Genomic DNA, 133,672 nt, shown 5'->3' with positions numbered 1-133,672 from the left:
CAGTTCAGATCAGACTTGAGAATGAGCTTATTCTGAACAAACATCTCAGACTTTCTGAGCTTCAGCACCTCTAGCAAGATATTTTAACAACAAGCAACTCAAGAGATCCAGAAGTTGGAGAGAGTTAGCTTTAGCTGAGCCAAAGAACATGTGGGATGCTAACCTAGCAAACATTTCAGACTTTTCTCTGTGAATTCTGAGAAATAATTTCCTATTTAATGACAGAGCTACACATCTTAACTCAGTCTCATTAAAACAGACTCTAATTCAGTGTCATCCATCCACATTAAAGTGCACTTACCCAAAATGTTTGTTGCATGAGCTCCAACAAAACCTGTCCAGGTAGAAGGCCACTTTGACAAACAGGAAGTGGAAGATTCCAAGCAGATTTATAGAAGGGGGAACCGGACTGTACTAAGTGTGGTCCAGTATAGAGGGGTGTTTTGTGGGTTTTTAAGGCTGATAATGATTATTCGCCAGAAATTTGGAGTAGATATTCATTTGCAGTAAATGAAAGTATTTAAAATCTTGGAGTTAAACTTACAAGAACACAAATTCTAACAGAAAACTTTGTTGATACGTTTTTGTTTTGTTTACAGATGTTAAGTTAACCCTTTAAAATCCTCACCAAGAAAAAGGCAATGAAAAAATTATTTCTTTATATTTCTTATCTCTTTGGGGCACTAATAACAACAATCAATGTTTTTTTTATGAAGAGACCCAGCGATTTTTTAAATATTGACCTCTACCAACATTTAAATGGCACATTTGTGTTCAGCAACTCCTTAGGCACCATAATATGTCAAAAGTATTACTTTGCCTTTGAAAATCACAGCAAACAGAGGCCTCATGTGAGGAGTGATTTTGCTCGTGTTAACTTCCTGTGAGCAGACTAACTTGCTCTGCATGCTATTTCAAAACACAGTGACATCTACTGGACTTTTTGTTGTATAATGTACCTTAGAGTGGTAGCTAATGAGGGGTAGAGATGGTTGAAACAGGTGGACTTAAGTAAAACCTATTTTTTCAATAAGTTTTAGTGTTGAAAAATGACATTTTTCGACATAGTATACTATGGCCTTTTTTTTGCACCAAAATTCATGATGATTTTTTTTTTTCAAAGAAAACCTTTCTGGAGTGTTTTTCACAACCTACTTTACATTCTTTCATCATATGGCACGTTTTTACAACATGTTGAAAAAGGACGTTTTTTTTCGACATAGTATACGATGACGTTTTTTTTGTGCCAAACTTCATGATTTTTTTTCAAAGAAAACCTTACCATTGTGTTTTTCATGGCCTCCTTTACATTATTTCATCATATAGCAAGTTTTTACATGTTGAAAAATACCATTTTTTTTCGGCATAGCATACTATGGCGTTTTTTTGCGCCAAAATTCATGATGATTTTTTTTTCAAAGAAAACCTTTCTGGAGTGTTTTTCACGGCCTCCTTTACATTATTTCATCATATGGCACGTTTTCACACCATGTTGAAAAATGACATTTTTCGACACACTATGGAGTTTTTTTGTGCCAAAATTCATGATTTTTTTTTTCAAAGAAAACCTTACCATAGTGTTTTTTACGGCCTCCTTTACATTATTTCATCATATGGCACGTTTTTACAACATGTTGGAAAAATGGCATTTTTTTCGACATAGTATAGTAAGGCGTTTTTTTGCGCCAAAATTCATGATGATTTTTTTTTCCAAAGAAAACCTTTCGGGAGTGTTTTTCACAGCCGGCTTTACATCATTTTATCATATTGCATGTTTTCACAACATGTTGAAAAATGACTTTTTTTTTCGACATAGTATACTATGGCGTTTTTTTTGCGCCAAAATTCATAATGATTTTTTTTTTCAAAGAAAACCTTTCTGGAGTGTTTTTCACGGCCTCCTTTACATTATTTCATCATGTGGCACGTTTTTACAACATGTTGAAAAATATCATTTTTTTTTGACATAGTATACTATGGCATTTTTTTGCGCCAAAATTCATGATTTTTTTTTTCAAAGAAAACCTTTCTGGAGTGTTTTTCACGCCCTCCTTTACATTATTTCATCATATGGCACATTTTTACAACATGTTGAAAAATCACATTTTTTTTCCGACTCAGCGGCATGCCTTCGTCCACCCGGCCTCCGTTGACTCGTCCCGCCTGCCGTCTCTGGAGCTGAAGCTGGATTGGAACAGACCACAGTACAGTCCAATCACGATGCCAGCTGCCTCTCAAAAGGCTCCTTCATCTGGCAGGTGGCGGCACTTCTTCTGAGGGGAAGCTGAGCTGGCAGCAGAACTTTGGAGATGTGTTCCAGTGGTTGGTGGATGTATGGGGAGATAGAGAGGGACCTTTGAATTGTTCACAAAGGAAAACAGGGAACTCATTGGTAGTTTTAGTTTAGGTGCTACTGCGGTGTGTTTTTGGGTTTTAAGAGGTGAACAGGAAGAGTGTTTTTTCCTATTGATTATCTTTTACTTTGTTCCTGATTGGAATGCCCATCAATGTCAACGTGAAGTTCACTTTTAGTTCTGTTTATTTATTTTTATTTTACGAACACCCATTTGTTTTTAACCCCCTCACATGTGTTGTTGTAAACTTACTCTTTCAAATAAATACTCGTCTAACCCTCTGGAAACCAGCATTTGGACATTTTTTGTGTTGCTCCTCACCTACTGACAGCTGTGGACTAAAGGCTATACTATGACGTTTTTAGAGCGACATGCTAAACTATGACGTTTTTAGAGCGACATGCTATACTATAGGCTTTTTTAATTTACATATTACTATGACATTTTTATTTTAGTTTTTTGTTTTAGTTTTTTTTTAGCAACATATAAGAATTTGAACAGTTTTAAAAATTACTATACTTTTACTTGTGCAATGAAATATTCTATGGCATTTTTTAGACAACATATTATACTCTGATGTTTTCTTGAATAACATTTTTTGAACCACACATCATACATGACAATTTTAGGCAACATCCTATCATTTTGCGCTTTTTGAACCACATAATAATCTATGTTTTTTTATTTTGCTGACATGCTATACTATGAACTACAGGCCATATTATGTTATTCTTGAAAAGTATACTATACTTTGACATTTTCTGAACTACATCCTATACTATGGCGTTATACACAGATTGCTTTGGTTACATGTTGATTTATAATCTAGATTATTTTCTGTTTTGTTTTTTGACAGGATTACCACAGACCTGACCGTGAACACCGTTGACACCCACCTGAGGGAGACGCTGCCTAAGATCTCAAGGCTGCTTGGTCGTGGTCTTTCTGGTCCTGCTCCAGAAAGCCTTCATCAACTACGTCTTCTTTTGAAGAGGCCCTCGGATGCTGCAATCTCTGACCTTCAGGAGGAACTGCTACTTTCACTCTGTAACGAGAAGGCAGTTATTTTAAAGACTCAGCTCCTGGTGGCTTTGAGTGAAAGTTTAACATCCATCAAAACAGAACTACAGACAGTTAAATCTGAGCGGTCGGTCAGTATTTCAAACATCAAGTCCGACCCTAAAGCACGCTGTGGGTGAAACGGAAACTTCACTCTCCACATCACCGACGACATCGTCACACTCCAAAGCAGAGCACCTGTCTGCTGAACTTTTAAAAGTGGACAATAAATGTGAAGAATGTGAGCAGCAGCAGCCTGTGAGCAGCGGAATAGATGTGATCAGAAAGAAGTCATTTTCTTTTTCCTTTTCTTTCTGGTTGACTTGATGCTGTCAGATGCAGATGTTGGAGCTGATTCTGATTTTTCAGGATAAAAAGCTGCTTTTCCTTCACAGACTTTTCAGGAAATTATTCTCTCAGGTTTTCTCTGCTATTTATATTTTTATTATCTGTGATTGTTTCATTATTTCATGATTGTAAAATAAAGTTTGAGGCATAAAGACTCATTTAGTTATTTGATTCCTGAAATCTTTGACGTAGCAGAACTAAACTTCCATTTTCTTTCTTGTACTTCTGATACTAGAACTAAACGTATCTTCAACACGGATCATCTGGTTTTAATGAATCAGCAGCAACATCATAACAACAAATGAGACAATTTTCCACAAATTCATGAAACATGTCATTTAAAACTATCAGAGTCTGTTTTAGTGTCAAATTAAAGCTGATTACTGACAACTAGAACATTAATGTTATTGTTTTAATCACATTTAAGTTTCCTGAACATTACATTAATGTCAACCAGCCACAGTTTTATGAACTTAATGAACAACATTACAGGAACACAACACACTTCAGCTGCTGACAGAAAACAACACAAATATCATTAGCTTGATGCTACATTTAGCTGCTAACCAGGACTGGTCAGTTAGCTCGGTTAGCATTGCTAATTCACATTAAAGCTAATATTCACTGGATGCTAACTCTCTTCTCTGGTCAACACACAAATAAACTCCACCAACTCCTGGGGTTCACTGCTCACATTATATCTGACTCTGAAGTTGAACATAAAGTTCATTAAAACCGGCACCGATCAGTAAATTATCATTTATTACCGACCAGCTGTCGGAGTCCTTCAGTGTCTGTTGGTCCAGTCAGCAGAAGGACTGAATTACTGAACTGAAAACTGATTAAAACAAGACGACAGTAAAACTGTCAGTGGAAAATGTGCAGCTGCTCCACCGATAAATACCAACAAACTTAAACAAACTTGGTGGAAGTGTTGCTTTTAGTGATTTTTTAATAAATAGCAAATATGAGGCTTTAATTTTTCTGGAAGTAAAAGGAAACGTTGTGAATCCGTAGTTTAACTAACTAACTAACCCCACGTGCCCCCCGGAAGATCCGCCACTGCTTAAAATAGACTCGTCCTACACATTCTGTTGCCCGCCGGCGTCTCCGCATCTTCCTGTCTCTGCCAGCTCTTCTGCTGCTGCCAGACACACACACACTGTTACTCATTCACATTCACAGCTAGTCGCGTATCTGCTGCGATGAAACGTTTCAGTCACATCGTCGGGATGCAGTCATGTGATCATCAGATGGCACAAAGAGCAGAACTTCTTCCTCCTCCTTTCAGAGAAGCCACTCAGCAGCCAGATTTCAACAGAGCTTCCCTTCCTGTTCACACAGAATAAGCTGCTTGAGTTTGATACGTTTGTTGGAGGAAAATGAAATGAGAAAATGCTGTCTCAGATATCTGAATGAAGCCATTTTAAAGCCAGCTAGTTTGCAAAGCTTCAAATATTTGTTGTTTCTCTGAGAATTTAGTTAATGTAAGCATTAATTTGAGGAACGTTACAGCAGTCCACTAACAGATCTGCTGTTTATCAGCAAACTAATTCAAGTCTCATGTCCCCAAAATATGTTTTTTTCTTCTGAGTTCAAAATACTGCAAAGATGGTTCATTTCACCCTGACTGTGTTACCCCTGGTTTTAATTCTATTCCAAGTGGATTGTTTTAGTGTCAGCAGCTTTAAATACAGCCGGGCTACTGCTTCAGGAAGAAGACTCTCTCTGCATCTGTGATTGTTGGTGTTCAGCATAACAGCTGACCACATGGCAGGCGTGAATGGCTGTGTGAGACCAGAGTGTCCTATTACTTCTAACTTTCTCTCTGACTAATCATTTTACTCGGAAATATTACCGAATCCACAGCCCATGGGTGTTTTATTAACTCCTGTTCATGGTGAGTTTGTCAGAAATGCTGCCATTATAAAATCAGTGGCTCGGTAACACAGCTCTTAAGAAACTTGTAGAATTACTGAACTGTGTTTCAGTCGCTCTTTTATACTTGCTTCATTGTCTAGCATCAGAAACAGAATGCTATGTAAATGAAAACAGCTTCATTGGGAATTCAGATAAACTAAAATGCTGCATATATGAGCTCAGAGGGCAGGAGAAAACAACAGATGTAAACATCTACTGAGTTTAGTCGCACTCAAGTGCAACAGAAGACGTTAAACATCGGCAACCACCCAGTCCTTGTTTACTGATCTCAAACCAGCCTTACAGTTTCTGCAAAGCAGCAGTCTCTTCAGGTCCTCAAATGCTGGGAGTGCATGAGGACTCCTGTGTTCCGTCTTACAGCAGAACAACAGAACAGCTGGTGCTCTTTGCTCATGGCTGAGACATTTCAGAGTTAGCAGAAGCAGCTCGAGTAACTCAATAAACCTGCCGTACTGAGAAGCAGCTGCTCGTTTAGAAGGCTTCAGTGGGCAGCGAGGGGGTTGGATTATTCAAAGTTTCATCTGGACGACTGCTGGCTCCTCAGTTTCCCACAGCTTTTATTTCACATCACCGAGACAAACACATTAAATTTTCACCAAATGGGTCCTTTAACCCTCCTGTTGTCCTCATTTACAGGCACCAAAAAATATAGTTTCCTTGTCTGAAAAAAATTCAGCAAAAAAATTCCCCAAATTTCGGAAAATTTGCAAAACCTTCTGGAAAAAAAATCCAATAATTCCTTAAAAAATTCCCCTAAAAGTTTTATTTTTAAAAAATCTCCCAAATTTGGCAAGAAAATTCTTGTAAATATTTTCAAAAAATTAGTAAAAATCTTCCCAAAAAAAATCCTAAAAATATCTAAAGTGATTCCATATATATCAGTAAAACTTCTAATATTTTCTTTAAGAACATTCACATAAAAATCACCAAAATCCATTGTTCTTAAGAAACATTTTTAACATTTTTTTCCACCAAAAAATGTTTAAAGATTTCACAAAAATGTTGAAAATGTGGACATCAGAAGTTTCACTGTGAATATGTATTTTTTCCCCACATTTTCAAACTTTAAAACAGATCAATTTGACCCACAGGACGACACGAGGGTTGATATCACCTGTTTCCTGTATGTTCTGATATATTCACTGAGGCTGTTTCCATTGCTGCTTGTCGCTTTGTTCTCTTGTGATATACAGATTTGGTTTGTTTTATTTTTGTTTTTATGTTCAACATTTCAGATGTTAATGCTTAAACTGCAATGAAGCACAAATACACATGGATCTATGTTGATATTCATGATTAAATATCACCTCTACCAGCGGATATTTCCTGTTTCACTGTACTTTGGATTTTAAGTTAAAGAGAATAAAAGATTACAGTAATATTCATAATATTATGTTTGTCATAGCTCAGTGAAGCTGACCCCCCACCCACATAAAAAAATCCAAGTAAACAGGCTAGTGGTTAGCGCATCGTTTGTGCTGATTTGTGCCGTTAAAAATTTCGTTTGTGCTGCTACAGTTTTTGAGATATTAAAGATTATTTTTTAGGTCATTCAGAGGTTATCATCCCCCCAGCTTGCTCCAAAATGAACCAGACTGGTCTACTTTTTTAGTGCTTCGTTTGTGCTGATTTGTGCTGTTAAAATTTTCGTTTGTGCTGCGATACTTTCTGAGATATCACAAGTTTGATTTTTGCGCGATGATGTCCTCACTCCCCCCCAAAATTAACTACACTGTTTTTTTGTTTTTTTACTTTATTTGTCCCCAAGGAGCAATCTACTTTTATAGCGCTTTGTTTGTGCTGATTTGTGCCGCTAAAATATTTGTTTGTACTGCTACGGTTTCTGAGACATTATGGGTTTTATTTACAGACGATCACATGACCCGAATTGATGACGTCTGTGGTCTGCGCCATAGACATCAACACCACCGGCTTTCACCAGCTGCCGCCTGCAATACCGTGACCCGAATTGATGACGTCTGTGGTCTGCGACGTTTATAACGTGTTGATGTATATAATGTGTATAATAACTAATGTAATAACATCTGAGGATGTTCAACCTGTGTTATTGATGGAAAATGTCTTTTTGAAATGACTTTGTGCCTTTGTGTGTACATTTGTTCAATAAAATTTGGTTAAAAAAACGTAAAATGTATTTTTGTTAAATAATTTACATTTTTAATGAACTGTGCTTTATATTTACTTTGCCAATCACATTTCTGTCATAAGATAATAAATGAAATTGCTTCAAGGTTTATTTAGGAGCATGGAGCATTTAAAAAAAAAAACATTCAGCACTCCTCATTAAGAACTACACAAAATAGCAGTCTTTCACAGCCAATCAACAAGACACACACATTCAATGACCTTTACACAATTTTACCATTTCAGTGGTATTTTTACAACCTTCAGATAAATCTGATTTCTAGACATGGTAAGTGCACTTGTAAAATACCGAGGTTTTAGTTAAAATACTAAGTTAACACATGGCATAGCTAACATGGCATAGCTAACATGGTATAGCTAACATGGTATCGCTAACATTTTCAAAATTAAACAGGTAATACTTCATTTGCAAATGCACAAAAGACCCAAGTAAGCATGTGTAGATTGCTGGAGACTGATATGCTTTGTGTCTCCAGGCAGATTATATAGGCCAGAATTAATGTTTTGATCAGTGCTAATCATAGTTGGTGTTTTTTTTTTTTTTTTAACTAGATGCCCCGAAAGCCATCAGTAGACAGGGATTCTATTTTTGCTGTTCTCTGCACTTCAAAAGAGGCCATAGTCGAGAATGGCAAAATAGCCACTCCAGCTGCCCCTGTCTGGACAGAGCTGAGTCAGCAGTTAGAAGGCAAGATGTCTGCAAAGGCCCTGTACACCTTTGTGAAGCTGAACAGACATAACATCTGGTCAGTGTTGCAATTCAGTGACCAGGAAAGTGATCCTGAAAGTACTGTTGACACGAAGTCAGACTCAGGTTGCATTTCTCCTGGACAAAAAGATTGTCAGGCTTTTCAGCTTGAAGTATCTTTTGAGGAATGGGTTAAATTTATTCCAGAAAAATTGCAATACAAAGACAAGTTTTCTCCATCTCAGAAAAGGGAATACACAGTTTTGAAGCCTGGCACTTGGATTCATGTCATAAATGATCTGTTGTGGAAGAATATAAAAAACTCCTGCACATTTGTGTTCCAAAGAGCCAAGGTTTATCCAACTGTCACCAATGATTACATACAGATTAGAGGCTACTGTAAGGAGTGCAATGGCCATTTTGAAATGAAATGTGACAGAGAGCCAGCAATTAATAGTCCAATGATGCTCCAATGTTACATAAAAAATACAGACATCTCCCTGCACACTGGCTGTTCCAAGCGGTTCATGTCTGGAAACCTGCGTGAACAGACTGCGAAAGAGCTGTGAGAGGGCAGGATGGAACCAACTGTATGGAGGTCAGCAAAGGCAGCAGATCTAATAGATGTTGTACTTGTACTTTGTCATGGCAAAAATAACCCCAATAGAGTTTATGTTTCTATATTTACAAAAAGTAAATGTCCACAATCATAACTATGACTGGATATATGAAACCAATTTATTTACCATCTGGAGTTCACCAATATCAAAAAAGAGCAATGTCTTCCCGACAGTCCACGCCACAATACACCCCCCTTATGCACCACACCTGTGTCAGTTAGTGTGGCCTTCAAATAAACAGGTATCTAGTTCACAGCACCACTCATTGGTTGCTGATTAAAATGGCTCCAACAGAATATATATATAATTTAATAAAACTCCATATAGAAAAACCCGGCTCCCTAAAAAACAATATAGGTATACATAAATCACTTAACCGGTAATGTCACAGTTTTTATGCAGAAAAAATTTGAGATTTACCTTTCGTTCCTTCCTGTATTGGTAACATCCTACAACTTCACTTTGCCGCTGACTGAATAACAGTTAATTATTACAACGTTCTGTAAAAAGCGCAGAACGCTGCAGCTGGTGAAAGCCATAGAAAGCCATTGCCACAGACGGTGGTGTTGATGTCTATATGGCGCAGACCACAGACGTCATCAATTCGGGTCATGTGATCGTCTGTAAATAAAACCCATAATGTCTCAGAAACCGTAGCAGTACAAACGAATATTTTAGCGGCACAAATCAGCACAAACAAAGCGCTATAAAAGTAGATTGCTCCTTGGCGACAAATAAAGTAAAAAAAACAGTGTAGTTAATTTTGGGGGGGAGTGAGGACATCATCACGCAAAAATCAAACTTGTAACATCTCAGAAATTATAGCAGCACAAACGAAAATTTTAACAGCACAAATCAGCACAAACGAAGCACTAACCACTAGCCTGTTTGCTAGGATTTTTTATGTGGGTGGGGGGTCAGCTTCACTGAGCTGTCTGTCATACAGTTGCAAAAAAACTAATTTGTGAATGAGTGGCTATGTAAAATTATACTTACAGTCAATATACATATTAATGGGATGTAATTTGACTGCTGTAATGCACTGATAAAATACGGCATCCAAACACATGCGATTCACTCTGCTTGGTCCCACAGTTTATCTGCCTCCATCACAGGCAGGACAGCGCCGGTCGATACATGCATGCATGCATCCTGTGACATTTCCTGCGCTGTTCTTTTTTTAGCTCCGAGCTGTTAGAGCGCTACGTCACTGCGACTGTCTGGCCTCTGCACTCTGCATCTTAATCAGGCTGCCTCTTATATGGCGTTCACAGCGCAGGATTGGTCCACGAAATCCATCACCGAAAGCATCTCTGCAATTTGCTTTGCTGCTGTAGTAACAGCAGGTTCTGAATGGCTTGTATTTGAGCAGCAGAGAGAATCAGAGCTAAGATTTACCCCGTTCATTTCATGAGATATGGCTGATATTTGCTAAGACCAGACCTACAGCGAAGTGATCCTACTAACAAGTACTGTGTGCGCCGCCAATGTTGATGAATCTGCAGCTGAAAATAGAAAATAGTGGTTGGTGGTTGATGGATTTGAGTTTTATTATTATTATTTTAACATAATTCAGTAGGAACCAATGGTCCGAGAAGTGAGGAAGCATTGGGAGACGGACAAACGCATTGTTGGGTTTGGAATGATCGCAGCAGCTTTGTAGTTTAGCTACTTAACAGCAAATCCTAAGTGAAAATTATAATTTCCCAGAACCCAAACAGCCCAGAATATGAGCACAGACAAGCAGGAAATCCTCCTACTGAGATGTGAAGAGAAGAGACGGTGTCTACGTAGCTCCATTCTTACCTGAATGAAATCTGCATCTCTGAGAAACTTTACATCTGGCTTCCGCTCTCACCACAGCACAGAATCAGCCCGACTAAAAATAGTAAAAGATCGTGGAATGAATCCGGACAAAGGAAAGATATCAGTTACTGTGCTTCTAGACTGAAGGGCTTCTCTAACTCAGTTTCAGAACCATATTTACATTTTAGGCAAAGTTCTAAGCAGCTTTAAGTCTTTTCTAAGGGGAATAGATTCTGTGGTGTCTCTGGGTTCCTGTGATCTCCCTCAGGGCTCTGTTCTGGAGCCAACATTTTTTAATTTACACATTCTGCCCACAATGTTGAATTTCAACCCTACGCTGATGATACACACTTCTACATTTTTACTCACCTGATGACATTAAAGCCTGTTTTATGCTTTCCGCGTCCGCGAGGTCCGTGCGGCTCCCTGCCGAAAAATTGCGTCATTTTAGCAGCCACGCCCCCTCGAGCGGCCGTTCTCACGCGGAAAATTTCCGCGCTGTGCACCTCCACATTTTTCTAACGGAGCCGCGCAGAAAAACATGGCAGAGGACCTACTCGTAGCTGAAGTCTAGAAATACGTGCACTTACACGTGGTGTAAACAATGGCAGACTTCTTCTACTCTAGCTAAGTACCAGAGTAGACCAGGTAGACGTGTGTTTGCGATACACTGCCCCCTGCAGTTTGGGAGCAGATGCCGCACAGAGTATAAGTGCACACACGTTCTCTAGCGCGGATTTCCGTGCGGCTCATTTCCGCGCAGCTCGTTCATGTGGAAAGTATATAGGCTGGAATATACTTTCCGCACGAACGAGCGGAAATCAGCCGCACGGAAATCCGTGCGAGAGAACGTGTGTGCATTTATACTCCGTGCGCGTCTGCTTCCAAACTGCAGGGGGCAGTGTAGCTCAAACACACGTCTACCTGGTCTACTCTGGTACTAAACTAGAGAAGAAGAAGTTTGCCATGGTTTACACCACTTACAACACGGCATTTTACCGAATAAAAGCATTTCAGCAGTTAGTTTTATTTCACACCATGAATAGTTCATAACCCGGTTACCACGGTGATCTCTGTGTGATGAATCGTATAAGTTCACGTATTTCTAGACTTCAGCTACGAGTAGGTCCTGGCCCTCCGCCATGTTCTTCCGTTCGGCTCCGTCCGCGTTGGTTAGAAAAACGTGGAGGTGCGCGGAGCGGAAGAAAGGCTCATTTACAAAAGCTGGCTGAGAGCACAAAACATGAAGCAGAGGACCTTGGTGTCGTCTTTGTTTGCGATGCACCCTTTGAATCCCAGGTGGGAAACATCACTTGAAATGCTTTCCTGTCTGAAGAAGACGCTGAAAGACGCATTCATGCTTTTATTTTTCGCAGACCTGCTGTCACAGCTCCCAAAGAATTGTTTGAGATTTATATGATCTAACTCTATTTCTCTAGTATTAAACCAAAATATTTCATTAACTACTGGATACATTACCATATAACTTTGTTCAGATATTAGTAAACAGCCTCACAGAGATGCTAACATCACTGCAGACTAGAGAAATGTATTAACCCTCCTGTTGTCTTCATTTACAAGCAAAAAATATTGTTTCCTTGTCTGAAAAAAATCCAAAAATTCTGCAAAAAAATTCTGAAAATTTGCAAAACCTTCAGGAAGAAAATTCCTTTAAAAGTTTACCTTAAAAGTTTCATTTTTACAAAATCTCCCAAATTTGGCAAGAAAATTCTTGTAAATATTTTCAAAAAGTGAACAAATATCTTCCCAAAAAATCCTAAAAATATCTAAAGTGATTCCATATATATCAGTAAAACTTCTAATATTTTCATTAAGAACATTCATTAAAAAAATCAACCAAAATCCAGCGAAACTTTTTTTGTGAAGCAACATTTTTAACATTTCTTTTCCACCAAAAAATGTTCAAAGATTTGCCAAAAATGTTGAAAATGTGGACATCAGAGGTTTCACTGTCAAAATATTTTTTTTTCTCCACATTTTCAAGCTTTAAAATGGGTAAATTTTGACCTGCAGGACGACACGAGGGTTAATTAATCACTTCAAAACTGCGGAGCAGTCGTTGCACTATTACCTCAAACTGCTTCTTCTTTATTTATTGAGTGTGTATATACTTATATATATTCTATATGAATGCACTATCTGTAATATTTACTGGTGATTTTTATGTAGTGTATATGAAAAAAAATTTAAGGATTTCATTAGAGTAGTTTTTCTTGCTGAAGCAGTAAACCACTCTGAAATATAAGGAACAAAAAAAAAATCACACCTTCAGCTTCCCTGAAATAAAGAATTTCACCTCTGGCTCCATTAAAGGGCCTTGCAGCCCATCAGGAAGAGCACACGAGTCTGATGAGACCAAACAACAGCATGTGTGTGTGAGCTGAAAACTCAGTTTGAGCAGGTATGTGTGCAACACTGTCTGATCGGAGCACGTGTAGCATCCGAGGACATGCTGTATTCTTATTTAAGTGGCCGTGTGGAGGAACATTATGTACCTGACTGTGTATCGCTCAGAGCGCTCAGGCAAGCAGCTGCCGAATCACAGCTCTGAATCTCCTCTGAGTCGGTGAAGTCATAAATGTCATCAATCCAAGTCTTGTGAAGCAGTGTTAACGTGAGGCCCACAGGAGTCCCTAAAAATGGAGTTTAACTCTCCTGTTGTCCTCATTTACAGGCACCAAAAAATATTGTTTCATTGTCTGAAAAAAATTTAAAATTCTGCAAAAAAATTCTCCAAAGTACCCCCCCCAAATTTGTCAAGAAAATTCTAGTAAATATTTTCAAAAAATGAGTAAAAATCTTTTAAAAAAAATCCTAAAAATATCTAAAGTGATTCCATATATCAGTAAAACTTGTAATATTTTCTTTAAGAACATTCACATAAAAATCAACCAAAATCCAGTGAATTTCACTGGATTTTGGTTGTTTTTTATGTGAATGTTCTTAAACATTTTTAACATTTCTTTTTTCCCACCAAAAAAATGTTCAAAGATTTCCCAAAAATGTTGAAAACGTGAACATCAGAAGTTTCACTGTGAAAATATTTTTTTTTTCCACATTTTTAAACTTTAAACTGGATCAATTTGACCCGCAGGACGACACAGGAGTTAAACAGGACAGGATTATTTTTACTGATTCACACCACGGACTAAATATGAGAAAGATCAGTGACTTTACATTGACTCAAAGTCGTTTCAAAAGTCATTTTCACACCGCCACCTAAACTGCCAGTTAGTCAGCAATGAGGAATGTGACTCATGGGTTTGACATATAAAACATTTTATGAGCAATTATGTTAAAGAGCTGCATTCTTGTGTAATTTCACTCACTTAATTTCCATACATGATTAGCATTGTTTTAGTCCACGAACCAATTAAAGCGTCTTTTAAATGGCTTAAGTCCCTGTTTTACACAATAACACACTGAAAAACACCACTACATCCTGAAATCCTCTCTAGTTCAGTAATTATTGCTGTTTAAAGAAGGATTTATAGATGATTTGATCAAAATTAAAGCATAAACACCTCCCATACGGTTTGACCCAGATCTGAAAGTTGTTTTCTATGTTAAGCCAGAGATCTTGTTGGCAGATCAGGGTCACTGATAAAACTCTGATCTGGGGGTTTACGTGACCATTCATAAGCTGTGTGGATATTTGGCAGCATTAACGCTCACAGTGTGATAATGCATCTGCTGAACCTGGAGATATAAAAACAACGTGAGAGAATGTGAAGTCAGAAGGTAAATGTGCATCATTTTATATCGGTCTGAATTCTACCACAGACAAAATAAAGAAGAGAGGATGGAAAAATTTTGTTATTGTAATATTTGTTCATTTGAAAGGACTTTTATTTTGTGGTGATTTTACATTTTTTTGCCCTGACTTTGTGCCTTTTATGCTTCTTTTGGGACATTTTTGAATCTTTCTATGTTCATTTTGAGTTAATTCTGTATATCTTTACAGTGATTTTGCTTTTTTTCGTGATTTCGTGCCATTTTGTGATGATTTTGCGTTTTTGTTGTTATTGTACATCTTTTTGTAGAAAGTTTTGAGTCTTTCTGTGCTGATTTCACATATTTTGTGGTTATTTTGAGTCTTTTTGTGTTGGTTTCACATGTTTTTGTAACAATTTCACACATATTTGTGGTGATTTTGTGCCTTCTATGCATTTTTGAGTCTTCCTGTCTTGATTTTTTCTTACGAAGTGCTTCATTTCACATCTGAAATCACTACCACTCTTCAGTCTGTCACTTTTGGGATGAACTTCTCAAATCTCTTGTCAAGAGAACTCACAAGAAGCAATAATAATAATAACTACTTATATAGAGCCTTTCTGAAACCAAGTGTCAGGGTGCTCCACAATAAAGTAAAAAATTAACAGAAGGCCTTATGATAAAAGGAAGTTTTCAGTATTTTTAGATGATTGATGAATAATGATTAGAAAAAGAATCACCCAGAAATTTCTAGGGGTTTAGAGCATAAAGAAAAGCGTACTGATGATTGGACAAAACCATCTAACTCGAGAACCTCCTACGATCTGGAGTCTTAAACATATGGATGAACCCATACTGAGCATTTATGTGCACAGATCTCCATGGCAACTGAGCAAACGCTGCCTGCTGATACGCTTGTGTTGTAGTTGATAGTTGATGCCGGTGGATAGAGGCGGGTAAGTGGACCTTGGAACTACTGTTTACAGGATGAAGTGCTACGATGAAAATGATAAAATAACTGAAAAGGGAAGCAGATTGTCTTCACCTTGTTTTTCTTCTCATCATGATTTGATGCGTTAAATGTTCATATTTATGGAACAGTCATGTGAAAGTTGTGTATTGTTCTTGCTGTGATTTGACGGTCACTGGAACTTCCAGAATTGTTTTTTCTTTGTCTTCTGTGGTGACTTCATGCTGAACTATGAGTTGGTGAAAGTTCAGCTAATGAAGTCATCACTGTTTGTTTTTGACAGTCCTGCTTGTCTTTCCTTATTTGCCACATCTGATGTTCCATTAAAGGACCTGCTCAGCTTTTAGCAACGTGTAAACAAAGAAGTGCTTTGTTTACAGCTTCGTCTAACGCTGACTATCTCTGTTTGCCGTAGGGACGCTGTCATAATCCAGTTAGGGGAGTTCAAACAGCGTTACCATTAGTGACAGAAATGATGGTCAGAGTAACAAAACAAAGTCCAAACTGTTGTAAAATGATCCTATAAGGAAACTAAAGAAAATGTCCTCATCACTTCTCCACTCTTCCTGCCAGTACCATGAAGTTTTTCTTCTTTATTTTCTTCCTCTTCTTGATTCAGGTGTGGCTTTAATGTGTGGAAAGGTGATATTTACAGTGACGGGAATCTTACATGAACACAAGAATGATGACAACCTGAGCAACCAGAACGACCTGATCACCGCTGCGGCTGTGTTTCCGGCTGTAGTTGGACTCCAGGCAGCTGGCAGGAGGCCGATGACGAAGAGGCCCTCTGGCTGTAAACACTACCTGCTGCTCTCTGCATTATTCAACAGAGCGTTTGGCCCCAGCTGCTGCTGTGACGTTGTGTAACTCTTTTAATATCCCCTCTCTGAATCGGTGTCGGGTCTTGTTGGGAAGGAAGGATGTGATTCAGAATTCTGTCATAATCCACAAGAACTGGTACGACCAGGGAGGCTGTTGGTGTGTGTTTTGTTTGCTCCAGTGTATGTGTCTCACTGTAAGCATGAGATTAGCGGCAGCAAGCCAGACTGGTGCTACCAACCTCCTCCCTCTTCTAAAGGATTGACCCTGTGAACTGCGGTCTACTGTGGACTAACAACCCTTTAATTTAGAAATAAGCTGTGAGTGTGGAGGCAACAATAAAGAAGAAGAGTTCAGGACAACCGAGTAACCTTTCAACATGTTTATTACAAATACGTACGACAATAATTCAATCACACAAACAAGAAAGCAGCTTGGAATGTGAGGTAATGTCAGTATTTCACAGGTCAGGCACAAACAAGATGACTTCAGTGAAATTAAAACAGAGAAAGGTTAGAAATGGGGGTCCGACCCCATGTGGACAGTATGTAGGACAGTCCCCAAGCAGTAGTATCGATTTATCAAAGTCCACAGCAGCAGTAGAGTGTGTGTGTGTGTGCCTGTCTGTCCTTCCTCTTTCAGTGTCTGAGGCTGACATCATGGTGTAAGAGCAGGAACTTCCCTCAAGTCCTGGTTGTGTAAGAGTGTGTGTGCTGCTCTGTGGTCAACCATTTACCACTTCACTTGTTCTGTGACTGACTCACATCACTCTCTGCTGATTCACGCATACACACACTTTTAGTCAGCAGCAGTCACTTGTTTGGACTCATTTAACTGAAGGTGAATCACCAGGAAACAAAAAGCAACTCAACCAGTCCCCCTTCAGTTTCTTCCTCAAACTTTCCAGCCCGTGGCTCCCTTCGGCCTGCTTCTTCTCCTTCTCTGCTTGTTGTTCTCTGGGCTGCTTTACCAGCCCGGCAGGCGCACTGAGATTGCCCGGAGAGCTCCCACGGTGGCCCCGGTAATCCCTCTGTCCCGGGACAGCTGATGTAGGTCAGCTCCTTGGTGCGTAAAGGGATCAAACCGCCCTTATAGGTTAACGAGGAGTTGAGAATTACTCCGTTCCAAAGTCTCATTGGAGGCTATTTTCTCCCTCCATCTGTTCAGAAGGCAGGTATAACCCGATTTAGAGACAAAGTGGTCAGGGACTCCCCGGCCCCGGCGCGACAGCTGCCAAGCGGGGCTGCATACCTCTCCTCTCCGGGCTCCAGCCTCGCCCTCTTGCTGGGAAGGAAGTCAGGCGCCGCCGATGCTTTGCCCCGGCGTTTCCTGGACTGCTTCACCGGGCTCAAGTTCTCTTTGTCCTCTGTGGTGTCGCGGTCACAGCAGTCATCAGCGTTATCCGGCTCCTCTGGGGCCAACTCGGCTGAGTTCAATGCTGGCTGTGGCTCATGCTGAGCCTCTGACAGCCGGGTTTGTTCCCCCGGGCTGGAGCTGGTGTCCATCGGCTCCTCTGGCGCTGAGTGCGCGCCGGTCGACTCTTCGCTCTCCCGGGAGGAGTGGTAGATGTCCCGTGCGGACCTCATGACCAGAGAGAGCAGGAGGCTCCGGTGGAGTCTCAGCCCTCCTCTCTGGGTCCGGGAGGCGTACAGCTTGCTTATCGACACGGCCAGGATCCGCCTGGCTTCGACGTTCACCTCCATTGCTGTTGTGGCACTCATTGTTTTTATGCGTAATTACGCACGGTTGTTTTTGGCACTTTCAGCGAAGCTTTTTCTGTCCTGACTGTAACTTTAGTTAGTGATCTAGCTCAGCTCTGACTTCCGCTGATCATCACTTGTTCTCGGAGAAATGAGAGTGTGTGAGTAGCAGGGTGGCGTTTTATTTCCTCTCTGACGTCATGTGGACTTCATTCCTCAGTAAGTGACAAACAGGCGCCGCCCACACCTGCTAGAGCTGCAGCAAACACACGCACGCACACCATCTGTTCCGTCTACCGCTTATTTCTCACCCTTAATCTCTTTTATTATTCAAAATCATGCTTCTGCTGCAAGTCACTTTCCGCTACTGAAGCCAAAGAGTCTCATTTAGCAGATTGTTTTTGCTCATTTTCAGCCGCTTTTCGATATTTTTCATTAAACATGCAAGAAAGCAAGATTGTTTTGCCTTTTTATGGGTTCATTATTCTTTATAAGCAATTTAATTGCTTACTCACTTATTACGTGAGTGTAATCGTCAATGAAGCAAGCAGGCAAACATTATTCGGAACCCATATTGTTCCAGGAGAGACACAAAGACAAAATTCAGGCTTCTACATTTCTAGCTGTGAACCAAATGTCTGATAGAAATGATCTGCTGCCAGGTGTAAAAACAACACAGCAGCTTCACGGCAGGTTGGAGGAAGTGTTTGATGGAAGGTTTTTGAAAAGATCTAAAAAAAAAAGAAAGAAAGAAACCAGTTCAGCAAGCAGAGATAAAGTCGGTGCTGTCGGTCAGTGTTTACATTCTGGTAAAAAGCAGCTGCCAGTTCGAAGAAATTACGTGGAAGAAGGAAACGTGTCTCCAGTTTCTCGGGGAGTTTCTGCCTCTCTCTCTCTGTCACACACACACACACACACACACACACACACACACACACACACACACACACACACACACACACACACACACACACACACACACGTCACTCGCTCGCTCAGCCTCCATATATGGCTCATCCGGTAGTAAAGCCCCGTGGGGACGCGCACATCGTGGAAAAGCCATGACGTGAACGCGCAACCACAGCCCCTCCTCCTCCTCCGCGCTAAGCTCGGGCACGGCGGCGGTGACGTCATCTGGCCTCCATATATGGAGTTGTCACCGGTGCAGATGGAGGTTACTAAGCAGCGGCACGACTGAGGTCAAAAGGCGCCGCGGTGCTGCCTTCAGGTCCCGTGGGAAATATATTATTTTACGCAAACCGCCCAGTGAAGGCTCACATTCTGCAGCGATGCAAAGCTTTGTGTCAGTCTTTTCAGGAAGTGAATTAATGTGCACAAACTTTAATTTTTGTAACGTGTTGTGGGAAAGCTTGAGTTAGTTTTTTATTAGCTATTTATTGAAAATGTGTTATTATTTGACTGGGACGGTGGTCATTGATGAACAGAAAAGAAATGCATTTCATCTACAATCTGCCCGTGTGTCTAGTGGTGTAGAAATGCTAAGTTATGGGGATCAGGAAAAGCAAATTTTACTCTTTTAAAAATAAGATAAAAGGTGAATATAAGCAACGCTCTCTTCAGCATGAAGACTGACGTAGACATAACTATCATAATCTGGCTTGTGGACTTAAAACAACACACGTGGATATCCACATCAGAGGCAGAAGAGGGAACTTTATTCTTAGGAGCTTCAGTAAAAATCAACTGGACTTCTCTTGTAGGTTGCTGAAGACGTTTCATAGGAGAGACTAAACCGCAGCTTCACCAGGAGAGCAGCTCCTCAGAACCAGACTCAGCAGTTCACCTGCATCTGAAGGACAAAGGACGTTCCTCTGAGGACAGAGTGTTTACCTTTTGGACAGATGGTCTGAGAGAGAGGAGTGTCATATCAAACTGTGTGAAACACCAAACTCACAGCAGACCTTAAGTCAAGCAATGGCCATAAATTAGAGCAGCTAAAATTATGCTGTGCTGATGATGTAAGTTCTTTTTTTCTACACCCACATGACTAAATCTGCCTGTCAAACAGCTGTAGCTCGGTGCTATAGAACCATTCATTCAGTTTGCCAGCTACACTTGCTATCAGTAACGCTAAACTGTTGATTCTATAAAACGTGTGAGCTGTAAGCATAGAAACCTTTCCCATCACTACTTTTCCCTGCCATATGATAGGAACGTGGCACAGAAACACAAACAGTACGATGAAGATCAAAGTCTTCTGAGCTTGTTGGCAGCTAAACAATTCATTGGACATAATATTGTCCTGCAGCTGGTTTGGAATGAAATACTTTACTGCCTGTTCCTGCTCCCAGGGAGGGGATTTTACTCTTTACCTCACATGTAACTTCCATGAATGACATCAGTTGTAGTCCTGCAAAAACATGCTATATCAAATGTAATGATATTGAAGGTAAATAAAAAGATCAAAACTCTCAAAAGTAAATTAAGAAAAAGGTTTTATCTGAAAGTACACACTGCTTGAAAGAGTAGCATAGAAAGTTTGTGTACAGCGTCCACATCGATCGTCTGCACTCTGTAATTTTTTATGAAGGATAAATTGTGAAGTATGAACTGCAGCGTGTTTAAATCAGTCACAGTTCACTCTCAACTTCTCAGCATGCACGTTTAATGAACAGCTCTATAAGTTGAGTGGTTCTTAAGCAAAGAAAACTACTAAACATGACTTCAGGTCTGTACCCGGCTGGTCGCTATGGTGACAGTGTTATGTGTGATTATACTTACGCTGCCTCTGCCTGAGGCCAAATGGGTGGCAGAGTGTGTGTGTGTGTGTGTGTGTGTGTGTGTGTGTGTGTGTGTGTGTGTGTGTGTGTGTGTGTGTGTGTGTGTGTGTGTGTGTGTGTGTGTGTGGTGTGTGTGTGTGTGTGTGTGTGTGTGTGTGTGTGTGCAGACCAAAGGGTGGGGCCTGTGCAGTATTTCTCTCTATAGTATAAACAGAGGTTGGTCGGGCTTGGAGATGACCTAGTTGCCAAAATACAAAAAGTACACTGGAAACTGTTGCCACAATTCACATTTATGTAAGAGTAAAGATAATCAATTTTCTTCCCTAATAGTTTTTAAGGAACCACAACAGCTGGCTGCGAGGATGTCTTTTTGTCCAGCGAAGACAAAAATTAATCTCTACTATTAATTGACGACAATTTTAAAAACCACAGAAAGATGTTAGACGACTTTTAAGCAAAAGCTGCAAACATTTCCGGTTTAAGTTCTTTGAACATTTTTACATTTTTATGTGATTTGTTGAGCTATCGTTCGGACAAAAACAAGTCATTTGAAGGTGTACCCTTCGACCATGAGAAATGACGAATGTACTTAACAGCAGCAGCAAGTTGTAGCCTCTAAAGATAAAATAGGTCAACCTTACAAGGAGCATGTGAAGGCACCATGAGGGACTGGGTCAGTGTGTATTTTTAGATTAATCACCTCTGACTGTTTTTTCTTGCTTACTGTTTACTCTGGGCCCATTTTTTTGTTAAGTTGCAGGGCATATGTTTCATTCCAGGAAAAAGATTTTCCCGCTGCATCACGATGTTTTAAGATGACTCAAAGTTTCCACGGAGGCAGAGCTGAGTTTCAGCTGAGTTTGACAGTACACGAGCAGCAGCGACAGATCAGGTGACACAGCAAGTGGGGAAAAAAAGTGAAAGCGTGGGTTTTCAAAAGTCAGAAATTTTTTCTTCTTGAATGGACATCTTACACAAATGTGATGTGGAAACGTGAAGCCTGAATATATGAGAATCTTCCATCCTTCTTACAGGGAAGAAAAACCATATTAGACTTTACCTGGAAGTTTTATCAAATCTAAGTGTTGCTCCAGATACCAGTATTTTATGCTGGGATGCTGTCTGACCCCCAGTTTGCCCTGCGTCAATTCAGTCTGTGGTCATTTGGTAAAAAACAGATCTAAAATTATCATTTAAGTAGCAACTAAAATACAAAGGTGTGAAAACTACATTATTAAGTAAAGCCTTTCTATGACCCTTGATTTACTCTTCTTCCCATTGCAACAAACCAACTGTCCAGGCTCAAAGTCAAAATGAAACCTCTGACCAAGGAACAAGAAAAAAATTAGTCGCAAGGATGACCAAGTTTATGATAAATGCATCACATTGAGAGAAATGTGTGATGAAAAATACCAATGTCATGAAACAGGCAACACAACCATTTCAGTCACATGGAGTATTTTTGACTGTGTCTAGGAATTGCAGTAATTTTGCTAATAAAGCAGGCAGCATTTTAACAGATATTACTGAAAAAAGACTCTTGCAGGATGTGTGCCTGTCAAGGGTGACATTTATAACTAAAGCTGTGAGTTTTCACGGGGCAGGATGAGAGGAATTGGAGTTTAGGAGGAGTAGAGGGGAGGAAACAGGACGAAGACAGGAAGGAAGGAAGGAGCTGGGCAGGACAGGGTGGGACTGAAAGAAAAGCCCACAGGAATAGAGACAGATGGGTGGAACAGGACGGAGGGATGTACAGAGAGATAGAGAGACAAGATGCAAGCAGCACTATGGAGGATTGGCTGAGCAGGAAGATTTCCCCCAGCAACACCTTACATGGATCCACTCTGTAGGTTCATTTAGATCAGGGTGTCAAATTCATTTTAGTTCAGGTTCCACATTCAGCCCAGTTTGATCTCCAGTGGGCTAGACCAGTAAAATCACAGCATAATTACCGATAAATAACAACAATTCCACATTTTTCCTTTATTTTAGTGCAAAAATGTTTTTATTTATATATATATATATATATATATATATATATATATATATATATATATATATATATATATATATATATATATATGTATATATATATATATATATATATATATATATGGAAAGGAGCAAAAATAAATATATAAATCAAAGTGAAATAGCGCAAATAAAATCCCTTTCTCTATCTCTCTTCTTTACCTCACCTGAACAGTCGAATCAGACGTCCACCCTCCCTCAGCATGGTTCTGCAGGTTTGTTCAGTTTAAAAGGGAGGTTTCCCTTCCTGTTCTCACCTAAGAGTTGCTCAGAGGGATCATTTGTTGGGTTTCTTCAGGATTTAATCAGTTTTGTGTTCATTTCTTTTTGTTGTGCTCATGACAGAATCACATCAAAGCAAACACTGCAGTCTACTGCAAGCTCAGACAATGGGACACGTTACTATGGCAACTAATATAATACACATACTGTATGTCTGTAACTTCTCTACGTGCACTACGATGTGCACAGGAACGTCTCACGACAAGAGCGCATGCGTCGTGTGTGAAGCGGAAGCAGGCTTCAGGCATCATGTCGATAGAGGACCCGTTTTTCGTTGTAAAGGGGTAAGTAATGACCGAATTCAGACCAGAAAGCTCGCGTTACCTCAAGTTAAATACAAACAGTTACATGTCCAGCGCTTAGTGACGCCGTAAATTGTTGTTTACCTCTAAGAAAAAGTTGTGTAGGAGCAGTTAGCCCTGCGGCTAGCCGTAGCTAACTAGCATCAGTGCTACAGCAGCAGCTGCGTAGAGGCAAGGGATGTTTAGGAACAGAACACAGCTCTAAACAGACCAAAACAGAGTCAGTCTGGATGTTTAGGAACAGAACACAGCTCTAAACAGACCAAAACAGAGTAAGTCTAGATGTTTAGGAACAGAACACAGCTCTAAACAGACCAAAACAGAGTCAGTCTGGATGTTTAGGAACAGAACACAGACCAAAACAGAGTAAGTCTGGATGTTTAGGAACAGAACACAGCTCTAAACAGACCAAAACAGAGTCAGTCTGGATGTTTAGGAACAGAACACAGACCAAAACAGAGCCAGTCTGGATGTTTAGGAACAGAACACAGCTCTAAACACACACCCAGATTCACTGCAAACACCTGGACAGCTCACACACTCTGCTGGCACACGGGTTTCAAGCTGCTGCCACCTCAGAGGTGTTCAAGGTGGTGTTTGTTTGGTTAAAGCTGCAGAGCTCAGTTCAAGTACGGCCCGCTGTCCGAAGGGTGAAGTCTAGGAGCTATCAGTGTGTGTGCTCATAACGACTCCTGTGTGTGTGTGTGTGTGTGTGTGTGTGTGTGTGTGTGTGTGTGTGTGTGTGTGTGTGTGTGTGCGTGCGTGCGTGCGTGCGTGCGTGCGCAGGGAGGTGCAGAAGGCCCTCTCTCGTGCGCGTGGCCTGTTCGACAGGTGGGAGGAACTGTTGCAGGATGGGACACAGGTGAGCCTCTGAGGGTCAAATGTACCATAAAGAACAACAAGCACACTGTCCTGACTGTCTGTATTCACTAACACACCCCAAACCTGAGGGTGGAGACCAAGAAGCTCTACACATATTACAGCAAAACGAGAAAGTGTGGAAACACTCCACCAGTTTGACAACAAACAACAACAACAACAAACAAACATTGCTGCAAGAATGGAAGCGTTGACAATTGCACACAACTTATGAAGTCATGAACACAAGTCCAACGAGTCATCAGACATTCACTGTATTTTAGAAAAGTCTAAATGCACCATTCCTTTATTATGGGAGATATTGATATATATGCATTCAATTTACCAGAGACTAATCATCAGTGTTCATCGGTTTTTAGTTGGGTTTAACAATATGTAAATAATGACAGCAATGAGTTACTACTTTAGATTACGAATAATAAAGTTAGCATTTCTTTTCCACTTAAAAAATAAATACAAAAATGATAGCAACTGTAAATCTAGATGCACAAAATTGCCCAAAAAAAGCACATTATTTATTGAGATAATGATGCTCAAGCGGCACTCAGAGGTGATCAGGGATTAGGGTTGCCACTAACGACAGACTTCCGCGCTGTATGCATATATTATATATGCATATATAGTATATGCACATATTATATATGCACGATACAGCGCGGATGTCCGTCCGTGTTCCGTGCTCGGCTCGGACGGTGATTTCTGTTGCATTGCGCGCTCACTTCCGCTTTTGATGACGTATCGTGCTCAGACAATTCGTCGTTAGTGGCAGCCCTATCAGGGATACACGTCTTTATGCATGAATATCTATGGATGAAGTAAAGGGCTTTCACATCAGTTTACAGCCTTTTGAAGTCCATATGAGAAGCATTATATCAACCACTTGCTGCAATGGCTAAATAGTGTTAATGTCTTTGTTGAAGACTAAAAATATTAGAAATCTAAGAATAGATTTATTTTATTTAATTGTTTATTTAATAGGGACAATGCAATTAACATAGCTTCAATACAGTTCATGAATCCGATGTGTTGCATGTAGAGTTTTAGCTACAGCTAATTCTCAACTCCTGTCCCTAGTTGGGCTTTAAAAATAAGATCATTTTATAAATTTAATCTTTGTCCACATATTTTATCTGCTTAAACTGTCTTCTTTTATACTCAAATACACATTGAGACATGCGACCCGTGGGCCAAAGCGGTCCTCCAGAGGGTCCAATCCGGCCCTCAAAGTGTAAAAATTCTAGAGAAGACATTAACTGCAGATTGTAAATTAGTAAAACTCTAAATTTAAAATCATTTCTAACCCATGACAATTTGTTTTGATGTTAAAGTAAAATACTAGATTGTTCATTGTCCTTTTGTCATTTTTTTGTCTCATTTTTGTAATATTTTGTCTTGTTTTTTTTGTCTGACTTTTGTTGTTTCTCATGTTTTTTTCGTTTTGTGTTTCCTTGCTGTGTTGCTTGTGTTTTTTAGTCTTATTTTTGTCATTTTGTGTTTTGCTTTATTCGATGTTTTGTATCGTTTTTGTCGTTTTGTGGGGTTTTTTGCCTCGCTTGTGTTGTTACTATACTTTTTGTTTTGTTTCTTGCTTTTGTCATTTTTGGTCTTGTTTGTGTCATTTGTGCAATTTTTTTGTCTTGTTTTTGTCGTTGGTCCATTTTTTTGTTGCTTTGTAACTTTTTTATCTCATTTTCGTCATTTTGTGTCTCATCTTTGTAATATTTTGTCTTGTTTTTTTTGTTTTTTTGTCTGAATTTTGTCATTTTTATCATAAAGTAAAATACTGATCATTTCGTTTCAGATACGTGATACTAAATGTTGTGTTCCTTTGTAGACACTCTGTGATCTGGAAGTTGTAATGTGGAAATGATAAACTGTAGCTGAATGTTGTTGAAACTGAACTTATTTTTCTTCAGAAATGTCAGTTTGTTCATGATGTTTTGTAAAAAGATAATTCCTTATATGTTTGCATTTTCAGAATGGACTTTTTTGCTCTAAAACAAAGGAAAGTTATGGTTTTTATCGGTTATTGTGCTGTTATTTTACTGGTCTGGTACACTTGAGATACAATTGGACTGAATGTGGAACCTGAACTAAAATTTTCCTTTGTTTTAGTGCAAAAATGTTCACAAGCCGACAAAAAAACGGACAAACGACCAAAAACGAGACAAAAAATTACCCAAATAACTCAAACGAGACCAAAAATGACAAAAGCGAGAAAAAAAACGACAAGAAAGTAGAGTAACAACACAAGCGAGATAAAAAAACACACAACAACAAAAATGATACAAAACATTGAATAAAGCAAACACAAAATGACAAAAATAAGACAAAAAAACACAAGCAAGACAGAAATGAAACACAAAACAACAAAAATGAGAAACAAAACGACAAAAACATGAGACAAACAACAAAAGTCAGAAAAAAAAGACAAATAACAAAAACAGATCAGATCACAGTGTCTACAAAGGAACAAAACATTTAGTCACAGCTATCTGGAACTGAATGATATAGTATTTTATTTTATGATCAAAATGACAAAAATCAGAAAAAAAAGACAAAAAGCAAGACAAAACATTACAGAAATGAGACACAAAATGACAAAAGCGAGACACAAATTGACAAAAGCGAGAAACAAAATGACAAAAAACATGGACAAACGATGCAACGTGAGACAGAAAGGAAACACAAAACAGCAAATCACTGTAGACAAGCAACAGATGTCTGAAAAAAACAACAGTAAAAGACAAGAAAACAACAAAAACAAGACACAAAACAACAATAGTACAATAAGCTAATATTTTACTTGATCAAAACAACTTGTCATGGCCTAGAAATTATTTTAAATTTATAGTTTTACTAATTTACAATCTGCAGTTAATGTCTTCTCTGGAAATTTTACACTTTACAAAGTCCTCGGTGTGTTTGCCATCCTTGATGTAGAGTGTTTATACTGTGTGCATCTGTGAGGTTGGTGAGCGTCTGCTGGTTTTTGTGGTCTCAGGTGAGTCGTGATGAGCTGGACTGGAGCGCCAATGAGCTGAGGAATTGTCTGAGGGCCATAGACTGGGACTTGGAGGACCTCAGTGAAACCATCAGTATCCTTTAAAATGTGAACTCTTCCCTTCATCCCCACAGGCTTCACATTCACATGACTGCCAGTAGTTTTTGAAACAAACAGAGGCTTTCTCCGACTTTTATCTTCCCACTAGTTCCGGGGGTTGAATCACCTGAATAGAGGCCAGAACCATTTTCAACTTACATAATTATGAACCAAACATCATTAAAAGACCTTTTCAGCAGGAAGGAAAATGCCAGATCATATCTTTGCTAAAGCAGAACGTGTGTCTGGAGGAGAGAACACAAGTTTTCATTTAATGGTGGAACTTCTCAGTGAGTTCTGGATCATGTCTGCGGTTGTGGTTCACAGGATGCCAGATGGGGAGCCAGTAATAAATGCAATGGGTTTTAACGTTAATAATACCAGAGGATTGGCAAAATTATAAGTGGGCAATGTTTGAACTTTTTCAAGACTAGAGTAGAAACAACACCTGAGTTCAAAGCAATGTGTTTTTTTCATTTCTTTCGTTGATAAATAAAACATGTTTACTATCAAAACCCAGTTTCATCAAGCTGTTCAGTTGTTGATGTATAGTTGCATTGCTGGTCAAGAGAAAACATGCAGCACAGTTTTACCACTTTCTGTATCTGAAAGGTCCTTGACTGGTTCAGGCATTGTGGAGTCAAACCCAGGGAAGTTCAGGTTGGGGGACAATGAGCTTCAGGAGAGGAGAGACTTTGTGGAAAGAACCAGGAAATCTGTTCAGGTAACTTCACTAGCACTTTTTTTTTACTACTTCCCTGTCATGTATTGAATGCAAAATCATGTGATTTTAAACTTGTTTTTATGTGTGTTTGTATGTATTGTACTTTAGTGAACATTTTTGAGTGACATAAATATAATTGAATTAACACTTCTATGAAAATTTTAACTAAAGCTGACCTTTATAAACTTCATAAAGAAAGTAAAAAGAAAAATCTCAACTCAACTGTATATCATATGTCCATGAGAGGCCACAGCTTCATAATTATGAGTCTGATGGGTGTGACAGAGACCAGGAAGGCTTAGAAGAAATATCAGTCGTCGGTGAGAACCAGTGGAAACCAGGAGAGGTGTTCTGATGAGGGGCTGAGCGACTATTGTGTAACATCTCAGTACCTTAAGGCGCTTTTCCACCAGCACCTACTCCACTCGACTCCACTCGGTTTAGGTGATTTTCCATTCCAGTTGAGCACCACCTCATCGTGGGTGGAGTCACAAAACACTCTCCATCCTCTAACTTGGTCTGGAATAATCCAGCGGTGGAGTCGAGGCCACTCTCCCTCCCATCGCTGGTCGGTGCCCATAAAAGGTGTCCATTTGGCTAAACCACTTCCAACACCTCCAGTTTGACCCACTCCAGCTGTTGTGGTCCCTGATGGACTGATAGGCACTTTGGAGCTTTTTCAGCTTCTCCTGACACTGCTTCATTATCCTGCTTTATCCAGTGTTTCCTCTACATTCGTTTAGGAGTGGTGGGCTGACATTCCTAAATCCCAGCCGCCGCTCCTTCAATTTTCTTTCTTTTTTTTTTTTTTTTTTTAATCGTTGCAAATACTCCACCGCTGCATGTCTCCACCTTCACAGCAGTCTTGCACTGTGTCGGGTTCTTGTGAATACTAAGGTAAACTACAGATAACTATCTTGCTCTCTACTCTTTGATATGTCGGGTTAATACCACGTTAATTACTCGCGAGAGCGCAGCCTTGAAAGTGACATCACGTCACGCAGCCAGTTCAGAGAGTCAGAGGAGTGACGTCTTGGAAAATAGGACAGCGACTTACCAGAGAAAAGTTATTAGCTTAAGCTAACTCATAATATATTCTACAAGTTAAATAGAAATTCTCTAAATATTGATGTCCAGCTAATGCTACGTAGCATATCGGTAGCTTCAGTTCATTGGGCCTGGTGCCAACTCAGTGTCACTAACGTGAGTAAACTATTGATAGCATGAAGCTAATATCTACACTCATGTATGAATAACTGCTGAGTGCATTTTCAGATGAGCTTATTCAAATCTTTTTTAAATTTTAACATTCATCCTTTAGAAAGCCGTTTTCAACTGGCCATTCAATGAATAGGTTGTACAAGGAAAATTTGCAGTAAAGTGTCATTTGTTTATGTTGCCATGGCTCCCAGGGAGCCTGTCGCCGCTGCTGAAAAAAATCCTAGAGGAAACACTGAGTATCCGTGGGCAACCATCCGCTCAGAGTCCTCCTGATAAACTTTCTGGTTGCGAGTCGCACCCTCCAGCTCCCTCTGTATTCTTTGGTCCGCCACCAAAGACAAAAGTCTCGATCTCTCCATTCGCCCACGGTACAGGTCTGGTGTGTCATCACTCCCTGTCCAATCAGAGGCCTGCACTCTGTAGACGTCACATTGTCGGCTCCACTCAGCTCGCTGGGAACCCCGGCCCAGTAGGAACTAAAGTAGTAGCCGGTATCAGGTACTACGTGCTGATGGAAAACCTCACAAACAGAGTCGAGCTGAGTAGGTGCTGGTGGAAAAGCACTATTATTGTTTGCTATCACGTCAGAATGTAACACAGCTAGTATTAGCTGTTTAGTGCTAGCACTGTAATAGACACTGATGTATAAAGGATCACCTGTTACCCGTCATATCCAGCTTGTATAACATAAATGGACATGAGTTGGAGGCCACAGGAGAAACTGTGATTGGGAATCTCTAGTCTTGTTGATGAGGCCACCTGCTGTTCGTTACAGTTGCAGTAGAAAAGTCACTTCACCTACACAGAATGCACGAAGGCTAGCTCCACGGTTAGGAAAAATGTGGACTTGAAATGTAAAGTACGTAGCAAAAACAGCCAACTTTGTAAATCCTACCTGCTACAGCACAGTTCTGAGGCAGACTCCCTCCACATGTGGCATTGTGAGAAAAAAACACCTATTCTTAGGAGCACTGCTCAAAAATGCTGACTGTTTAAATTGCTTTTCTGCCTTTATGTCACATAAAACATAAATAATTGTTTATTAAGTTTTTCAAATAATCATTTCCAAGGAATATGAACTACTATTTTGTGAAAAATGTAACCTGCACGGAGCTCTTGAATGCTTCCTCTAGAGCTGACTGCTGAGTCTATGAGTTAGCAGTATTTATGAAGTGTTTCCATTACACTGAACTTGTTCCTTTTTGTGTTTTTTTTTTTTGCATTAAAAATTGGTTTCCAGCAGCTACAGGTAGCCACGTTGGAATACAGACAGTTGCACAAATGTGTGGAAGGCCACTGTTGTGTGTTTTAGCAACTGCAGTGTTTCCCATAAAGTACACAGGCAAAGTCAAACATGAGTCATAGCAGCAGCAGTAATTTATGTTTGAGTGTCTGAGTTTTTTGGAAGCGTACAGAAAACGGATCCTTGACTGTATCTATTAATAGCTAGTTTGTTTATTTACCTGAACTGCAGCTGTTAAGCTCCAGGCTTTGATTGAATTGAGTCCATATCCATGCCGTGGGCTCAGCAGAACATGTGAGTCAGTTTCTAACACGACTTGCAGGCGAAGGTACCATTCTTAAAATAGTCCCTGACAGAAATGAGTCATCCACGCCAAACAAAAGAGCTCTGCTGAGAAGGAACAAAAGACTTTCTGACATTTTGATTTGCCGACTGGTGATCCTGGCACAGCTGCATGAAATCTCATTAATGAAGCCGTCTGCTCTGAGCCGGGCTTTTAAGGTGAATTCTGCTACTATTGTGACAAATTGTGAAATGAGACGTGCAAATTGTTTGTGTGTGTGTAGGAGATGAAGGATCAGTTGTCCAGCCCCTCTGCTGTGGCTCAGGCAGAGAAGAAGAACAGACAGGTTGGTGAAAGCTTCACACAAGCAGACAGACACACTTTACTGGCTGAATGTCGTAGCTGAAGTTCTCACACTTCAACGTTTAACCCTCTGAACTACAAAACCTGCTTAAAAGGCACGTTGTCTTTAAACCATCACCAAATTTACACCAATTATCAGATCCAACAAACTGGAAAAACTGGAAGAATTGTAAGATTTTCGTCTTGGAACGGTTCCTGACACCTATGATATGCTTGTCTGTTGGGGAAATAAAGCAAATCTATGCATAAAGTCGTGATAATTCATTAATATCCTTTATTCTGCATGTCTCATTTACAAAAAAAAAAAAACTATCTAGTAATTTTAGTTGTGTGAGAAACTAAAAATTCTGCCACGAGTGACTTGGCGTTGACCAGTAGTTGCATGACTAAAACTCTAGACTTTTTGACTCAACTGCAGACTGTTTTTTACACAGAGCAGATAGGAGATACATAAAAATATTTAAAATGTAAGTAGTAAAATGTTTTAGCATGTAGAAGCACCATTTCTTTTTAAAACATAAATATTCCAAGAAATTTCTAATTTAAGTCTTTCTGTTTTTAATGATTTGTGCCATTCCAAAGACGTTTCTGAGAATAAGTAATATAATAAATGTGACAGGAGCAAAAACTAAATCCAGTAACTGCTCGATGTTCCGACAGTGCCTGTATTAAACTAAAAGCTTCACAATATTTCAAGTCTGTTTTTTTCCTCTTGTTAATAGTCGACACTGAAGGAGAGAATTTTGTACAAAAACAACAAAATTCAACAGAAGGATTAACTTAGACTGCTGAAGCTTCATAATAGCTTTGGATAAAGCTGCACAGAGTGATTATTCAAAAAGCATCCAGTAGTAATCGTGTTAACAGCTTTAATGATTACAGCAAGAAAAATCTATTCCAGTCTTCATTTGGACAGCTTGAAGACAAACTTTAAAAACTTGTTATTTATCAGATGGTGATTTCCAGTCCCTCTTATGTAAAAAGCATGTTTAAAACCGTGGCCTCTTAACCAAAGTGCTTTTCAGTATAAGATTGCTGTTGTGAATTTACCTAAGAAGTTTAAATATAAGACCCTACAGTACTGTTTATGAGGCAAATTTAAATTTAGTAATTAAAATGATGTGGTTAAAACCCTAAAATATTATATAATCAGTCAAATATTGAGCCTAAAACCCAACGATGTTGTAAACTCTGTGTTGAATTTAAAAATTCTAATGAAGACCCTACAAATGTACACATGGAGAAAAGCTTTCCTGATGGTCTAGTACCACAGCTCACAAACAACATTTAGCTTCTTTCCTGAGCGCTACCAGGAGCACAACTAGTGGGGCAAATTCTAGATTTTGTAATGCCAAAGAAAAAACTATCATTCAATGTCTTCTCCATTTTAGTGCATCTCTGGATCATGTGATCGATTCTGCTGTAATCAGACAACTTGAACTAAACTCGTTATACCCTGATAAAATGTTGGCATGTTATTAAGCATGTTTATGAGTTATTACAACGAATAGACATTAAGCAGCCAGAATTATGTTATGTGTCTTCTGTCACCAGTGTTTTCAGTGATGTTTGTTGACAGAATGCTCTGATATGTTTCCATCTGACACCAACCCAGCATTTATGGTTTTAGTCCATGGGCCAGACCAGATATTGGAACCATCGTAGGTGACCAAACCTAAGTGGTAGTAAAATGTACACTGGGTTTTTATAAGTACATCAGGATGTGAGAGCCTTTCCACACTGGCAGCTTTATGACTTATTAGTGAAACGGTAACATTCACCATAACCACTGTATGGCTCAATTCATTTAAATCTTGCAGTGTGCAAAGATCACATCTAATATAAATCAATAATCAAATAAAACTGTTTGAGAAAGGGTTATATATTATAATAATTAAACATCAGACCCAAATGAATGCATCTTTTCGTCCTTATTTGATATTAATTGTGCATTCACTTGTTTTTTCCTATAGAAAGTTATTGGTGGGTAGGTGTACATTTGTTTTCAGGTCCTTTAAAGAAACTGCTGAGATGTCTAGTGTTGTCTTTTACAGTTCTAATTAAGGTTAATTAAGCTCAGTTGGTTCAGATCAGTTAACTATGATAATATCCTTTCCTTTTCTAGGATTAACTTTGAATGAACTTGAATGACTGACTTTATTTTGTATGATACTGGTACATGCAGAAATGACTCCTTCCTGTATTTTATGTTTTTGTCTCATTGTGACCTTGCACCGTTCTCAGAAAATTACCTTTGACTTTGGAAAAAGCTCCCATACAGTGCAACGGGACAGAATTGATTAAAAATGTCATTAGAATTAAAACTGCAAAATCATTTGAAAATTCAGCTTTGTGATGGAAATAGTCTTTGTAATAGTGTTTTTGGCATATGATCAATTCTGGTAACAATCTGGTAAATTTTGAACTTTTTTTTTCAAAATCAAAATTTTGGCTTTTTTAATGTTTCTGGATATCATAGTCTGCTGTATCACACTGACCAAAAACCACAACATATAGTTAGTCCTGTTTTTTAATTTCAATAGAATCTAACTTTGAATCTTTCACTATTCTATTGTTCCGTCCTGTTTACAGAAAATCTTGTCACCAGATCAACTAAATCTTTCTCAGTCTCAAGTTTGTTATAGTATTGTTCTGTGCTGTAAAGTTATTATACTTTTTCCTGTTAAAAGGGTGTTTTCCTGCCACTGTCTCCTTAGGGCTGCTCTGGGGGTTCAGGCATATGGGTTCTGTAAAGCGTCTTGAGACAGTTTGACTGTAATTGGTGCTATATAAATAAAATTGAATTGAATTATACAGATGATGATGTGTAGCATGTGGCGCTTCTTATTTTTTCATAATGAGGAAAAATCCTTTCGAATTCCATCCTGTTACGTTGTTAGGACTTTTGGCTCAGACCCCTCGCCTTTCATTGTGGGGCATCTCCTTTAAACCAGTGACAACATATATTAAGCTGTGAGTCTGCAACGGCTATCATATCAAAATGCAAACTCGAGACATATAGCTAGTTAAAAATACCAAAAAGAATTGGTCACCTTGAGTGGTACCGATACTGGAGATTTTGGGTCCTGGCCCAAGGACTATTTGGAAACTGTCAAATTCACATTGTTCCAACAAACAATCTCACACGCACACATGTTTTTTCCTGTTGAGGCCATATCTTGTGTGTGTTTGTGTGTTTGCTCAGGCTCTGCTGGCTTCAACGGGCCAGGACAGGTCAACAGGACTGGAGGCTCATCTGGTGTCAGCAAACTCCAGATACATCCAGGAGCAGCAGGAACAACAGCAGGTAGAGACAGACGGAAAAAAGAAAAGAAAAGGACAAGTTGTTACACAAATGGTGTGGTATAGGGGAACAAAAAGATGTAGAGATGATAAAGGAAGGAACAAAGAATAGAAACAAACTATGGCTGGAGCTGAAGAACAACAATAATGTCTGTATTGAAACATTTGAATGAGTGTTGTGTGACTTTCTGGTATGATTTAATTTAAAATGAGGAATCACAAGCCTCCTGTCAGAGTGAAGTGTCAGAATCTTGTAATGTGTTTTCATGTTAACAGATGACGATGATTTAATCAAAGGGTCACATGGAAAGAATAGAAAATGAGCACAGAGTGTAGGATTCCTGCTGCAGGCTAAAGATGAGATCTGTTTTACAAAGTGCCACGCTTTGAATGAAGCCGAAGAGGATTAAATACAGGTGTCAAGTTGTTTTTTTTTTCACAGTTCGAGGGTACGAGCTGCTAGTTTCTATTTCCTGTGGTGTGGGTTGACAGTGGTGTTGAATGATGAAAGCATGTCATCACGCATCCTGTGTCAGCCTGTGGTTTTAGTAGGAAATGAGTTAAAAAAAATACTGCCTGTTCATGCCTTTTGATTTAATGAAAGAAAAGATGATTTATTTTCTGACCTTGGAGCGTTTCATCAGCTCACTGTAGATGCTGTCTACAGGCTCTGTGTGGTTTGATTTAAACACTTATGATTATGTAAGGTATGATTCCTGAAAGACCTCCACTCAAATACAACCGTGTTAGCAGAGGAAAAACATTTAGTCCATGAGAAACACAGCTTTAAGGGCAGATCTGTGTGTGTGTGTGCTTGTGTTACTCATGATGTAGGGATGTAAATCTGAGTAAAGAGTCATGTTGTGGCAACTTGTTGCCCTTTTTTGACACTAAAAGCATATGGGAACCAAATGCAAATTATTAAATTTTAGGGAGAAGTCTTGGTTTAAACCAGGGGAGTCAAACTCAGGGCTGCACAGTGGCGTAGTGGTTAGCACTTTCGCCTTGCAGCAAGAAGGTCCCTGGTTCACGTCCCGGCTTTCCCGGGATCTTTCTGCATGGAGTTTGCATGTTCTCCCTGTGCATGCATGGGTTTTCTCCGGGTACTCCGGCTTCCTCCCACAGTCCAAAAATATGCTGAGGTTAATTGATCATTCTAAATTGCCCGTAGGTGTGAATGTGAGAGTGATTGTTTGTCTCTGTATGTAGCCCTGCGACAGACTGGTGTCCTGTCTAGGGTGTCCCCTGCCTTCACCTGAGTCAGCTGGGATAGACTCCAGCCCCCCCATGACCCTAGTGAGGATTAAGCGGTGTATAGATAATGGATGGATGGATGGAGTCAAACTCATCTTAGTTCAGGTTCTACGTTCAGCCCAATTTGGTCTCCAGAGACCAGTAAAATCACAGCATAGTAAAGGATTAAATAACCACAACTCCAAATTTTTCCTTTGTTTTAATGCACAAAAAGTAAATTGAAGGAGTTATCTTTTTACAAAAAAATATGAACAAACTGAAATGTGTTTAGAAAAACATTCTGCTTTGGTTTATCATTTCCACATTACAACTTCCAGATCAGAGTGTCTACAAAGGAACACAACATTTAGTTATCTGGAACTGAACCATAGAGGATTTACTTTATGATGAAAATGATGAAAGTCAGACAAAAAAGACAAAAAAAACAACAAAAACAAGACAAAATATTCCAAAAATGAGGCACAAAACGACAAAAGCAAGAAACAAAATGATAAAAAAATTAGACAAGCAACACAAAAAAGAGACTAAAAATTAGACATAAAAGTTAGAATAGGATAACGTTATTTTTTATACTGACAAATCAAAAATAAGATGGTTTTACCGTAGCTGACATGTTTCAACTGCAACTGCAGTCTTCTTCAAAGCGTCATCTGGCGTGTGCTGACGTGTCCTTTTTATCATGTGACCAGTCTGACAGATCTGTCAGAATCTGTCAGATAGGCCACGCCCCCCGCCGTCCGGTGGTCTCTGGAGGATGGAGTCCCAGGTATTAGAGGGTGTAGTCCCCCTCGTCCCGGTTCATGGAGCAGCTCGCCTGCTTCCTGATCTCGATGGCCTCCTTGATCCATCGTTTATGTTTGTTGGTCTCTGATGTTAAAATCCTCCCCCTGTCCCAGTCCATGATAAGATTATTTCTTTTGCAGTGATCCCTGATGGCTGATTTTTTTGTTTTCTTGTTCGGCTTTTTCTTTTTGTGTTCTTGTGAGTCGTCCAGTTGTTTCCTTTTCACATTCTGTCTGGTGTTCCCTTCTTCTTGTGTTGAATGTTCTGCCTGTTTCTCTAATGTATATTTTCTCGCAAGATTTGCACGGAATCTCGTATATGATGTTGCATTTCTTGTCCGGTTCTATTTTGTCTTTGGGATGGACTAATAGCTGCCGGAGTTTTGTATGTGGTTTTACTGCTGTATTGATGTTGTGTTTTTTCATTATGCACTGTATGGGTTCTGTTATCCCATGGATATATGGGATGGTGATGATGTCTTAGTTTTTATTGTCCGGTTGTTGTGTGCGTTTTGTTTGTGTTTCCTTTTGTTTCTTTACTTTGTTTTTAGCTTGTTGTTTTCCTTTGTTGATGGCCCATATCGGGTATTGGCAGAGTATGAGTGCGTTCTTGATGTGTTTTTCCTCCTCCTGTCTGTATTTATCATCTGTTATGATGCTGGTCCGTTCATAAAGTGTTCTAACTGCTGATAGTTTGTGAGCTGTGGATGTTCTGATGTCCAGAGGAGGTTCTGGTCTGTGTGTGTAGGTTTCCTGTAAACTGTGATCTTAATGCTGCCGTCTTCTCTGTGGTGTATGTTTCAGTCCAAAAATGAAATGGTCCGGTTTATTTCTTCTTCGTGCGTGAATTGTATATTTCCTGTATCGTCCATGTTATTCATATGATCGGTAAGTTCTTGTGTGTGTCCAGATTGTATTATTTCCAGGATGTTATTAGTTTCTCTTTTTTTTCCTTGTGTGCTCCAGTATTGGTTATGTTGATGGGAAAGGAGTCGGTCCATGGTGGAGTTCTTAACAAGAAGGCACATGACATGTCTTCTTAGCTGAGGAACTCTAGATATTAAGCAACCTCTTCACCCATTCGTCAATTGGACGGTGGGGCGTGTGGCCGGTCTGACAGATTCTGACAGATCTGTCAGACTGGTCACATGACAAAAAGGACACGTCACCACACGTCAGATGACGTTCTGAAGAAGACTGCAGTTGCAGTTGAAACATGTCAGCTAAGGTAAAACCATCTTTACTTTGATTTGTTGGTATAAAAAATAAAGTTATCCTCTGATAATTAATGACAAAATGAACATCATCCAAATATAAAGTTAGAAAGCAACCAAAAAATAGACAAACTACAAAAATAGGACCAAAAAATTACAAAAGCGAGAAACAAAACGACAAAAACATGAGACAAACAACAAAAGTCAGACAAAAAAAACAACAAAAGCAAGAAAAAAATATTACAAAAACAAGACACAAAATGACAAAAGAACAATGAGCAATCTAGTATTTTACTTTCTGATCAAAACAACTTGTCATGGTCTAGAAATGATTCTAAATTTATACTTTTACTAATTTACAATCTGTAGTTAATGTCTTCTCTGGAATTTTTACACTTTGCAAAGTCGTCCTGTGGGCTGCTTTTGGCCGGCGGGCCGCATGTTGGACACCCCTGGTCTACAGTAAAGTTAAGGTTGGCAGAAACGGCAGCGTTCAGACTGTAGGAAGTGATTCTGTCGTCTGAAGTGATGGAAACGTGTTTGTGCAGCTGATCATGCAGGAACAAGACGAGCAGCTGGAGTTGGTGTCAGGCAGCATCAGAGTCCTCAAAGACATGTCTGGACGCATCGGAGACGAACTCGACGAGCAGGCCGTGTGAGTTGACACGCATGTAATTCTACACACACAATTAGAAGTCAGTGTAGAGCATTAATAAACATGTTCTATGTGTGTCACACCACAGAAAACTGCTACTAACCACCCGAGTGTTTAAAATGAGGCTTAAAAAACCTGATAAAATATGCAGAATTCAACTACTAACTAAATTTAACCGAACTAAATGAACCAAACAGGGTAGAAATGACAACATGCACTGCAGATACAGAATATTGTGGTCACTTTGCAACTGTGGACAAACTTCCCTGCAGATGTTGGCAGGATGGAAGGAGAGATGGTCGGTTCGGTGCCGTTTATCAGTCATAGATTATCCACGAATCCCAGCTGTCTCAGGTGAAAGGTGGTACAACTACCTGGTGTGAAATGCTCAGTGCAGAGCTGGCTCACTGTAGCAGTCTACGCAACCAGTCCACCTTTTCTTTACCTCATCATTCCCAGGACACTTTTGATTAGAAGGCAAAGCTCTTTTGCAAAATTTGGCATCCAGAGATTTACAAGATGAAGATGTTGTCGACTAAAAAAATGAACAGATTATTTAAGAAACTCGTTAAAATAATCATTAATAAAAGCCGCAGTCCCTTAACTTCAAAGAAAATTGCATCATTCTACAAATACCATCTTCTATCATTTCAGAGCCACATTTCAACTTCACCTGAAAGCAAGATTCTATCAGACATTTTCAGTGTGAGTTGGTCTAAGAGTTAAAACGTTTAGATTTATTGACCGTGGCAGAATAGTGAAGCCAGCTTCCGCTATTTGTAATTTTATGCCTTTTTGATGAAATGCCGGAGCGGTGGAGGTAGCACTGAGCTCTACATTCACTCTGTGAATGGCAAAGTCCTTTTTAACTAACACTTCAGTAATGTGTGATGTGAAGAACATCCTGGCCTTCAATCAGCACAGCGTTTTTCTACATCATTCAAACACGCGGGCCACTTTTCATTCCACTCCTCATATTGTCCTACAAACGGCCAAGGATCGTACCCACATACTGGCATAAAAAATACAGAAACGGCCGTAAGAAGTTTTCTGTTTAAATAACTGTGTGCTCCTCTTCTTGCTCAGCATGTTGGGGGACTTTGGAGATGAGATGGACCAGACGTCGTCCCGCATGGACTCCGTCCTGAAGAAGCTGGAGAAAGTGTCCCACATGACCAGCAGTAAGTTCACACACACACACACACACCAGCAGCTCAGTTAACACTGCTGATTGTTTTCAGTTTGTATCCCTGTGAAAGTGGCTGGTTGTAACGCAACTATGCAGAAAAAAAACCCTCAGAAAGTGTTTTTGATAATTGTCATTAGTCCCAAAATGACATATTTAGTCCTACAGTTTTTAACTCTCTGCAGATTTAGTTTTAAATCTTTGACAAACAGCTGAGTAAAAGTAATCTCTAAAGTCTGTGCAGTTTTACAAAATCAAACAGCTAAATGTTTCTGCTGTCACTTTGCCTGAAACAGATTTATTTTGTTTGTCTTCACAGATGTAATTATAATATATAGGTAATTACATCAAGTTCCAGTTAAGAGTTTAGGTATTTTCTTTTTTTTTTTTTTTTGTCTGCATTTATTCTCATTGTTTAACTCCACAAAAGGGGTGTCAACATTATATGAGATTGATGCATATTTTAGTCTTGCAGCCAAATATTTTCATATTTAGTGCATGTGTGTGACCATCACCAGCCCTCCCTGAAAGCTAAGCAGATATTCTTTATTAGAATTCCCTATTATGAGCCAGGGAGGGCAGTGCTACACCTCAGTGATGTGCAGGGAAACAAAGACTGGACAGGACGAACAGGACGAACAGAGATAGAAACTAACAGGCGGTGCTATTACAATTAAAGATTGTAAGGTGGTGTATTATTCCCAACTACTAACTGCCCATCAATAAAACAGAAAAAAAAAACAACACAAAAGAAAAAGAGATTCAATAAATAAATAATTAAAAAACGGTACTGAGCACCATAATTGTGGATGTCTTGACATGTCTAGACTCTGGAGAGAGTCTCAGCACATTCTGGTGGGTCCCATCATTCGCTGTCAATGGGGTTCAACAGGAGTTGGTGAGACCTGATCAAACATGCAAGTATGAAGGACCCCGAAGTCCAGAACAGCAATCACGGCAAGGCAGGGCCAAGCCAACAGGGCACCCCTTCCCCCCGGGTGGCCCGGGGCACGAGGACCCACCCGCCACCCAAGCCCCCACCAGAACCCCCAACCCCACCCGCCCACGAGTGCTTTTGAGATAATTTTGATGTCGGTGTTGATTAGTGACAGAGGTCGATAGCCAGAGTGAAGCGTAGGATCTTTGTCTGGTTTCAATAATAATTTAATGGCAGCTGTATTCGTGTGCGAACTGATATAACCATTATTTTTAATCTCTGTCACTGTCCTGAAGAAAAGAGGTGCTAACATTGACCAGAAATGTTTAAGAAATTCAGCAGGGAAACCATCAGGACCAGGTGCCTTGCCTGCTGGCATACTGTCTAATGCACATTGTAATTCTTTCATAGTCAATGGAGCATCTAATATGTCTCTGTAATCTGACGTTAGTTCGGGCATGTTTAGATTGTCGAGAAAATAATGAATATCTTCTATGTTTGGGTTAACTGTTGCTGAGTATAAACTCCCGTAATAATTATAGAAGGTCTGGTTGATTTCCTGAGGTGACTGAGTATATTTTCCTGAGGGATCCTGAATTGCTGTTATGAAGGATTTTTCTTTATTGCGCTGGAGTTGGTTTGCCAGAAATTTTCCTGATTTATTGTTGTGTTCAAAATCATTATATCTTAGTTGTAACAAAAACTCTGTTTTCTTGGATAGGATATTATCGAGGTTTAGTTTTGCATTTTGTAGTTCAGACCATAATTGATCACTTGGATTTATTGCATAATTCTCTGTAAGTTGTTTAATTTTTTTCTTCAATTTCTTTCTCTGTTTGTAGATCTTTCTTTTTCTTGTATGAGGAATACGATATTATTTTACCTCTTATTACGGCCTTTCCAGTTTCCAGATTCATTGTTTTTTAGAAAGTCTGCCCACTCACTCCTTATTACTTGATCAAATTCTGGGTCTTTGAGTAGAGAGATGTTGAGGCACCAAGTCTGAGGAGGTTTAGTGATGGGATCTGTTTGCAGGCTGAGAGATATTGGTGCATAGTCACTGATAATGATTGGGTGGATTTTAGTGCTAACTTTATGTGCGATAGAGTTATTTAAGAGGAAAAAGTCAATTCTTGAAAATGTTTTGTGTACCGGAGAGAAAAACGTATCGTCCCTCTTTGTAGAGTTTTTGAGTCTCCAGACGTCGTCTAGTCCAAAATCTTTCATATAATCATGTATAACTTTAACTGATTGTGATTGTTTTACATGTATTGGACTATTAGATCGATCTACTGAAGGGTTTAAAACTATGTTGAAGTCACCACCGATAATAGTTGTTGAGTTAGCAGATAAGTCTGCTAAGTGAGAGAAAACAGTGTGAAAGAAGGCTGGATCTTCATTATTCAGAGCATAGAGGTTTACAATAGAATATAATTTATTAAAGATTGTTGCCTAGATAATAATATATCTGCCCTCTGAGTCCGTTACTGTACTGTTTAAAGTGAATGGTATTCTCTTATGGACTAGAATGGAGACCCCTCTTTGTCTGCTGTTATAACAAGATGAAAAGATAATACTATAATTCGAGTCTGATAAAGACTTTTCTTCCGATTGTATTAAATGTGTTTCTTGGAGAAGCAAAATATCTGCTTTTAATTTAGAGACATAGTCCATGATTTTAACTCTTTTTGTTTGTGAGCGTATGCCATGAACATTCCAGGCTACGATATTAAACTTGAACATAGAGAGAGAAGATGTTCTGTCACTGAGTATGTAGCAATATAATATAACATCTGTGTGTGTCCTTGTGAGCTGTCTGTTGCTGTCTGTGAGCTGTGAGTGTTGGAGAGAGATGTATACAGCAGGTCAGGATCTATATATACATTATACAATAGCACATCATTGCCTGAAAAACTATCAACAAACACATTATAAAACATACAAGCACAATAAACATGGGGGGTACATAGAGTGTGAGTGAGAGTGTGGGGGGTGAGTGTGTGAGAGGGTGAGAGAGCTAAAGGGAGACATATAGAGAGGGAGAGAGAGAAAAGTAGAAGGAGGAGGGGGTTCTCCAGTGGGGAGTGTAGGTTAGGAGAGTGAGACATTTACACCTGTGAGTTTTTTTTTTTCTTAAATAACATTTTCTAACATAAATGACTAAGTGATATATTAAACGTTTAAGCCAGTTTTTTTTTGTTTTTTTTTTTTAGAAGAGCCAGGGGGTAATGGAGGGTTCCCGAAATAGCTGCCCATCTATGTATAGTTTGTCCACAACCAGTGCAGTCCGTTTACCTTTCTGTCTGTGTTCTTTCATGATGGGATATAATACTTTGCGCCTCTCGATTTCCCTGGGAAACTGGTCGTTCATCCCGAACGACGTGCCTTTCAGCTCCCGTCCTTTGCTTCTTACGAGCACTTTCTGCTGGAAGTGCTCGAACTTTGCAATGATAGGACGGTGTCGGTATTTTCTTTCTTCTTTTTTTTTTTTCCAATTCTCTTTTTCTTGAAAAAAGTTAAATTTTAACAACATCTCAAAAGTTAGACTGATATACACAAACTATATAGAGAGTAGATGTAAAAATCAACATTTACAGCAGTTCATTATTGCCTTGACATACAGGATTTCAAAGTAAAGAATCAATGAATAAATTGATAAAACACAAAAACATTTCCTTGGATTAAATGATTTTAAGTCCATATTCATGCAAGCATCCCACCAAGTCAGGTCTCAAAAGCCCCACATATCTCACCCATCCCTCCCAGTGTTGCACAAAGGAATCCATCTTCAGGTTTAAAGGTTTTTCTTTCCATCCTATAAATGCCCATGGTTATGTCTATCCAGTTATTTGTTGTCGGTTCTTCTTGTGTCAACCATCACTTTGTTATTGCTTTTTTTCCCTGCAGCTAGTAATATCCTGAGTAAATATCTATTTATGTTTTTGACCTCTGGAGAGCTGCATCCCAAATACATGGTTTTAAAATCAAACGGTAAATAAGTATTGAGAATCGTTTCTATGGCTTCATGTACTTCTTTCCAATAACAGTTAGTTTTTGGCCATTCCCAGAATATGTGGAAGTGATGTGTAGTGTGGCAGCCACAATTCCTCCAGCATTGTGGGTTCCCATTTGTATAGTGTGCCTTATGGCTAGGGGTCATAAAAAATCGAGTCACATTTTTCCAGCAGAATTCTTTCCATGAGTGAGATTTTGTACTCTTTCGTTGAAGTTGGCAGATGTTTTGCCACTCTTCATCTGTTATTGTTAGGCCTCCTTCTTTCTCCCATTTATCCTTTATGTATCTTGTTGAGTAGTTGTTAAAATTATGGAGACTTTTGTATAGTTGTGATATGAAGTTTCTTTTTATTTCTTGTATGCTTTTGTAAACAGCTGGATGAAGGGTTTGCTGTCTTCTCTGTTACTCTTCCTTTTGATATTTTGGCTGTGATAGTTCCTTAGTTGAAGATACCTGTAGAAGTCTTCCTTTTCCAAAGAGAACTTTTCTTTTAGTGATTGGAAACTCATAATTTCCTTTTCCTGTATGATGCCACTCAATGATGTTATACCTTTTTCAACTCACAATTTAAATCTGGAATCTAATTTATTTGGTGGGAAGTTGAGAGTCATATGCACACCAACTCAGAATTTTTATATATTTTTCTAATTTATATTCTTTTACTACCCCTTTCCACACCTTCAATACAGATTTTATCCACGGATTTTCTATTTTGTCTATATAGTCCTGCAGGTTTTTATCCGGCAGTAATGCCTGAGTGGGGATGTCAGATAATATTTTACATTCAATGTCTTTCCATTGTGCTTCATAGGATGGATTACACCAACACAATAGTGCTCTAACCTGTGCTGAGATGTAGTAATTTTTTAGGGATGGTAGACCCCAGCCTGCACTTTCCTTTGGTAACTGTAGTGTTTTATATCATATACGAGGTCTTTTTGCCTGCCATATGAACCTTGAGATCATCTTATCCCATTCAGTAAAATGATTTTGGGTGATTGTAACTGGGAAGATTTGAGAGAGATATAAAAATCTCAGTAAGACGTTGATTTTTATTGTTTCTATTCTTGAACTTAAACTTAAATAGGGGATGAGGCTCCATCTCGACAAACCTTCTTTGATTTTGTGGTGTAGAGAGTTATCATTTTTTTCAACCATTTTTGATGAGTCTTTAGCGAGAGTTACACCTAGATATTTAAGGGATGAATATTTATTTATGAATATATGTTTGCTCTGTATGTGGTCACAGAAGGTTGATTGTTGAAACATACCCATGAAAATAGTTGTTAGTCTGATCCTCAGTGTTTTGTGTTTAAGGTCGGAGGCAGTGGTGTGCCATCGGTGTGCTGGTCGCCATCATGATCGTGGTCCTCATCCTTTTCTTTGCACTCTGATGTCAGCGACTTCTGACCTTTTGACTCTGTTCACTGACTCCTCCCTGCCAGGACGGACGGATACAGATGGACCAGAGATGTCTCTCCTCCTCGCTCTTCCATCATTTTCTTTCTTCACATTGAGGAGTAACTGGTGACCCGCAGAGTAAAGTTAGGATGTTCTCCTCCACTCTGCTTTTAATGGTTCTAGTGGGGGAAAAAACCAGCTGGCAGGTGTCAGCGGTGGAGTTTAGCGAGGGGGAAACCCTGCAGGTGTTTCATACTGGTCCAATCTGGCTCTTACTAGAAATAATGGTACTACTGGATGCTGCTGCTGTTGGGTTAAAAACACAAGAAGAACGCTTCACAAATCAACTTGCATTCAAGATATTTTCAAATCAAGAAAATTGAGATTTCCTAAAGTGCTCAATAGCAGTAAAAATGTGTTGATGTTGATGAATGAGTGAACATCTTTAGGTGGAGAGAAACAGACTAAATGTGTCAGAACAGCTGATGTGACATCATTTCAGCAGGGGTGTGAAATCTGCTTCTTGGCAGGTTTACTGAGTGAAAAGTACTGATTTAAGAACTCTTCAATCAATGAAAATGTTTTTTTTGTGTTTTTTTTTTGCCCACAGGAGTTGTGTAGGAGGGAGGAGGTCGGGGTGGGGTTTTTCAGCATTGCCTTAAATATATTTTTATACCATTTTGAAATGTGCAGTATGTTCATGTGCCTACACGTGAGTCGCAGAGGGAAATTAACTCTTAACTAGCAGTTCAGTCAGGAGTTGGGGAAGCTTTGGCGGTTTCTTCTCCAGTCCGACACCACAGCAGCTGATTTCACTGAACATATTTCAGCTGAAGGAGAGCTGTGAGTGGCTGCTGAAGACAGCTGCTGTGGTGATGGATGCTGCTGCTCATCTGCCAGACACTTTGTCAGAAACGTTGGACAGAAATGGTTCATTTCCTGTCCTGATTGTGATCCGTCTCAGCGAGGTGAAGTCAGGTCTGCAGCCGGCCGCCTTCACACTCCTGCAGACGTTAAAGCACACGATTGGCCGAGGCTTTGTTCTTCTGGCTGGGTGATGAGAGACAACCTTGGCTCAGAGCGAATGGGTTTGCCTCTTTTATTGAGAAGCTTCAGCTAATGAGAGGAGGAATAGTTGCTGGGCAGGATGGCTCCACACACAGCCCAGAGTCAGGCCTATAGCTCCCTCTGCTGGAGGCCTGCGGTCATGTTCTCACAGTCCAGTGTTGCTGCGCTGTGTAAATACAAAATAATGCTTTAACTGGATTGTTCTGTGTAGATGGACATTGTTCTTGTGAAAGCTTTATGCAGACTCAATTTTATTTTAACCCAAATATCCTGATTCAAGCTGTCAACTTGTTGGTTAAAGAGAAAATTCCAAACATAGTTATAAGGCTTTTTTTTTTTTTTTTTTTTTTAAACTAAAGGTGTCAGAGGTCAGATACCTTTTGCTCAACGCATTAAGAGTTAGTGATGGAGGCTCCCTTCCTGCCACAGCTTTTTACATTTTACTCCTGTCAGTAGTTAATGTGTGCTTTTAATGTGCTTTTACATATTCAAGCCGTCGCTCCTTAAATGCTTCAGAGGGGAAAATGAACTAAAAACTTAGCAAATGGTTGCATAAATGAAGCACTCATGTGGTTTCCTCTCAGTTATGTGTCACTGTTAGACCTCTATAAGCCTAATGTATATCTATGAAGGTGAAGACATCAGGGAAAGGGTTAGGATTTTTAAAAAAGAAACTGCATTTGCTGTTTCAATTCAACCTGATGAGAGATGTTACATAATATGCAGTAGTATCACATGTGTACTTCGCTGATGAGCCGAGTTTTCTTTTGTTTGTTACCAGATCTGGGATGTAAAAATGCTCGGAGTGTTTTGCAGAATCGATGGTATTCAGGCAGTGAAAATTGTGACAGAACTGAACATTGATTTTGCAGTGTTCTCAACATTAAGGCAGTCATTGTGGAGGTCCTTGCCAACAAATCTGTTCTGAGCAAATTAAAGCAAGACTTTGCAGCTCTTCCAGTTGTGGTGTAACGACTTCAAACGGCAGGTTACCATGCGGTTAGTGAGCTCTGCTACGTCTTGTCAAAACTGATTTCATTGCAGCAAGCATCAGTGTTGAAGTTCTTAACTGGGCTACGCTTTTAAAGCACACATGCTGCTTACTTCCTAACATTTAAATGGCTTCAAGTCTTGTGGGAAAATGATGCAAACATTGTCAAAGGTGGACTCTGGTTAAAAACTGCAAATGAAACTAAATGACTCCTTCAGCAAAAAGTGCCAATAATCAGAATTGTATGTATTCTGCCACAACTAGTAACTTTACCCTTGAAGAGGTGTGTTTTGGGGATCTGAACATGTAAAGTTTCGTACAGTATTAGTCGCTGTTGTGCCGTTAAAGCTAGATAGCATGTGTGTCGTTTATATACTGTATATCCGTGCATTTTTACTGCCTCTAGTAAACAGAAGGGTAACAACAGCAACCACATGTTAGCATTTTTTTCTGCTCTGCCATATACGATTTTTAAAACTGTTGAGCAGGTTCGTTTTTTGAGATAGAAAACAAACTACTTCTCTCCAATTAAGCTGTTTATTTTCTACCATCAGTGTCTCAAAAGAATCTTGATCAAGGACCTTTTTCTGTCTGGAACAGCCTCCCAGAAAATGACAAAGTCTGATATGAACAGAACCTTTTATACTGTATGGTGAAATGTGATTCGTTATAGAACACAAACATATCATTGAAATATTAAACAGTGATTGGCTAAAGGTGGGGATAACCGTGGTGTAGATTTAGCTCTCCATTAGTTGGTGCACAGATACGTTCATATCTCTTGGCACAAGATTCATCCAATCTCCAGGAGCCCCACCCTGTAAGAGGAGCCTTCCTGCAAACTTGTTCCTCCTTTTACCAGTTACTATTATTCCATCGTTAGCTGAGATGTGAAGGAGCCATTAGTGGTATCTCATATCGAGGATTATTATGGTTTCTCCCTCAAACAACCCTGAGATAGCAGTGTCAGTAAAATTAGTTGTTACATTATAAGAAACTAGGAATGTGCTGTGTATCAAGGCCAAAGCTCTATCTTTGTTAGTGTGTGCATGTGCAGAAGAAGAAACATTTTTTTTGTAAGTGGTTGTATATTTCTAGCCTGACCTGTCTGTGTCCATCAGAGCTTGGAGTTAGAGCTTAGCTCCATCTCTTTCCTTTTAAAGGTCAAGCACAACTCATGGATTCATTGCACATTAAATGGTTGTTATCAATATTGTAACACTCACATGTAATATCAATTTTAGTGTTCAGCTAGCAGTATCTTAACAAACAAATCCTAACAAAACCATATATTTTATTCTCATACATGAAGGTTAAGTGTTGTGTGGCAACATCTGCATAAAATGCATCACACATGATTGTTTTGTTACTGGCATCCAGAGATTTCTCAGATTGTTCAGTGTGGTTTCAGTAAACTTGTTAAACATTAAGTGAACAAATGTCGGTGCCAGCGCTTGTTTCAGATGTCTGTACAGAGGTGCAGCTTCCTCGCCGTATGTTTAAGTGAATACAGTATTCTGAGCTCCAGTTCCCTCTGGGGTTTCTTCCTCGGATAAAAGCTTTCACTAATATGTTGAAAAAAAAATGCGATTTTTCAACATGTGAAAACGTGCCATATGATGAAATAATGTAAATGAGGCAGTGAAAAACACTCCAGAAAGGTTTTCTTTGAAAAAAAAATCATCATGAATTTTGGCGCAAAAAAAAACGCCATAGTATACTATGTCAGAAAATGTAATTTTTCAACACTAAATCTTATTGAAAAATATGTTTTACTTATGTCCACCTGTTTCAACCATCTCTACCCCTCATTAGCTACCACTCTAAGGTACATTATACAACAAGAAGTTCAGTAGATGTCACTGTGTTTTGAAATAGCATGCAGAGCAAGTTAGTCTGCTCACAGGAAGTTAACACGAGCAAAATCATTCCTCACATGAGGCCTCTGTTTGCTGTGATTTTCAAAGGTAAAGTAATACTTTTGACATATTATGGTGCCTAAGGAGTTGCTGAACACAAATGTGTCATTTAAATGTTAAAAAAAAAAAAAAAAAAGATTTAAAAGGGTAAAATAATGTTTCTCAACCATTTGGTAGCGGTCAATATTTTAAAAATCACTGGGTCTCTTCATAAAAAAAAAACATTGTTGTTATTAGTGCCACAAAGCGATAAGAAATATAAAGAAATAATTTTTTCATTGCCTTTTTCTTGGTGAGGATGTTAAAGGGTTAACTTAACATCTGTAAACAAAACAAAGACGTATCAACAAAGTTTTCTGTTAGAGTTTGTGTTCTTGTAAGTTTAACTCCAAGATTTTAAATACTTTCATTTACTGCAAATGAATATCTACTCCAAATTTCTGGCTAATAATCATTATCAGCCTTAAAAACCCACAAAACACCCCTCTATACTGGACCACACTTAGTACAGTCCGGTTCCCCCTTCTATAAATCTGCTTGGAATCGTCCACTTCCTGTTTGTCAAAGTGGCCTTCTACCTGGACAGGTTTTGTTGGAGCTCATGCAACAAACATTTTGGGTAAGTGCACTTTAATATGGATGGATGACACTGAATTAGAGTCTGTTTTAATGAGACTGAGTTAAGATGTGTAGCTCTGTCATTAAATAGGAAATTATTTCTCAGAATTCACAGAGGAAAGTCTGAAATGTTTGCTAGGTTAGCATCCCACATGTTCTTTGGCTCAGCTAAAGCTAACTCTCTCCAACTTCTGGATCTCTTGAGTTGCTTGTTGTTAAAATATCTTGCTGGAGGTGCTGAAGCTCAGAAAGTCTGAGATGTTTGTTCAGAATAAGCTCATTCTCAAGTCTGATCTGAACTGTCCTCTTTTGTTTGAACTTTCCCTAAACTTAGGAGTTAATGACAGAGCAGCACATCCAGACTCAGTATCATTTATGTAGAGATTAAACTTCAGTGTCATTCATTGATGTTAAAGTGCAGTTTTTCAAATGTTTGTTGCACATGCTCCCGACCAAACCAGTCCAGGTGGAAGACAATGTGAAGAGAAAGCTCCAGAGGATGAATATCACACATTTACGTTGGAAATAAATTTCCTTTAATTAGACATTGTCATGCAAAAGTTGAATTTCCCTTTAATGATGTTCAAATCTTTGTTGAGTGTTTTGTTGATGTTGGTTTCTACATGTTTTCTGACACCCGGCCCCAAAGATTAAAACCTTCTACGGCTCACAAGCTGCAACAATTCACACATTATCAACTATCTTTCTGACTAAACTAAGATAAAAAGTGAAAAACCGCCTGATTCCTGTATCATGAATGTAAATCTTTATGGTTTTTATGACAGTAAACTGAATATATTTGGGTTTGATATTTTATAAACCAAAAGAAGAAATGAATTAGTGGAGAAAACCATTAACAGATTAATGGACAAAGAAAATGTGTTTTCCAGCATATATGGCTGAATTACTCCAACATTACAAGATACATACAATTTTAATTCTATTTTATTCATATAACACCAATTACAAGTCAAATTGTCTCAAGACGCTTTATTTTTATATTTTTTTGTCATATTTAAAATATGACAAAGTAAGAAATTTAAACCTCTTGACTAATTCAATTTATTATTTGGTTTTTAAGAGACTGACAAAATAACTTCCTCCACTAAAACTAATAAACATGAGGTCAATAGAAGGAAGAGTTTTAAATACTGCAGTCCCACGACGACAAGAATAAAGTTTGTCAACAAAAACTAAATCTGCTGCTGGATTCCATTAAAGTCCTAATAAATGATAATAAAGTGTGATTCTAAAGGTTTGTGGTGCTAAAAATCTCCAAGTAAAGATATCAAGTTGAACATCTGGATGGAGGTTGATAAAAGTTGACCTCCCTTCATTTCTCTGGAGCGACTCCATGGATTTTATGGATGGTGGTTAAAGACCTGCTCTTCTAGTGGTCTTCCTTCTAGTCGCTGTAAAAAGTCAGTCCATCCTGGCCGACTTCAACACCTCTTCATGACAACTTGTTCTGCCTCTGACCTGGTGGAAACTCCAGAAACTGGGGAAAACCTCTCGAGACTCGAAGAACTCGTGGAGACTCAAGAAACTCAGGAAAACCTGTGGAGACTCGAAGAACTCGTCGGGCGGGGGAAGGTGTGGTGGGTGGTGGGGGGAGGCGGGGGAGTAGAGGGGGGAGGCCGCCACCCACCTCCCTGCCTACTCTCCGCCCTGACTCCACCCAGACTCCGCCTTGGCTCCACCCATGTGGTGACTTCAGAAACTACGATGGCAAAGGGACGACGAATTTATTTCTTTTTATCTGATCTGTAGCTCAGTGAGTTAAGGATTTGCCTATGGAGCTGCAGGTCGCTGGTTCAAGACCAGACCCTTCTTAAATTTTTTGAAAATCCTGACAAAGACAAAGAAAGAAAAGTGCCAGTGGCGGGTCTTGAACCTGTGACCTTCGAGTCTGTAGTCATTCTTCTTATCTCCTGAGCTACTCGCTCAGATACTAATTCTTCTTTTTTTTGCATATTTGTCATCTATTTTTTGTCATTTTCGAGTTTTTTTTTTTAACTCGAGTCTCGACTCGACCGTTTTTCTCAGGAGGCTGGACTTCAGCCTTTGTGCTGGAGGGTGGAACCCTCAGTTCCAAGACTTTCCAAGCCTCCACACCTCCCGAGTCTTCAGGACCTGAGCTTTCACACAGTCTGAGGGCTGAAATTTTCTAAGTCCCACAGTAGTTCTCTGTTTGTTTGAACCTTCAGACAGTCTGAGGACTGATATCTTCTAAGGTCCTGAGTAGTTCTCTGTTAGTTTGAACCTTCAGACACTCTGAGAGCTGAAATTTTCTAAGTTCCACAGTAGTTCTCTGTTAGATTTAACTGTCAGACAGTCCAAGGCCTGATATCTTCTAAGTTCCTGAGTAGTTCTCTGTTAGTTTGAACCTTCAGACAGTCTGAGGACTGAAATCTTAAAAGTTTCTCAGTACTTCTCTGTTAGTTTGAACTTTCTGGTTAACAGAAGCCTTAAAACTTGTGACCATGAGTCTTGATTTCACATTTAGATCATCCATCTGAGTTCTTCTCAGACCTTCACCTGTGGGTTTTTGAGAAATCCTCAACAAACTTTGATTCTCTTCACTAAACAGTAAAGTTTGTGGAGATCGGAAGGTAACATTAGTTTGATCGATGCCTTCAACTACTAGTAGACTTTATCTGGAAAGCAGTTTTCTGAAATGAATTCTTAGTAAATCTGTCCACAATCAAACCAAGAACATAGAAAGAGGAAATGTTTGAAGAAACAACTTGATGTTTTCATTTCAGACTAGAAAACACTTTAAGACTTTCATCTGTTTTTGCTGTTTTTCATCGTTTTATTGTCTCTTTTGTTTAATTTGATCTTCTAAAGTCTAACTGGTGTCTTTTCAAATGTTTTGTCTTTAGTTTGATTCTTCTTAAATGTTTAGTTTTGCTCTTTTCTCACCTTTTATTCTTTTCTAATGTTTGATTTGATTTTGAAATGTTTTGTCTTTCGAATGTTTAATTGTTGTTTTTTCAAATGTTTTATCGACTTGTTTGAAAAATGTCCTTTTCTTTCCCAATGTTTAATTTTTCGATTCAATCTTTAAGGTTTTTCTTTTTAAATGTTTTACCACCTTTTAATGTTTAATTTTCTTTTTAAATGCTTCATTGTATGTTCTGTTTAATTCCTATTTAAAGTTTTATTGTCTTTAAGATTTAATTTTCTAATCAAACATTTAATTTTTTAATTAAATGTTTTGTCTTTTTAAAGGTTTAACAATCTAATTAAATGTTTCGTATTTTTTAAATGTTTAATCTTATTCTTGTTTCAAAAGTATTTTTTAAATGTTTAATTATGTAAAATATTTTCTCTGTAATTTATAATAATTTTATTTTAAAAATTTTGTTTAATTTCATACTTACATGTTTTGTATCGTGTTTAATTATCTCATTCAATATTTTGTCGGTTTAATGGCTTTTAATTGTATTTAATATTTAACTTCATGGCTTTTAATTGTATTTAATATTTAACTTCATTAAACCGACAAAATATTGAATGAGATAATTAAACACGATACAAAACGTAAGTATGAAATTAAACAAAATGTTTTAAATAAAATTATTAAAAATTACAGAGAAAATATTTTACATAGTTAAACATTTAAAAAATACTTTTTAAACAAAAACATTTCTTTTAAAGTTTTATTGTATAATTTTTTTCCCTTTGATTTAATTGCTTTTTGTTATGTACTTTATTTCTTTAACCTTCTTTTTCTGTCAAGATTTTAACCCCAACCTTAATAATGAAATAAACCCTTAAATCACAATGAAAATACTTCTGTTGTCACAATCATGAGTTAGTCAATTATTCAGTTTATCAATTCAACTTTATTTGTTTAGCACCTTTCACGCAGATGACAAAACTAAACAAGCAAAGAGAAAAAACTATGCTAAAACTAGGCTTCAAACGCAAAAACATTAAAAAAATAAAAAGATTTAACATGGTAATAAAATCTGTTGTGTCCAGGGGATGGAGGGAGTTTATTGAAGTCTTCCTGGGCTCACATGGGAAATCATTTAAAATATAAACTTGATATTCAGTCTAAGGAAACTGGAAACTGCAGTGACAGAAGAACAAACAATATCTCCTGTTTTCTCCTTTAAGATAAGATAAGATAAGATAAAGTTCTTTATTTCTCCCCACTCCAGGGGAAATTTACATTGTTACAGCAGCTGAGTCGACTCTTCTTGTGCTTTCAGACCAAAGAACTACAGACTCTTCACAACCTGCTCAAACTCTTGGTACAGGACCTCACCACATGGGTCAAGAAGGTTTCCTTCTCATTTCTACTCTGAAGCTCACCTTCTCCTGCTCAAACTGCTGACAAATATTTCTGCTGCTCTAAAGTCTGGTCTCCAGAACTTCCTAAAAACTCTCAAAGTCTCTTCTGCTGCAGGTTGCTTTGTAGAACTGTTCCAGAAAATCTCACTAAACCACATGGAGGGGCCTCAAGATAGTCGTCCAAATGAAATCGTACAAAAACCAAACTAGCACAACCCAAATGCTAAAGTCTCCTGCAGCCTACCAGAGAACCTCTGAGAACAGAGAATCAGGACAGGAACTCTTACCTTCTGGACAACCAATGCTTGTTCTCAAACAAGAATACAGAATGTGTCTGAGCAAAAACCTCTGAAGACTCACTACAGCCAAGATAAAGACACAACTCAGCTGTACCAAATCCACTAATCACTGCACACATTCGCACCATGTGCTAACTGTGGCTAAAGAACCACCTTTACCAAGACAACTATCCAGTACAAAGCCCTAAAACACACCAAGAAACACATTAAAGACGATTTTACTGCTGGAAGCTGCAAGCCAACGCCTAAAGAACAAAGTAAATAACGGAGCCAAACCCGGTTCACTGGTGAACAGAAGCAGAGGAAATGTTTGTCTGCAGCTAAATAAAGCAGGAAGACACTGAGCTGCTCAGGTGTTCCTGATAACACCAAGCAGCCACCTGGACAGCCAATAGGAACACAGCTTACTGGAAGTCCAGAGGGCTGGCTTAGTGAAGGAATTTTTCTTTAAATTTGAAGCAGAAAGTTAACAAAGAAAGTTGAAAACCACCTTCTGATCCCTGAAATCTCTGAGTTTTCACACAAAGAACACCTGAACATGTCAAACTGGTTCCATAGTAGAACCATCATTGTAAAAACATCATAGTATGGTGTGTTGCTGTCTAGGGTCGCCGAGGAGCAACACAAAAACAGGACAAACGCTGGTTTCCAGGGGGTTAGGAGGATATTTATTTGAAAGAGGAAGTTTACAACAACACAACATGTGAGCAGAAAAATCACAAAGTCTGTCTTTAGTTCAGCTGAAAATATTAGTTTTTGTCTTTTTTATTGACCAAACTTTTCAGGAAGTAGATGAAGAAGAATTAAAGCTCTCATGTAGAAGTCCAACTTATTTTGGATCCTTGTGGAGAGTTTAATCTTAAAAGCTGTTGAGTTTTTAGAGTCACATGGATTGTTTTGACATTTAATAACCGAGTCCTGAAATAAAATTACAGTTGTGGATTTCTGTCATTTAGTCTGGACTAAACAAATAACAGCACCATAAATCTCAAATGTCATTATGAGGAGGGTTAAAAAATGTCATAGTATAGCATGTCGCTCAACAATTGTCATAGTTTAGCATGTCGCTCTAAAAACATCATAGAAAAGCCTTTAGTCCACAAAACGTTGTTATGTCCCAGCTGTCTGAAGTAGGTGAGGAGCAACAGAAAAACAGTCCAAACGCTGGTTTCCAGAGGGTTAGACGAGTATTTATTTGAAAGAGTAAGTTTACAACAACACAACATGTGAGGGGGTTAAAAGCAAATGGGTGTTAGTAAAATAAAAATAAATAAACAGAACTAAAAGTGAACTTCATGTTGACATTGATGGGCATTCCAACCAGGAACAAAGTAAAAGATAATCAATAGGAAAAAAAACTCTTCCTGTTCACCTCTTAAAACCCAAAAACACACCGCAGTAGCACCCTAAACTAAAACTACCAATGGGTTCCCTGTTTTCCTTTGTGAACAGTTCAAAGGTCCCTCTCTATCTCCCCACACATCCACCAACCACTGGAACACATCTCCAAAGTTCTGCTGGGCCAGCTCAGCTTCCCCTCAGAAGAAGTGCTGCCACCTGCCAGATGAAGGAGCCTTTTGAGAGGCAGCTGGCATCGTGATTGGACTGTACTTTGGTCTATTCCAATCCAGCTTCAGCTCCAAAACTTGTGTATGCACAGCCGTGTACGAGGCATTGCCGTGCATGCCTGCATAAATGTTCATGTATGGATTATGTCGATACCAATCTACTGTAGTTGTATGGAACGAAGTCCTCTGACCAGACTCCAGGTCAACTGGAAAATAGAATAGTCTAATTTCATCTGCATGCAGTTTAAACACTATTATAGTAGATACAGTCATGGAAAAAATGATTAGATTGTTTTCTTCAATTTCTTGTTCATTTTAATGCCTGGTACTACTACTGGTATACTACCTAATGAATACAATGAACACAACAAAAAATGTAGCTTATTCCATAGTACTTTATGTCCTATTTGACATTCTTCAGCTTCACTGTATTCCAGAGTATATAAGAGGACATTTCATGTCATCAGCAGCACATGTAAAGGTCTAGAGTGGGTTCCTGCTGACATTCAAGCCGTAGCACAACTCAGAAGCTGTCAGCTCTCAGATAAAGCCTAAAACTAAAGAATTATGTGAAGCCACAAAGGCAGCTATCATGAGTGAGCGACAGATAGCCAAAAAACTGAAGATCTCCAAGACAGCCGTTCATTATGCCAAGAAAAACAAGCCCAGCATGGTTCTACCAAACTGCTAGCTGGTCAGGAAACGTCTTTCTACCCACCAGATGACCGTCACTCATCCGTTCCTGTCAGGAATCATCCTCAGACCTCCAGGGACCTTAAACTGAGTGGACGCTGTGGAGAAATGGGACTTGTTGGACAAGGACAGTTGGAAAGTGACTTGTTGAAGCTGGTCTGAAGTCACACAGGACAGGAAGAAGCCCTTCATCAGTGAAAGGCAGAGGAAAGCTGGTTACTCTTTGCTGGGATCACAAGGACTGGACTGTTGATGATTGGGCTAAGGTTCTCTTCAGGGATGGATCCAGTTTTCAGTTGATGTCCATCCAGCCAACTTACTGGTTAGGAGGAAGCCTGGAGAAGCTACAAACCAGACTGTCTGCCCCTACAGTAAAACATGGGGGTGGATCAGTGACCATCTGGGGTAGTTTCAGTCTGGGTGGAACAGGGTGAATGAACCAGGTCATGTCTGGAGCTACTCTGGAAAACAGTCTTCTTCCATCAGCTGGAAAACTCTTTCCTGCCTCCAATGACTGGATTTTCCAACAAGACAAGGTCAGTTAAAGCCTGGATGGAGAACCAGAACATTGGAACCATGCCTTGGTTGCTCAATCACCAGATCTAAATCCAACTGAAAACCTGTGGAAAATCATCAAATGCTAAATGGAGAACCACAAGCCCAAAAACAAAGCAAACTAGTTAGAATTGGTTCAACAAGAATGGGCTGCTGTGATCAGAAGCTGGTGGAGAACATCCAAGACACATGGCTGCAGTCATCAGAAACAATGGTTATGAATCAGCACTAACTCCTGTGTGGATCATGTGACTAAAACAGACAGAAAAGAAAACATGGAATCCTAAAACCTGTTTGTGGCAGAACAATGCCATAGCTACTGATAGAAGAACTGAAGGGATTTTGGTTATTATCAAGAAAACCAAGGAAAATGTCTGATATCAGCTCTGAAATTAAACTCTTATGAGATATTTTTGTTGTTATCATTTTATTTGTCAAAACAAATGGACCTTTAGTGGTACCAGGCATTAAAATGAACAAGAAATTGAAGAAAACAAGAGTGTTCTAAAGATTTTTTCCATGACTGTATATATACAAACAGTGAACTTTCCCCACTGTGGGATCAATAAAGTTTATCCTTATCCTTAAAATGTTGTGCATTCTCAGCAGTAGTGTACATGTACACAATAAGTAGCTATGACCTACTATGCAGAAAAATAATATGTTAGCAAAAACTACGTGTCTGCAATGGAGTATAATCGAGGCTTAAAATCGCAATCTGTTACCACAGTGATCACCGTTGCGGAAAACTCTAAAGCCGCGATTCCACAAGCATCTACTCGGCAAGGTACGGCTCGCCACTATTGTATTTGACTCGGCTCGTCTCGGTTTAGTTGTTTTTCCATATAGCCTCATCGTGGGTGGAGTCGTCATAGCGCAGCGAGCCGAAAGTCCCTAAACGTCATTTGCGTGCGACACAAACGCAACATAACGGAGACGATGGTTCACCTGCTGCTCGGTCTGTGGCTTTCTGTCAGATTCAAAGTAATAGAAGAGTCGGAGAAAACTGAGAGCAGCGAGTCGGAACACTCAGGAGACACACAGGAGAGTTTGGGAGGCGATGCAGCAGCATCAAGCCGAAGACGAGGATATGAACGAGACGACATATGAGGGTAAGCTAATGCTAGTTCGCTAGCTATCGTGTATCAGTCCTGTGAACGACCCTGTAATGGCTGCAGTTTGTCTCTATTAGGTATTAAAATATGTATGCTGTGTATGTGTTTCAGATGCTCTCTGATGAGACTTCATGGGATTTACCTGAAGCAGCAGCACATGAGCCTGCAGTGGCACAAGGTGTAGAGGAGGAGGGCAGAGATGTACAGGATGCACTGATGCACTACGTGTCATGCAGAAGTTAAGTTATTCTTCTCGCTATACTTCTGTTTTTCTGTCCCCGGACCGCTATTGTTTTCTTTAATGCAATTCTGACAATAAACTTTTGTACCTTTTGCAGATGTGTCTGTGCTATTGTTTTATTTGTGAAGGTTAGCAAGATTACATGACAAATTAAACACCAAAACATTAAAACAGCTGTTTTAAGAATATTCCAGTTTGATAAATCAGTATTGCTTTGGTGTAATTCAGTCAACGGAATTATGAACCATAAAGGAGTTTGTATTAAAACATGTTAAATCCCATTAAACATAAATGCATTATTAGGGAATACAGAATTGTTTGGTTCAGACTGTTGTATCTTTTCCTACCAGTCTTAACAGACAAAATGAAAAGTTATGATGCAATCACATAAGTCACAAAATAGTTTATTAGTCAGCAGCAAAATCAAAACTATTTACAATGTTCAAAGTACAAACTGTGGTGGGCCTCTCCTACAGTGGAGGGCTAAAAGTAAAACTATATACAACTAAATCTCAAGTCTCTGTGAGGTGGACTCGCTGGCTGCCCACTACCTGCCCCAGCACACCCAGTACTACCTGCCCCAGCTGCCCCAGCACACCCAGTACTACCTGCCCCAGCTGCCCCAGCACACCCAGTACTACCTGCCCCAGCTGCCCCAGCACACCCAGTACTACCTGCCCCAGCTGCTCCAGTACACCCAGGAATGACTGGTTGAAGGCAGCATTCTGGGCCATCTCCTCCACTGCAAGGCCGCTTCATTCTCTCTTGCCTCGCTGAGGAGCAACCAGATGTTCTCATCATGCTGGGTGCCGGTTCCGCTCCTTCTCAGCCTGCATCTCCACAAGGACACTTGGAAGGTCCAATTTTCTGTTGCACCTTTTCCTCTTGCCTAGACCAAAGACAGAAAAGTGATCAGAATCAGCATTAATGGCCAAGTAAGTACACAATATACAAGGAATTTGGTTTCGGCTGTTGGTGTCACACTAGGAATATGGAAGAGAATAATAAAAAATAAACTATAGAAAGAGGAACAGGGAGGAAAAAAAAGTAGCAAAATTAAAAACAATATATACAGAAATTTACAGCTAGACTGGAATAAACACATTAGCAAAACGATAATTGCTATAAACACAGTAGTGCAAAAGCAGAGAATGCTGTTCATGGTGAAAAAAATGCTGTACATGTCCATTTGAATACTGACTATTGTACAGGTGTGTAGGAATGGCTCAGCTGTTTATTACAGTGATGGCAGTGGGGAAGAAACTGTTCTTGTGTCTGGTGATTTCTGTGTACAGGGATCTGTAGCGCCTGCCAGAGGGGAGGGGGGAAACAGTTTATGTCCAGGGTGAGTGGGGTCTCTGATGTTTTCTGCAGTCCATACTATAGGCTGTAGTCTGTTTCTGTCCTGCTGTGTGGCTGATCCAGAGGTGCACATGACAGGTTGGATGACTGCAGTGTAGAACTGGATCAACAGCTCCTGCAGCAGGCCATGTCTCCTCAGCTGTCGTAGGAAATACGTCCTCTGCTGAGCCTTTTTCAGGATGGAGTGGATGTTCGTCTCCCACTGCAGGTCCTGAGAGATTGTAGTCCCCAGGAGCTTGAAGGACTCCACAGCTATGATGTGATGTGTTTAGCCACCCGTCCATTGATTTTCAATCATGATCATGTCTTTGATAGTTTTACTTTAATAAATTTTTGGCACTCTTTAACCGATACACAAGCAGTACCTCCTCCACCACAACTAAAAACAACATGGTGTGAGCTTCATTTCATCTTGTGCACATTTTGGAGTTACTAAGAACAGCTGTGTTTTCTTATTTCTATGTATATTTTCATCCAGTTTCACAGCTACCAAGTGACTATAAGAAGAATGGTTGCAATACTACACCGCACCAGAACGTAAATTAATTAGAGTGACTTTCTTGTTAAGTCAATGGAAAAAATAAATGCAGCTGCATGTGTTCTGTTCATGTGTCACTGTAGCTACATGTAGCTTTCATCAGGTGTTCCTGAGCTGCCTGCTGCACAGTTTGCATTTACACCTGTCTGAATTCTTGGTCGTTGGTCTCACTGTTCTGATCATGCTTGCAGGCATTTACACCTGTAGCAATAATAACAATGCGAAAATCAACCATGCTCTCTGTTTAACGTGTCTTACCGGTGATAAGACGTTGTTGTGACGTGCTGGAGGTTGATGTTGACGGGGTCGGTGTCCGAGTTGGTACTGGTGCTGAAGCTGATGCTGGAGAGGAGGCAGGGAGCTGGGGGCTCCATGACGGAGGTGGAGCAGGCTTCGCATGTGGAAAGGGATTCTTGAACAGAAATAAACACTCACCCTAAGTACACGAAAAATACGACATTGTAACTTGTGAAAAACATAAACCTGTACGACCACTAGCTTAGTTCGTCATGCTGACTGAAGTATTAGCTTCTGAGAGCTAAACGTTAGAAACAGCAGCACGAAATACAAGCGGAGCACAGAGTTAGCGCTGATGGCTAACTAGCTAGCGCCGATGGCTAACTAGCTAGCTTATTGTCTGCTACAGGAGACAAGGACGTTACTTTCTAAATATACTTGTTTGCTTAAAGGGAGCTTGCCACCAATGGGATAAATGATGTAAAAGTTTCTTGAAGTCACAAAACACTCACCATTCTTGAACGTCTCCAACATGCAGCAGCTGAGTCTCCCTCCTGTTACTGGCTGGTGTGGTGCCAGTAAATAGCTTCAATTAAACCTCTTCCAACACCTCCTGGTTGACCCACGCCGGCCGCTGTGGTCCTTGGTGGACCAATAGTCATTTTTGAGCTTTTTCAGCTTCTCCCTACACTGCTTCTGTCCTCTTTATATACAGTCTACTGTATATGTGAGCGGCCATCCGCTCAGAGACCTCCTGATAAACTTTCTATGTCCAGCTCCCTCTGTATTCTTTGGTCCACTACCAAAGACAGAAAAGTCTCAACCTCTTCATTCACCCACTGTACAGGTCTGGCTGTCATATTAAAATTATAAAGAACAGAGAGGTCCGTGAAGAGCAATGCACACCGTCGCTGTTTAGTTTTTTTTAAATGCCGGTTTTGTTTTCGTGCTGGAGTCGCTCTCGTGTGTCGTCACTCCCTGTCCAATCAGTGGCCTGCACTATGTAGACGTCACATCTCGGCTCACTTCATCTCACTTGGAACCTCAGCCTAGAAGGTACGGAAAATCGTGCCTGATACCATGCACTAATCCATATGGAAACGCTCGCAAACAAAGACGAGCCGAGCCGCACCGCGCCGAGTAGGTGCTTGTGGAATCGCGGCTTAAGAGCCAAAGTATAACAGCACAACATGTGGGCTAAAACTGCTTTCCATCGTGGAAGGTGTTCTGGATAAAGACGAGGAATTAAAGAGCCAACACAGCTGTAAGGTCAGTCCTGTTTGTTACAAACCTTTTATTAAGATATTCAGATTTTTCCTCATTTTTAATCAGTCTGGTTTCTTTTTCTCTTTACAGTAGTTAATGTGCAATTATCTTTATTACTGGGTCACAGTTAGGAATTCACAAAGTTATTGGCACTTGGAACACATGAGGGAAACACTGGCATGTACACGGGGCGGGGGGGCAGCGGGGTGGGCAATTGGTTGGATGGAGGGGGGCAGGGCTGGGGTAAAGGTCTGTGTGTGTGTGTGTGTGTGTGTGTGTGTGTGTGTGTGTGTGTGTGTAGTGGGATGAGGTTGGGTATTTTCTTTGACATCAGTAGATGCTACTGCATTGTTTTCGTTATTTTTTTTTTGCTTTTTTTTTTTTTTTTACTTCCAAAAGCTGTTATTTCACTTTTTCATTTTTCTGGGCTATGAAGAATAATAAAGAATAATACCTCATGCTGCGAGTGCACATCTAACAATCAAACTTTGATAGTGCTTCTATGTCATAATGTACAGTTTATATATTTATATGTTTATAGTGGGGAAAAAAACGCGAAAAAGAAAGAGTTCTGCAGACTGTTTTACCCAACAACACCAGAGACAAGGAAGAGAAGGAATAAAAAATAGTCATTCACGGTTGCCATTATCATATGTAAGCCCCGCCCCCCCACTCCCGGTTCTGTACTGTGATTCTGAGGTAAGACTGTGTTGACATGGACTCTCGACTTGTGTCCCGTTTCTGTAAAAACCCTGCACTGTACGCATTCAAATGGCCCGGGAGGCTCTGCTGAGGCCCCTGGGTTTGTTCCTGAAAAACAAAAAAGTATGTACCTGCTTTGTAATGGCAGCCACAGCAGTTCCGAAGCTGCTTGCAGCGCTGAGATATCTGTGGGGGTTAAGGTCTGCTATGGCTGAGAGCTTCCGAGGTAAACTGGTTCTTTTTTTAAAAAAAAAAAACTGCATCAGTGACACGAAGACGCGCACACGTGTCCTGCAGCACATTCTGAGAGTCTGCAGGTGTGGCTGCGAGCTTCTGCATCTCAGAGGTTTGCCCGTTTTGTATTCATGTATACATATACAGTATATATATATATATATATATATATATATATATATATATATATATATATAGATATATATAGATATATATAGATGTGTGTGTGTGTGTGTGAGAGTGTGTGTGTTGTCTCTGGTGTGTGGGGATTTGGGAAAGAGCAGAGTAAATGTTTCTGAATAGAAGACTATAGACCAGCAGACAGCAGGAAAAGAGAGTTAGAGGGCAGGAGAGGCCGCGATGAGGAGGAAGAGGTGGAGGAAGAGGTGGAGGAAGAGGTGGAGGAAGGCGGCTGAGCAGAGAGGGAGGGATGGAGAGGTGGAGATAAACCGTGAGGCTTCCCCTTAGGATCATGATCTTGGTTTAAGAATCTTCCGTCCCCTTCCCGCTCTCCTCTGTTCTCAAGTTTAGCCAGTTTTAATACAGAGTAACACAAATGCTGACATTCCTCCAGGTGTTCAGCAGGGTCTCTACACAGGAAAAATCCACCTTCTGCTTCCTAAACTGCTATCGAACATTAAGACTTTTTATTTGTCTCAATTTGGCCACATTCCCATCAGCGTTTAGGTGCAGGAGTTCAAATAAGACAATGTTTCTCAGTTGGATGTGCCACCAGATGTGCTTTCTCAACACTTTCAGGTGATAATATGGCAGGCGTAAACGTGATTTCAACACCTGTGCTGCTTAGTTAATGTTGCTCAGGGAGGATTTTTCCTTTCACATTTTGACTGAATTCAAAAATTTCAGAAATCAGAGCATTTTCCCATCAAACACCATGAGCGCTTTGACAGAAATTGGAGTTGGAAAGACATCAAAGCTCACTTCATTGATTTGAGATGAAAATAATGTGACATTTTGAGGAGAACTTCTGAAAGTTGGGTTTCCAGTTCTACTGAAAGTTTTGGGTTGACTCTGAACAAATGGAGCATCAGATGCTTGCTGGGTTGTCGCACCTTCCTTGGTGTTTTTTCCTGATTCCTCTCCAGGTCTGTGTAGGAACCCTGTTTGAATCAGCACCAGCCTTCACCCTCTACAGGTAACCCTCAGCCAACTGGACCGCCCCCCAATCTCTCCTACTCCCACCCAGTGGAGGCAGGTCGAAGGGTGCACCCCCATCGCTTTACAGTAAACAACAAATGTCATACAGAGAGAAGAGAAACAAACATACAAAATAAAAAAAGGGAATAATAGTACAAAAAGGTAAAAACAACAAAAATAAGGAACTTACCAATATTTTTTTTTTTTAAAGCAAAAACTCACATTACATCTACAGTTCCCACCCCCCACTTCGACACCGACATCCACACCACAGCCAGGAGTGACACAGTGAGTGCGCTCAGGAAGGTGCAGAGGGCTTTGGCTCTCCATGACAGTTGAGCGCTCGCCCAAAGGTGCTTTTTTAAAGACTATTCCACTCTCTGCTCATCACTTTTGTTCCTTTCTGTGGACCAGCAGCCAAGACGGCGACCGGGAGTGAAAAACAGACGGAGCGGCTCCTGGATGGAGGAGTCGAAGCACAAGAACGGCTGCAGTGCTCTTTTCTTTTGGAAGTCACGTCAGCAACTCTCAATCTACTGACAGCTCTATTTGGCATCGCGGCCCACGAGTTGTGGACGTTTTGGTGGATTTTGTGTCGGATTTGAAAACATGAGCAGCAGAAGCCTCCGGCGGCCTGCTGTTAAGGTGCTCAGATGAATACAGTGATCGAGACTCTTTGATTACAATCACAGCTTCTGCAGGATCACTGCTTCGTGGGATCCCGCCACCTGGTGGTGTCAGCAGTTACTGCAGCGGCCGAGCCCCCCCTTCTCTGAGTTGCAGTAGCTGCATTCAACCACCGGGTGGCGTCTAAAGAGGAAAAAAAAACATTCAAGCAGCAGTAGCTTATTCTTTGTGGAAAAGCTGGTCCGAGAACCAGGTCAAGTAAACTTACTTTGGGTCGATTTGTGATGTAAGTTTAGGCAAGCTTGGCAAAGATGTGTTTGAAACGTCGAGTAAGATTTCATCCATTTCATCCACTTTTTACAAAACAGACATTCAGACTTGTAGCCTTAACATGAAGTGAGCCTGGCAGCGTTTTGTTTGCCTCGACTGTCCGTCCGTTTTTCAGTCGGCTCCCGATTCCGTCCCGGCAACAGCTGCAGTACAGTAAAACCCAACAGCATTAAACACGCCTCCACCCTCCCCACCCACAGCACCTCAATCATACAACAATGCAAAAATATGTGGTTCTCTTTCTCTAAACTATTTTACAGCTAACCATGTCTCCGCTTTCTCTTTTTGTAATTTTTTTTAACACAACTTGGCAACTCTACATACAGGTGTTAATGTTGACTTATTAGTAGCATCTCCTTTAAAAGAACTTTCAAGAACTACAGTACGCTAACTTAAATGTAGGAAACATGAACACGATAACAGAAAATTTAACTTTCATCGCTTTGAGAAAAAAACAAACAAAAAAACTTCTGCTCTGGCCCCACTTAACCTTTAGTCAGAAAACTGTGCTCAGTCATAGCTGCCCTACAAAGGGGCAAAAACTGCAACCTGTGATGACTTTTAAAAGGTCACAGGTAAGTTTTATATCTCATAAAAAGATACTGTGTGATATGCAGCCCATAGTCCAAGGCTTACTGTTCTATAATACAGTTTTTTGCTCTTTGTAGGTCAGAGGAGTGTTCAAAACTTCTTTATGAAAATCATTCTCTCCTTTCTTCTCTCAGCAGCGTTCAGCTACTGGCTTGTAACGTTTCCTCAAAATCAGAGAGGAAATAAAACGGACACAGACAGATATTAAAGAAAGTAACGCTTTCGCTGTGCTCGTTGTAAGTACACCAAATCTAGATTAAAAACCCTGGTTCTGAAACCCAGTCCAAAGCCCCGTCCACAGACAGAAAGCTCTCCTCCACCCTCCGATCACGACTCCCACATTCCTGTCATTTACAGATCTCACAGTGACAAAAATTAGTTTTCAAAATTAGAAAATGTTCAACTTCCATGTTGTTTTCCTGCCTCCATTAGACAACACTGTGGTTCCCTGTGACACCAATAGAAAGTCTGGCAAAACTTATCTCTGCTACATGAAATTACACATATTATTGCTTTTTTTTTCTCTTTTCTATCATTTTAACCAGGGTTTCAGCTATTATTTTCCTTGTCGATTACTTTGCCTCTGTTGAGAAATTGTTTTGCGAGTGAAACCACAGGTTCCTGAGCCCTTCAAACTGCTTGTCTCTTCCAACCAACGGTCTAAAACACCCAATGATATTCAATTTAGCATCACAGACAACTGAGAAGACAAGCAAATATTTACATTTGGAATCACAGGAGGAGCAAGAGCCAGCAAATGTAACAGTGTTGATCAGCTTCTTATTTAATTATTGGATCTTCTGCGCTCTAGGTCTAACTCTTTATTAAAATTAGATACAACTTCATATCAAATAAGGCATCATAAGGAAAGGTTGGGAACCACTGTACTGTCAAACTACATGTACATCCATAGCACCTCTGTTCATCAGGGTCCTGTTGAGTCAAAAAGCCACAGTTTTTCCAGATCCCTAATTCTTGACCTGAAGATTAGCCTGGTGTTTAACGTAACACACACTGACAACTGCTGGCAAACCGACAGCCAGCCAGGCCAGATCGCCTCTACAGTTGCAGCAAAAATGTCTTCACATTATCATATTGCAGCGCTTAACAAGACAGCGGGGTGGAAAAAAATCTGCCAAATGTGTTTCTGGACATAAAATATGTTTTTTCTATTCTTCAATATAATTAGTGCAAATTCAACTTTGTGGAATAAAGAATGCAGCTTGTTTCTCTTGTTTTCCAGACTTTTCAAAGCTGCATTCTGTATCTGGATCACCGTCGGCGTCCACTAAGTGGCTGCTTGTCTTGCTGGAGCTGTTTTGAGGGATTTAGACAAATCTACCGTTTATTCATTCAGCCCCTAACCCCACCCTTCTGCAAAATGCCACGCTACATAAACAAACCAGCACCCAGGTATTTATCTAGGCAGCACAGGGCCAGAGAGAGACAATCACCTCCTCCTCCTCCTGTCATTAGTCTCCCCTCTCTCCTCTCACTCTTGTGTCTTTGTCTGGATTGAGGCTTCGCTCATGTGACGGCAGAATGCCGCAATGCCTCGTCTGTCCTGAGAGATTCTTAACAAACATCTCCTCCTCAGGAAGAACAGCACCACCTCCTCCTCCTCTCTCCTCACTGCTCAACTCAGAGATAATTACAATGATATTTTTTAAACCCGTTTGGTCACTTGGTTCAACAGTCTGGTTGGTATTCACCTCATGATTGGCTGCATCTCATGTGGAAATTCTGATTGGTTGACCACGGCAGCCAGGGGAATATAGGGACAGAGAGACCTTCCTCATCAATAGTCTGATTATTAAAGGTGCAGTAAACACAAAAAAATTATCTTACACTGGATCACAGTGTCCCGCAAACACACAAAGCACTGAAGTGTCTGGACATATCTACCAACGCCCATTTATTTTCATATCTGCATTCCACATGTATGCACACACACACACACACACACACACACACACACACACACACACACACACACACACACACACACACGCAGCAACATATTTGGCAGCCCCATCTGTTGTTGTATACGGCAAATGCTCACCCACACATGCACACACTCTCACACATGCACACACTCTCACACATGCACACACTCTCACACATGCACACACTCTCACACATGCACACACTCTCACACATGCACACACTCTCACACATGCACACACTCTCACACATGCACGGGGATCCAGATATACAGGGGAGAGTTTGGCAGGGATTTGCATTCTGTGAAGAAAATGGAGTCGAGACAGAAATGAAGCAGCGGTGGATGGAAAATGATGGTTCACGTAATGAAGCAACAAGGGACCGACACTATTTAGCTCCTTCCTGTGTGTGTGTATGAAGAGAGAGAGAGAGGAAGAGAGACATCAGGGGACAGCCAGGGAGAGAGACAGAGAGAAATGTATACATAAAGAGGAGGCGAGACAGAAAGAGATGTAAACAAAGAAAAGAGAAGACAGAGAAGCGCTCTGAGAGAAGCGAGGACAGAGAGCAAGAGGGAAAAAAATGAAGAGATGGAGGCGGGGGGGGGGGGGGGGGGGGGGGGGGGGTGTCAGAGTCCTGGCTGCAGTTGTGCTGCTGTCCCATGCAGGACTACAGGACGTTTAGCAGGCAGCGACGGGACATTCAGGAAGGGAATGTGGGAGACAAGGAAGTCTAGAAGGAAGGAAGGGCTGATAGAAGTAATCTGCTTTGTCTGGAAGTGACTATACATTTAAATGATTTTTAAAAAAAAGCTCGTCCAGGAAAAGTACAGCTGCAGCTTTGAAACGCAACATGGCCGCAATCCATGTGCAGCTTTGATACGACACGCGTGTGCTGTGGACGCAGATATGTGACTCTGCAGATGTGCACGCATGTATAAGGCAGAGGAAAGAAAGGTATGCCTCTCTGTGAGGCAGACAAAAACAAACAGCCACTCATCTCAACCTCTGTGCACATACCACCCACTCTCACACACACACACACACACACACACACACACACACACACACACACACACACACACACACACACACACACACACACACACACACACACACACACACAGACCTTGCAGAGCTGAGCACCCAAACCACCCACACAGTGACAGACATGCGCAGTCACCGCATGAAGCCAGACACACACGTATGCAGCACATAGATCGAGACGCAGACCCAGCCTGGCATAGGCATGCGCACTACACACACACACACACACACACACACACACACACACACACACACACACACACACACACACACACACACACACACACGAGCACTGTACCACTGTCAAAAGCTCTTTCTAGTGAGGAGGGAGACATTAACATGCCATAAATGGAGATAGAGGGAAGCGAGAGCGGAGGAAAAAAAACTGCATACATACATTAATATGCGCACACACACGCACATTAAAAACACACCCACACATCATTCGCCCACCCACACACACACACACACACACACACACACACACACACACACACACACAAACACGAAGCCTTCACAAACGTCTCCCCAAACCCACCCTACAACAAACCACATGCACAGAAACACACATGTACGTACACACTGGTATGCATGCATGCATTCACACCAACCCATCGAAGCATCCCAGCCACCACCACCTCTCCTCCTCCCCCTCTTCCTTCATCCCTCCCTCCCTCCCTCCCTCCCTCCCTCCTCTCTAGAGAGACTTACACTGTCCTCTTCTTCCCTCTCAATCTATCTCAGATTTTTTCTTGTCCCTCATTTTAATGCAGTGCTTTTTGTTTCACACAAAGCACTGGAGTCAAACCATTTCTAAAATGGAAAACAAAAAATAAATGTGCAAACTGTGTCCCATCACCCCCATGTCCTCCCCTCATCCCCATCACCGTGTCCTTTCCTTCTCTGTGTCTCACACTCGTTCTCACGTCTGTCCTCAGCTACTGAACTCGGTCGGGTCTCTAGAAATCGTACCGGGTGCTCCAGAATAGACGGCGGGGCAAGGCAGGAGTCTGAAAGCAACAACAACACAAACTGCTACCTTGCACCTCCCTATTTCCTCCTCTTGGCCTTCAGGACAAGGGTTCTTTGACTAATAGCCTTTCTTAAAAGTAATAATAAAAAACTTGATGTACATGTATATACATTTAAAAAAAAAAAAAACAAAGTCACGTAAACATCTTTCCTCAAAAGCCAGGTCATAAAAAGCAGACAACTTGTTTCATAACACTGATCAATAAAACTGGTTCAGTTCAAGATGCCTCAAAGGCTGTTTTTTTTTTGGTTCTGTTCTGGGGTGTTCCAATATTTAGATTTTATACAGCGGCGTTTCTGCACTTTGCTTCAGAGACCGTTAAATAGCAAACTCTCCTCCTTGAGTGTGTGTGTGTGGTAGTCTAAACATCATTATGAACCTGTGAGTGTGACATTAAACAGTTCGTGTCCACTCCTGACGCCACACTGGCAGTAAGGTGCTTTAGGTTTCTTTCTGTTGATTAGGAAAAACATAGGCAAGATGTACAGTTAAAGACATTAAAAAATGAATGTTGATTGTGTGAGAAGTCCTTTCTCATTTGGGTTCTAAAGTATGAGTAATTTTTAAGGGTGATAATACTGAGGCATATGTTTTTGATATGCTTTTTTAGAGTGGGAATCATACAGCAACAGGAGTCCAATGTAGTATGTCTGGCTCACCAATCCAAGCAAGGGAATAATATTATTAAGCGTTGTGCTGTTGTGCATGTTAGACACTGATGATTCACGGCTGTCCGTTACATTTAACTTCAAACTAAGCAACATCAGCCGACAGAAACACTCAGAAAGTCCAGGTATCAGAGGTTCTGTCAAATCCACAAAAGCAGACGCAGAATCTTTAAAGAGCGACACCAACTCTAAATTTCTGTCAAGCAACAGGAACCGTAACTGGCTGGTATATCACAAATTTTGAAATTCTTCTTCTTCGCACTTTTAAAAAACACGTTCACAAACTTAGGTGGGAGGTAATAAACCAGCGTTTGTTGCCTCCTTCTTTATCCCCAAGTATAAAAAGGATTTGAAGGTAATTAGTTGGAACCTGACACAAATAAGGAGAAATTCTTCTTTGTTTCATCCTGTTGTCTATTTTTAAAACACAAACTAAAGGGGTCGCACAAAGTTTGAGCATTGATCAAATCTGTTTAACATTTAATAATACCGACTACATGAATTTACAGCCGGCTAACATCTCGTCACCGTTAAAAGGCTGCAGTCCAACTGAAACTAAAACCTGGCAGAAAGAAGACTGTAATATTCATTAGAACCATCACAGTGGTACTGAGGGCCAGAATACCAGTGGCACTAAATCAAAAGCTCACCTAGAACCCCTCAAAGTGAACAAGAGCAGAAAGCCCTATCCAGGGTTTAGATGATGAGCGTATTCAGCTGTATTGTGAATTCTGAAGGTCAGTTTTTCTGTATTCTTGCTCTTTCTTTTTTTCTGAAAGCTATCATTCAGCTGTGCAAGTATCAAAGGCAAATATGACTGGAGTGACTTTCAGGGTTGTTTCTATGCCAACATTTTTCTGTGATTTCCATTATTTAGCAGCTTTCTTTTTGTGATTTTAAATACCTCACATCAAAGCCAGAAACTTTCAAACCAACGCACAGGACTTTGAGCTAGTTAAAGTTTTCTGTCAGATCTACTGCAGCCTCCTTCAGCATGAAATAAATTTCAGCTGAATACTTCCATGTGATGAGGGACAGCCTCTGAGGCATGCTTTCGTGTAATTCCCCTTTAATTCCCACGTTGCTCTGGTGTACTGTAGCTGATGCAGCTGACAGCGCCCAAATGCGTATTAGCGTGTATGTGTGCTCACCACAGTGATGGGTGAATGAATCGACCAAGCGTGTGTGAAAACACGCCGTCTGGCCTCTCTCTCGCTCTCTGCTGCAGCATGCACACATACTGTATGGCCATTCAAACGCACACCTACACACCTACACACACACACACACACACGCAGAGCTGCACTCCTTGCCATGTACCACCGCCTGAATTAGCGCCTTTGTCCATGCCAGGCGAGCACAAACCCAGGCAGCCGAGCCCGAGGAAGCCTGCGCTGTTAACGGCATGGCAATGAGTATTCTCAGGGAAATCAATTTAAACATGAGCTGAAATGAAAAGAACATCACCGCTACATCCTCACACACACACAAACACACACCTTGTTATTAAGCTCACAGGCAGAAACTCGCTTTTAGGCAATTCTTGACTTTCCTTCAGATTTAAAAAAAAAAATTGGCGTTAAGCAGAGATATAAATTTGATTTCAGCTAGTATTTTTTTCTCCTTTTTCGCATTTTTTTAAAATAACACCACCCCTCTTCTCTTTCTGATACGTACAAAAACTTAGTTCGATTGTACTCATACCGCAGGAAATAACACAGTGCATTTATCACGCGCAAACTCTTTGACAATCATCGGTAACAAGTTTCCTCTCCCTCAGGAGCCTTGGCAAAAAAAAATCACATACAAAGGAAAAAAAAATAACAGAAAAAGTAAACAAACTGATTTTTTAAAGGTCAAAAGTGGGGGAGGTTCGGGGGAAAAAGGTATTAGTCAAGCAAATTTTCTCATCTGCCACTAAACTGGCAAACAAACCTGAACACTCACCAGTTGATCAAAATGCTGCTTTCCACGTCTGAAATGAGCAGCATTCCTCTACAGACTGGTGGTCAGGGCTTCCAGAGCAGGGTTGGTGAGCTCAGGCTGAGGTCAAGATCATAAACCATGCCAATATACATATTAATATTCCTTTTCAACTCCTGACCTCATCAACGCCACACTCTCAGAGACGCTTTCATCTGTCCGTCCAGATGAAATAGAGCAAAACAAAACACAGAAAAAAGGCTAACAACGCTGCACTCCGAATGCTTTGCCACACATACATTCAATATCAAAACAACAGTGTTACCGGAGTTTGGGGAAAGAAATATCACTTCCTCCAAACAGGGTTACCCCCCCCCCCTCCCCAGGGAATGTCTGTGATTGATTATGGTAAGAAAAGGGCCGTAGTGACAGTACACACTTTAAAAAACATAGAGGCTGAAACAATCAGGTCTTTAAAGGTTGCAGAGGAGTGAAGAGGTGGGGGGGACTAACCTCTTCACTCTGCTACGTATTTCTTCCTCTCTCTCTCCACCAGAAGAAGAGCAACAAGGAACAACCCGAAATGGTTCATTTTGCTGCAGAGCGAGACAGGAAGGGACACAAACAAAAGAAGGAAAGCCGAACAAACTGACCAACAGAGGTGTAAGAGAACAAACAGATTCCCAAATGTGTGGCAGCTACTGTCATCAAGACCACAGCGGCCATCGTTGTCTACTCATCACCCCGGAGAAATCCATCCTCCTTCCATCAATCTGTCCGTTCACTCACTCAAAACAAAGTGCTGCCATCTCCTCCTGCCCCCTGGAGGGCTTCCGCTGCCGTCGCTCCGCTTCCTGCCTCATTATTGTTGGCGGCCGCTGCTGCCGCAGCTTCCAACGAGGCAGGGTCAAAACCTGGCTCCGCCCCCAGCGCGTCTGCCTCCATCTTCACGCTGTCAGCCAGGAAGGCGGAGTAGGCATCGCTGTCGGCCATCAGCAGTTTAAGCTTGGGGATCCAGCTCTTGCGGACGACGCGGCGGGCGTTGGTGCACATGTCAGCTGCGATGGCGTTCATCTCGCTCTCTTTGAAACTCGGCGCAAAGTTCTGGCAGTAGACTGGACAAAGGGAAGATAAACAAAAAGGGGAAATAAGAAGAAGAAGATGAAGAAAAACTGGAAAAGCTCAGAGCAGCTCCAAGGTCTTTTTCAGTGTTTTTTTTACTGTGTTTCTGCAAATACAAAAATGAATGAACCGATTTCATTACGCGAAACTTTAACAAGGAAAAGCAACAGAAAACTCCAGCCAAGTCACGAGTATTCTACTCACAATCAACTTTTATTTCCCGTCTTACAAGTGTTCGACGTGGCCACCACCTGCAGCAAAGGCAGCATCAATGGATAAGGGACTTCCTCCCAGACGTGTAGCAGCATATCACCATCCACTGAGCTGATCGCTGGTGTTATTCCATGTTTAAGGTCATCAAGGTTAGTGGCACTGTCGAATGTTCTCAGGAGAGGATGGATTCATGTGGAATGGCCTTCAAAAAGCACGCTGCTCCATGACAACTGAATTTGTTTTCGCAAATTCGAGAACGCAGAACACCTTTTGCTGAGGACTCGCCATTCTGAGGGCAAACAAACAACTGAACATTGCTGGAGGAAGGATGTGACAACAACACGCCTGTGGCAGCCATTCAAAACTTAGAAATCTCCTCTTTCAAATAATCTGACCTGAAGCAATGCATCATGAAATCGGTTCATTCTTTTGAATAACCCTTGTACTATTCTTATACTTAATATCTTATTATTTTAGATATGCTCTATCCATCATAAAAAGGGCAGCCATCCAATTTTGTTGTACTTGTGCAATGACAATAAAGGCATTCACATCTGCAGAAAGGAAGGATGATGGTGAGTCTTAGAAGAGGAAATTCAACGCTCGATGGCAGCTCCAGAATCTCACTGGCATACAACTCACAGCATCAAAAAGTGTGACTCACATTTGACAGCGTGCAGCACTCTGTTGTCCAGAGGTTTACGGCTGGGGTCGTTGGTTGAGGAGCGGATCCCAGTTCCACAGCTGTTAGCTAGAGTGCTCCTGAGCAGGGTAAGAGAACAAAACACCCACAGAAACACATCACATCACAGAATGAGCGTACATAAGATGTAGGGCTACATGGTTCAACAGTTTGAGCTGTACAATGTGGGAATAGATCGCATTCCAAATTGAAATTGTCAAAGCTAATGAGGTTTGATATATATATATATATATATATATATATATATATATATATATATATGTATATATAAAAAACTAATGTCCTGCATGTTCCCTGTACAAGTAGCTCTCCTTATTACTTTAATCTCCGGACTATTGAGCGCACTTGAATATAAGCTTCACCCACTAAATTTAAAAAGAAAAACTGTTTTGTACATATATTAGCCACACCTGACTATAAGCCGCAGGTGTCCACATTGTAACATGAGATATTTACACGGAAAGATTTTTTAAAACTTTTAATTAAATAAATGCTTTTTCCAAACAGTGCCTGGAACACGCCAGTAACACGGCAGTAAAACACATTGAGTCAGTTCTTCACGCTGCCTTTAACTTAAAAGCTGCATCATATGCATTTCTCTGCGTGTTTTCCATGATGAGGGTGTGTGCATGAAGTGCAAAATGATCTGAAGAATTTAGTGTCAGTGCGTTTGATTTAATTCAAACAGTCTCATTGGTCCACTGTGACCTGTTCAGTAATTTCATTCTGATGTGACGAGGCTAAACGTATTGACGGCATGAAGCTCGCCTGTAAAAATCTATATATTAGCAGCATCGTTGTATAAACCGCAGGGTTCAAAGCGTGAGAAAAAAATTGCGGCTTATACTCCGGAAAGTACGGTACAAAATATTTATTTCACTCGTCTGTCCATGTTTAAAAAGATAAACAGGGAACACAATGTAATAACACATTAGGAAGACTGACGTTCTCTCGGTGTTTCATTTGCAGCGCCATGTTTGCAGCACATGTACATCACCACCTCCTTCATATTTTTGATCAGCATGTCAGACTTCATACATCTGTTTCTGTCTGCGGCTAACAAGACAGAAAGTGATCCTCAACAGTAACTTGGCGGTTTGATGTGTTTGAATCACTGATCAAAACCTAAAAAGCAGTCCAGCCCCCTCCATCCCTGAGCTACCAGCAAACTTCAGCTTTGTTTTCTGTACTCACTCTGACAGTTCAAGGGTTTCAGTGTAGGGAAAAAAATCAAATCATAAAATATCAGTCTGTACTCTTCAACTGAAGACTGTGTCTGCGCTGTCTACATCTGCGCTGGTTGGTATTTCTATGTACTCCTGACAAGTTTTGCTGATTTTTCTATGCTAACAAAACTAGGGCTGCAACAACGAATCGATTAAAATCGACTATTAAAAGCGTTGGCAATGAATTTCATCATTGATTTGTTGTGTCGCGCGATTCGTTCGTCACTTGCCATGTCGTGGAGCTGTCTACTCCACCTGCAGAGCTTTGTCAATGCTGGCTGACGGAAATAAAGTTTAAAAACAAAAACTCCACCTGCAGAGCGAGTTGAACAGAGCGAGGTGGATGCAGAGCAGAGGCGTATTTTCAAAGGAAAAGTAAATTCAACAAATGAAACATGACCGACACGGAGCAAACAGTTTGACCGAAATCCTCAAAAGTGTGGGAGCATTTCACACTTCACAAAACAAAAAACATGCGTAACATGCAAGCTTTACAAAAGTAATATGTGATGGAACAGGAGCACCACGATGATGATGCAGCACCTGAAACAGAAACACGTTGGAGTCTCTGATGAGGATGAAGGAGCTCAACAGCAGGTAAGTCACTGCAGTATCCTACGTTTGTTCTGTTTTACAGTCAGGAAACGTAACGTTAGTCTCTCTGCTAGCTCTCCTGATGCTAGTGTTTGTTTGTTATCTGATTAATGACAGTGATAGGGCACGTGTGTGTGTGTGTGTGTGTCTGTGTGTGTGTGATACTTTTTATTTCACTTTAATCAGCTTAACCAGGGTTTGAATATGATTTATAAATGAATGTAACTTGCACACAATGGTGATAGTAATTTAAAGATTAAGCCTCAAGTTTTAATTTTCTCACAAAGTCTGAGTGAAGACACTGGTCTGTGTTGGAGTGAAGCAGGATGAACTGCATTTAGACCAAACAGGTGTTAAAGTGTGTGTACTTTGTGTTTTGCTCTTTGGACTACTTACATGCCTTAACCTAATACTGCAAATAAAACCAGATAACTACTGAGCAGTTGTAAATTGTGCTATAATACATACTCATACTATCTTTCTCATTTCATGAACAGCAAACAGTGACAGGCTTCATGATGAGAAAGACATCATGTCCACCACAGCAAGCATCTGTCCTGATTGAGAGCATCCTCAACATGATGCTCACTGACATGAGGCCTCTGTCGACGGTTGAAGACGAAGGCTTCACTACAATCATCTTTTTTACTCTGTCAGTCCAAATCTTCTCTTTCTGAATAAAGAGGCGGAAATTAAAAAGGTGTTGTTTTTTTTATCCGATTCATCGATTAATTGAAAAAATAATTGACCGAATAATCGATTATTAAAATAATCGTTAGTTGCAGCCCTAAACAAAATGCATAATTGCCATGAAGGACGTGACAGAACAAATGAAGGTCAGATCGTATACAGACCTGTCGAAGAATGCGGCCAGCAGGCGTCTGAGCAGCACTTTGTGGCGTGTGCCGGCGCTGACGTGGCAGTTCATGAGCTGGGCGCGGGAGATGAACACCGAGGTGCCGCTCACAAGCTCCAGCTTCTCGGCCGGGTCGCCCTCCTCGTACAGCTTCGGGTGGCAGCGGTTCCCGATCTGGCTGATGAGCTCGGCGGGCAGCGATGCCAGGTCCTGCCGGGACCGCCCCCCTCTGCCCCCTCGACCGCCCCCCGAGTCTGTGGCCAAGTCTGGTAGAGCCTCCACCCGCTCCCCGACCACTGAGGGGGAAAAGGATCCATCATTATCAGTCGTTTCCATTTACATCCAGGGCTGGGTATCATTTGAAATTTAGCTGACACATAAACTTATTTTGAGTAACATAGACATGTTTCCTCTTTCCTCATTTCAGAAAAGATATTAAACATCTGCCTTTTTCTCCAAAATTATATACTATGACACCCAGTAAAAGTGTTTAAATAATACACAACAAAACATTTTAATGTCTAAATACTGAACTTAGATCGGCATACCAACTTAAATTATAGATAGGGATCCACAATGTAGGATTATAACTATTACAACTGAACAATTTTGGTAAAATGTAGTGATTTTTTTTTGACAGATGTTAATTGGATAAATGATCTAACTTTTCAAAGTCATGCTTCAGTTCAGTGTTTACTGTGTAATAGATTTAAAATATTTGATCAAGCATTACCACATGAGACATTCAAAAAGCACACAAGAGAGATGGAATGAATTTCAAACCGTGGGTCAGATGCGCTTCATAACATACGTCCTTAATTACAACCTTTGTGATTTACTGATTGCATTTTTTCAAATCCTAATTTTAATCTAAAATTAACAATTTTTTGACATTTTTTGAAGAAACGGGCCACACTTTTAATGGTTCCACCTAATACTTTTCTGTAAACTAAATATTGTTCGAAGTCTAAAGACAAGATGGTTCAGAATTTTATAGACAAAGTGATCATAGACAGATTTATTGATTATTAACCCTGGTGTTGTCCTGTGGGTCAAATTGACCCCTTTTAAAGTTTGAAAATGTGGAAAAAAAATTATTTTCGCAGTGAAACTTCTGATGTCCACATTTTCAACATTTTTGGGAAATTTTTGAAAATTTTTTGGTGGAAAAAAGAAATGTTAAAAATGTTTCTTTAAGAACATTCACAAAAAATCAACCAAAATCCAGCGAATTTCAATGGATTTTGGTTGATTTTTATGTGAATGTTCTTAAAGAAAATATTAGAAGTTTTACTGATATATATGGAATCACTTTAGATAATTTTAGGATTTTTTTTGGAAGATTTTTACTCATTTTTTGAAAATATTTACAAGAATTTTCTTGCCAAATTTGGGAGATTTTTTAAAAAATAAAACGTTTGAGGGAAACTTTTAAGGAATTATTGGAATTTTCTTCCTGAAGGTTTTGCAAATTTTCAGAAATTTGGGGAATTTTTTGCTGAATTTTTGGATTTTTTTCAGACAAGGAAACAATATTTTTTTGGTGCCTGTAAATGAAGACAACAGGACGGTTAAAGAATAACTGACAACATAAATAATCATTAAATGCACTCCCGTTCAATTAATTAGAAATGTTTGACTTGTAGCAGCAGCAGTAAGTGACATATTCCATTCCAAAGTGTGTGTTTAGAGGACTGTAACGAGAAGCAGTCACACTCCACTAACATTTATCCACGTCCTGAAGTCAGACCTCGACCTTACAGACACCTTCAGTGGTGGAAAACTATATTACATTTCTGATCTGTCTTGTCCTTGTTTCTCCTGTAAACTGACGAAACTCCAGTTTGTAAACCAGCAGTACTTTGAATATTTCATTCTAAGCACCCATCTGATCGTCCTGAAACTTTTCAAACAATTCACAAACTGAAGGCAGGATCCACAACTTTCAGCAGCTTCAGTGTTTTTCAACATTTCCTTCTCCACAACATCCTCCACTCCTGAGAAGTTCAGATAAATAAACATTACACAAGTTGCACTTGTAAACACTCCTCAGGAGGAGTTGTGGAGATGTGAAAACTTTTAGCTTTACAAGGAAACACGGTAACCTTGCAATGAAGCGTCTGCTATCGGTGCCTACCTGCTGCCCCGGCGTTCAGCATGCTGTACATGGTGTACATGTTGCAGATCTGTCTGTACTGCTCTTCGGTGCTGTCGTCCGCTATGTCGTCCTCTTCCTCGTCGTCGTGGTAGCTGATGGGCGAGTCGCTGGTGTACATGCTCAGCGTGCCCGGGCTCGTGCCCTCGGGGGTCCCGCCATTGTTGTTGTTGTTGTTGTTATGGTTACTGTTGAGTCCACCTCCTCCCACTGCGGTGGTGCCGCCCACCACAGCCGTGTTGGCTGCGTGTCCGCGCCCAGAGGCATCCTGGGTAACTGTGTTGGAAGAGCAGGAGGAAGAGGAAGAGGAAGAGTAGCGTGCAGCCTTCCTCATTCCGCCTCCCCCACCCCCTCCAGATCCCCCGCCCCCATCACGGTTGCCCCCCTCCCATAGTCGCTTGGCCACGGGGGTGCAGACCACAGAGTAGGGAGAGCCCTCCTGCTGAGGAGGAAACAGAGAACACTGGTTAATTACCACCTGACTGGAACAGACAGCTCCTAACGACAAAACAAAACAATAGGTCTATATCAGGCATGTCAGACTCATTCAGGTTCCACATTCAGCCCAGTTTGATCTCCAGTGACCAGAAGAATAACAGCATAGCAACCTATAAATAACCACAACTCCACATTTTTCCTTTGTTTTAGTGCAAAAATGTTCACATTTAGGGAATTATCTTTCTACAAAACATCATGAACAACCTGAAATTTCTTAAGAAAAATAAATTACATTTCAACAACATTATGCCTCAGTTTATCATTTAAACATTACGTCTTACAGATCATAGTTTATCTACAAAAAGGCAAAAAGCATTTAGTCACAGGTATCTGGAACTAAATTATATAGTATTTTACTTTATCATCAAGACGACAAAAGTTAGTCCAAAAATAGACAAAAAACAACAAAAACGAGACAAAATATTAGAAAAACGAGACACAAAACGACAAAAAAATGAAACAAACGACATGAAGCAAAAAAAAGAGAAAAAATTTGACAAAAAAGCTACAAAGCCACAAAAAATGGAAAAACAATAAGACAAAAAATTACACAAATGACACAAAAGAGACACAAAATGGAAAAAGCGATGAACACAACAACAAAAACGTGAGACAAGTGACAGAAGTCAGACAAAAATCAGACAAAAAAACAACAAAAGCAAGACAAAATATTACAAAAATGAGACACAAAACAACAAAAGCGACACAAAACTAAAAAAAAAAAGGTACAAAGTAACAAAAAAATGGACAAACGACAAAAACGAGACAAAAAATGACAAAAAACCAAAATTGTACAAAAATGAGACACAAACAGACAAAAGGACAATGAACAATCTAGTATTTTACTTTAACATCAAAACAACTTGTCATGGTCTAGAAATGATTTTAAATTTATAGTTTTACTAATTTACAATCTGCAGTTAATGTCTTCTCTGGAATTTTTACACTTTGAGGGCCGGATTGGACCCTCTGGAGGACCGCTTTTGGCCCACGGGCCGCATGTTGGACACCCCTAGTCTATATAGTACAAATCTACATTTATTCTCTCATACAGTAAGAGAAATGAACACCTGTCAATAAATCTTGGTGTCGTTAGGGTTTCCTGTAGCTGATCATGCATACTGGACGTCTTCACTAAAATCACGTCTGCTCTTCATCACTAGAAATGATTTGAATTTTATGAAAGCTTTAAGCTTCAGGAAAAACAAGACTCAAATTCACACAGTTAACACCGTGTATCTGAGGAGGGACCTGACTGTTTAAATCAGGGGTGCAACATGTGGTCCGTGGGCCAAAAGCGGTCCTCCAGAGGGTCCAATCCGGCCCTCAAAGTGTAAAAACTCCAGAGAAGACATAAACTGCAGATTGTAAATTAGTAAAACTAGAAATTTAAAATCATTTCTAGACCATGACAAGTTGTTTAGATCATAAAGTAACATACTAGATAGCTCATTGTTCTTTTGTAATTTTGTGTCTTATTTTTGAATATTTTGTCTTGTTTTTGTTGTTTTTTGTCTGACTGTTGTCGTTTGTCTCACGTCTTTGTTGTTTTGGGTTTCTTTTTTGTATCATTTGTATTTTTTGTCTTATTTTTTGTCATTTTGTGTTTTGCTTTATTGGTTTTGTGTGTCTTTTTTTTGTTTTGTTTTTGTCATTTTTTGTCTCATTTGTATAATTTGTGTAATTTTCTGTCTTTTTTTGTCTATTTTTTTAATCCAATTTTTGTCTTTTTTGTTCTTTTATGTCGTTTGTCTAATTTTTTGTCATTTTGTTTTTCACTTTTGCTGTTTTGTCTCATTTTTGTCATTTTGTCTCATCTTTGTAATATTTTGTCTTGTTTTTGTTGTTTTTTTGTCTGACTTTTGTCATTTTGATCCTCCAGTAAATCCACTCTGGTTCAGTTCCAGATGACTAAATATTGTGTTCCTTTGTCGACACTCTGTTATCTGGAAGTTGTAATGTGGAAATGATAAACTGAGGCTGAATGTTGATGAAATTGAACTTATTTTTCATTAAGAAATTTCAGATTGTTCATATTGTTTTGTAAATAGATAATTCCTTAAATGTGAACATTTTTGCACTAAAACCAAAGAAAAATTCGGATTTGTGGTTATTTATAGGTTGTTATGCTGTTATTCTACTGGTCCGGCCCACCTGAGATCAAATTGGGCTGAATGTGGAACCCGGACTAAAATGAGTTTGACTTCCCTGGTTCAAACAGTCACCAAGAACCTAAGCCGACGATGACATGAGCTGCACCAGAATCCATCGCATTCAGTTCAACTATGGTTAATAACCAGCCCACTTAAATGCTCCAAATATTTGGCAAATAAATCAACATATTTCACTTTCTGCAATATTTTTTTTTTTTTTGCTGTTTTGGCAAAGTAACACTTAAATGTCTCATTCGTATACAGTCTAACTGAAACAAAAGAAAAAGAAGGAAAAAAGAGAAGTCTTCTATCTAATTACCTCTAAAAACAGAAAAGTTTCCACAGTTTTCATTGAGTTTTAACAAGATTTTACCCTTTTAAAGTAACTAATGTTAAATCTGCTGGCATCTTCCGTCGGTAGGGATTGTTAGCACTGTGTTGTCCTTTGAGCTATTTACAGACTAATCTGTGCATGTGATGGCATTCGCTTGTCTAGATCAGAAGTACGTGATAATGATCTCACTACTTTCACAGTGTATCCTTCCTCTTCAAAAAGTGATTAACACCTGACACCACATGGTGACTATTTCTGAGCAATAAACAGACACTTTCCTCTAAATTACATGACAAGGAATCAGCTTCTCCACTTTCTTTTCCCTGCATTTAAACTGGCCAGTTTTAAGATTTAAAGTCCTCTATTCATTGTACGAGTGAGGGGGCAAATTCTTGAGGATGCATACGAGAAACAGCACTGAAACAGCAGCTGATGAAAATAAGTGCCTTACACAGGTCATTAAAAAAGTTTGTGGAAGCCACAACCTACAAAATAATACTGAAATCTAAACTAGATGGAAAAAATCCATTACAATCTAGTTTATCTCACTACTGTTTACTTTATTTCAACAATACCCTTCAGCTTATGATTTGTCAATAATACTGATGTATACCGTTTTATATCTTTTAACCTTTCAAAAAGATTAGCTTAATTTTATGCAGGTGGAACTACAGGATGTGAGCATTCCTTTGAAGGTCAGAGCCGACTCATGATGCCCATTTTCAAATTATGTCAACACAGAATGAAGACTGGTGTATTTTCACTGAACTGAAACAGAAATTAAATACCAGATACTGTTGAATACTGAAGCATCACACAGCGTACCTGCTGCGGCTGTAGCGTTGGCTGAGGTGTGGTGGCTGTCTGTTCAGTCTTCACTTTGGACACCAGGGGCAGCGGCGTCAGACAGGAGGCGGGCCTCCCGACTGTTGCCGCAACGATTCCGACCCCACCCCCTCCCACCGTTTGAGTGACGGGGCTCTGAGGCTCGGAGGGCGGGGTCTCCTCGGTGTGGAGACCCTGGGAGTCGCAGCTTGGAGAGGAGACCTGGAGATGATGTAAAGATGAATTCATCAATATATACGGTATATTATGCCATGCTTTCGTGTTTATGCAGTTTCTAAAATGTTTTCCTCGTAGTAGTGCTTGGAATCTGCAAAAAATGTGTCCAACATGCGGCCCGTGGGCCAAAAGCAGTCCTCCAGAGGGTCCAATCCGGCCCTCAAAGTGTAAAAACTCCAGATTGTAAATTAGTAAAACTATAAATTTAAAATCATTTCGAGACCATGACAAGTTGTTTGGATCATAAAGTAAAATACAAGATTGTTCATTGTTCTTTTGTCGTTTATGTCTCGTTTTTGTCATATTTTGTCTTCTTTTGTCTGACTTGTCATTTTGTGTTTCCTTTTTGTCTCGCTTGTGTTTTTTGTCTTATTTTTCTCATTTTGTGTTTTGCTTTATTCGTTGTTTTGTGTTTTTTTGTCTTACTTGTGTTGTTTGTCCATTTTTTTGTCACTTTGTAACTAGTTTTGGCTGTGTTTTCCATCATCGTTGAAATCAACAGCCTACAACTGCTGCCATGTGTTACTGCTACTTCCTTCACGCAAGTCCTTGGATTCTTTATATTTTAGAGGTTCATTATTAGCTGTCGTGTAATGTGTCACAGTGGTAACAATGTTAGCCTACCCATAATATTCCCTCTGAGCCCCAGAAATCAAACCATGGTCTGATGCCCCCCAAAATATATCTTTACATAAATAAACAGATAATATGAATGTGCAACGACTAGTCAATAAACAACCAAATGGGGATTCTCCTCCCCTTTCACTATTTAATTGTTACATTCTTCAAATTCCCGTTCACTTGGGCAGTGGTTCTCAATTTTTTTCTGTCAGGCCCCCCTTCGGAGGACAAAATACTTCCAGCCCAGGTTCCACATAAAGCCCCATGTGACCTCAAGTGGGCCGCACCAGAAAAATCACAGCATAATGACCTATAAATCACCACAACTTCAACTTTTCCCCTTTAAGTTGAAAAAAGTAGATTCTGAAAATGTTCACATTTAATGAATTTTCTTTTTACAAAACATCATGAACAACCTGAAATGTCTTCAGAAAAAAAAGTTAAATTTCTGCAATATTATGCCTCAGTTGATCGTTTACACATTGCAACTTCCAGATCACAGTGTTTCTACAAAGGAACACAACATTCAGTCTCAGCTCTCTGCACCTGAACAGTCTAGTATTTTACTTTATGATCAAAACAACTTGTCAAGGTCTAGAAATTATTTAAAATTTACAGTTTTACAAATTTACAATTTACAGTTAATGTCTTCTCTGTAATTTTTACCCTTTGTAAAGTCGTCCCGTGGGCCAGAATGGACCACCTGGCGGGCCGGTTTGTTTCACGGCCCTGGTAAAAATAATCGGAGTAGGTGAGCCGAGGTGGTGGCACCATCAAGTACGCTGTTGTTCCAATTGCACATTAACAATGCATTCTCGGGAGTCCGTACTTCTGTGCTTTGCTTACTTGCCAAGTAGCCAAAGTACAGACTTGCACAATGTCCAGCACAGTTTGTGCACCACGAAAAACAGGCTGACAATAAAAATAATAGTTCAGCTAATTAGTTCCGCGTAGACGGACCTTTCCCTCCCAGTTGCTCACGGTCCCCTTGTCATGCCTCTGCGTCCCACTATTTGAGAAACAACAATATTCTATAAGCAGCAACCTACATGCTAACAATGGGAAGTTTTGACAAAGGTTTGGATTGTGCAGGACAAAGTTGGCCTTCTTCTTCCCTATCACTGTTTAGCAGCAGCACCGTCACTGCATCCTGGGCGAAGCTACACCCCAACCTGACTGGGACTGGTGGAAAAAAATACAAACAAGCCAGAAGCATTTTACCCCTACAGCAGAATGACGGTTCTCCACCTCTGGCCATGTGAGACAGACCTGCTTTTAACACTGCAGGGATGTGAAAAGAGGACTTTTTCTTTTGTGAAAAGCTTCCATGCTGGACACTGTTGGTAGAAAACTAAATTTCCCAATGTTCCTTAGTAGCTGGCCAAACCGGTGCGTCGAGTAAACACATCATGTCGGAAAATAACCAACATTTTAAGAGTAGCCAAACGACATAACACATCCTTAAGTGGACAGTGCTGTTGTTCATTTTTTCATATAAGTTTTTTTTTTTTTTTTTAATACATATTTCTCGTAACACATAGCTGGTATCATACTGACTCTGTGTCTGGAGGTGTTACATGGAACTTTCAGGGAAATCACTTTTCCTCATTAATATGCAGATTTATGCAGCCATGCACTCCAAATCTAATCAGATCATCTGCTGCTATAGTACTGTAGTGTCAGTGCGACGTCTCAATTATTCCTGATTCACAAACACAGTCATCCCCATCGCAACACAATGCCACGCATGTCACACACAGGTGACACGGTGGGAGCACAAAGACACACCTATTTTTATGTTTGGTTCATTTTGACTTTATTAAAATAACGTTCATATTAACAGAAATATTCCTGTGTACAAATGACCTTTGAATAAAAGTTCCACATCTCTATTCAGTTGTAAGGACTTCTTAGATGAGTGTTTGTGAATGTTTCATTATGAGCTTACCTTGAGGAAAAACTCTGTGCCTTTCTCCATGATCTGTTGGATCTGGAGGAAGCCAGCGGTGTACATGAGCAGAAACTGGTCTCCAACATTCATGCTGAGGCGTCCTGTGTAGCAGAAGGCCAGGATCTGCTGGAAGCTCTGTGGCTGAACAGCCGGGGGCAGCTCAACCACTGAGCTCTTCCCCCCGGCGTTGAACAGATCCCGGAAGTAGGAGCTGCTGGCTGCCAGCACTGCACGGTGGGCCTGAGGGGCAAACAGCAGGGAAAGGTAAGTCAGAAGGTTTAAAAATATATCGATTCTAATGCCTGACAGCTAAAGTAAATAACATAAGGCTGCTTTTTACTGCCGGAATTAGAGACAGGTGGGAGGTGGTGAGTACGTATATAAGAGCTGCCCCTGCATATGTACACGTAATCAACCCTCTTAGCCTTTCTGTTTCCATTGGGGTGTAGGATCCGTCAGCTTGGACTTTTAACTCACACTAAGTGTGCCAAAACAACAATAATTAGAAGTAACTGGTGGTAACTTTGGAGGTAATTCTAGTTCTCAATTCTCAGTTTGTTGTGTTACCTATGTGTATAAATTTTACATCGTTCACAGTGATGTTTGACTTATGGGGGATTTCTGGAGGGCAGAAAAAATGGTGCTTGCTGTCCTCTCCAAATTTAAGCAATCAGTATTTGTCTTCTTCAGGTTTAACCATTCAGCACCAAGACCCACACAGCAGTTTCTCAGGGCATCTCTGCAGCAGAGCAATGCGGACCCCCACACCACAATAAACTTGTCAGGCGCAGCTCAACAACAAAGGAATCCAAGGCGTTGACCCGGCCCCCAAAGTCCCCAGACCTCAATGCAACTGAGCATTTGCTGGATGCTCCGGCCAGACTCACACTGGAACCCAAAGAATCTGCTGCTAAAATGTCAGACCCCCGGGGGTTTGGGGGTGGAGTCTATCCCAGCTGACTCAGGGTGAAGACAGGGGAAACCCTGGACACACACACACAGAGAGACACAACCAAGCAGTCACCAGTTAACCTCAGCATGTTTATGGACTGTGGGACGAAGTCAGAGCACCCAGTGAGAACCCACGATGCACAGGGAGAACACGGAGACTCCACACAGAAAGATCCCTGGCTGGGACGCAAACCAGGGATCTTCTTGGCCACAGTGCTAACCACCAAGCCACCGTGCAGCCCAAAAAGACAAAACAAAGCTTTTAAATGTTGATTTCATTTACTGTAGGAAAATGCTGTCAAGACCCACCTTACCTTATGTGAAATAGTGATTGCTACCAATCAAATTCATTTGGCATTTGGGTTCAGTTTCAGCAGCCACACACTCTTACGATTACTGCCAGACTTGTTGAATCTACAGATCACTACATAGAACCTGTCTGGTATTGTGATGTAGCTAAAGGGTCTCAAAAAGCAGCACATGATGGTGCTAAAGATCTAAAGAGATTCAAGAACAGATGCAGAACAAAGTCATTGATTTTCATCAGTCTGGAGGGTTACAAAGCCTTTGCTGAGACTTGGACTCCAGAGAACCACAGTAAGAGACATTATCCTCAAACGGGGAAACATGGAACAGTGGAGAACCTTCCCAGGAGTGGACCAATGGTCAACATTTCACCAAGAGCGCGATGATATCTAATCCAGGAGGTCACAAAAGAACCCAGACGAATATCTAAAGAACTACAGGAAGAAAAAACAAAATCTGACCTTGAAGGCGTGTCCCTTGACGACCACGGAGACATCACAGTAGAGGCCCTGCAGCCGCTGTTCATTCAGACACTCCAAGACGTTGTTGCCGAAGTTAGGGATCGCCATCTGCAGCGTCTGAGCCATAACGCTCTGCCCAGCACCACAGGGTCTGCAGGAAATAGTGAGGTGGAAGTTAGACTAGGAACAACAGGGTCACTGAAAGGTTATGAAGAGCAGAGTGGACGACATGTAGTACAGGAAACTATAGAGGGAGAAATCACATGGAAGGTAAGGTGGGTAGATAAACAGATGAAGGTGAGCAGAGTCAGGAATGGGCAAATGAGGAAACATCAGAGAAGTGATGAGAGGAAGAAGACAAGACACGGCAGCGGGAGAAGAGAAAACTGTAAATAAATGAGTTATGAGACAAGGATAACAGAGCAAAGACAGACTGGAAGATGTGCAAACGGCAGACGAGACAGAACTGAGGAGGGAGAAAAGAGAATTAAAATAAAGAAACAGGGTGAGTAAAGTGTATGATGATTAATGAATTAAGTATTTGGTAAACAACTTTAATTCAAAACCCTAACTTCCAAATGAAAGAGAATTTTGGGCCACCAGCGACAGTTATATAAGCCTTTATCTTTTTTTTAACCTCGTTTCATTACATCTAATTCACAGTTAATAAACTGGTGGTTTTTGGCCTACTTTGTTATTTTCTTGTCGCTTTTTCTCAGTCAAAACAGAGTCGCTTACATAACTCATCTATTTCACTTGTCTTCGTCACCATCCAACAAAGAAGGCTGTGATCAAAAGTGGAGGAACTGTCAAAACTTGCAACAAAAAAAAATTAAATAAAAGAGGAATCAATCTCTAAAATCATTTTTTCCTCAAGGCTGAAGGCATCTCTTTGAATGGACCCTTTATTTTTGTTTTTGAATGCAAAATACATACACAGCCTTACTCTAACACCTAGTAGGATGGAGCAGAGGTAAACAGATGAGAACACAAAGGTGAGTCACGACTCTGCTGAACAAATATCTTCTATGAAGGACTGCAGCCTGATGGATGGTGGTGAAGCTTAGCTGACATTGACAAGTATTTGGAGCGAGTGTAGTGAGTAGATGATGAGGAGCTAAAGTCCTGGCTACAACCCCAAAAAAAACACGATTAGGAAACAATATGATACCGAGTAGCTTTGTTCATACACTGGAAGGAAGACTCACAGACAAAAACCTTGAAACCTAAACATCAAGCTTCTTCATCACCTCCAGTTTTCCTCATAAATTCTGGGAAGATGAGCAGAGGTCACAGAGAAGGCATGCCAGCAGATATATTTCACAGTTTTTACAGCTCAGATTGAAAATTTAAAGACAGTCTTGAGTTTTCTTGAACTGAAGAATCTTTGTCATCTGCTTGGTTAAAAGAAGAAAGGCATACGTCGTGATACTACAAAAGGTTAATTTGACAAATCTTCAAGTATGGAGAAGATTTAAAAGAGTGTCCTTTGTTGTTATTTAAAGTGTAAGTCTATGCACTGCTGCACCATTTCAGCTCAATTAACATATCAATGATTTTATTATTATTATTATTATTATTATTATTATTATTATTATTATTATTATTATTATTATTATTATTATTATTATTATTATTATAGGTTGACTGATATATCGACCGGCCGATATTTTGGGCCGATATATGGACTTTTTTCAATATCGGCCATCGGCCGATATTTACAAATAAAAAGCCAATTTGTGATCAGGCACCCGTACGGGCAGCTGCCGCGAGCGCTTTTCCCTTAGAAGGACCCCCGGCACTCAGAGAGCGGAGCATGAGCGGAGCGAGTGAGCCAGGCAACAACAAGCCTCACTCCACACCTGCTTATTTGGTAAAGAAAAACAGGTAAGAGATTTCTTTCTTGGTAAGAGAGAAAATCCAGTGTATTTAATTTGTAATATATACATGTATATACTTTTAGTGTTTAAATTGCCTTTTGTAATCGATGTGCTTTAAAAAAAAAAAGGATATCGGCCTTAAAAATCGGCTTCTACAATCGGCTTTAGATATCGGCCATCGGCTGAAAATTTTTTTAAAAATCTGTATCGGCATCGGCCTTTGAAAATCCCATATCGGTCGACCTCTAATTATTATTATTATTATTATTATTATTATTATTAGTAATAATAATAATAAGAATAATAATAATACATATTATTTGTGAGCGCCTTTCTTGACACCCAAGGACACTTTACAAAAAAAGTAAATTTTATAAGTGGTTGCTTACTTTATGGGACAACATCCAGTGCAAGCTGTCAGAACTACCTGTACACTAAAGTACGTCCTGCGCTAAAATTTGTAATTTTAAAAATATAGCATCTTACAATAACTGTATTATTTTGATGCTGAAATATGGGTTTTTGTGCTGAAGCATAATTCAAAACCAACAGGTTAGACTGAAAATACACACTTCAAACTACAGCCACAGAAGTGAAAATTCCCTTTATTAGGGAATTTTCATTATTTTTCATCCTTTATTTTTGATGACACGTTTGATTTTCTTAGAATAGCATAGGTAATACCTGTCTTTCACAAATCTGTGGAGAGATATTCTGCCATTTTTCAGAGATGAGTTTTCTTGTCCCCTCTTAGCTGGAAGCTACTGTGTACTACTCAGTCCAAACAGGGATTAATCAAAGTCAAGTTTTCAAATTCGAAGTAGGGCTGAACAATTATTGGATTTCAAACTGAAATCATAATTGGAAACAATGCAATTAACCAATTGCGATGGCCTCGATTTAAGATATATACAGTGTGTCTGACCCAGGGTTTTAACTAACCTCACTAAATGGTTATACAAATTCATTCTGTGCTGACTGTATGGCAGTCATGCTTCTGATGGAATCTCATGTGGTAATGCTAACTGAATTACACAACGAACACTGAACTGAAGCTTAACTTTAAAAAAGTATAGTAAGTAATAACAAGTAAATGTTTATCCTAAAATGCTCAGTTCCACTTTAAGGACAGTGGTGTAATAAAGGCAGCTTTAAACTTATGCTACCATTCCATCAAAGCATGATGGGCTGTTTGTAGAGCTACCATTTCACAATAACAGAGGGTGAGAGGCAGAGATGCAGATTTCTACACAACCAGAAGAAGCACAGCAACGTGCCGTGGAGTGCAGCAATATCTTGAACTTTGTTGATCTGGTGGCGACAGCTTTAATGTAATCTAAACAACTAGGTAACACACACGACAACGTCTGTCATTGCAAAACCTGTCATTATAACCACACATTCAGTACACAGCACTAAAACCCCCTAACTTTAATCACTGAAAGTCCTTCTGGGAAAGTTTTGCAAAACTCAGGTTAACAAAACAAGTACGGTAAATTACAACTTTTCGCAAAATACACTAACTTCTGTAATGATCTTCATCAAATTATGAAACAGTAAAAGGGCATCTGAGGGTGTATTTTTCCCTTAAACCCCAACTCCTTCAGTGGAGCTGCTCCCTGGCAAACAATAAAAGATAGTGGTTGTACTGGGAAGCTTCCAGGTGTGATTGTGAGAGGGGGTGCTGTGGTGTGCATGCTCAGCAAACCTGCCCTAGCAGAAAAACAAAGGCTGGAAAAGTGGACTAAAGTAGGCCTGAGCTCCTGCCATACGCCTACGTAAGGGCAGTACTGAGAATAGAGGGCCATCAGCTCGTCATCATAATTAATTTTTAAGTTTATAGTAACTAATTAATTTTGATAGATGCAGGCATAGTAAGAAAGGCGGTGGGGTGAGAGAAGTAATAAATCATGTCCATTTACAACTCCAGCGCTACACATTTCATCTGCAGGACTCCCTGGAATAAGAGATCTGGTGTCTCGGTGGGATCTTTCTGGATACATAAGGGATAAATTAGCAGTTTTTCATTTTATTCTGGATTAGAGCTTACACATTTAACATCAATATATTGGTCTTGATCATCATATTAGTATCTACAGATGCTTTAAAGAGCAGCCAGCACATTAGTTTCAAAAAGATACGTAACGATTGCTGGAATGTTAATATTATTGAGTATTAGCTGTGTAAACTGCAATTACAATATTATTATGCTTAATTAATGGGCCACTCCTGCAGCATTTAAGATCACAAAAGGATTTTTGGATTGGAAGCACTCTATACAATTTGATCTGAATAACATGTCAAGAAAAGATTATGTAATATACTTTATACTGTGCAAATGATGGTTCAGTTTTCCCCAACTTATTCTATTAAAATGAAAAATAATGCATTGGCAATAAGAAAGTCAGTATTTGCTTGCTATTGTACCCTGACACGTTATTATGCCTTGGCAGTTTGTGCTGATGTAAAAGAAATCAATATGTATTGCATTAATGCAATTATAATTCACGTGAAGTGGCTCGGAGTGACATTTTTGGGTCTTATCCAGGATTTGTTTACATACATTACTGCTACTTTAGTAAGTGCATAATGACCTTATAGGTAACATGGACTATCAAAACAAGTTAAAATGCCTCAGGGTACTGACAAAGCAGAAAGATTTAGAAATAAAAAATATTATGTCGTTGACCTCTGCACTGGCTGTGAAAAAATATACTATAAATGCACAATGTATACTGTCTGCTCCCTAACATCTGGCCTTGAGCGAGCAATTGAACTGACAAGCATCCCAGTGGAGTTTCCTAGCGACCAATAGTAGATGCCTGTGGTTGTTTCCAGGTGTAAATATGTGCAATCATATGAATAATAAGCAGGCAGCCGCTAAGACAAAAAAGGTATGTGTGCGAAGAAAATCTCCTGACAGCAATGGAAGGCGAAAATGAATGCATAGATGGCACCGAGTCGCAGAAATGACAGCCACGTTGACGTTCACAAAAACACAAAAGGCATTTGTGGCAAAAAGTTCAAACTACTGGTGTATGTTGGTAACCTAAAAACAGGTGGAGCGCCTGTCTGATTAGATTTAAAAGAACTGTGGAGCATTGACATGTCACCCAAGGACATCCTGGCAGCCACCTCTTCCCCCTCACAGGTCAGAGGTCACAACAACTTCCAAGAAGCAGAAAGGGGAGTTAATTCACACCACTTGACCCTTTGCCCCGAAGCCCCCATGTGCCTCATTATGGTCTGACTCCATGATAAACCGTGTGTGCTCTGCAGATATCAACCAGTCAGATGTCATGCTTTTTAATGCCATTTTAATGCTATACTGTAAACGTTTTAATGCCACGACCGTGAACTCAACAAATTACGCGGGTTTGTTTTTTTGTAAAAGAGGATTTTTATATGAAAACTGTCCCTACATTTCACTATTTCTGAATCCAGAAACCACCCCTGACCACCAACAGGCTGCAGTCATTCTCTGAAATCCATGTTTTCAAGCCATTTTTGCTGTAATTTGCGTTTCCCCATTTCCCAGCTCTCCTCCACCTGGTCCAGCCTGCCGGACCCTTTAATCCTCCTGTTGTCCTCATATATGGGCACCAAAAAATACTGTTTTCTTGTCTGAAAAAAATCCAAAAATTCTGAAAAAAAGTTCCCCAAATTTTTGAAAATTTGCAAAACTTTCAGGAAGAAAATTCCAGTTATTCCTTAAAAGATTCCCTTAAAAGTTTGATTTTAAAAAAAAAATATTCCCCAAATTTGGCAAGAAAATTCTTGTAAATATTTTCAAAAAAATTGTAAAAATCTTCCAAAGAAATCCTAAAAAATATCTAAAGTGATTCCATATATATCAGTAAAACTTCTATTTTCTTTAAGAACATTCACAAAAAAAACCACAAAAGTATTATGTGAATGTTCTTAAGAAACATTTTTTTAGCATTTCTTCTTTTCCACCAAAAAATGTTCAAAAATTTCCCAAAAATGTTGAAAATGTGGACATCAGAAGTTTCACTGTGAAAAAATATTTTTTTTCCACATTTTCAAACTTTAAAATGGGTCAAACTGACCCACAGGACGACATGAGGGTTAACAACATGCAGTTTTTGGCAACTGTACCCGACCAGCTGGAGCAATTATTGCAATGCTTCAGCATGTTTACGCAGATGCACACATCTGACGAATCGCAGTCTATAATTACATACCATTATATTATTATTCTCAAACATTTTCTTGAAAACTGCACAAAGAATTTTCAATGCCACTGAGAATCAAATTTAATGCTTTTTAATGCCATTTAAGGCCTTAATTTTCGCAAAATCAACTTAATGACTATTAATGCTTTTTAATGCCCTGCAGAAACCCTGTGCAACTTTTTAAAAAATTCATCTCCAGTGCCACAAACTCTGGTTTACTTTGTGGAGATTTAACCACATGCTAACACCCAAATACCAAAGGACTAAAGTGATCATTGCAGTCAGTCTGCCGGCACAGAATCGATCCGAGCAACTCTGAAGACACAGGCTGTGATATCACCATCAATCACTCCCTCATATCACCATCGATCACTCCTAATCACAGTTTCCTGCTTCAGGAGGTTAAAGGTGGCCTGTTAGCACGTAGCAGGCTAAAGCTAAGGCTAACCCTGGCATTAGTAAAACACTTATAAACACAACTCGTAAACATGCCTTTAAATCACGACAAATAAACCGTAACCTTGCGTGGCCTTTGGTTTGAGGACATTTAATGCTGAAAATGTAGTATTTAGCGACACTCGTGGGTAGACAGGCACCACATTGTGGCTATAGTGTAGCCTCCCCAGAGCACGACCAGACCTGAAACTTCAAAAAATCATTTAAACACATCATTTACACATTAATTAATCTCACATGGAAGTCTAGCGGAGTCGATGTGTCGCCGGCAGACGCCTCGGGACAGAAACAGTCCTCCAGCGGTGCAGCAGGGCAGGCAGAGCGGGCAGAGAGCTCTCAGTGCCCCGCCGTGTGCCAGCCTCGATGCCCGGTAGGATTTGGGAGTCCTCGGCTGGCCCGGGCCGGTGTGTGCGGGGAGGGAGGGAGGGAGGGGGCGGCGGAAAAGGGACAAAAAGAGAGCTCTTCTCCTTTATTCTGTGTGTCAATCCCGCTTTCAGCTGCTCACAGCACACGCACACACGCACGGTTACCGTCCGAGGAACCGGAGGCACGAAATCTGCCACAAAAAATCGCGGGGCTGAAATATTCAGCAGTTCCGCGCTGTCCCCGTCTCCCCTCTCTCCGTGCCAGCGCGGTGCTATGTCCGTCCACACCGAATCCCCTCCTCCTCCTCCGGGCGAACGGCAGCCACCGATACGGGACAGGCACGCGTTGTTCCCCCCAAAAAATGTCGCTTATGGTATATCACGGCGAGGCGAATAAATCATTTATTACATCTCCCAACAAAACGGAAAGCACACAAAGCTATCTTCACTCCGGTTTTAACGTTTTTGTTTGTTTTTACCGGAGAGGACAGGCAGAGGGGTCTACAGCGGAGGGCGATCCTGGCACTCCATCTTTAGCCGACATCAACAGGTCATCCCGGGACACAAATGCGCTGCAACTGTGGGCGAGACAGACGGACGGATCCGGCATGGCGAGAGGAGAGGAGGGGAAAGGAAAGTAGGGGGCTGGCTGTAAAACCTTAACCCGTTTACCGACAGGACGCCGTGATGTCGGTCGAACCAACTACTACTAAAATGCAGCGAGTGGGAAAAAAGAGGGGGAGAAGCTGTGGCTCCCCTCCCCGAAACACCGAGTATTTTTTTTTTTTTTTTTTTTGAGAAAGTTCAGGAATGCGGGAGAAACAGGAGCAGCATCCAGTCAGGGGGACAGAAGAGGGGGACAGTCCGCGGGGACGGGTGAGTGGAGCCGGTGTGAAGTGGTTAAAGTTGGCGCCCATCCCCCCATAGTAGCCAGAACAACTTTACCGTCTCAAAAACAACAGCCGAACCCCCTCTATAAAAATCTAACTAATTCAAGGAGGCTCCACACACACACACACACACACACACACACACACACACACACACACACACACACACACACACACACACACACACACACACACACACACGCCCGGACAACCGACCGGCCCGTCTCACCGGCCGAGTCCGAACTGTGGTGCACGGTGGCCGGCTGCGCTTCACTCACCCCTCGGCTGTGTTCCGCTGCAAAGTGTTTCAATGGAGGTGCAGAAGAAGAAGAAGCGGTCTGATGTCTCCCTCCGCCACGCTACAGACAGTCATTCACTGTGAACCAGCACGCACACAATCCATGCATACACATGCATACTGACACGTGCACACGCGCGGGCAGGCGGGCGTGCACGCACTCAAACACACATGCAGCCGAGGGTAGAGGAGCGCAGAGCTATCGAGGAGGGTGACGCGGAGGAGCCATGGAGGGGGCTTTTCTTTCTTTTTTGTGTGCTTTTTTAAATTCTCCCAGGGGGTGCAGACAGATCGCAGAGCTACCGATCGGCCAGACAGACAGACAGGTAGACAGACAGACAGGTAGACAGACAGGTCAAGAGGCTGCCAGCACTGTCTTTACTTTTGGCAGCAGTGGAGCAAATGAGCACCTTATCTACTGTCATTTCAGCCACATCTGTGAATGATTAGACTGATGCATGTCCAATAACTTTATTAAAATGCAACTTTCAAATTAATCTGTCACCAAAGTAAAGAGTTTTTTTTCATCTTCAGCAAGAAAGTTTAACACTGAGATATTCACAATGCATCCTTTTATTTAAAATGCATCTTTATAATAAATTCCAAAATGCTTTAAATTTAAATTTCTGAATCTATCATAAAATAAGCAAGGAATTCTAATTTTTTGGCGGGAATATGTCTAATGTAACGCGTAATGTCACAAAACGCCACGAGTAATGAGATTACTTTTGTAGGCGTAACAGATTACAGGTCGGAGCCCACGCGCCGCTGCAGGCAGGTAGACAGGCAGCGTCCCCAGCCGACCCGACCGTCTGAGCCCCACCCACCAGTCCACCCACTCAACCCGCTCACTCACCGGGCTGCTGTTTGGGTTTTTTTTTTTTTTTTTTTTTTAGGCGCTGGAACCGCTTCCCTCCTGGCCGACACCGCACGGACCGTGAAGCCGGCGCCTTGTCGGTTCGATCCCGCCGTCTAAATGTGCGCGATGGTGCGTCTAGACTCCGGGCAGGTGAGCCCTCCGGGGCCTCCAGGCGCTGCGCACAGTGAATACTAAACAGGATGAGACTGCATTCAGGCACGGCACTGCGCTCCCCGCTCCCTCTCCCTGTCATGCCAAATACTATTAACTCTATAATTCTCCTGTGTCAGATGTATAGCGCCACGCTCTCTGGGCATTCATTGTCACAGCGCCCCCATCCAGATGTTCCAGGCTTGTGTGCATACAGTAGAAGCAGATCTTTTTTGCCCTTCACTCACAGCCATCCCTGTCCCATTTTATAGAAACTGGGTGCAGTACAGCAAATAAAACAGTGGATGATATATGTGTCAAATACATGGTAATAGAAGAGCTCTGATTTTTTGTTTTAATTATTAAAATAGATCAGTCACCAGAAACACTGAGTAATAAATCCTCAACACAATCCTCAAATAGTTTCACCATTTAAAAAAAGTACGTCCCTTTTAATAATTAATAATAATATAATAACTTTATTTATATAGCACTTTCAAATCAAAGTGCTTTATAGAGCAAGCAACAGATAAATTACAATAAAATGATAACTGATAAAAACAAAGGCTGAGAAGACACAATAACAAAAGTAACACTAAAAAACATATCTAAGAAGACACAATAAAACCAATAAAAACCATATCTAAGAGGACACAACACCTCACAGTTAGGATTCATAGACAGCAGAGAACAAGTGGGGCTTTAGCTTTGCTTTGAACACCTCTACTGATCAACCTTGGCTAATGTCAGACGGAAGAGCGTTCCATGAAGACGGTAAAAATAAAAAGCTCACGCACCGACTGTCTTCTTTTTAACTCGAGGGACAGTCCTCAGACCCGTCCCTGCTGGTTCATATGGGACTACCAGCTCCTTTAACTCTCCTGGTGTCTTCATTTACGTGCACCAAAAAATATAGTTCCCTTGTCTGAAAAAAATCCAAAAATTCAGAGAAACGTTTTTTTTTTTAACATTTCTTTTTTGCACCAAAAAATGTTCAAAAACTTCTCAAAAATGTTGAAAATGTGGAAGTTTTCACTGTGACAATATATTTTTTCGGCATTTTCCAAACTTTAAAACGGTCAATTTGAACCACAGGACAACACGAGGGTTAAAAATGATGGCCCAGTGCCATTTACAGCTTTATATGTTAAAAGGAGTATCTTAAAATTAGGATTTGATGTATTTTATTTATTGAAGTATCAGTCTTAAATGTGAGAATAAGATAAGAACTACTTTATTCATCCCGGAGGAAATAATTTTGCCAGAGTACAATACAATAAACAAAGGTTAGCAGAATATACACAATTACACAGAGGTTAGTAGTAAAATAGAAATAACAAAGAAAGTACAAAATGCAAGTTTCTAAAAGTGTTTGTGTGAAATGTCTCAGTGTGTCGTGTCTAAAAAATAAGAATTAAAATAAATAAGAAAAATAAGATAAGAAGTATAAGATGTAAACTGTACACTAATACTAATAATAAGAAAGATTGACAGAAAATGAAGTGAAGTAAAAGTAAACATGTATTGCACTAGAAATATTGCACTTGAACAATGATAATGCAGATTGTGAGTCTACTAGGAAAGTGTCCGATGATACTGGAAAAGTTTGTTGATTATGTATATTGCCTGCTGTTTCAGGAATAAAATGAAACAAATTCTGAAGCCTCGTCTTTATTTTGCTGAGCTGATCACATAAAGTCATTGTGATTAGCCTTGAAACTGGCTTCTGAGTTTGGAATTTCAGTTAATTAGTTGTTGCTGACTAAAGAGGCGCTTGTTCTCATGAAAATGTGAACCCTGGCAACAGCCGCTGCTAAATTATCATCATTTAATGTTGCTGTCATTTCAAGGTAAAGCTAAACTGAACCGTGTGAATATCATTTCAGATACTTTAATTACTGACTATGCACCATGATCTACACAAAAAAGTACAAACATTTTAAATATACAACACATTTGCATCATTTTGCAAGAGGGCCCATCCTATATTGTTATTCATCTCATTGTCTAAATAATGTGTGCCATTTTTATCTGTCAGAATACTAAATAGAGCCCTTTAGCAGGTACTTGTTTTAAAACAGTGCAAAACAGAAGCATAAAACAGAATTAAAGAGCTTCTAAAACAAGCTGGCGAAAGTAAAAACAAGATGTAATGATAATATTCTGTGTTTACAGAGCACAATAAAATGAAAGAAACAAGTTATAAAATCATCTTAAAGACATTAAAAAGTGATGCATTAAAATCTGAAATAACATCAGATAAAGGAATGTTTTAAGAAGAGATTTAGATAAGACTTACCTGATCTGACGTCCTCGGGCAGATCTTTACCCTCTGACTGAACACTCTGTCCCGTTTAGTATTCAGCCAGGCCACTGAACAGACAAAGAATTTCAAAGTACACACTGGCTCATATTATATTATAGAATGTCCATGCACCTTCGGTAGTTTTACAAAACTGTTTTACTACTACCTGTCAAAGTTACTTTAAATCACGCAGATTCACTTTAAATCGCCGTGCCTTGAAATGTGTAAATACTGTATATTGAATTTTAATGACATTTAGTGTTCTATAGATTTTAAAATTCGAAGCATTTTTTATTGTACAGCAAGATTTTTCAGAGTACATACTAACCTTTAATGTTAATGTGACTAACCTGCCTTTTTGTTATTTATGTTGTTGTATGCAAACTGCTGAACACTTGAATTTCCCTCGGGATTAATAAAGTATCTATCTATTTATCTATCTATCTATCTATCTATCTATCTATCTATCTATCTATCTATCTATCTATCTATCTATCTATCTATCTATCTATCTATCTATCTATCTATCGTACAAAAACGTTAAACTATCTATTCCCAAACACTTTTCTACTACCAGTAGACACACACTAAACCAGTTTACTGTTTCAGTAAAATCAGACTGCTCTCAAAAACAATGAACAAAAAGTCTGTATAATTCAAATGTTTGATTGTTTTGAAGACCTTTTTTATCCATGAGTCTGTGACAGTGTTCAGTGAACAATCATTAAAACTGTAAGCAGCTCCATATAGCCTATCAACCACTTATTTTAGTTCTTGTCCTTCAGCAGCATCACTCTCCAGCCATAAGGAGCTAAATCCTCTCCAGTGTTGCTGTACATTGGCTGAGCTGCACAGATCTGACCCGCTCTGACCCTATTTTCTGTCAGGCAGTTTTTTTATCTCCTCACATCATAGGTCTGGGGATATTGTGGTTAATCCATAGGCTATGTTTAGCCTTTTCATCAGAATGCATTGAGGCAGGGCCAGATTAAATTAGATTATTCATGAAAGCAGACTGATGTGTTTTCCAGTCTCCTCACATGTTCTCTAGGCCAGTCTGTGCAGCAGGCTGACTGATCGACCCTCTCCCTCTTGTCCTTACATCACACCGTTTCCCTCACATCACTCGGTCTGCCGCAGGGTGGGCGGGGGGAGCGAGAAGGGAATGTCTGCAGAGCTGGAGGCTGCAGGGAGAGGGCTGTATGGAGAGGAGAGGGCTGCAGGGAGAGGGCTGCACACTTCCGGTCGCACGTTTAGAGCATTTTTTAAAAGTTACCACTATAGATGATCACTAAAGTACACAAGTGACAGTTTAAATGCAGAACTTACGGCTTTCAAGGATGATTTCACTCAAAATATACTTAGAATTTAAAAGGTTTTTCAACGAGTATTCCACTTTCATTTTGATCCCAGTAAGTCTGTCTACAGAGCCGGAGGCTGCACTTTCAGGACCACATCAAGTATTCCACACAAAGTACTACTTCATATCCTACCTATGATTTTAAAGGTTTAATTCACCGAAATAGCACTTATTACAACATCATGACTGGGTTGCTAAGACTTGTGTTTAGCAATATGAAGTTTATACACCTTTACGCATTGTGTTTCGAGACATGCTTTTATTCTGAAGGAGATGTGCACCGATACAATACACACGGATAACTCTGGAGGCAGATCTATATTTATTTCATACAATAACATTAATTAAAAATAAAAGTTAAATACACAGACACAAAAAGCTAAACTAGCTCTATGACTCCCTGACATGCATGAATATAAATGTTTATCACGTTAAACAAATAAAACGTGATAAAACAAACAGCCCTCTCCCTGCAGACTCATACTATTGGGGGGGGGAGGGGCAGGCCGGCGCGCACTCGCCTTTCTGGCTGCGCAGGCTTCCGTAGAGTCGCTCTAGACATGGCCGCTTCCATGTGCTAACATGAGAGCAAACCGAGCACACGCCTGTAGCTGAAAATAACACACAGAACAGACCCACCTTCATTTCTGTACCAAAAAAGCCCCGAAGGACAGAAAAGCAGCGTCCGCGTAGAGAAGGCGTCACAGGTAAAGGTGAATATCTAGCAGCAGCCCTGGTAGAAGATTCAGTGTGTGAGCAGTTTATTTAACTAAACCTTGTCTGTGTCGAGCTTTGCATACACCAGGATCTGCAGCTTCTCATATAAAATCTTTGAGGTTTTATCAAACTAATCAAACACTTCTGGACCTCACTTTGAGATCTGAGAGCTTTTAATGGGTCTGATGAACAGTTTTAACATTACATCGACAATATATCGACAGAATTAACAGTGAACCATAAATAAACAAAATAATTTCAACAAAGTTTGTCTAGGATGGTTTTGAATCACAATTTTTCAACTAAAATTATATTTATTAAAAACCACAAATGTAAATCAGCTCCAAATATCGGCTATTAGTATCTCCGTTTACTAATAATTGGCATCAGCACTGAAAAAATAAATAATAATAAATAAATAATAAACCTGTAAAATAAGTAAATAAATCGGTAGATTAACCAATAAGAAAAGTAATTAATAGTAATGGACCTTGCTAGTTTCTTTGTCAACATGATCCTCCAGATATGATCCGTAGACTATACTACATAAAATACAGCCTTATATTGGACATAAATGAATCTGCAGACGTCTTCCCAGCCGATCACTGGCCTTGCCAGCGATATATCAGTATTGTTCCAAATGTTGGTTGTCATTGTTGTGGTACTGAAGTGCTAAGGATACGTTTGAGGTCATTAGAGACAGCTTGTCCACCTCAAAGCCATGCCGAGTGTTTTCTTAACTTTCAGTTTGTCCTGCTGAGTACAGGTCTTAGTCGCAATTCTGTTCAAAATCTAAGTTAAGGAATCCTGATTGAAGATGTCTATGATATATGTTATGTCAGGGTGTATTTGATCTATACACTTGCAGGAATGTTTTCTTCTGAACATGCAGTGTATTTAATGTATCCTTTTGCAGGCGGTGTACCTTTATGCTGGTGCAGACAACACGCCTGTTCCCCCTCATCATCTCCCATCACCTGCATCCTTCCTGCACCCGTTCTGTGAGGCAGACGTTTCGGTGGAGTGGTGGCAGTATTGCTGCTGCCAGCAGGGGACTGAGATCAATGGACCCAGGGGCTCCCACCACCAATGCTTCACCCACACCTGCTGAATTTTCAGCAGAAAGCACGAACCCGGCTGCGACAGACAGGATAGGCGGTCAGGAGACGACGCCTCCTGTAGGACTGTTACCTGGAGAGACGGTGGTCAGGGAGGGGAAGGCAACCATCTTGTTTCCCAGTGCCAATGAGGTGTTTTACAACCCAGTCCAGGAGTTTAACAGAGATTTAACGTGAGTATGAACTTGAGCTATAGTTGTTAATCAACAGAGTGTATACTGTAAACTAGTAAGTGTGTCAAAGGGTCTAAATAAAACTGTAACTTCTGCTAAATTGTGATCATAAGTAACAGTCACAGGATAATATGAAATGTTAAATGTTGTGTAACAATAGAGGTGTCATTTTCACCGACAGACTGTGTATATCCTGAGTGTGTTAAGATCAGCCAACCAACATGAACTATGATGTAATTTGTCACTTATGGACTGAGCTATAACTGTGTAAAAGAAGGATTGTGTGACATCATCTCTCATGGTTATACAGACTCACTTAATCAAAGAATATATCTAGTGAAGTGTTTAATCTGCATTCAGACCTGCATTACCATCCAGGTTGTGCTAGGCCTCTGTAAAAAGATGAGCTGTGCCTTATTCAAGTGAGTTAGACTCATGACCAGAGTTAAAGCAGTTTAATGTGTCATGTTTTGTTGCACCACCTAAAGCTCGCATGCCACAGAATTTACCAGCAAATCTTTTAAAAATTTTTTTTCCTTCTGTACCTCACAGTAAAATATTTATCCAGCGGCCACATGGTGGAGCCATCTGGACCGAAAACCAATCAGTTTTTTGTCTGTCCCTCATAAAACCTGACATCAAGTTTCATTAAATTCACCATTAAAGTTTGCTCAGAAATTTTGAGATTTTCCACTGACTACAAAATATTACGCAGGAATAAAAACCTGATGGCCTCAGTGGAGGTAAAAAAAGATATCCTGTTAGCGAGATAAGACATTTTCACTCAGTCTCTTGTCATATTTTTGAGTCTGCAGTCGTGTTTTGCTGTGCTGGCTCTGAGCCTCTCTCATCTGAATTGCATGATCACAGCTATGCTTCACACAGACACTCCATTACTCAGCTGCAGTGCTCTAGTCTGCTTTTAAAAAAATACTCTTCATATGCAAGATACTTCAGAGCAAGTAATGTAATGTTTGTGCTGGTCATCTCCATGTGAAAGAAAACATCTTACAACATTATAAAGCTCTGATTTCCCACTGGTATCACGTTTACCAGCAGCACAAAAAAAAACTGCAGTTCTTGTTTGCAGATGTGCCGTGATCACAGAGTTTGCCAGAGATCTGCTGGCTCAGCGTGGAGTGAAGGTGGTAGTGCCTGGGGAGAAAGAGAGGGTGGTGGTCTCTCTGTCCGAGGAGGCGAATGAGGCTGGCATACAGACGGAGGAGAAAGATGGAGTGGAGGAGTCAGCTGTAACTGCGACAGTAGGGGAGAAGTGTGAGGTATGTCAGACCGATTTTATACTGTAATTGTAAAGTGGCACATGCTGCTGCTGCAACTGCCAAAAAGAATGAATGAATTTCTTGAATGAAATTTTGTCACAAGTGCATTTATTTTTATACTGCAAATCTATATTTTCCCTAAATATTGTGGAGTAACGCAGTATGCATTGCTATGATAAAACTTAGGTGATGCTTTAAGTAAACCACAAAATAGAAATTTTATCAGTACATGAGTTTTTTTTTTCCTTTTTTGCTGATAACATGACAGTCGGAAGGGGTCATTCTACTGAAGGCTACTGGGCATCCTGATCAACAGTGGCTGAAAAGGAAAATTAACAAATGTGAAATGTTTATTTCTTGGATAAATCCAATGTTCTCAGACTCTGAGTGTGTAGCTTGAAGAGTTAGTGGTTTGATTTCCCCTGGGGCTAAAAATGTACACACTGGTTCAGGTGTAAAGCTGTCTGGATAAGGGCTTTCATCAAATGACTTATGTTAATGTTGTACAAGGTAATTTCACACTCTGGTTGCCCTAAGCTGTAGAGAGAGGTAATTGGTTCATTTTCAAAAACTTTGAGGGATTTCATTATGTTGAAATAATGTTGTTAGTGTCCAGTAAGCACATAAAATCAAACTTTTCTTTCCTTAGTTTCCTTTCCTTATTTGATTAGTGTGCTGCCATCACTAGTGACCCCAGTATGTGGGGAACAGAGCCCTCACGTTTGTAAATTCTAGTTGGACTTGTTGATTGTCCCTGCCTTCGCCCCAAGCCAGCTGCGATAGACTCCAGCCCCCCCGTGACCCTAATGAGGATTCAGCGGTGTATAGATGAGGGATGGACTTGTTGATTGTTTCTCATAAAAGAGGAAACATTCTGACAGTGATCACCTATAAAAATGTGTTGTCATGGGAATATGTACAGCTGAAGAATGACAAAAGTAAAAACCTTCTCTGTTACATTTTCTAATACAGCAGCTGGGATTTGAGCTGACAAATGAGTTTTTACACACAAAAATATTATTAATTTTTGTCCACTGCAGCTTTGTAGTTATTTTAACCTCCCAGCAGCCACCAGGTTGCATAGACACACACATAACAGTTTCAGTATCTATATCTTGCTCAGTGTAGACATATTTACTTTGATTAGATTCTCTACAGTTCAACTATTCAGGTCATTTTGTGGAAAGTCTCCAGCTCCCTTATGTTTGAGCCTAGATGTCAGGAGTTTTACACAGTTCTGGTTGGCAGCATGTTAAGGTATGTGGTGACATGAAGCATGTCGTCTTTACTGTTGCTTAAATCTGACTTCTCATAGACAAGAACAAAAGAACAACCTTTTTTGAGCAATACTTCAACTGATGCAGTTCAGATTGTGTTTTAGCCACATGCTAAACAAGCAAACTGTAGGAAACTGGAACACATTACCTTTCAAGTTAAATCTCACTGATGTATTTTGGCTTGACAGTTCTTCTGTTATAAATGTTCCATTTCGCTATGCCAAAAAATGAAGAAAAATTCCATAAAAGGGGCTGATGTCTAAAGGATAATCAGTGTTTTCATTGACATCATGGGATAAATGATGTCATATATGTGAAAGAAACCACCACGTGACTTTGCCTTCAGCTCTAAGGAGCATTTTAGCATCTTTCAGCTGTTTGTGTGGGTTTTACTCCTCACAAATGTACAGTTTTTTGAGTCTCAACATGCTTGTTTTCACATGCAGCAACCAGCTGAAGCAGAAAAAAAAAAAAAAAACAAAAAGAGAGGGAAAAGTTCCCATAAATCCATTGTGTACACTACCTGTTCAGCAACAAACAGCAGAACGGCAGCTAGTGATTAGTCAGCGAAAGCAGTTTAGCATGTTGTGGCTAAAGGGCCAGATATTTTATCAAGAGTTAGTAGAGCTCAAAATATGGCTTAAAGGAAAGTAAATGTAACATTGCTTCAAATCACGATGAATGCTGAATGTACAGAAAAGCAATTTGCTGCTAGTTAAAACATAAAGGTTGTGGTTCTGCTGCTCCCAAGATGGAAAAAAAAAACATAATTCTATCTAGTTTTAAGTTTGATGTTTGTTTCAGCATGGGCTTCGTGTCCTGGAGGGCCTGGCAGCGTCTGGTCTGCGCTCGGTCCGTTTTGCTCTGGAGGTCCCAGGTCTGCAGAGCGTCACTGCCAATGACTTCTCCACGAAGGCTGCAGCCCTGATTGGCAGAAATGCCCAGTATAACGGAGTGAGCCACATCCTGCAGGCCAGCTGCAGGGACGCCAGGTACGATTAGTCAGCGTGTTCACATAAGACCTGCCTCCGCCGCTGTTATTTATCAGCTTCACTGATTTGCTGCCCAACGTTCCTCCTCCTCCTGTATTTATCCGATGCTTCTGTAGTTTTCATTCCTCTCCAGTTTTCACCTTTGACTTCTTCTGTTCATCCCTCTGCTTCTCCTCTGATCTTTTTCATTCTTGTCTCCTTACTTTTCTGTCTTTATTACTCCTTTGCCCCTTTTGTTTCAGCTGTGTTTCTCACCTCTTTTCTCTTTGACTTTATTGTCTTCATGCATCTCTTTGTCTTTCCCCGTCAATCATTTCTCTTCTTTCTTCTCCCAACTAATCAACCTAGTATTTAATTTGACCTGTATCCCACATTTCTTTCAGTGATCTGAGAAATGAATTTGCCAAAAATAATAAAGATTTGTCTTTCTTTCTGTATTTCCAGCATGCTGATGTATGAAATGCGAGGGAAGAAGGACCGCTATGACGTCATTGATCTGGACCCCTACGGTAGCCCCGCCTCTTTCCTGGATGCTGCTGTGCAGGCTGTCAGTGAAGGAGGTGGGTCCTTCAGTCTGTCAGTCATCCCACTAACTCTTCTGCATCATGCCTTGAGTTTGAAAAGCTGCAAGTCAAAATAGCGGTTCATCAGTGTCACAGTTATGAGCGTAGTACAGACATGATTAGGTGAGCTTTAGTCCAGCTGCACTGGGTGAAGGAACAAGAGGATTATGACCCTGGTCTGCCTGAAGGTTTATGTAGGCAGTGAATCTGTGCACAAATCAGGGTAGGTCACTCTGACAAACTGCTGCAGCTTCATGTCCTGTTTGTCTGAGTTCTCCCTCAAAGCAGGTGGATCCTTCGAAATGACAGAGTTTTGATTTGTATGCATGCAAAAGCTGCAGCCAGAGGCACTGTGTTTTCAAATGGTCTGTTCTTGTGAACATGATTTTCTCTCTACACGTGGAGGGAATTTCTTCAAATTTTGCACAAACATTCACTTGGATTCAAGGATCAACTTATTCAATTTTGGTCATCAAAGGTCACTGCAGGGTCGCCTCACAAAACATGAATTTGATAAATGGTTCACTCTTAAAGAGCACCCTTTAACATTAACAAGGTTCTGCAGAGGGTTTCCAGTGTGTTTCAGTGTTGGGGAGGCTGGGGATTGAAGTGTCAGTCCTGTGATTGGTGGAGAACCACTCTACTGCCACTAAACAGCTGTATGGACTTTATTCACGAGCTTTACTCAGAAACAGAAGGACAGACTTTGACTTTATTTCACATTTGGTTGGATGCTGAATTAGTGATTCCAGTCTTGGGTGACCACCAATTAAATTAATCTAAAGTCCAGCTGCAACTTTATTGGTTGGTGGAAGAATAGGACCACGGATGGTAATTCTAGTTTTGGGTAGATTTTGGACAAACCTAAATGTGATGTTCTATTTTTTTACTGTCAAAATCATCAAAATGTGGTTCAGGCATGTCTAATTATGACCAAAAGTCTATTATACATTATTATATGTATGTGTATATAAGTATATGTATGTCTATATATATGTCCTGTCTCCTATGGATGGTCTGTCTATAAGCTGAACTATCTGTATAAATGTTTGACTTTGTGTTTTTTGTTTTATTTTTTTATGGTTTCATGTGACATTCATGACTGTTATCTACTTTCTGTGAGCCAACTTTAAGGAAGTGTATTCAGTTGCATTTTATCTTTCAAAAATTGGCATAAAATCAACTTGACAGTTGGATCAGAAGTAGGTCAGATATTGTTCTTATTTATTTTTTATCCTATTGTGTCTCAAAATGAATTCACTTGAGTGGGACAAAACAAAGAGTGCTCTTTATTCTTGAAAGCCCACTTTGAAACCAAATGAAACAGACTAATTTGACAAACATAATTTATTGTGTCCAACTCGAGGGTTAAAACACAGAGTTACTTTACTGTACTGCCTGACTGAGGTGTGAAAGGAAGTCTTTGGTATTTCCTGCGATTCTCTTCTGTTGCCCTTGCTGACTGTCTCACTCTGTCTGTCTTGTTCAGGGCTGCTGTGTATAACGTGTACAGACATGGCGGTGATGGCAGGAAACAGTGGAGAGACCTGCTACAGCAAATATGGTTCGGTTTCCATCAAAGCCAAATACTGTCATGAAATGGTGAGATCACGCACTCTTAAAAATGTGAAAATGCACATGCAGTACATGTAGAGACATGTGAGAACTTCCACACCCATAGTGTCTTCATCCTGAATGTGTGAATGCGTACAGCATGTGTGTGAGTTTGACAGTAAAGGTCGTAATGGAATCTGGCCTGAGGCTACAGTTTGATCAAGTAGAAAAATCTTCCAAACTCAAGACATTTTGATGCTCATGTCATTTTTAAAGTAGTAATTGTTAAGATTTCAGTGCTATTTATATTGGTGACACCAGTTTTCCTGGTGATACAGTAACAGGAAGGGTGGTTTGCTGCTGCTACAGCACGTGCGGCGCATCTGGTTTGTCAGAAAAACAACAATAAAGCAACTGTTGCTATTGTATACAATGCAACCAAGCAAGCCCTTAATCTATTATTGGCCTTTTTTGATCATCTGAAGAATTTTCATGACCTGAATTTGTGCTGGTGAAAATAATTTTGAACACAGAAATGGGACACAGTAATGTAACACTGGATTAAATACATGTGTTTCCTGTGTGAGAGTGGCAGACTGAAACAGTAATAATGAAAACCAGGATGAAGAGAGGCGATTACACAATCTAAATACATTGAACAGCTGTAGCTATACAGGTGTTGACTATGAATAGCAGCAGAAAGTACATTTGGTTTCATGAAAAGAAGGGCAACATTCATGAAAGTCAAATGAACCTTTCCTTCAGCATATCTGACTCTTCGCATACTTTTAATTCACAATCTTCTCTTAGTTCTACTAAAGGATCCAACTTTCTGTTTCACAGATTTTCACATCAAGATAAATAGTGAACGTGTGTGTTTTCCCACCGTTGTAGGCTCTTCGTATTATCCTCCACAGCGTGGACCAGCGGGCAGGCGTGTACCAGCGATACATTCAGCCCCTGCTGTCCGTCAGTGTTGACTTTTACATTCGGGTCTTTGTACGTGTGTTCACAGGACAGGCTACAGTCAAAAACTCAGCCAGGTGCTCTCACACACACACACACGCACGTACGCACGCACGTACGCACACACATACTGTCTTCTAACAAAGGCTGATGTACTGTATGATGAAAGATGAATGATCCTGAAACTGGGTCACTGCAGCAACAAATTCTTAAAGTAATGTCAGCTGCAGAACTTGGTGAGATAAAGGAATGAAAGGAAATATAAAAAAAATAAAGATTCAGGGATGTATATAAATGTAATGTTATTACTCTTTAGAATCTATCCTTTTTCCTCGGCTTATGTTGCAGTAAACAGGCCCTGGTGTACAACTGTGTCGGCTGTGGCTCTTTCCACTTGCAGAGAATGGGCAGGAGAACAAGCAATGGAAAACAGTAAGACAGTCCAGATTGTGCTGCCGGGTCTTGTGGTGTTTAGTATGTGATGGTTAAATCAAGGTGCACTTATTAACAAACTCTCCTGCAGCAGAAAGTCTTCATGCTCTGTACCACATGATGACGTTGACATGTCAGCTCTGAGATGTTTCTGGGGGACAACAGCAGGATTTAGAAGCAGACAGAAAGAACGGGTTTTCTGTTGAACTGCTACTTTTTTAATCGCTTAAATCGTAAAGGTGTCCTGCAGTGGAGTACAAAGTAGAAAGGCTTATTGCCACTAAGTGAGGAGCTGTCGATTCAATCATTTGGCCAAATAAAATTAAAGTTTTATCAGTGAATGTCTCGCTGTTAAATGTAAAAGAATTTCTTAAAAGTGTTTTGACACCTCCAGGTATTTTTGCTGAGGTATTTCTTCTGATCTTATAGGCTTTTGCCTCACTATGTGTTACGGCTGCAGCTAACGATTATTTTTAGATCATTTTCTTGATCGATGGATTCGTTTTTTGGTCTGGACAAATGTCTTGTTTTGTCAGCAACCCAAATAAATTCACGGTTGAAAGAGGACACAAACCAGAAAATATAAAATTTGAAAAAGCTGCAATCAGAAAATTTAGATATTTATTTTTTAAAAAGTCCCTCAAGCCATTTCATCTATTATTAATGTAGTTGGCGACTGATTTAATAGTTGACAGCCAATCAGTTAATCATTGCAGCTGTATTTGTGGATGAAGCTGAGATTTGTCTGATTTCAGTATGAAGTATTCTGCTGCCACAGGACCTCCAACTGGACCAGAGTGTGAACACTGTGGACAGAGACATCAGGTGACACAGACACACCTCCTTAGTGTTTGCAGTTATGTGTTCATAGGCATATATGCAAAATGAGCCTGCTTAGTTTACTGATTATATTTTTTAAAGATTTCTTTAGTGTATCCAACTTTATTGTCAGGATTTTCTGTTTTTGCACAGTAAGAATACTCACTTTAGATTTCTGCTATTGCCTGATGTGAGGTTTGTGAGAAGTTGTCTCCTTGCTGGTGGTTTTAACTGTAAACGCTGAAACCTGTGTGTCCTCTGTGTAGCTGGGTGGTCCTATCTGGGCAGAGCCCATCCACGACTTGGCGTTTGTCCAGAAGGTTTTGTCTGGCGTGTCAGGGAACCCTTCCAGATTTGGGACATCTAAACGGATTGAGGGCGTGCTCAGCATGGTGACGGAGGTATTCATTTACATTTTATAAATGCTCTCATCATACAGACTTGTGTCATCATCAGGTATTGTGGTGTGGGTGTGGTTAGGTTCATCAGGCGGCTTTACATTGTGTGAGATATATCCGGTTTTAAAAATACTGTGATCATAATCCTCCCTGACTGGCAGGTTCAGCTGCTGTTTCCTGCTCGACAATGAATCATTACCTTTGATGTGTTGTTTGTTTCAGGAGTTGGAAGATGCTCCTCTTTATTACACCGTGGACAGTCTGAGCAGCACAGTACACTGTAATACTCCACCCCTGCTCCAGTTTAGGTACACACACACACACACACACACACACACACACACACACACACACACACACACACACACACACACACACACACACACACACACACACACACACACACACACAGCTGCCATCACTTCTGAGCAAGTACGTCTACTTATATTCATTTCCTGGAGACTTACTCTAACCATAACTACTTGCCTAATCTGAACCACAAAATATACCAGACTCTAAACATAGTTTTCATACTGAAATGTAATGATTTACGGTATGGAGGTTTGCTTTTTGTCTGCATTAAGACTGTGTAAACCAGGGCTGTCAAAGTCATCTTAGTCCAGGTTCCACATTCAGCAAAATTTGATCTCCAGTGGGCCGGACAAGTAAAACCACAGCATAATAACCTATAAATAACCACAACTCCTAATGTTTCCTTTGTTTTAGTGCAACAAAAGTACATTCTGAAAATGTTCACGTTTAAGGATTTATATTTTTACAAAACATCATGAACAAACTGACATTTCTTAAGAAAAATAAGTTCAATTTCAACAATATTGTGTCTCAGTTTATCATTTCCACATTACAACTTCAAGATCACAGAGTGTCTACAAAGGAACACAACATTTAGTCACAGCTATCTGGAACTAAACGATATAGTATTTTTCTTAATGATCAAAATGACAAAAGTCAGACAAAAAACAACAAAAACAAGACAAAATATTACAACAAATGAAACACAAAATGGCAAAAAATGAGACAAACGACACGAAACGACAAAAAATTGGACAAAAAAGTTACAAAGCGGCAAAAAAATGGACAAATGACAAAAACAAGACAAAAAAATTACACAAATGACACAAACGAGAAACAAAATGACAAAAACGTGAGACAAACAACAAAAGTCAGATAAAAAAAGACAAAAAACAACAAGACAAAATATTACAAAAATGAGACACAAAACGACAAAAGAACAATGATCAATCCAGTATTTTACTTAATGATCCAAAAAACTTTTCATGGTCTAGAAGTTACCAAGTAGAGCATAGAATGAAATAAAGCAGTTTTATACTAATCAGCTAGGCTAAGTTTGTTCAGTTGTTGTTTCAGCATGTGTCAGCAGTGTAGCCCATGTTATAATTCTAATACAGTCTTTTTTAAACTTGTCTATACTCTGAGGTTTGCCCTACATTTGTCTCAAACTGAATCGGCTTATCTTGCCTCTTATTTTGCCTGCAGATCGGCTCTCCTTCATGCTGGTCACAGGGTTTCCCTCTCTCACGCCTGTAAGAACGCCATCAAGACAGACGCTCCTCCTGCAGCCGTTTGGGATATCGTACGATGCTGGGTAAACATTACGATGAAAACATTTAGTTATTTTTAATATTAATCAACATACTGCATTTAATAGTTTGTCTTAAAAGTGTTGAGACAAACTGCTTTCTAGAATCATGCAAGACATTTACACTCACATGTATGTCTGATTGGTCCTCTGCTGTAGGAGCAGGCCAATCCTGTGAAGAGGGAGAAACTGTCACCGACTAGCCCTGCTTTCAAGATCCTCTCCACCAAACCCAGGTGAGACTAGTTCAGCTGGTTGATTAATGACCATTCAGAAGGTCTATGTTGTCAGTTTATTGATGCTTAATGGTGCGAAATGCAACATTTTTAACACAAATATAGCATTATTACAGCAGCAAACAGCTATACAAAGATTTAGTGTATTAATATCATCCTTGGAGACGCTCCTTCTGGGTGTGTTGTAATCAGAGTTTTCCATTTCTTTGGTTTTGGTTTGGTCATGTGTTTGTGTTGGTGCATGTGAGTCCCCTCCTTTGAAACTATTGGCCCTCCCTGTCCTCATAAACAAACCAAGACCTTCAACACCATGTTGGAACAGGAAAAAGGCAGCCCAGCATTCAGCCTAGTTCCACCAAGACAACAAAGACTTTAAAAACAAAGTATTTTATTCATGTTATTTACCTAATTTACATGCACTCGTTTCGCTTCAGCTCAGTGTGAGAGTTTTGAGACTTCGACCTGTCCTCAGTTCCCGTCTGGTCCGACAGACAGCTGTAACGAAGTTGACAACAACTTATTGCAGCACTTCAAAGTACAGGGTGTCCATAAAGTCTCTTTACAGTTTTAAGAATTTATTACAAAGGCAGTTGACAAGATATCTTAAGCAGATTTGTTTTATTGTAATCAGTGGTTGTCAAAGTTTTTTCTACGTCATTTAAAACACCTCCATATGGGCACCATTAGTTGCATGAAGCACATCAAGACAGTACTTGATTTCTTGCTGTGTTCACTGTAGCATAGCCTCATCAATGGTGGCCATGGCATCAGAAATCTTTTGCTTCAAGTCAGTAATGTCCCATATCTTTGTTCAATACACAATATCTTTAACATAACCCCACAGAAGGAAGTCCAAGGGAGTGATATCTGGTGAACGAGCAAAGGATTGTCTTACACGATCAATGTTTTCTTCAGATGTTCTTGGTCACCCACTCCTCCCTTTATCCAACACTATCCCTGTCTCCATAAATCTCTTGTGCCATGCACGAATTGAAGGACATGATGGTGGATCTCTTCCATACGGAGTTCTGTAGTTTCACTGAGTCTGCACATCTGATTTTGTCTCAATAAACCATGGCACACAATGTGCCTTCTCTTGAGGAGTAGCCATTTGTTAGGGTTTCGTTTAACAGCACCTCTTTCACCAACAGGATACCTGAAACGCACATTTCAATGTGATTACAAACTTTAGTAAACACTTATTAAAATAAAACAAATCTGGCTAAGATATCAGCTGCCTTTGTAATAAATTCTTAAAATTGTAAAGAGACTTTATGGACAGTCTGTATTTCACAAAGCTAGCATAAGCTAATGATTGTGGCTAGAAATTTTTTTTGTTGGCTCTCATGTAACCAACCTTTTTAGTCATAAATGAAGGTGAACAGAGGAGGAAGGTGTCGCCGATGTTTGTTTTATTTTTCTTGCTGAAGCTCTCGTGACTTCCAGTGGTTCTGAAAGGTTGCACAGAGAACCTTTCAGGAGATGATTGATTCTGCTGTTTTTTATTACCTGCAAATTTGTAATACTGATCCAGCCAGCACCAGGATTTTCTTTTTCAGCAACTTTATTTATGACAGTTTCTCATTAAAGCACATTTAATGTGTGGTTATCCGGATTGTCTTTGTAGCCTGGAGGCCTGTTTCACTGTGAGGGAAGACGCCAACCCTCAGTCCCGTAAACGCCATCTGACACGGTTCCAGGAGAATCCTCAGGCCTTCTGGGGACCCAAAGCTCGTGCCAAAGTTGGGTAAGTATTACAACCTCCACAGACTGCACAGTTAAGTGTTAGCTCATAGTTAAGACACAGTTTTTAATGTGTTGAAATGGGACCTGAGCTGTAATAGCTGACAAGTGTCTGACCCCTTTGAAAGCTGGTAGGAATTAACAACAAAGCTTCAACTCATCTGCAAGCTTTGTTTGAACATGAATAATAGTTACAGGATAAACATTTGCACGAAAATAGTTTTAAAAATTCTGAACCAAAAGCATTACAATTTAGAGAAGCTAAAGTGAACAGAAATGTATTTCACCATTGTCTAATTACGGTATCTAAATGTAGAAAAAAAATATCTAATTTAAAGGTACTAAGGAATTCAAAGGATTAAAACTTCTTATGATTTTCATTTTGGAGATCAAAGCTTCCATTGCATGTGCTGCTCTTTACTCAATCCAATCTCTCACCTATCCTATCTACTACTACATTTTTGTTCTCTCCTCCAGTGGTGGCATCTCCACTGACCTGCAAGACAAGAGGAAGAAGTGTCAGAACAAGAGAAAGAACCAGATCGCAGACTCCTCGCAGCTCAAGAGCTTTCCGTGCAAGAAGTTCAGACAGGTCAGATTTATCATCCACAAAGCAGCCTCACTGAGTTAGGACAGGCAACAATACATTATTAAAGAAAAAATAATCTGAATAAATCAAACCTCGAAACATCTTTTAAAGGTGACATCTCACAGCACATAAAAGCAAACTGCTAATTACTCTGATGGTGTAGATTATGTGTTTCTGTAGGTGGAACTCTGTTAATTATTGGGCCTCTCTACAAAAGGTTTATTTTCTTGTTAAAAAGAAAAACAAACAACCTGCCTGTTTTCTTTCTGAGAAAACCATTTCTTTCCCCTAAAAACCACCCACCTGACTCATTTCTTTTCCTAGAACATCCGTGGAAGGCCCATGAATAATTTGCCTATGGCTTTATAACTGAAATGATTGCTTTTGTATTGGCAGGTAAAACTGCCCCGCTGCCTAAAGACATCCTCACACAGACCCTAATGACACAAGTTCATTAATGAGTCTGAATTATTCAGTAGTTCTCACCGCTGTCCTTAGGGAAAGTAACATCTGCTTACCTGGTGCATTGTTAAGAGCCATTCTCATGAATTGGTTGTTGGATGAATCAGCATTTCTTTTCTGTATCAGTGATGAAACTTTACAAAAAAAGGGAAACTGTGCATGGTTTACCATAGGCTGTAAGAAAGATGGATGCTGGGTGACATCTCAGAAGATTTGTTCATTTTCACACAAGGTCTGTGGTTAAGTGTGACACTCAGGATGCTAGTCTGGGCTTGAAAAATGCTTGAGACGAATTGTACTTCCGGCCAGAATTGAACTGCTGACTGCTGTTGTAGGCGATCAGAATGTTCCAGTTAGCTTTTATGAGCTGAAAGCACATCGTGGAAGGGCAAAAGTTCAAAAATGAAAATACAGACAACACCCAAAAGCAAGTTCACAGCACTTTAAATGTACACACCACTGTGGATTCACATTGCTGTGCCTCTATCCATGGTGGTCACCTTACTGTTTGTTAGAATATAAGTCATTAAAAAGCCTAAATGTCAACAGAAAGTTATATCATTACTATATGAAATTAAATTATACCAATCAGTATTATTTTCATTTTATTTAGATTTTTCCAAATTATTTTGCAAAATGACAATTTGTGGTTAAAAAAGGAAAAGGAACTAAGTAAAAAATAAATAAAAGAATAGAATTAATTAAAAAAAACAAGTAGGTTAACTTTCCTTCAGTTTCAGTCCTGAGTCCTAGCTAATGCAGTGTAGCTGTCATCACAATCAAGTATTCAATTTAAGTTCATTTAATTACTTTTTGGATTAAAAATAGGAATGATTTAGTTAATCTATTTTTTTTTGCTTATAAATAAGTTTATAAAGATTAAAACATACAAAGTTGAACATATTCTGAAAATGGAACCTCTCTTGTGGAACTAATGTTGTTGCGCTGTTGTAGTCAGGTAGATTATTGAGAGACACATATCAATCGCCACATGGAGCAGTGTACCTGTCATTGTAATGAATGAATGAGAAGACGGAGGAGGAATGCAGTGTTTTCGGTTGGAGGTTTCTCCCCAAAAGTTTATGCGGCCAATGAGGTAAAAAACTTGTGTTTATTTTTTCATTGTGCTGTTGTTTGTGTTTATTGTGCATTTCTTTAATTGTTATTGTAAATTTGTACTTGGACTTATATGTTGTATATTTATTTAGTTCTCACGGCATCGACACTTCGGCATGACGTCGGAAATGTCTGTAGAAAAGAACACCTTGTTGTCCGTGTTTAAACTGGAGGGGAGCTACACGCAGTGTGTTTCTTCAACCATATTCGAGCTTTTCCAGACGTCCTCCACGGTGTGTGGATGTTACAGTCAAGGCATGTTCTTGGCGTGTAAAGGCTGAGTTGGGCGTTTCCAAAATGATGACATAATCAGCTCAGATCTGACTTGAGGGTTGTGTGCGATCACAGTGTAGCTGAATTCACAGCAGGTTTTGGTCATTAATCTGGATTTCTGTTGATTTAGTCATCATTCTAATTATGAAATAACGTTACTGCAGCATGGTGGTGTGGCTGTTTTTTAGGCTTTATGGGCTGTAAATGAGTCTAGTTGTTTGGTTGTCTGACACGATAAGCAGAAAAATATGTAAATGAGAGCAACTATATTGTGAATTTGCCTGCATAATTACACTGTGGAAGTGGTTAGACAGCAGGAGGAGACTGGACAGAGATGCAGTGGTCTGTCATTCACTGTAACAGACTAAGACGGTGATTGTATCTGGAACTTCTTCTGTGATCATGCATTCCTGGCCTCAAAATAGCAACTTATTTAGCACAGCTGTCAATAACTTGTATTGATGTGGATTTTGTCAGACGGTTTGGTTAGCCTGGGCTGTCTGTCTCACCAGATGTTGGCTGCAATCTTTTTGCTGTTTGCCAGCTGGGAAGAGGGTGAAGAAAAGACATGTAGCTGTTTTCATGTTGCTAGGGCAAGATCTGGAAATGCACATGGAAAAAGTAAGTGAACCCCTGGAATTGATAACCAGTTGGAGCTCCTTTGGCAGCCAAAACATTCAGCATTTCCTGTAACTGTGGCTCAGACCTGCAGAGCATTCAGGAGGAATTCTGGACCATTCTTCCTCACAGAACTCAGCCACATTATCAGGATTTCTCGCTTGAGGTCATCTGTATTGATTGGAATCCCTCCAAAAGCCGTTATAGTGGATTTACTCTGATGTTAAGGGTCATTGTCCTGCTGGATTACTCAAAGCCCCTGACATGATCCTGTCAGATAACCTTGACAAACCTGGACATTCATTTGCCCTCTGATGCTGGTGAGCTGTCCAGGCCAGGATTCTGCAAAGAGACCTTAAATCCTGTTGCTGCCTCCACCATACTTTACTATCAGAATGATGAATTGTAGCCTGAAGGTGCAAGATGCTAGACATTGAATATAAACTGAATAGAAATTTTGGCAGCTTGTTCAGCCACCCATGCATGTGAATCCCTCCCTTTGAAGCTTATTTGCCCTTCCTGCATTTATAAGCAGACCAAGAGTTTTAACATTTTAAAGACAAAACATTTTATTTGTATTACTTACTCCTCTGCTCATCCTCTTTGTGTCTTATGCTCTGGTCTTTGTGTGTCTGTTTCCACACACAGGTTTACTTTGAATCGTTGGACTATAGAAACACACAGATCTCACTTTATTTTGAATTTATCTATTAATGCAGTGCAGACAGCAGCTGGTTTCAGCAATAAAAAAAGAAAAAAATTCACCCCCATTATATTCTAACTGAATGTTAATGCTCCACTATATATGTATGTATGTATGTATGTATGTATGTATGTATGTATGTATGTATGTATGTATGTATGTATGTATGTATGTATGTATGTATGTATGTATGTATGTATGTATGTATGTATGTATGTATGTATGTATGTATGTATGTATGTATGTATGTATGTATGTATGTATGTATGTATGTATGTATGTATGTAGTGGACCATTAACTATATAGTCTGTATCATTGCCAGATAGCGGCATGGCGTCACTGTAACCATGACAAGTGAACACGCTGCCTGCTGACGATCACATGAAATCTACCACTGAGGACTTATCAGGACTTATCCATCAGAAATGATCCAAGGAACAACTGACTAAATTGTGGGGGTGTTTCTGAGTCCCATCTATTCCCGCCACCCGCTACATATTTAGGTCAAGCGATTTGGTATCCGTACATAACGTGCACATGCAGAACACACGTCTGTACTCAGCGCAACATCATTTTGTTTGTGGGTACATCTATATCAAATGACCACCTTCTATGTTGCCATGATTTCTGATCATCAATAACTAATAAACAAATGCTGCATTTCTGACAATGCTATATGGAGGAATGAGCAGCCTTGGAGGAGAACTGCGCTCTCTGAGTGCTTTTCTGGTTATTTCCTTTGACAGAGGGACTGCGATAAAATGCTGGTATTTTGTGGAAAAGATCTAATTTCCTGCATGTTTAACATTTTGAATTCTCTTGACATGTTAAGAGTACAACACAGTGCATGAGTAGAAACCCAGCTTCTGTTCCTGCAGTTTAATACAGCTGATTAAATTTTGGCAGGTGAGGATCATTGAAGCACATCAGGTTTTTTATGATAGTGTTGGCTCCCACCAGTCTCAGAGAATTACGTTTACCTAAATACTTATTACACGTTTAAATTCTTCATGTCCTGGGTGGGAAATGAGACATCAGCCACATGCTGGTGAATTAGTTTCCTCCATCAGCTGCTTTGGCACATTGCCAATCACTCCTGGTTTGTGTCCAGAGAATGCTTTCACCAGCTGCAGTCAAAACGTTCCTTCAGCTGTTTTAGACGTTGCAAAACATCATCAGTCCACCAGCCGGTCTGAGTTCTGTTATTTATGTGATTGTTGTGTCTGCCTTTTTCAGGGAACATGTACACATGGAGACAAATGCTGCTACTCCCATGATCTGGAGCAGCCAGATGAAGAGAAGATGGAATGATTCTACATTGTTATGTTCTGTTTTTGTTTATCAATAATTTTTTTTCTGGGGTTCGAATGGCCTGGTGCAGCCTGGACTTAGTGAGAAAGTTAGAATGATGTGCTGCAATCACATCATATTCAGTTGAGAACAGCCGAAAAACTTGTAAATGTACAAAATGTTTCCATTATTCGTTTTTGAAATTTAAAAAAACTATGGTCAACATGTATTACACATCAGTAAAGTTCTCGATATGATTTAAAATACTTTTTGTCAGTTTTTTTTTTAATGTACAGCAGATCATCGTTTTTAAACCCCATGGGGAGATAATGCAGCAGCATGTTCACAGGCTGAGTGTCAGGTGGGTTAATGTCTTCAAAAAGGTTCTTTTCATAAAATCTGTCATGTTTTTTATACTGAGTTTAGCCTCTTAACCTCCTTCCTTTTAATGGAACTTTTGTAGCTGACCTGCCCAAATGGAAGCGCTAAGAACAGAACAACGTGCACTGTACAGTGTACCACACAATTATTACTCCACCAAGAAACGGCGGAGTTATGTGACGATCGACGTACATATGTCTGTAAATCTGTCTGTCTGTGTGGAACGTTACTCAAAAACGGGCTGACGGGTTTGGATGAAATTTTCAGAGAAGGTCAGAAATGACACAAGGACCACCTCATTAAATTTTCACATTGATGCGGCTTATAGTCTGGATACACGGCTTTGTTAAGGATTTCCCATTGCCAGATATAGCTGCAGGCACAGTGTAGCTGTAACCATGACAACAAGTGAACACTGTGTCAGGTACCTGCTGATGATCACATGATTGATCCTACTACAAAATGACTGATTTATCAGTTGGAAATCATACAAGGAACACACGATTAAACTGTGGGCTGTTTCTGAGTCCCGCTACATATTTAGGTCATGTATGCAGAAAACCCCAGCCAGACAATTGTGAAGGGTCCGTGTATATTTTGGTAATTGGATTTTCCGTTCTGTAACGGGTATTGAAAAACAAAAAACAAGTGGTTATTTGATTTTCGTTTTAAAATACAAAAATTAAAACTGAAAAACAAGGCGTTTTTCTTTTTCATGATCAAAAAGGGATATACGAAATTTTAAAAATGCTTTGATTTTCATTTTATATTTAGAATAACAAAAAAGTAAAATCAGTGAGAGACAGAAACGAAAAAAGGTCCGTTTTTTATTTTCTGAGACCGGAAGTGGTCATCAGCAAGTGTAGAGCCAAACAGAGCATGGTGCATAGACTGGATATAATTTTTTTCGTTAGTTTTCATGGTCAAAATGAGAGATCAGGTGGTCGATCTTAAAATAAATCAAGATTGAATTTTTTATAGAGCCTTAAAGTTTTGCGAAGCCAGGGGGCGGGGCTACTTGATTGACAATCCGGTCTGGAATGATTGACAGGTCCTATGGAGAAGGCAGCAGAGACTCTGCTCTCCTCGTTTGGATTAATTCTGATACAATAACTGTTAGTTTATTTTACTAATTTATCGGTGGAGCAGCAGAACCTTTTCCACAGACAGTTTTCCTGCCCGTTGGCTTGTTTTAACCAGTTTTCTGCCTTCAGCTGATTCTACCAGCAGACACTGAAAGGACTCTGATAGTTCCGTAAGTGTTTATTTTCGTATCGGTGCCGCTTTTAATGCACTTTATATGCAGCTTTAGTGTCAGATATAATGTGTGCCCTGCAGTCCAGATGTTGGTGGAGTTTATTTCTGTGTGTGTTGACCAGAGAAGAGAGTTAGCATCCAGTGAATATTAGCTTTAATGTGAATTAGTGATGCTAACCGAGCTAGCTGACCAGTCCTGATTAGCAGCTAAATGTAGCATCAAGCTAACGATGTTTGTGTTGTTTCCTGTCAGCAGCTGAAGTGTGTTGTGTTCCTGTAATGTGGTTCATTAAGTTCATAGAACTGTGGCTGGTTAATGTAATGTTCAGGAAACTTAAATGTGATGAAAACAGTAACGTTAATGTTCTAGTTTTCAGTAATCAGCTTTAATTTGACACTGAAACAGACTCTGATAGTTTTAAATGACATCAGTTTCATTAATTTGTTGAAAATTGTCTCATTTGTTGTTATGATGTTGCTGCTCATTCATTAAAACCAGATGATCCGTGTTGAAGACACGTTTAGTTCTAGTATCAGAAGTACAAGAAGGAAAATGGAAGTTTAGTTCTGCTACGTCAAAGATTTCAGGAATAAAATAACTAAATGAGTCTTTATGCCTCAAACTTTATTTTACAATCATGAAATAATGAAACAGTCACAGATAATAAAAATATAAATAGCAGAGAAAACCTGAGAGAATAATTTCCTGAAAAGTCTGTGAAGGAAAAGCAGCTTTTTATCCTGAAAGATCAGAATCAGCTCCAACATCTGCATCTGACAGCATCAAGTCAACCAGAAAGAAAAGGAAAAAGAAAATGACTTCTTTCTGATCACATCTGTTCCGCTGCTCACAGGCTGCTGCTGCTCACATTCTTCACATTTATAGTCCACTATTAAAAGTTCAGCAGACAGGTGCTCTGCTTTGGAGTGTGACGATGTCCTCGGTGATGTGGAGAATGAAGTTTCCGTTTCACCCACAGCGTGCTTTAGGGTCGGACTTGATGTTTGAAATACTGACCAACAGCTCAGATTTAACTGTCTGTAGTTCTGTTTTGATGGATGTTAAACTTTCACTCAAAGCCGCCAGGAGCTGGGTCTTTAAAATAACTGCTGTCTCGTTACAGAGTGAAAGTAGCAGTTCATCCTGAAGGTCAGAGATTGCAGCATCTGAGGGCCTCTTCAAAAGAAGACGTAGTTGATGACGGCGTTCTGGAGCAGGACCAGAAAGACCACGACCAAGCAGCCTTGAGATCTTAGGCAGCGTCTCCCTCAGGTGGGTGTCAACGGTGTTCATGGTCAGGTCTGTGGTAATCCCATCACAAAACAAAACAGAAAATAATCTAGATTATAAATCAACATGTAACGAAAGCACTCTGTATAGCGCCATAGTATAGGATGTAGTTCAGAAAATGTCAACGTATAGTATGCTTTTCAGGAATAACATAGTATGGCCTGTAGTTCATAGTATAGCATGTCAGCAAAAAAAAAAATCCATAGTTTATTATGTGGTTCAACAAGCGCAAAATGATAAGATGTTGCCTAAAATTGTCATGTATGATGTGTGGTTCAAAAATGTCATAGTGCAGTATATTGTCAAAATAGTATGTTATTCAAGAAAACATCAGAGTATAATATGTCGTCTAAAAAATGCCATAGAATAATATTTCATTGCACAAGTAAACATATAGTCATTTTAAAACTGTTTAAATTCTTATATGTTGCTAAAAAAAACAACAAAAAACTAAAACAAAAAAAAATCTCATAGTAATATATAAATTAAAAAAGCCTATAGTATAGCATGTCGCTCTAAAAACGTCATAGTATAGCCTTTAGTCCACAGCTGTCAGTAGGTGAGGAGCAACACAAAAACAGTCCAAACGCTGGTTTCCAGAGGGTCAGACGAGTATTTATTTGAAAGAGTAAGTTTACAACAACACAACATGTGAGGGGTTTAAAAGCCAATGGGTGTTAGTAAAATAAAAATAAATAAACAGAACTAAAAGTGAACTTCACATTGACATTGATGGGCATTCCAACCAGGAACAAAGTAAAAGATAATCAATAGGAAAAAAAACTCTTCCTGTTCACCTCTTAAAACTCAAAAACACACTGCAGTAGCATCCTAAACTAAAACTACCAATGGGTTCCCTGTTTTCCTTTGTGAACAATTCAAAGGTTCCTCTCTATCTCCCCACACATCCACCAACCACTGGAACACATCTCCAAAGTTCTGCTGGACCAGCTCAGCTTCACCTCAGAAGAAGTGCCGCCACCTGCCAGATGAAGGTGCCTTTTGAGAGGCAGCTGGCATCGTGATTGGACTGTACTGTGGTCTGTTCCAATCCAGCTTCAGCTCCAGAGACGGCAGGCGGGACGAGTCAACAGAGGCCTGGTGGACGAAGGCATGCAGCTGAGTACAATCCAGAAAACAACAGAGGAGGAGTGCAGCAGCCCAGAGCCAGAACAACCAGAGTAGCATCGTATGTCTCTTAGAAAACATCATAGTAGAGCCTTTGGTATGAAAAAACACCATCATATACATCGTATATTGTACAAATAACAAGTCAAAGGAAAGAGACATACATTGTAGAATTGTAGTAATTGTGGGCTGACTGATTTACTGATTAGCAGTATTTTATTTTTTAACGATTTACAGTAATAAATACATTTAAAAATGGTGCTACTTTGGCTCTGAACCTTTATCTACCTGTGGTCGCTCTGTCTTCTGGAGTGATTTGATTGGTTATACGTCACGAATAAAACTCCTTTAACTTAACATCTGTAAACAAAACAAAAACGTATCAACAAAATTTTCTGCTAGAGTTTGTGTTCTTCTAAGTTTATCGCCAAGATTTTAAATACTTTCATTTACTGCAAATGAATATCTACTCCAAATGTCTCACTAATAATCATTATCAGCCTTAAAAACCCACAAAACACCCCTCTATACTCAGCCACACTTAGTACAGTCCGGTTCCCCCTTCTATAAATCTGCTTGGAATCGTCCACTTCCTGTTTGTCAAAGTGGCCTTCTACCTGGACAGGTTTTGTTGGAGCTCATGCAACAAACATTTTGGGTAACTGCACTTTAATATGGATGGATAACACTGAATTAGAGTCTGTTTTAATGAGACTGAGTTAAGATGTGTAGCTCTGTCATTAAATAGTAAATTATTTCTCAGAATTCACAGAGGAAAGTCTGAAATGTTTGCTAGGTTAGCATCCCACATGTTCTTTGGCTCAGCTAAAGCTAACTCTCTCCAACTTCTGGATCTCTTGAGTTGCTTGTTGTTAAAATATCTTGCTAGAGGTGCTGAAGCTCAGAAAGTCTGAGATGTTTGTTCAGAATAAGCTCATTCTCAAGTCTTATCTGAACTGTCCTCTTTTGTTTGAACTTTCCCTAAACTTAGGAGTTAATGACAGAGCAGCACATCCAGACTCAGTCTCATTTATGTAGAGATTAAACTTCAGTGTCATTCATTGATGTTAAAGTGCAGTTTTTCAAATGTTTTTTGCACTTGCTCCCAACCAAACCAGTCCAAGTGGAAGACGATGTGAAGAGAAAGCTCCAGAGGATGAATATCACACATTTACATTGGAAATAAATGTCCTTTAATTAGACATTGTCATGCAAAAGTTGGATTTCCCTTTAATGATGTTCAGATCTTTGTTGAGTGTTTTGTTGATGTTGGTTTCTACATGTTTTCTGACACTCGGCCCCAAAGATTAAAACATTTTACGGCTCATACGCTGCAACAATTCACACATTATCAACTATCTTTCTGACTGAACTAAGATAAAAAGTGAAAAACTGCCTGATTCCTGCATCATGAATGTAAATCTTTTTGGTTTTTAGGACAGTAAATTGAATATATTTGGGTTTGACATTTTATAAACCAAGAAATGAATTACTGGAGAAAACAATCAACAGATTAATGACAAAGAAAATGTGTTTTCCAACATATATGGCTGAATTACTCCTACATTACAAGATACATACAATTTTAATTCTATTTTATTCATATAACACCAATTTCAAGTCAAATTGTCTCAAGACGCTTTATTTTTATATTTTTTTGTCATATTTAAAATATGACAAAATAAGAAATTTAAACCTCTTGACTAATCCAATTTATCACTTGGTTTTTAAGAGACTAATTGACAATTAAAATAACTTTCTCCACTAAAACTAATAAACATGAGGCCAATAGAAGGAAGAGTTTTAAATACTGCAGTCCCACGACGACAAGAATAAAGTTTGTCAACAAAAACTAAATCTGCTGCTGGATTCCATGAAAGTCCTAATAAAGGATAATAAAGTGTGATACTAAAGGTTTGTGGTGCTAAAAATCTCCAAATAAAGATATGAAGTTGAACATCTGGATGGAGGTTGATAAAAGTTGACCCTCCTTCATTTCTCTGGAGCGACTCCATGGATTTTATGGATGATGGTTAAAGACCTGCTCTTCTAGTGGTCTTCCTTCTAGTCGCTGTAAAAAGTCAGTCCATCCTGGCTGACTTCAACACCTCTTCATGACAACTTGTTCTGCCTCGGACCTCGTGGAAACTCAAGAAACTTGGGAAAACCCGTGGAGACTCGAAGAACTCGTGGTGACTCGAAGAACTCGTCGGGCGGGGGAAGGTGTGGTGGGTGGTGGGGGGAGGCGGGGGAGTAGAGGGGGGAGGCCGCCACCCACCTCCCCGCCTACTCTCCGCCCTGACTCCACCCAGACTCCGCCTTGGCTCAGCCCATGTGGTCACCTCAGGAACTACGATGCCAAAGGGACGACGAATTTATTTCTTTCTAACTGATCTGTAGCTCAGTGAGTTAAGGATTTGCCTGTGGAGCTGCAGGTCGCTGGTTCAAGACCAGACACTTCTTAAATTTTCTGAAAAATCCTGACAAAGACAAAGAAAGAAAAGAGCCAGTGGCGGGTCTTGAACCTGTGACCTTCCAGTCTGTAGTCACTCTTCTTTTCCCCTGAGCTACTCGCTCAGATACTAATTCTTCTTTTTTTTGCGCATTTATCATCTATTTTTTGTCGTTTTCGAGTTTTTTTTTAACTCGAGTCTCGACTCGACCGTTTTTCTCAGGAGGTTGGACTTCAGCCTTTGTGCTGGAGGGTTGAACCCTCAGTTCCAAGACTTTCCAAAGCCTCCACACCTCCCGAGTCCTCAGGACCTGAGCTTTCACACAGTCTGAGGGCTGAAATTTTCTAAGTCCCACAGTAGTTCTCTGTTAGATTGAACTTTCAGACAGTCCAAGGACTGATATCTTCTAAGTTCCTGAGTAGTTCTCTGTTAGTTTGAACCTTCAGACAGTCTGAGGACTGAAATTTTAAAAGTTTCTCAGTACTTCTCTGTTAGTTTGAACTTTCTGGTTAACAGAAGCCTTAAAACTTGTGACCATGAGTCTTGATTTCACATTTAGACCATCCATCTGAGTTCTTCTCAGACCTTCACCTGTGGGTTTTTTAGAAATCCTCAACAAACTTTGATTCTCTTCACTGAACAGTAAAGTTTGTGGAGATCAGAAGGTAACATTAGTTTGATAAATGCCTTCAACTACTAGTAGACTTTATCTGGAAAGCAGTTTTCTGAAATGAGTTCTTAGTAAATCTGTCCACAATCAAACCAAGAACATAGAAAGAGGAAATGTTTGAAGAAACAACTTGATGTTTTCATTTCAGACTAGAAAACGCTTTAAGATCTGTTTTTGCTCTTTTTGATCGTTTTATTGTCTCTTCTGTTTAATTTGATCTTCTAAAGTCTAACTGGTGTCTTTTCAAATGTTTTGTCTTTAGTTTGATTCTTCTTAAACGTTTAGTTTTGCTCTTTTCTCACCTTTTATTCTTTTCTAATGTCTGATTTGATTTCCAAATGTTTTGTCTTTTTAATGTTTAATTGTTTTTTCAAATGTTGTATCGGCTTGTTTGAGTTTTTTTTCCTTTCTCAATATTTAATGTTTCGATTAAATCTTTAAGGTTTTTCTTTTTAAATGTTTTACCACCTTTTAATGTTTAATTTTCTTTTTAAATGCTTCATTGTATTTTCTGTTTAATTCCTGTTTGAAGTTTTATTGTCTTTAAGATGTAATTTTGTAATTAAAAATTTAATTTTTTAATTGAATGTTTTGTCTTTTTAAAGGTTTAATAATCTAATTAAATGTTTTGCATTTTTTAAAATGTTTAATATTCTTCTTGTTTAATTGTATTTTTTAAATGTTTAATTATGGAAAATATTTTATCTGTAATTTTTAATATTTGTATTTTAAAAATTTTGTTTAATTTCATAATGACATGTATTGTATCTTGTTGAATTATCTAATTCAATATTTTGTCTGTTTAATAGAGTTAAACATTAAATACAATTGAATTATATTTAATAATAAAACTTTTTAAAAGTTTTATTGTATTATTTTTTTCCTTTGATTTAATTGCTTTTTGTTATGTAGTTTATTTCTTTAACCTTCTTTTTCTGTAAAGATTTTAACCCCAACCTTAAAAATGAAATAAACCCTTAAATCACAATGAAAATACTTCTGTTGTCACAATCATGAGTTAGTCAATTATTCAGTTTATCAATTCAACTTTATTTGTTTAGCACCTTTTACACAGATGACAATACTAAACAAGCAAAGAGAAAAAACTATGCTAAAACTGTGATTAAAACTCAAAAACATTAAAAAAAAAAAAAAAAAGATTTAACATGGTAATAAAATATGTTGTGTCCAGGGGATGGAGGGAGTTTATTGAAGTCTTCTTGGGCTCACATGGGAAATCATTTAAAATATAAACTTGATATTCAGTCTAAGGAAACTGCAGAGCGACAGAAGAAGCAACAATATCTCCTGTTTTCTCCTTCAATGAGTCGACTCTTCTTGTGCTTTCAGACCAAAGAACTACAGACTCTTCACAACCTGCTCAAACTCTTGGTACAGGACCTCACCACACGGGTCAAGAAGGTTTCTGTCTCATTTCTACTCTGAAGCTCACCTTCTCCTGCTCAAACTGCTGACAAATGTTTCTGCTGCTCTAAAGTCTGGTCTCCAGAACTTCCTAAAAACTCTCAAAGTGTCTTCTGCTGCAGGTTGCTTTGTAGAACTGTTACAGAAAACCTCACTAAACCACATGGAGAGGCCTCAAGATAGTCATCCAAATGAAACCATACAAAAACCAAACTAGTACAACCCAAACGCTAAAGTCTCCTGCAGCCTACCAGAGAACCTCTGAGAACAGAGAATCAGGACAGGAACTCTTACCTTCTGGACAACCAGCGTTGGTTCACAAAGAAGAATACAGAATGTGTCTGACCAAAAACCTCTAAAGACTCACTACAGCCAAGATAAAGACACAACTCAGCTGCACCAAATCCACTAATCACTGCACACATTAGCACCATGTGCTAACTGTGGCTAAAGAACCACATTTACCAAGACAACTATCCAGTACAAAGCCCTAAAACACACCAAGAAACACATTAAAGCCTATTTTACTGCTGGAAGCTGCAAGCCAACGCCTAAAAAACAAACTAATGCAACGGAGCCAAACCCGGTTCAGTGGTGAACAGAAGCAGAGGAAATGTTTGGCTGCAGCTAAATAAAGCAGGAAGAGACTGAGCTGCTCAGGTGTTCCTGATAATACCAAGCAGCCACCTGGACAGCCAATAGGAACACAGCTTACTGGAAGTCCAGAGGGCTGGGTTAGTCAAGGAAATTTAGTTTAAAGTTGAAACAGAAAGTTAACAAAGAAAGTTGAAAACCACCTTCTGATACCTGAAATCTCTGAGTTTTCACACAAAGAATGCCTGAACATGTCAAACTGGTTTCATAGTAGAACCATCATTGTAAAAACGTCATAGTATGGTGTGTTGCTCAAAAAACATTAGGACCCGGCTGTCTAGGGTCGCCGAGGAGCAACACAAAAACAGGGCAAACGCTGGTTTCCAGGGGGTTAGGCAGCTGTTTATTTGAAAGAGTAAGTTTACAGCAACACAACGTGTGAGCAGAAAAATCACAGTCTGTCTTTAGTTCAGCTGAAAAATTATCAGTTTTTATCTTTTTTTATTGACCAAACTTTTCAGTAAGTAGATGAAGAATAATTAAAGCTCTCATGTAGAAGTCCAGCTTATTTTGGATCCTTGTGGAGAGTTTAATCTTAGAGTTTGTAAAGCTGTTGAGTTTTTAGAGTCACATGGATTGTTTTAACATTTAATAACCGAGTCCTGAAATAAAATTACAGTTGTGGATTTCTGTCATTTAGTCTGGACTAAACAAATAACAGCTGCATAAATCCCAAACATCATTATGAGGAGTCTGAATTGAGGTTTCTCACTTGATAATGATCAAAACATGAAATTTAGGTTGGTTTAAAGGAATATTTCACCTTAAATCTTTGAATGTTGACCTAAAAGGTTGGTTTCAGGAAGAATTCCACCTACAAGGTCCTCACACATCCACCTTAAAGGAACATTCCACCAAAAATACTTGAACATGCACCTAAAATGTTGGTTTAACCGAGTATTCCATCCAAAATCCTCAAAGAGACCCGAGGGGCTCCTTAAAAGGAATATTCCACCTAAAACCTTAAATATAGACCCGAAAGGGTGGTTTAGAAAAAAAATCCTTCAATGTAGACCGAAAGAGTTAGTATGGAGGAATATTCCACCTGAAATGTAGACCTGAGAAGTTGGTTTGGAAGAATATACCATCCTAAACATCTTTAAATGTAAACCTAAAAATGGTTTGGAAGAAAATTCCACATAAAATCATCCAATGTAAACCTAAAAGGTAAATTTAATAGTATATTCAACCTAAAATTCACTACTGTAGACCTTGGAGGTTGGTCTGATGGTATATTCCACCTAATATCCTTGAACATAAACTTAAAAAGTTCATTCAACGGAATATTCCACTTAAAATCCTTCAATGTAGACCAAAAACTCTTGGTGTAAAGGAGTATTCCACCTTAAATGTAGACCTAAAGGATGGTTTGGAGTAATATTCTACTCTAAAATCTTCCAATGTAGACCTAAAAGGTTGATCTGATGGTATATTCTACCCAACATCCTGGAACATTTACCTAAAAGGTTGGTTTAATGGTATATTCCCAGAAGAACCCTTGAACATTGGGCTTATTCCACCCAAAATACTTATACATAAACCAAGAAGTCAGTGTAAAGGAAATGTAGACCTAAAAGGATTGTTTAGAACAGTGTTTCTCAAATAGTGGGGTGCGCCCCCCTGGGGGGCCGCAGAGGCATGTCAAGGGGGGCACGGGCGACTGGGAGGAAAAGGTCCTTCAACACGGAACTAATTACCTGAACTATTGTTTTAACGTCGGCATGTTTTTCGCGGCGTACAATACTGAAATTGTGCTGACCCCATAGACTGTATATGCCATAGATATAAATAATAATAATGATCTTCTGTATATACCTATGGTATATGCACTGGCCGTTCAGACTCCGAAGTACAGACTCCAGGGAACGGGAGAACGCATCGTTAATGTGCAGTCGGAACACCAGCGTACTTGATCACGTCACATACTCAGCTCATCTCCTCCGATTATTTTTACCAGCAATGTCAAACATACGTCCCGCAGACCAAAACCGGCCCGCCAGACGGTCCATTTCGGCCTGCAGGTCGGATAAAAATTACTGTAAATGGTAAATTTGTAAAACTGTAAATTTAAAATAATTTCTAGACCTTGACAAGTTGTTTTGATCATAAAGTAAAATACTAGATTGTTCAGGTCCAGATAGCTGTGACTGAATGTTTTGTGTTTTTGTAGATAAACTGTTATCTGGCAGTTACAATGCATGTGTAAATGACGAACTGAGGCATAATAGGCTACTGTTGAAACCGAACGTATTTTCCATAAGAAATTTCAGGTTCATAATGTTTTGTAAAAAGATAGTTCATTAAATCTGAATATTTTCACAATGTACTTTTAAAAAAAAAAAAAAAAAAAAAAAAAAACTAAAACAAAGGGGAAAAGTTGGAGTTGTGGTTATTTATAGGATATTATGCTGTGATTTTACTGGTGGGGCCCACTGGAGATCAGATTGGGGTTTATGTGGTCCCTGGACTAAAATGAGTTTGACACCCCTGATCTTTACTGTGAAAAACAACAAAATGGAATCAGATAAAATAACACAGCCCTGCATATTCACGTTTTAATATTAAAACAATTTTATTTTTATTTATATATATATATATATATATATATATATATTATATATATATATATATATATATATATATATATATATATATATATACACACACAAAGTTATGGGTGGGGGGGCGCGGAAGTTTTTTGTCCTCCGAAGGGGGGCCGACAGATAAAATTTGAACCACTGGTTTAAAGGAACATTTAAATGATTATTTTCATTATTTAATAATCTGTTATCAGTCAGAACCCTGGCAAACTTATTTTCATCAGTTTTTTTTAGTGGAAGTTACAAATAAAAGCTCTTGGTTTTTCCCGGCATTACTGAGTCAAAAGCTGCTGTTTCAACACAGACACGTTCACATGCATCCACAAACCTCTCAGCACTCAAACATCCACAGACAGGAGGCTGTTTCAGAAAATCCAATTACCAGATAAATACATGGACCCCTTTTCCTCCCCAGTATCAAGATGCCTTTAGCCACTTCGAAAATGTTGTACCCGTTGATTCATGTTTTTCTCCATTTTTGTAAAATAAATAAATTCAACTTGAATTCCATTTTTAGATTTTTTTTGTAATAATATTTTTCGACTGCACTTAAGACCTTTTTGAGTTCTCTTTACTTCAAGCCATGGTTCTACTGTTTCCACAGAGGTGTGGAACTTTATATTGCAGTGGAAAAATTAGCCACAGACGACAAAACAAATGTGACAATATTTGTTGAAGGTCAGTTAAGTTTTTGGCATGCATCAGCGCAAATCCCTGCACTGCATTTGCAACTCTAAATAGATCAAACAGTCTGTGGCTGAAAGTGATGCTGCTGGAACCGCCAGAAGTCGATTCTGTTCCAGAAAATGACGACATTCTCCCTTCAGGTGACCAGGGAGAGTCTATCCAAGGTATACAGCTGAGTTTTTTTCTGCAAGGTAGCTGGTCTTACTGTCTGAGATCTGGTGACAATTTCAGAAATCCAGGAGGAGCTTCAAGTCGAGCTGCTGCTCCTCCACACTGAGAGGAGCCAGCTGAGGTGGTTCGAGCACATGATAAGGATGCCCCTTAAGGCGTCTCCCCTTGGATGTGTCCCAGACTCTGCCATCTGGGTAAAAGCCCCTGGGCCGACCCAGGACTCACTGGTGGGATTTAATCTCCCAGCTGGTCTGGAGATCCCCGAGGAGGAGCCGGAGGAAGCTGGAAGCAGGGAGGCGTGGGTGTCTATTATTCCTCTACTGCTACTGTGAAACTAAAACAGACTGAATGGATGGATGAAAAGTACAGTGAATTTCACAAGAAAATATTCATAGTATCTCACAGTATTGACCTGGGTGTCTATTATTCCTCTGCTGCTCCAGTGACACTATATAATATAGTGGTCCCCAACCACGGGTGCACAGAAAGAATAGAAACGTATTTTTTTATTTTAGTTCCTGTGGAGTCTACACAGTGTTTTATTTTTGAAAAACGACTACATCATATTCCCATCACATCTGTTGCTGTCAGTCTTCATGCCCCGCCATTAAATGAAACTGTCAATCTAACCCTGCCAAAATTAATACAAAACAAACATCTCTGGAGAGCTTTTGAAAAGGGGAGAAGCTCAGACAGAAGTAAGTAAGAAATACATATTTACAAATAAAAAAGTAATTTAATTTGTTTGCAATACTTTTTTAATCACACACACAAAAATTTATTTGTTGGAGGTTGGACACTGCTGCTATAATAAGACTAAGAGAGTGGTGTGAGAATGGATGGATGGATTTATGGAAGCTAGCATATATATAATTTTTATGTTTTATATTATATTTCATATTGTCAAAACAAGACGGTAGCAGATTTTATGTTCAATATAGCAGATTTGAATGCAAACTAATGATTTTTACACAAAATACCAAGTCATATCACACAGGGGCAGGCTAAAAACTCGAGTGGATTCAAGAAACCCAAAAAACATCAAAGTACAAAAGTTGTTTTTACAGACTTGACGTCATTGCCTCACGAATGGCTTGTGTGCTGTCTGATGATAAACTTCTGTGTCAGGTTTCACAAGAATCTGTTTCCCCCTGCTTAATCATGCACATTGTCAGCTACATCAAGTAGGATTTGTATGTCAACATCATTGTGCTTGAGGCCAAAGGCATTTTTACCCATCATACTGTATGAGCAGAAAGAGTCCAACACAGGAATTTTCACTTCAACCACAGTCACGAATGCGGATAGAGTGACATGTTCACAGTGGACAAGCTCTCATCTGACATTCCTGCCATTCTGTACCATTAGGATGAGGCCGACACTCTGGGATAATGTGCCATCAGACCACCCAACATACTGCATTATCACCTATCAGCCACTACACTCAGACCACTGACAGGTGAAGGGGAGTAACATTGATTATCTTTTCACTATGACACTTGCTGCCTAATATATCCCACTAAGGGCTTGGGATATATTAGGAACAGTCAGTTCTTGGTGCGTTAGAGAAAAAATGTGCAGCACAAGAATCTGAGAACAAAATTTTACAGCTTCATGTTCATGTTATAACAATAAATACAGCCACTAAAATACAGCCACTTGATTTTTTTAAGTCAGACAACAAGCTGCTTCATTAGTGAACATTGTCAGTATTACAGCAGCACTAAAATACACATACACACAGAATAATAATAACAATATAAATACATCTGTTCCCTTATATGATGCTTTTACAAGTCTTGTGCCACACAGCTTTTACCAGAGTAATAACTGTAAAAGGGAAAAAAAGTTTCGGCAAAGTTGTAATAAACTGAAATTAAAGACATCAG

General features: G+C 39.7%; 4 protein-coding genes and 2 long non-coding RNA genes across 14 annotated transcripts; 2 read left to right on the top strand and 4 right to left on the bottom strand.

Annotated features, from left to right (window-relative positions):
- Window positions 1-638: 638 nt before the first annotated feature.
- LOC111588702 (uncharacterized) lies at window positions 639-11,696 on the bottom strand. The gene is made up of 4 exons (XR_008601529.1): window positions 11,352-11,696; window positions 10,983-11,055; window positions 3,251-3,399; window positions 639-2,354 (listed from the first exon to the last, which is right to left on the bottom strand). It is a non-coding gene; the product is annotated as an uncharacterized LOC111588702 (long non-coding RNA).
- A 5,180-nt stretch (window positions 11,697-16,876) lies between these two features.
- On the bottom strand, window positions 16,877-18,376 carry ier2b (immediate early response 2b). Its single transcript, XM_023299203.3, has one exon. The coding sequence runs from the start codon at window positions 18,228-18,230 to the stop codon at window positions 17,673-17,675; it is 558 nt and encodes a 185-aa protein (XP_023154971.1). The 5' UTR covers window positions 18,231-18,376; the 3' UTR covers window positions 16,877-17,672.
- A 5,051-nt stretch (window positions 18,377-23,427) lies between these two features.
- LOC111588704 (syntaxin-10) lies at window positions 23,428-55,271 on the top strand. 3 transcript variants are annotated; one of them, XM_055010021.1, is made up of 9 exons: window positions 23,461-23,547; window positions 24,352-24,427; window positions 27,449-27,542; window positions 28,177-28,271; window positions 31,302-31,364; window positions 34,587-34,688; window positions 38,483-38,589; window positions 39,676-39,770; window positions 53,949-55,271. In XM_055010021.1, exons 1-9 carry the CDS (start codon window positions 23,513-23,515, stop codon window positions 54,071-54,073), a joined length of 792 nt encoding a protein of 263 aa, XP_054865996.1. In that variant the 5' UTR covers window positions 23,461-23,512; the 3' UTR covers window positions 54,074-55,271. The 3 variants fall into 3 exon arrangements, with proteins under 3 accessions (XP_054865997.1, XP_054865996.1, XP_023154972.1); XM_023299204.3 differs by lacking the exon at window positions 53,949-55,271 and adding an exon at window positions 45,046-47,153 and having other exon boundaries at window positions 23,465-23,547; XM_055010022.1 differs by lacking the exon at window positions 24,352-24,427 and having other exon boundaries at window positions 23,428-23,547.
- Window positions 55,272-58,889: 3,618 nt separating this feature from the next.
- Window positions 58,890-63,020, bottom strand: LOC129348763 (uncharacterized). Its single transcript, XR_008601450.1, has 2 exons — window positions 60,660-63,020; window positions 58,890-59,390 (listed from the first exon to the last, which is right to left on the bottom strand). It is a non-coding gene; the product is annotated as an uncharacterized LOC129348763 (long non-coding RNA).
- An 8,412-nt stretch (window positions 63,021-71,432) lies between these two features.
- On the bottom strand, window positions 71,433-96,563 carry nacc1b (nucleus accumbens associated 1, BEN and BTB (POZ) domain containing b). 5 transcript variants are annotated; one of them, XM_023270972.3, is made up of 8 exons: window positions 96,308-96,563; window positions 87,367-87,517; window positions 85,646-85,888; window positions 82,840-83,061; window positions 79,012-79,471; window positions 76,873-77,170; window positions 74,160-74,257; window positions 71,433-73,275 (listed from the first exon to the last, which is right to left on the bottom strand). In XM_023270972.3, the coding sequence occupies exons 2-8, from the start codon at window positions 87,490-87,492 to the stop codon at window positions 72,950-72,952; spliced, it is 1,773 nt and encodes a 590-aa protein (XP_023126740.1). In that variant the 5' UTR covers window positions 87,493-87,517; window positions 96,308-96,563; the 3' UTR covers window positions 71,433-72,949. The 5 variants fall into 5 exon arrangements, with proteins under 5 accessions (XP_023126740.1, XP_023126739.1, XP_035804418.1 ...); XM_023270971.3 differs by lacking the exon at window positions 96,308-96,563 and adding an exon at window positions 95,432-96,260; XM_035948525.2 differs by lacking the exon at window positions 96,308-96,563 and adding an exon at window positions 94,743-95,318 and having other exon boundaries at window positions 79,012-79,468.
- Window positions 96,564-100,672: 4,109 nt separating this feature from the next.
- trmt1 (tRNA methyltransferase 1) lies at window positions 100,673-123,384 on the top strand. Of its 3 annotated transcripts, XR_008601488.1 has the most exons (17): window positions 100,678-100,838; window positions 101,759-102,133; window positions 103,224-103,413; window positions 105,495-105,682; window positions 106,127-106,242; window positions 107,735-107,847; window positions 108,694-108,842; window positions 109,114-109,197; window positions 109,953-110,022; window positions 110,283-110,417; window positions 110,637-110,722; window positions 111,933-112,041; window positions 112,195-112,271; window positions 113,899-114,018; window positions 114,492-114,606; window positions 121,829-121,977; window positions 122,880-123,384. XR_008601488.1 is itself a non-coding variant. In XM_023270967.3 (16 exons), the coding sequence occupies exons 2-16, from the start codon at window positions 101,772-101,774 to the stop codon at window positions 119,085-119,087; spliced, it is 1,989 nt and encodes a 662-aa protein (XP_023126735.1). In that variant the 5' UTR covers window positions 100,673-100,832; window positions 101,759-101,771; the 3' UTR covers window positions 119,088-119,330. The 3 variants fall into 3 exon arrangements, 2 of the variants coding, with proteins under 2 accessions (XP_023126735.1, XP_023126734.1); XM_023270967.3 differs by lacking the exons at window positions 121,829-121,977; window positions 122,880-123,384 and adding an exon at window positions 119,013-119,330 and having other exon boundaries at window positions 100,673-100,832; XM_023270966.3 differs by lacking the exons at window positions 121,829-121,977; window positions 122,880-123,384 and adding an exon at window positions 119,013-119,330.
- Window positions 123,385-133,672: the final 10,288 nt, after the last annotated feature.

This window comes from Amphiprion ocellaris, chromosome 4 (genome assembly GCF_022539595.1).
Source record: "Amphiprion ocellaris isolate individual 3 ecotype Okinawa chromosome 4, ASM2253959v1, whole genome shotgun sequence".
Classification (NCBI taxonomy): domain Eukaryota; kingdom Metazoa; phylum Chordata; class Actinopteri; family Pomacentridae; genus Amphiprion; species Amphiprion ocellaris.
The sequence above is the reverse complement of the archived record's forward strand: the minus strand, read 5'-3'. Positions and strand labels throughout refer to the sequence as shown.

What these genes read in the sequence shown, in the direction of transcription:
- ier2b (XM_023299203.3), bottom strand. Translation starts at nt 18,230, where the DNA reads ATGAGTGCCACAACAGCAATGGAGGTGAACGTCGAAGCCAGGCGGATC.
- LOC111588704 (XM_055010021.1), top strand. Translation starts at nt 23,513, where the DNA reads ATGTCGATAGAGGACCCGTTTTTCGTTGTAAAGGG. An exon ending in TGTTGCAGGATGGGACACAG is followed by an intron (nt 24,428 to 27,448) that starts GTGAGCCTCTGA and finishes TTGTGGTCTCAG; the next exon opens with GTGAGTCGTGATGAGCTGGA. An exon ending in GAACTCGACGAGCAGGCCGT is followed by an intron (nt 38,590 to 39,675) that starts GTGAGTTGACAC and finishes CTTCTTGCTCAG; the next exon opens with CATGTTGGGGGACTTTGGAG.
- nacc1b (XM_023270968.3), bottom strand. Translation starts at nt 94,873, where the DNA reads ATGCCGGATCCGTCCGTCTGTCTCGCCCACAGTTGCAGCGCATTTGTG. An exon ending in TCAAGGGACACGCCTTCAAG is followed by an intron (nt 85,889 to 87,366) that starts GTCAGATTTTGT and finishes TTTGCCCCTCAG; the next exon opens with GCCCACCGTGCAGTGCTGGC. An exon ending in AGTGCTGCACGCTGTCAAAT is followed by an intron (nt 73,276 to 74,159) that starts GTGAGTCACACT and finishes CCCTTTGTCCAG; the next exon opens with TCTACTGCCAGAACTTTGCG.
- trmt1 (XM_023270967.3), top strand. Translation starts at nt 101,772, where the DNA reads ATGCTGGTGCAGACAACACGCCTGTTCCCCCTCATCATCTCCCATCAC. An exon ending in GAGTTTAACAGAGATTTAAC is followed by an intron (nt 102,134 to 103,223) that starts GTGAGTATGAAC and finishes TCTTGTTTGCAG; the next exon opens with ATGTGCCGTGATCACAGAGT. An exon ending in AGAACAAGCAATGGAAAACA is followed by an intron (nt 109,198 to 109,952) that starts GTAAGACAGTCC and finishes GTCTGATTTCAG; the next exon opens with TATGAAGTATTCTGCTGCCA.